At 31.2% G+C, this 121,896-nt stretch overlaps 5 protein-coding genes and 2 long non-coding RNA genes across 13 annotated transcripts in view; 6 read left to right on the forward strand and 1 right to left on the reverse strand.

Annotated features, from left to right (window-relative positions):
* The window catches only part of LOC111699344 (dual oxidase), a 32,170-nt gene extending 8,863 nt beyond the window's left edge, over positions 1-23,307 (forward strand). The window contains exons 13-46 of the mRNA XM_023469996.1: positions 876-942; positions 1,379-1,480; positions 2,689-2,825; positions 3,097-3,210; positions 3,632-3,689; positions 4,445-4,508; positions 4,854-4,900; positions 5,164-5,230; positions 5,752-5,855; positions 6,721-6,812; positions 8,000-8,085; positions 8,856-8,938; positions 9,990-10,124; positions 10,663-10,716; positions 11,245-11,329; positions 11,887-12,018; positions 12,909-12,959; positions 13,391-13,530; positions 14,119-14,237; positions 14,377-14,450; positions 14,902-15,007; positions 16,218-16,315; positions 16,497-16,577; positions 16,970-17,021; positions 17,924-18,108; positions 18,418-18,459; positions 18,715-18,761; positions 19,396-19,485; positions 19,858-19,910; positions 20,265-20,277; positions 21,211-21,276; positions 22,112-22,174; positions 22,420-22,454; positions 23,126-23,307. Coding sequence (XP_023325764.1) covers positions 876-942; positions 1,379-1,480; positions 2,689-2,825; positions 3,097-3,210; positions 3,632-3,689; positions 4,445-4,508; positions 4,854-4,900; positions 5,164-5,230; positions 5,752-5,855; positions 6,721-6,812; positions 8,000-8,085; positions 8,856-8,938; positions 9,990-10,124; positions 10,663-10,716; positions 11,245-11,329; positions 11,887-12,018; positions 12,909-12,959; positions 13,391-13,530; positions 14,119-14,237; positions 14,377-14,450; positions 14,902-15,007; positions 16,218-16,315; positions 16,497-16,577; positions 16,970-17,021; positions 17,924-18,108; positions 18,418-18,459; positions 18,715-18,761; positions 19,396-19,485; positions 19,858-19,910; positions 20,265-20,277; positions 21,211-21,276; positions 22,112-22,174; positions 22,420-22,454; positions 23,126-23,219 — 2,836 coding nt within the window. The 3' untranslated portion in view covers positions 23,220-23,307. The remainder of the gene's footprint in view (positions 1-875; positions 943-1,378; positions 1,481-2,688; positions 2,826-3,096; positions 3,211-3,631; positions 3,690-4,444; positions 4,509-4,853; positions 4,901-5,163; positions 5,231-5,751; positions 5,856-6,720; positions 6,813-7,999; positions 8,086-8,855; positions 8,939-9,989; positions 10,125-10,662; positions 10,717-11,244; positions 11,330-11,886; positions 12,019-12,908; positions 12,960-13,390; positions 13,531-14,118; positions 14,238-14,376; positions 14,451-14,901; positions 15,008-16,217; positions 16,316-16,496; positions 16,578-16,969; positions 17,022-17,923; positions 18,109-18,417; positions 18,460-18,714; positions 18,762-19,395; positions 19,486-19,857; positions 19,911-20,264; positions 20,278-21,210; positions 21,277-22,111; positions 22,175-22,419; positions 22,455-23,125) is intronic.
* Positions 23,308-27,076: 3,769 nt separating this feature from the next.
* LOC111699340 (uncharacterized) lies at positions 27,077-30,829 on the forward strand. Its single transcript, XR_002764727.1, has 2 exons — positions 27,077-27,144; positions 30,649-30,829. It is a non-coding gene; the product is annotated as an uncharacterized LOC111699340 (long non-coding RNA).
* Positions 30,830-32,911: 2,082 nt separating this feature from the next.
* Positions 32,912-39,237, forward strand: LOC111699346 (neurofilament light polypeptide-like). The gene is made up of 4 exons (XM_023469997.1): positions 32,912-33,005; positions 33,230-33,308; positions 37,563-37,618; positions 39,042-39,237. The coding sequence occupies exons 1-4, from the start codon at positions 32,998-33,000 to the stop codon at positions 39,235-39,237; spliced, it is 339 nt and encodes a 112-aa protein (XP_023325765.1). The 5' UTR covers positions 32,912-32,997.
* Positions 39,238-39,304: 67 nt separating this feature from the next.
* LOC111699341 (alpha-1,6-mannosyl-glycoprotein 2-beta-N-acetylglucosaminyltransferase) lies at positions 39,305-54,775 on the forward strand. Of its 2 annotated transcripts, XM_023469992.1 has the most exons (16): positions 39,305-39,407; positions 41,024-41,112; positions 41,426-41,485; positions 42,652-42,690; positions 44,062-44,135; positions 45,925-45,967; positions 46,504-46,579; positions 46,930-46,999; positions 47,733-47,830; positions 48,470-48,532; positions 49,096-49,152; positions 53,284-53,385; positions 53,633-53,745; positions 54,118-54,169; positions 54,312-54,358; positions 54,593-54,775. In XM_023469992.1, exons 2-16 carry the CDS (start codon positions 41,042-41,044, stop codon positions 54,714-54,716), a joined length of 1,089 nt encoding a protein of 362 aa, XP_023325760.1. In that variant the 5' UTR covers positions 39,305-39,407; positions 41,024-41,041; the 3' UTR covers positions 54,717-54,775. The 2 variants fall into 2 exon arrangements, with proteins under 2 accessions (XP_023325760.1, XP_023325761.1); XM_023469993.1 differs by lacking the exon at positions 49,096-49,152.
* Positions 54,776-66,026: 11,251 nt separating this feature from the next.
* Positions 66,027-69,516, forward strand: LOC111699339 (uncharacterized). The gene is made up of 4 exons (XR_002764726.1): positions 66,027-66,049; positions 68,182-68,245; positions 68,942-68,988; positions 69,448-69,516. It is a non-coding gene; the product is annotated as an uncharacterized LOC111699339 (long non-coding RNA).
* Positions 69,517-69,797: 281 nt separating this feature from the next.
* LOC111699338 (arylsulfatase I) lies at positions 69,798-80,434 on the forward strand. Its single transcript, XM_023469991.1, has 11 exons — positions 69,798-69,840; positions 71,483-71,552; positions 72,290-72,356; positions 74,277-74,339; positions 74,525-74,615; positions 75,773-75,833; positions 76,432-76,527; positions 76,916-77,002; positions 77,433-77,549; positions 78,549-78,641; positions 79,045-80,434. The coding sequence occupies exons 2-11, from the start codon at positions 71,535-71,537 to the stop codon at positions 79,108-79,110; spliced, it is 759 nt and encodes a 252-aa protein (XP_023325759.1). The 5' UTR covers positions 69,798-69,840; positions 71,483-71,534; the 3' UTR covers positions 79,111-80,434.
* A 9,124-nt stretch (positions 80,435-89,558) lies between these two features.
* Positions 89,559-121,144, reverse strand: LOC111699353 (beta-1,4-glucuronyltransferase 1). 6 transcript variants are annotated; one of them, XM_023470007.1, is made up of 13 exons: positions 103,358-103,405; positions 98,609-98,651; positions 97,621-97,714; positions 97,101-97,364; positions 96,786-96,843; positions 96,334-96,385; positions 95,538-95,662; positions 94,786-94,866; positions 94,381-94,437; positions 94,094-94,143; positions 93,914-93,966; positions 90,779-90,834; positions 89,559-89,676 (listed from the first exon to the last, which is right to left on the reverse strand). In XM_023470007.1, exons 1-13 carry the CDS (start codon positions 103,388-103,390, stop codon positions 89,584-89,586), a joined length of 1,059 nt encoding a protein of 352 aa, XP_023325775.1. In that variant the 5' UTR covers positions 103,391-103,405; the 3' UTR covers positions 89,559-89,583. The 6 variants fall into 6 exon arrangements, with proteins under 6 accessions (XP_023325775.1, XP_023325774.1, XP_023325776.1 ...); XM_023470006.1 differs by lacking the exon at positions 103,358-103,405 and adding an exon at positions 101,238-101,398; XM_023470008.1 differs by lacking the exon at positions 103,358-103,405 and adding an exon at positions 121,060-121,144 and having other exon boundaries at positions 89,560-89,676.
* Positions 121,145-121,896: the final 752 nt, after the last annotated feature.

A 121,896-nucleotide genomic window follows, 5' to 3' on the forward strand; every position in this document is an offset into this window, starting at 1 on the left:
AATCTTTTTTTTATTTGGAGAAATATGATATTAGTAATCAATCCCTTTAAGCTGAACAATTCCTTTAATTGTAAAACCATTTGTTTTAAATCAACCTAAAATTAACATGAAATTGATGAAATGTTTTTTTTCCTGTTCCACTGTTTTATTCCTCACACTTTGAAATGTAAAACTATATGCCTCTATGGAAGACCAAATGGGCGATTTCCCGAGGGGTCCAAATTTGAACCGCGTCTTAAATCCGTCAAAAGCTGGTTTCAATTGAGCGCCGGCTTAAATCTTGAAACATTAAATGCAATTTGAAGTGAAACCAACCATAATTGAACCGCGGCTCAAATTCTTTAAATTCGGCCTCTGAGCAATCTAAGAATATCAAGAGGATTTCCTGGGGGAGGTCGGAGCCTAGGTTATCGTCCAGGAGCGCCTATAAGTTCATCAAATTCGATTTCCCCACTCTCTCTACTGACGTAGTCGACAATAATCCAGTAGGCATAACGCACTGACGGCCTTAATAGAGAAATAATTCAGCTTTCTTGACATTATAATTTATCTAATTCAATAAATCCGTTCCATGTTCCTTTGAAAACTTAATCAAAAGTGTGAAGATACGATCGTTTTTTTTACTTTAAAAAAAGTTTATTTATGTCAGCTTCTCCAATACTTCTTCTAGACAAAGAAATGCGCAAGGTACTTTTGCAGAGAAACCGCTAATGAAAATAAACAGTTAAAAAAAAATTATTGATATCTAATTCATACAAGACCGGACAAAGCTTTTAACCGTACCGTTGAAAATAGGACGTAGGCAACTTTGCTTGGAGGGTCACTTGAAATGACGCTAGCATTCCCTTTCATATTATTTATTGTTTTGAGTTTAGAAGTATAACGCTCTGGGATATTATTGTAAATGCTACAGATGTTCAACCAGAGGAAATTCAGCGGGAGGTAAAACAATAATGGGGAAAAATATGAAAATACTGGCTCGAGAACCAAGCGTTGCCCTGGGATTAAAATAGTTACTTCCGCCGTTTACCCGCGCTTGGTCGTAAATTACTAATTTAGATATGTTTCTCTATAAAAACGGACCCACCATAGACTTATAATCTCAAAACCAAGCTAAGAACATTCCCGTGAAGTTATTTGAGGCAAATCGGTAAAGCGGTTCTCGAGTTATGATCGGACATCTTAACAAACAAACAGACATTACAACTTTATGTACATATAAATGCATATTGTGATAGACTCCGAAAAAGTGTTCAAGTAAGCAATGAAATGATACCGTGTAGAAATCTGACGACCTAAATATAATAATCTGAACTTTAAATTTCAATATTCGTTAAAGTTAAATACTTGGTTCGCTATGACACTAAAATTATTTCAGGTATTTTACTGGCGTGATAATGATCCTTGCGGTCAGCCTCGACAATTGTCTCATGTTGACATGAAACCATGTTTACATCATCAAAAATTCGATTATTTTCAGGTTAGTTTAAGGAACTGTTCCTTGTATTTTCTAGTAATCCTCCATTTTAAAAAGGGGCCTCTTTGATTCAAAATGTTATTTTTTTAACTTTCAGATGTTCAATAATAAGAAAGAGATCGTGGTGTTTGAAGATTGAAAAGTGTTAAATTCTGACAATTGCCTCCAGCAGAAATCTGCAAATTGATTTAATCAATTGGCAATTCAAATTACACAGATGTCTCATTTATTTAGGATCATACGAAAAGTACCGAATTGTGTATCGGATATTCCACTCTTTTAAATGGAGGTTTACTTGAAATTATCTATACTACTATATATATTGATCCTATTCCTGCCACGCCTCCTGGTAGTATCTCTCCATTATGTGTTTTGGAGGCCAGGGGGGGGGGAGGGCTTAAGTTCCTTAACCCCTTGGGCGGTCTGGGTCTCCCATATTAGGGGGGGGGGCTTTCAGATTTAACTCTTTATCTTTTTATCTTCATTGAAATATGTATAGAGTAGTTAGATGGCCTATATCTATGGTATACTATATATTGAACTATGTATAGGGTACATTGCCTATATCTATGGTATACTATTATATATATTGAACTATGTAGGGTAGTGAAATGGCATACATCTATTGTATACTATTATATATATTGAACTATGTATAGGGTAGTGAAATGGCATATATCTATGGTATACTACTATTCATTGAAATGTGTAAAGTGTATGACGGCCATATCTATGGTATACTTCTATATATATATATTAAACTATGTATAGCGTAGTGAGATGGCCTATATCTATGGTTTCTATACTATATATTGAACTATGTATAGGGTAGTGAGATGGCATATATCTAAGGTATATATACTACTATATATATTGAACTATGTATAGGGTATCATGGCCTATATCTATGGTATACTACTATATATATTGAACTATGTATAGGGTAGTGAGATTGCCTATATCTATGGTATACTACTATATATATTTAACTATGTATAGGGAAGAGAGATGGCATATATCCATGGTATACTATGTATATATTGAACTATGTATAAGGTAGTGAGATGGCATATATCTATGGTAAACTATATATTGAACTATGTATAGGTTAGTGAGATGGTCTATATCTATGGTAAACTTTAAATTGAACTATGTATAGGGTAGTGAGATGGCAAATATCTATGGTATACTATATATTGAACTATGTATAGGGTAGTGAGATGGCATATATCTATGGTATAATGCTAGTGGTTGGGTTCCCCCTCCTGGCCGGGTTCCTGGCCTACCTGGCCATCAAGTACACCAACTCTTCCAGGAGGAAGATAAAAGCTGCAAAGTTTACTCGAAAGTAAGTTTTAATTTGTTTTATCTTCTAAAGAATTGATTTTTTGCCACTAACTCAACCGTTGGAACCTGGCTGTTTAAACCTTTAATATTTCAAACAGAATTCATAGTTTGAAATATCTAAGCTCTACGACATTGGGTTTCAAAGATATATGAAATAGAAAAACACAGTTTAACTAAATTTAAGAAATTTTGAGATATGTTCAGATTCAAAATTAATATTCCATCAAAAAAAGTAAATAAAAAAATAAAGAAATAATTTAAAGAACTTTTAGTGAGAGTAAACTTAGCTTGGATAAGATTACTGTTCGTGAAATGATTGAAGAAGACTCGTACAGATTCGTCAAAGCTAAATTTGGTCCAAACTCAACTCTACAAACTATTGATAGGTGAGTTTAATATATGTTTGGTTCAAACTCAACTCTACAAACTATTGATAGGTAAATTAGTTTAATATATGTTTGGTTCAAACTCAACTCTACAAACTATAATAGGTGAGTTAGTTTAATATATGTTTGGTTCAAACTCAACTCTACAAACTATTGATAGGTAAATTAGTTTAAAATATCTTTGGTTCCAACTCAACGCTACAAACTATGATAGGTGAGTTAGTTTAATATATGTTTGGTTCAAACTCAACTCTACAAACTATAGATAAGTGAGTTAGTTTAAGATATGTTTGGTTCAAACTCAACTCAACAAACCATAGATAGGTGAGTTAGTTTAATATATATATGTTTGGTTTAAACTCAACTCTTCAAAGTGAGTTAGTTTAAAATATGTTTGGTTTAAACATTTAAATGTTTTTAGGAAAGGAAATATTCTTACTAAAATTGACTTCAGCTCAAAACAAACTGTCACGGTCAAGGTAAATAAAAATAAAAAATAAAAAATAAAAAATAAGAATAAAAATAAATTTTTTGCAATCTGAAAATGGCTTTCAACTTTCAACTCTCAAGTGACCCTCAGACAAGTTTTTTTTTACTAAGGTTGCACTCTCGATGCGCTCCAATGTACGGAAAATGTCGTCTCCTTAGCAAAAACTTTTGGATAAAATCCGCATATGACGTCACTGATTCTAGGAGCATGACGTCATATGCGGATTCTATCTATCTATGAAAAGTACACGACATTTTCCGTGCATTGGAGCCCATCGAGAGTAAGCAACCTTTTTATACAACCTTGCCCTCTACTATTAGGGGGGTATATACAACCTTGCCCTCTACTATTAGGGGGGTATATACAACCTTGCCCTCTACTATTAGGGGGGTATATACAACCTTGCCCTCTACTATTAGGGGGGTATATACAACCTTGCCCTCTACTATTAGGGGGGTATATACAACCTTGCCCTCTACTATTAGGGGGGTATATACAACGGTATTCTCGAAACTACTTTCTGATCAGTTATATGGTAAAATAGTAGAGTTTTTAAATGTTTTGAATTCTGTTACTTTTCCATTTCTGAAAATAATCAGTGTTCTCAAAGAAAAAAAAACATGGATATCTAATTCATACTTGATCAGACAAAGTCTATGATACCAAATTGTGAATAAATGGAGGGTCACCTTGAAGTAACATCTACAACCTATATATTTTCCCTGTAAAATTTAAAATGTTAAGGTGAATGTAGAGAATGAAGGAGAATATTTAGCCCTGATTAAAGCAAAGGATTATCATGATATAGGAAAACCAGATTAATCAAGTAAAAAAAACGAAGATTTTAAAAAAGGTTTGATTTTTTAAATCTGAACCTTGTCACATTTGAATAGCAAAGGAATTGTCACAAACTAAATTTTCTAATCCCTATATCTTAGCAACTTGATGGTGCAAACCTTTGACATCTACCAGAATTCATAGTTTGAAATATTTAAGGTCTACGGCAATGGGTTGCAAAGATATAGGGATTAGAAAATCAGAGTTTGTAGCAAAGACTCAAATCCTTTAGTCTCAATAACGTCCCTGAAAATGAGTATTTATATAAGCATTAAGAAAAAGTGTTAAATTTAGCAGAAAATTTGGTATTTTTTAGTGTTTTCATTTGATAAGGAAGCTGAAAGAAAACGATTTCTATTGAAGGTTAGTTGAGAAAAAAAATTAGTTTATTTTCAACTTTAAAATTGAGAAGGTTCTCATGGACAATTTTCTTTTTGTAATCAACATAAAAAATAATCTTTTAAGATTCTTTTGTAAGTTTTCAAGTCCTTCAGACACGTTGAGGCTTTGTCAAGGGGAAGTGTGGATGGGAATAGGGGAGGGAGGGGCGATGGAAGGAAATAGGAGAGGAGGGATGGAGGGGAAATAATAAAATGAAATGATATAATTTATCTTTATATATGTAGGTTGAAGGATTACTGGCCAGTACTCAGTGTATAATGGAAACTGTAATTACCAATGGTAAAACTATAGGTAAACATTTTCATATTTTAGATGGGGCATGAGGCACCCTCAATTATTGCATTTCCATGAGCAGTTTCAATCTTTAGTTAAAGAAAAGAAAACTATAAAACAGTGGAATAGGAAGACGACTGCAGTAAGCAATCTTTTGTGTGTATTTGATGCTGGTGCTGGTCTAAAGTTTTGCCAGTCGCTTGAAATGTCATCTGTGTATACTGCACAATTAGTGTGTTTCATATTCATTGGACAACCTCAATCATGACTTGTTTCTCTTTGAGAATACATTTTAAAAAAACTAGAAAAAAATCGCGGATTTTATAAAAAGATTTCCTGGATTTTTAAAATTTGATATAATTCCAATTTTGTTGGAGGGCAATTTTTGAACTTTTGATCATCCATAAACCTCAAGTGAGGTCCCACATAAAATGTTGTCCCGATCGGTTCAGCCATTTTGTCGTTTATTAGACACAATCAAACAGACAGACAAGCAAAGTATATATAGATTGAAGATGTAAAAATCTAAATTTTTTCAGTAAGTACTGCTGAGACTAAAGCAAAGCGGGAGAAGAAACTAGAACATTTCTTCCGGGAGGCGTATTCCGTTACATTTGGACTAAACCAACATAAACAAACGAAGGTAGGAAATATCATTAGTGTAAATACAAGAAAAACGTGATTGCAGAAGAGATCTGAATTCGCACCGTTCGTCAAATATATCTATATCTATATATATAAAGTAGCAATCTCTGTTTGGATGTCCGATCATGATTTATAAACCACTTAACAGATATGCCTTGATTTTTCATTGGGGAACACGGGAGAACAACAGGAATGTTCTTAGCTTGGTTAAAACATTCTTTGTTCAGTGGGTGGACTTTTAAAGGGAAAACTTAGCTAAATTTAGGATCTCACGCTAATACATCATCTTAGGAACCCAAAAAAATCAACCCACTCAACTTAGAATGTTTAAGAGAGTTTTGATCGTACATCCATGCAAACAGACAGACAAACAGTGCTTTTAAAAACAATTATGAGGGTTTTGAACTTTCAGAGGTTCTTCACAAATCTGAGAGATCTTGCAAATTTTCAAAGATGATCATTTATAAGCATTTGATTTCTTACACCATGAAAAATTTTGCCCCTCAAAGCAAATATATGAAAAAGAACGTTTTTGGTTCGTTTCTCGCTATATTTACTCTTAGGATAAAAGTATTGCAAAGTTTGATGAAAGAAAACTTTTACAGAATACAGTTTTGAAATCATGTAAGTTGACAGTATTTTTGTGGTGGCATTAATCGTCCAAACCCATCGAACAAAGGTTTAAAGGGTACCGTTGTAAATCTAACATGCATATTATAAAATTGACAGTCAATGAAATGCCCCTGAAAAGGATAAATACTTACTAGAGAAACTAAATGTGTTTCTCACTATTATTTACCTGGTCTGATGCTCATGATAAAATTGTCCAACATCCCTGTCAAATTCTACTATGAGATGTTTAGAGTTTTGGTTCTTCTGATGTAATGTCAATATGTCTAAGTAGAGAGGAATTTGCCAGTGCTCTAGGCATGAAACCTAATGATATGTTTGTCAGGTATATAATACATATATTTTTTAAATTGTATTTTAAAAACATTATATACTTCAGAAGAACATTAATAATTTTCTAATTTTCTATACACTTTTTCTTTCTATCCTTATGTGTAAACTTTTAATTTTTCCAGCTTTGATCATTACATAGCAGAATTCATAGTTTGAAATATCAAAAGTCTACAATATCATGGATTGCAAATATATATAAAGAAAGGAAAATTATGAGTTTCTTTAGGCATTTTTCATAATTTCTTGATATAAAAGTTGTCTCTGATTTGATATCTGTCATTTTGTTAATTCATATCTAGACTCTTTTAGTTTGAAGAGATTGAAAACATTGTTCATTTTGTGTTTTAACAAATTTTCAGAAAACAGAAGTTTACCACAAAGGATGAGACTTCATAAACGATCTTACGCGCTGAATATCTAATCATGTTTTCTTACATTTATGGTTCTCGACCCCTTTTTTTCTTTCGTTGTAGAATCTTCTTTCATACCATTATAAGACTCTATTTAAGGCTTAATGCTTAAATTTGTATCATTGAAGTCTTATTCTTTGTGGGTAACCCTGTACGGTTACCACAATATAGCTTACGTCTAACTTTCAAAATTTCAAGTACTATTTCTTGTATTATTCAAAGACGTTTATTTAACTAATCACTTTTTAACTGAGGAAATGAGTTTTCCCACAAACTCTAAAATTTCATTTTCCTATATTTTTGTAACCCATTGTTGTACACATTAAGCCTTATAAATATATCAAACTATGGATTATGTTCGATCAAGTTTAAAATACAAAAGGTTTACGCCATCAGGTTTTGTAAATTTGAGTTTGTTGCAAAGACTCAATTTCTTAATTTTATAATGTGAAGTTATAAAAACTTTATACTTTGTTGACGTGTACATTTGACATTGAAACAAGGAAACTAGCAAATTTTTACCTCAAACTTTTATTTTCTAAAGCAAGCTTCACGACGGTTTAAAACTTTTATATTTCTAACTTTGACTAGTTTGAAATATATAAATAAAATATTAAAAAATCATTAGGTTGAATAGATATAAGGATTAGAAAATAGTTTCCTTGTGTCCAATATTATTTACAATTTTGACTGAAGAATAGTTTACAAATACAATTTGATTTTTTATGACATTGTAATTTTTAATTATATTTAATAAAAAATATTTTAGGAAAATGTTCCGAATTGTTGACAAGGAAAACAATGGAAGAATTTCATTTAAAAATTTTCTGGATACCGTCATACTTTTCACTAAAGGAATACTTCAAACCCTACTAAAAATTATATATCTTAACGTTTTTTGACGTTTTCATACATCTCCACACACTATAGATTCATCCTGCTATTACATGTTCCATCAATTTACAAGACAGAATCCACTTTAAAGTGTCGCAAAGCCTTGGGCTTTGATTGTACAGCTTTATATTTCACTTATTCTTTTTCTAGTCCAAGACATGTACATATTTGAACTATAAAGCACTTGTTATTGGGTATAGTCATTAAAAACAATTTACATTATTCTCATCGATTTTAGCATGAGCGCTTCCAACACTTTAAATTGCAGTTCACGTTATTCTAATGCTTGACGTGTGAAGCGAATCTAAGACTTTTAATTTTTGTCTTTACTTCCTTAATTAAAATCATCTAATTTTACATTTTAACCTGAGCCTGATATTTAACCCTTTACTATAAGAATGGTCGAGTACTCGTCCCTCGCAAACCCTACAGCTCAATATCAATTAGATAGTTTTTCATGGTTACCCTCTAACTAAATTTTCCTTAAATACAGAAATAAAAATTTCTTAAAAATAGCTCTAACTTTCCACGACATTTTAGGCTAAAAACGTAAAAAGAATTGTGATGATTTCAATTGTACTTTTTTAACATTAATTGAAGAATTTAGCTGGGGTTTAACAACACATGCTATCTTCAAAATTTAAAGAAAAGATTAACCCCCCCCCCCTTCTCCTCTCTCGGCCTCTTAGGGTTAAAATATTCTCCTGGTTTGATGGTTGATGGTTGGTCAGGGCGTGTGGATGATAAATTACGAATAATCTATGATATGTGCGAAGAGGATTCTAATGGTCTAGTGGATAAAAACGATTTTAAGGTTAGCTGAGCTGGGAACTTTTGAATGGTGGATATCGGGATTAATGCTTGATCTCCTCTTTTTCTTAATCTCCAGCTTAAATAATGCTTGTTCTGCTCTTGTTATTAATCTCCAGATTAATCAACCAATCAAGATAAAGGATATCCCATTCTAAAATTCCCAGCTCTGGACTTTTTTCTCCAAAGAAAATCATTAAATTATTTTATATTATAAAACATAATTTTAACAAATTATCCATTAAATGACGTTATTTGACAAAGGGTAGATAAAAAACAATTGCATCTAGACCTACTTAAAATAATATTTCTGGGGAAAGTTTAATTTAGTTTAAATTTGTAAACAGGAGGTGAAAAGCATGTTAAGTCAAAATTTATTAAGGCCAACTTATTAAATAGAAACCTCAAGTTTTCATGACTAGTGTGCTAGGGAGGGTAACAAAATTGAAGTAAGTATGTAAAAAACAATTTTGGTTTTCGACAAAAATTAATATGCACACATGTTTTTATATTTATTTTTCAATAGATTTTCAAAAAATAAGTAGCTCTGTAGCTTAAAAAATATTGTACAAAGGCCAAGTATAAAGAAGTTGAGCAGCGCCTTAAATTTGAGACGCCACCTCCAACATGGTTGGTAAAACTTAAAATTGTATTCATGCTGCGAGATTTGAGCCGGCGCTTAATTGGAACCGGTTTTTGGCGGTTCGACAACGCGGTTTCAATTCTTTAAATCGGCCTTTGGACTATTCTTGATTTGTTTGAATCACAGACCTGCCTTTCTTCCATCTTGCACTCAACCATATACATTTCTTTCTTCCATCCTTACTAGCCAAAGAACAAAGCTGTGCCGTAGAATTAAAAAAAAATTTGAAGAAAAAATTTGATTAAATAAAATTTGATTTTTTAAAGCCCATTTTACCCCACGCGGGTACCAATGCGTCTTCAAAGAATTTCGGTCCATTTTGTTCAGCCTTTTTGCCAGCTGTAGCTAACATATACAAATATATATATATATGAGCGAAGAGCTTTAATATATAGATTTTATTTATATTAAGGATATGTTGGCCAGTCTGATAGCTCTGGCTAAAACTGATAAAATCCCGAGTTCTGACGTATCTGATCTTATCAGCTCAATGTTCCAGACAGCGGGGATAGAGAATACTTCTAGTATTTCTTATGCTGATTTCCAGGTAGCATTGCTGATTTTCAGGTATTTTTGCTGATTTACAGGTAGCATTGCTGATTTTCAGGTATTTTTGCTGATTTCCAGGTAGTATTGCTGATATTCAGATAGCATTGCTAATTATTAGGTATTATTGCTAATTTCCAGGTATTATTGGTGATTTCAAGGTATTACTGATTTCAAGGCAGCATTGCTGCTTTCCAGGCTGCATAGCTGATTTCCATGTAGTAATGCTCATTTTTTTGCAACATAATATGATTCGAATAAAATTTACTCAACTCAATCGTCTTAATGTCATCTGCTAAATTAAAGGAATTAAGTCAATCCAACGTTTTAAAATTTTATAATCAGTATATCTTTGTAATCTGAGGGCGTAAACCTTTGATATTTCAAACTTCGATAATTTGATCTCACATAATTCAAAGTTTGAAATATCTAAGGTTGACGACATTGTGTGGCAAGATAAAGGGATTATAAAATCAGAGTTTGTACCTTGTGGCAAAGACTCAATAAGTTTGTGAAATAAGCTTTTATTTGTCTTTTAGAAGTTGATGGGTCAGTTTAAGGGAGATTTACTTACTGTTGGCTTGGATTGCAAGGCAAGTAATTCTTTTAAATTGTTAACCATCTAACGGTTTTGAAAAGCAATGGATAAAAAAACATGCAAAACATAATTTAAGAACATGGATATTGAATACAACAACTAATTTTTCAATTTTTTAGTGTCACATCTTTGTTTTTATCTATTTTTGATTAATGATACAAAGTCGGCATTGTCAAACATCTGAATAGTTATTATCTAAATAACATTAACGTTGAGCTGAAAGGAATTGTTCACGTAATTTCAAGGAGTTCTCGAAAGTAGAGTGATATGTATGATTCACACCGCTACCCTTTTAATCCTTGTCTAATAAAGAATCCATCATCTTCTCTTTATAATTCACGTGTGATTTCTAAGTAATATGTAAGAAACAATATATGAACTTTGCAAGCTATAAAAACAACGACATTTTTATCAGAAAAATGTTTATATTGGATCCGTTGTGAATCAGGCAAGTCCTCGTTTAAATAAAAGATCACTTGAAATTACAAAGACAGTCCCTTTAAAGCTGTAAAATATGTTCCAGGGAGCACATCATAATTTCCTTGACACAACATCAAATGTTGCACGAATGACAAATTTTAAGCTAGAAGATGAAACTGAAACACAAGGTAAAATAGTTTTTATATTCGTCATACTTTAAATGTCTATTTGTTATTATAAATTTTTAAATGTCTATTGTTAGTATCAATATTTTAAATGTCTAATTGTTAGTATCAAGTTTTTAAATGTCTAATTGTTAGTATCAAGTTTTTAAATGTCTAATTGTTAGTGTCAATATTTTAAATGACTAATTGTTAGTATCAAGTTTTTAAATGTCTAATTGTTAGTGTCAATATTTTAAATGTCTAATTTTTAGTAACAAGTTTTTAAATGTCTAGTTGTTAGTATCAAGTTTTTAAATGTCTAATTGTTAGTGTCAATATTTTAAATGTCTAATTGTTAGTGTCAATATTTTAAATGTCTAATTGTTAGTGTCAATATTTTAAATGTCTAATTGTTAGTATCAAGTTTTTAAATGTCTATTGTTAGTGTCAATATTTTAAATGTCTAATTGTTAGTATTAAGTTTTTAAATGTCTAATTGTTAGTGTGAACTTATTAAATGTCTATTTGTTAAAGTCAATTCAACGATAACCCGGTCTCAAAAATACATCACAATTTTACAGGTGTCTGCAAATCCTCCCTGAGTTCTAGATGGGAGAGCCTGGTGGTTTATTTAGAGGAGAATAGGCAGGCTTTGTTCTATATTATTCTCTTCTATGCAGCTACATTCGGACTTTTCATAGAGAGGTTTATGCGTAAGTAATCTATTCATAGAGAGATTCATGCGTAAGTGGGGAGGGGGCAACCTGGTAAATAAAGTATAAAATTTCAATAGATCAGAAAATGTAGTATTTCTTTGGTATCTGCAAATTTCCAATAAAAAGTCAGTTGTTTGCCTATTATTTATTCAATTTCTGATTTGAAAAAAAAAAATATATATTTTCGCTTGCACTAGAAGGGAGGGGATGCAGAGCAGCCGCCTGAGCCCTGCGAAATGACCTCCAGTGCCTCCTGATTCGCAGAATAACCACCTAGCCAATCAAAATCATCTCCATGTCTCAAGCTACGTCTCCAAGCCGCTGCAAGGTTTACTCCTCGTCCAGCTTTATTTTCTTCAATAACAAACATTTGGCTTTAACATCCACCAAAAGGCTTATTTTTTAAAAATCTCAACATGCTCCAAAAAATTTCAATAATACATGAACAATTTGTCTTAAAAAAATTAAGACTTCTATTTTTTGCTTTTCCTTTATTTTATAAATTCCGAAACTTGGGCATAACTTTTACAGCTTTATATAAAGATAGACAAATTCAACATTTTGCAAACAATTTAGTTTTTGTGAAATACTTAATTTTGTGCTTTTATTGTATATCATTGTTCAAGATTTTGTTTGGCTAGGAGGTCATTCTGAGAATCCGGAGGCTCCTGAGGTCAGTTCGCGGGGCTCATGGTTGCTCTGCATCCCCCCCTAGCACTACAGGGAACTTTTATTTACAAAAAAAGTGACGCACTGAGTGAATTTGAAATTTGATTTCTATCTTTTTGTTACAAAATTCTTTAAAACACGGGCTGAAAGAATCTGGCTATTTGTATGAAAAAAGTGCCAAATGATATATATAATTTTGTTATAATTCTTATTTTTAGATTATTCCTTTATGGCGGAGCATACAGATCTCAGACAAGTGATGGGAGTAGGTAAAACAAAAAAATTTTGTTTGCAAAAAAAAACATTTTGCTCGGAAAAAAATAATTTGATTGCAAAAATAATTAGTTTGATCGAAAAATTAAATAGTTTGTTCCAAAATAAAATAGTTTGATTGCAAATTAAATAGTTTGATTGCAAAATTGAATAGATTGATCGCAAAAATGAATAGTTTTTTAAAAAATAGATTGATTGCAAATAAAATAGATAGAGTACATGGTTAATTAGCTTGTTTTCAAAAAGAAAATAGTTTTAATGAAAAATAATAGTTTTATAGCAAAAAAATAGTTTGATTGCAAAAAGATATGGTTTTATTGCAACAAAAAAATAGTTTTATTGAAAAAAAAGTTTGATTGCAAAAAAGTCTTTGATTGCAAAAATAAATAGTTTGATTGATAAAAAAATCAAAAATACTTATTTGAAGGTATTGCAATAACGCGTGGGTCTGCTAGTGCTTTAACCTTTAGCTACTCTGTTCTTTTGCTCAGTGTTTGCAGAAATCTTATCACAAAACTCAAGGAACTTTCTCTACATCAATATATACCTTTAGATCTACATATACAGGTGTAAACAGGGAGCTTTCCCTTTATTAATATATACCTTTAGATTTACATATACAGGTGTAAACAGGGAGCTTTCTCTTTATCAATATATACCTTTAGATCTACATATACAGGTGTAAACAGGGAGCTTTCCCTTTATCAATATTTATGCTTAGATCGGGTTATTCATGTATAAAAAAACCTGTCCTTTTTTCCTGTTATTTTTAAATCGTCTATGGGTGGAAAGAAAGAGTTGTCCTTTTATTGCTATTTATTTTTAGATCTTCATAAAGGGGAGGAAAAAATAGCTATGTTTTTATCATCAAATATTTTTAGATTTTTTTTAGATTTTAGATCTTCATATTCAATTAGAATACAAGGAGCTTTCCCTTTATTAATATTTACTTTCATATCTTCATATGTAGCTAGAATACAGGGTGCTTTCCCTTTATTAATATCTATTTTTAGATCGTCATTTAGAGGTGGAAATAAAGAAGTCCTTTTATAACCTTTTTTATTAGATCTTCATGTACATGTAGAAAAAAAGGAGCTTCCCCTTTATTTACTTTTGGATATTCTTAAAATTTATATTTATTTTTAATCTTTTTAGTTTCACAAGATCTGTTCCTGTACTGCCCTGTTCTTCTCCCTTGTACACACGGCCGGCCATCTTGTAAACTTCTACCACGTGTCTACCCAGCCTGTACATCATCTACAGTGCATGTCAAGGTACACAAAATGGTGGATTTTTATTAGATTTGCCTAAATTTCGCGCCATTCTGCCCGGAGTCAGCTGATTCACATTGCCATTAATTGCCGAGGTATTTCAAAATAAATGTTTCTGAAAAAATTAGAAAATATTTTTTAGAGAAATAAATATTCCTGCAGGGGTCAACCCTAATATTACATACTGGCTCTTTAATACACTTACAGGGATAACAGGTGAACTAGTATTATTACTATTATTATTATCATTATTAATATTATTATTATTATTATTATTATTATCATCATCATTATTATTATTATTATTATTATTATGATTATCAATTATAATAAAATAATACATAATTTTTTTTGGGAAAATGAAGTTTAGGAAAATATAAAAGAAAGTAAAAAAAAATTGTGCTTTGGGTTCCCTTTGTAATCTATCTGCCAAAAACTTCGGAAATTATTGTAATTTCTTGGAATTTTCCTGGAAGGGGGACACCCCCCTCCCCCGTGATATGCTGTTCTGTCAAAACTAGAAAAGGCAGTCACATGACTCATGTGACTACTTTCTCTTTCTCTCTCTAAATCAAAAATCAGATCTGTGTGGGCAAATAATAAAATTAAAGATACAGAGAAGAGTCCTTATATTTAATTATTGTGTAATAAAAATTTTAAAATAAAATAAACCTTTTTAACATATTTAGGATAACTCAAGCACCTAAATTCTGGTTGTTTGTAATGGGCCCTGGAATTATTTATATTCTGGACAAAATTGTTAGCCTTAGAAGGTAAACTCATCTGAGATAACAGAACTGGATTGCTATCCTAGTTTAAGACTAGTTTTGAACTAACAACTTTAAAATCTGATCTATATCGACTAATTTTAAAAATTGGTAAAAATGTTGAAATTTGCGACTAGAAAAAGTCGACATGAAGCTCGACAAATAGTCGACTTCTGGGGGGAAAAGGAGAATTTTTGTAAAGAAAAAAGTTGACTTTTGTTTGTTGGGAAGGAAATAGATCCATACGCAAAGGGAACACAAGCTACAAGTTATAAATCAACCATCCTACAACAATACACACTCAAAAGATTCCAATATCATTGCAACAAGCAGAGTTTGTATTTATTAGACAGGATGGTCATGTTCTCCCTCTATCTCCGCTCTACAGAGGACCTTTTAAAGTATCAGAAAAGAAATCTAAATATTTTAAAATTAAAATTGGTAATCGTGAAGATAATGTCTCAATAGACAGGCTGAAAGCAGTGATCTCAATTGATGCACCTACTCTAGAAGAACCTCCAAATAAGGGACGTCCCAAGAAAGTAGCAGCTTCTAATGGATTATTTTCAGTCACAGTCCTGCTGCACCATGCCTGAAACTTGGGAGGGAGAACTGTAGAAGCCTGACTTTTAGTTATAAGAAAATATGATTTTGTCCTAAATGTTAAAATTAGAATTGAGTTTGCATAAATGCGCAAACAGTTTCACTGATATTTCGCAAACTTGTTCAATCTCGGATTTTACACTAGTCATTCTTAGTATGTTAAACGAGTAACATATGAATAAATAAACTTGTGAAAATATGTTATCATTCTGAGTTATTGAGACTTCTATAATGTAAACATTTTCTGACCACGGCCAGGAACCATACCAGGGGTACTAATTGAACACAGGCAGATACACAAGCCAAATATACAACTAAAAATGTATAAATATGATCTAATCTATATAAAGTATTAATCTCTGTTTGGTTGTTTGTATATCCGACTATAACTCGTGAACACCATTTGACTCAATATTTGATTTGGGAACTCGACAGAACCACGGGAATGTTTTTAGCTCGCTTTAATAACTTCATGTTGAGCTGGTAGATTTATAAAGGAAAACTTTAGATTTTCTAGCAAAGCTGGGTTCCCAAGCTAATATATTATATATTATATTATTTTATATTATAGTATAGCTATACTTTGGCTCATTATAATGAAACTTTACTCTAGAAGCTACCTAGAGTTAGATATTCTTGAGACGACCCTGCTACCCTCTGATGTTATAAGAATCAAGTTCTATCGACCTCCTAACTACAAGTTTCTTTCAGGTTCAAATTTTTTCATTTTTCTTGAAGAAAAGTTCTTTAAAGTTTTACAACTTTTACGTTCTCTGTGAGTTTTCTGATTTTAAAAACATTCTTCTTATTTATGAAAGTCATGGAACTTGAATCAAAACCATTTAACTGATCTATATGTACGTTTGTTATACGTACGTGTGTTCCGTTTCAGGGCAGTACATAAAAGTTTCCTGTACTGCAATTCAACCTGAGGAGTTTCATAGTCTTACCATCACATCAGCTCCACACGAAGGAAGCATTTTTAAATTTATTTATTTTTTTGATAATTCATTTATTTATTCATTTTTGTGGAAGTTCATTTATTTATTTGTTGGCGTTATTCATTATTAAAGGGACTATTTGCGCAATTTCCAGTGAACCTATATGGAAAGAGGGCACTGCCTGATTTACAACGGTAGCCTTTAAACATGTGTACAGTACAGCTGAACACAAGCGAGTTTTGATAAGTTTAAACACACATATCTCTGTACTCAATGAACACACAACGGATTTGAGGGAACCGATGTAAATCGGGCATTGTTCAATTGAAAAAGCCCAGTTCCTTCAATGCAACGTTAATTATACAATTTATTTGAAATCTTGAGTTTTTGGTATTATGGTCAATTGTTAAATGCTTTTTCTTAGATTTTCTTTCAGTGCACATCAAGGCAATAGGACCATGGACTTGGAAACTGAGGTAGAACTATAGCATAGAACTGATTTCATGCTAATAATTAAATTCATGTATTATCATATCTATGTGATGTTTTTGGAAGAGAATTTGAAATAAACCCTTCTCCTAAATAACACAGTTTGCGCAAAGGTTGTATAATAATCAAAGTTACTCTCGGTGCACTGCAATGTATGAAAAATGTCGTCTCCTAAGATAGATAGATATAAACCTAATATAACGTCACTCTCGCATCTATAATAAGTGACGTCATATGAGGTTTTTCTATCTATCTTAGGAGACGACATTGGAGCGCATCTAGAGTAAATGCAACCTTATTTTACAACCTTGGTTTGCACCGTGATTTCTCGCTCATTACACCTCTCTTAACCTTTATTAAGTAGAGACAGTACGGCAGATCTTTCATGTTTAATTTTCTTAAATCTTTAAAATGCTTGTGGTTTTGGCGGCTGTAAGTTAAATAGATAAAAAAGTACGGCACGGTAAACTGGGGGTCCTGTTTAATAAGTCTGTGAGCCTTAACGTTAACCCATTTTTGACCGTTAAAATAAGATTCTTTGATTTTCTTTAGCTTAAAAAGGTTTAAAAAGTTTGAAAAGGCGATTCATGTGGCATATTTATAGACTTATTTTCGAAACTGAGGAGCAATAAAGAAAGCTTTAACAATATTGTACACCATAGGGCCATTAACAGATGTCAATATGGTCTTATTACTAAGAAATAAAACGGTTTAATGTTAACTTTTTCATTTCTGATTACAAAACACGTTTGGGTGGCGTTTTTTTACTTCTGCACTCCCCCCCTCGTCGCACTGACAAAATATACTTCGTTCTAGATAACTTTACGTCATAGACACAATCACATTCACACACAATTTCAACACTCTGATTTATCATTAATTATTTTAGAAACTATTTTGATCCATCTCTAAATCCAGAGACAGATACAGAAGAGGTTGAGGCGGAGAGTGGGCTACGACGGCGGAGATCTCTCTCCGCCGCTCCTCTAGTGGCAAAGATCCGCCTCCAAGGACCGTTTGGCGGAGGAAACCAAGACTGGTATAAGTTTGAAGTGGCAGTTATGATTGGAGCAGGTGAGGGGAAAATCTAAAATAATTTAAAAATTCTAAAAACTATGAAATTGACTGCTTCACTTTATAATCTTTGCAACCTGATGATGTTTAATCTTTGATAATTCAAACTCAAATCAAATATTCAAAGCTTGAAATACCAAAAGTTTAGGTTTAAGTTATTTTATTTCAAAAAAATTTTTATATTTAAAAGTTTTTGTAATTGAGCTTAGTCTTATAATTTCTACGATCCGCTGTTAATATTTACCGACTATTAACTAAGAGACAGGTTTCTAAAGCTGTTCATGTTTTATTTATATTTATTTTATTTAGGAATTGGCGTCACTCCGTATGCTTCTATTCTAAATGATCTGGGTAATCGTATTGTTAACAGATCGGGAACCAGTGTACACAAATTAATTAGCGAGGGGGGGGGGGGGTTTGCAAATAGTATTCTTGACTTAAGTTCTGCAGTAAAGAAACATCATTTAGTTAAAACCTGAATTTGTCGTAAGCATCAATTTTTTTGTTTTTTTATCCTCAGATTGAATATATTAGGAAATGTTTTTTTAAATACGTTTAATGCACTTTGATAAAAGAAATGAACCGAATTAAAAATATATATTTTAGTGTTTGGAACTTCAACTAATCGGTACTCAGGAGTAGCATGTAAAAAGGTAATCTAGAAAATGTAAAAAGGTAATCTAGAAAATGTAAAAAGGTATCCTAGAAAATGTAAAAAGGTAATCTAGAAAATGTAAAAAGGTATTCTAGAAAATGTAAAAAGGTAATCTAGAAAATGAAAATGATAAGAAGTACTGTTATTACTTTGTTATCAAAAAAAAAGATTTATTTTCTAACATTTATTTTCAACTGGCTAAAATAATGATAGCATAACACATTGTAGTATTTTATTATAAAAACTATTTTATTTTTTTTCTGTATGAAAGAAAATGTCTTTTGGCACTGATAGAACGTAGAAACCACACAGTAGTTTGTTCATACAAATGAAGACTAAAAGCATTTTAGAATTACAAACATTTTTTTCGAAATTATGAAAAGAATGTCGTGGAAAGCTAATTAATTTATCATAAAATTCTTTTCGTAATTTCGAAAACAGTATTCGTAATTTATTTCAACCTCGATCCCATTTGGGATCAGAATTGGTATTATATGGAATCCTGTTCTCTTGAAGAGTTTACTAAACGCTTTTATCTATTTATTAATATTTTCCAGAAATTTATTCAATTAAAAATAAAATGTTAAAAAATAAAAAATGTTTAAAAGAATGATAAAAATGTTGTAATTAAGGTTTATTTTCTGTGGATTTGTCCATCACATCGATATTTTGAATGGTTTATCGATGTACTGAGAAGCGTTGAGAGGAAGGATGTCACAAAGGTTGGATCTTTTTTACGTACACTTGGGATACAGTGATAACCAGAAACATTGGAATAGGATGACGACATTATATCAATATTGAAGTGTATTTTATGCTGTTACAAAGCAAATTGTTTTGCTCGACATTTAACAAATCACTGACTAAGTGAAATGGGTCTGTTTCCGATGCACATTAGACTCTTAAAAGTCATAGATTGATTCTAAAAGTCGTCTTCTTATTTTAGAGTTTTCTTGTTATTACCGTAGAACAATATTTAAAGCTTTAATGTAAGGAAAAAAATATCCTTGTAAAAAGTTTATCAAATACATCATTTTATCCGATTAAAGCTATTCATCTTTATTGTGAATAATTATTAATTGGACTATTTATAGGTTCTAGAAATGCACATCTTCATAACACAGTTCTTTCATAAGTTCGATTTAAGGAAAAATTACATTTTATTTTGAAAAAAAACATTTATTAAACTAAAGAATTGATTCTTTTCCACACGCTCAAAGTTTATAGTTTGCAATCTGATGGTGTAAACCTTTGATATTTCAAACTTAGATTAAGTGATCTAACAGAACTCATAGTTTGAAATATTTCAGGTCTACGACATTGGGTTGCAAATTTATAGGGATAAGAAAATCTGAGTTTGAGACAAAGACTCAACTCTTTTCTAATAATTTAAATATCAAAATAACATGTAATGAAATATTTCGAAAACTATCTTCTTTTCAAAAATCAGTCTTGGAAATTTTTTTTTAATATTAAATTTAATTTTTGCTCGGGACTCCAGAACAACAATGTTGGTAAGCAATTTTTTTTGAAAGGGACTGAATGCGTAATTTCAAGTTAAAGGGACTGTAGGCGTAATTTCAAGTTAAAGAGACTGTAGGCGTAATTTCAAGTTAATGGGACTGTAGGCATAATTTCAAGTTAAAGGGGCTAAAGGCGTAATTTCAAGCTAAAGGGACTGCAGGCGTAATTTCAAGTTAAAGGGACTGTAGGCGTAATTTCAAGTTAAAGGGACTAAAGGCGTAATTTCAAGTTAAAGGGACTCTAGGCGTAATTTCAAGTTAAAGGAACTGTAGGCATAATTTCAAGTTAAAGGGACAGAAGGCGTAATTTCAAGTTAAAGGGACTCTAGGCGTAATTTCAAGTGACCCTCTATTCCTATTGGCATGCTTGATTCCCAATGGTTCCCTTTAATACTTTGTCTGATGATTAATGACGGTTTAAACATAGGATACTGTTGTGAATCAGACATTACCCTCTATAGAATGCGGGGTCAATCAAAGCTATGTCTACATTTATTTACATTAAAAAAGGATCACTCTTTACTTCAATTTTTGTTGTTAAAAAAAAAATAGGAAAAAATTATTGCCCTGACCCGGCTCTACTACCATACAACCATGATTAGTCCAAGCCTTGGTTTCAATCTTTCTTTGTTTGCCAAAAAATAAAAAATATGAGGCCCTCTTTCTCTTTCTTGTTACCATTCTAAAACAAAAATAAGCTAACCTTTATTTCTTGCATTTGGTCTGAATCAAATTAACGTTACTCTAAATTAAAAAAGATTCTTCTTAAATAAAACTGTTAAGAAAAATTGAAAACCAATTTCAATCATATGACTCCTTAATTTGAAATTTGTTAAAATTGGAAAATTGTTTTAATTGTTTTAAATGTTTAAATTGTTTAAATTGTTACAATTTTGGAAGTTTTACTAATTGTTGATTGTTCAGTACATTTGTGAAAATCATTTCCAACAGCTTTCAAGGCGAAGTCTTTTTACCGGACTTAGAGCACAGGTGCAGTCCACACTTTTTTTAATTTATTTATTTTAGTTGTCTTTTAGTTTGTTCGTCACATTTTTCCTAGTCACATAATGCCTGTCTAGTAATATTTAGCCTTGGTAACATTTTGCCTGAATAACGGCTTGCCTAGGTAACATATATTGCCTAGAGTAACATAAGAGTGCATTTTTTTCGTAGTAATTTATTTTACAAAATAAAAAAATTCAAAAATCCGCGAATTTGTCATAAAAACTTTTTAAAAATCATTCAGTTTCCTACCATACCATGTCGAAAGATGATTATATTCAAACCCTTACTCCATGACGTAAACTTTATTTTTAAAATATATATATAGCTGATACATTTAACAATGTTTCATCTTCTGTGGAGTATGATACACGCTAATTTTGCCGTAGAGGAGAATCAAAACTCTTTATTATCACTTTATCATTTTATAGGTTTTGAGTCATGGTATTTGGAATATTGAAAGTGCTAGTGCGAGACACAATTTAATTGTCCTATAAGATTTTTCATTCAATTAATTTTTGACAAAATTGGTTTGAAAAAAGTAATAGACAAAAAACATGCTCTTGTGTTACCTAGGCAAATGTTACCCCAGGGAAAATGTTACTATAGACAAATTTGAATTAGGCAAAGAGTTACCCAGGCAAAATGTTACCTAGGCAAAATGTTACCTAGAGGCAAAACTGAACTGGGCAAAACTGAACTAGGCAAAATGTGACTAAGCAAAATGTAGCTCAACCGTTTTGACGTTTATTGGAAACAAACGGAGAACAAAGAGACAGACAGACAAGCAAAGTATTTATAAAGATTGACAATATTTTTTCAGAACCATTTTGGTAGGCCTGATATGGAGGCATTTTTCAAATTTGTTCAGAAGAAGCACAGCTATGTGAGTATAGGGCAAAAAAACTGAGAATTTTAACAAAAAGTCAAATTTTCTAATCCCTGCAAACAACAGTCGCGGACCTTTTATATTTCAAGCTATATAAGATCAAGTTTGACATATATAAGGTGCATACCATCAGTTTGCAAAGATATTGGGATTCAAAAATTTGAGTTGTGGCAACATCTTTATAGTTCCTTAAAAAAGTATTTTGAATCTCATTTGAAATTTTCAAATTGTTATTTTTATAGGTGAGTTCTGTTGGAGTGTTTAGTTGTGGCCCAAGGTAAAATCAAAATATGAAAATTTAAAGATTTTTTTGTTTTGACATGTAGGACATTAACGGTTGAAAACAACAAACTAAACGGAGGGGTTTTTAAAAAAGGCAACTTTCGATCTTTTTTTTCTGCTAAAATTGCATAAAGCTTGCAAAAAAGAATTTTTTATGTATTTTGATGTTTAAAAATGGCATTATCAGTTCCACCTCTCCACCCTTACTTATATGATGTAACTTTGTAAAATATGTTTTGCAATTCATAGTGATCCTGCTTGTGCCGTAAATCCAATTTAATAAACCTTTCGATTTTTATGGACATTTGTAAGGTTTGGAAAACCGTTAATGCCGTCAATACTACAAACAACCGTTAACGGCGGAATATCTTTCGTTAACGCCGATAATAAAATTAAGATCGTTAACTAACGGTAACTTTTGGAAAACCGTTAATGCCGTCAATACTACAAACAACCGTTAACGGCGGAATATCTTTCGTTAACGCCGATAATAAAATTAAGATCGTTAACTAAAGGTAACTTTTAAAAAACGGTCAATAACGTTTAAAACAAACGGCTACCTGAGTTTTTAACGGTTGGAACTAACCGTTAACGAAACGGCTGGAAAAAGTTTGCACGAACCCATCCCTAAACAATCTATAATAATTAATCTTATTTCTAATCTAGGGCTGTTACCCGAGCTAACAATACAGCATGTGAACTTGTAAATAGGAATAAAAAACTTCCATATTTCAAACATCACTACGAGGGGTTCGGTTAGAAGATGCAGCTGTTGTTATTGTTATATATTTAGACTAATTAGTCATTGTATATTTATTACAACTCAAATATATATTTAAACATATTAATTATCTTACGAAGTTTAGTAACTGAGCCTGGTTCCATTGCTGTAAATTTAGTTTAAAACAGAAGAAATATCTGTAGTTTTTTCACCCTGACAATCATAGATTAATTAATTAGATATAAAACTAGATGTCGTCTTTTCAAGATTTAGGAGGTTTTCATTCAGAAGTCCAAAGATTTAGGAGGTTTTCGTACAGAAGCCCAAAGGAGTTACGCGCATGCTGCGTTGAAGAGAGAGAGAATGCGCATATCTACTTTAGGCTTTTGCATCACCGGGTTATGGCGAACGAAAAACACCTTAATCTTGAAAAGACGACATGCAGTGTTTTATCTATATTGTTATTAATCTATGCTGGCAATATTAGAGCTATTTTCTTTTTATAAACCTTCCTAAATGAGAACTCAATTATTATATCAAATTTCGACCAATATTTTCTCTAATAATGATATTTTTATATTTATATTTATATTTAGGGGTCAGAAAAAACTTTGTATTTTTCAGAAAGGAGGAAAAAAGTCAGAATATGCAGTCAATATTAAAACTGACGCACAGCAAATTGACATTACAGATAAACAAACACTTGTGAAATGGTAAACTATTTTGAAAAACATTTGTTTAGATGTACAAGTAAAATGACCAGAGCTGGGAACTTTAGAATGGTGGATATCGGGATTAATGCTTGATCGACTCTTTTTCTTAATCTCCAGATTAAATATTGCTTGTTGTCCTCATGAATTTAATCTCCAGATTAATTAACATATCGGGATTAAGGATATCACATTCTGAAGTTTTCAGCTCAGCATGACATTACTTGGCGCATTTTCTGTACTGCTAGTTTGTCGTCCAATATGACAAAACTTTTACAAAGAATCGAAATATGATCAAAGAAAAATAGGGTAAAGTAACGATTTTTTATAATTCTTAAGCATATAGATGATTTGCAATAAATGAAGCCCTTTTCAATGTTTATCCACCTCAGGTTTGGAGACGTAGGTATGTAAGACCCATAAATCAGATTTTTTGTTTAACTAACTAACTAATTGGAGTAGATATTGAATATGTATACTTGTATGCCTTGAGAGAAGGATGAATATATTTATTTATAAAAATATGTTATTTCATGATCAAAAATTTTTTTTTCAAATATATCTGAATCCTCCCAGTGGAAATATAAACCCCTTTGAAAGATTTCTGAATCCCTCAAGTGGAATTATAAACCCACTGGAAAGATATCTGAATCCCTCCAGTGGAATTATAAACCCACTGGATAGATATCTAAATCCCTCCAGTGGAAATATAAAGTAATTCCTTACATGACCCCAATAAAAGTTTAATGTCACTCTGTAGATTTGTTACGTGGAATTTTGTAGGAATTTATGATGGATAGCATTAAATCAATGTATTGTAAGCTGTGTTAAAATATACCGGTTTTTGTTAACCACGGCCAGCCGTGGTACATTTGAATTTCCGAGCCGGGTCAACCTTTCCGGTCCCAGTTTGTACTGTACCGCACGGACATTGGCTTAATTAAGCAGGCACTCAACAGGACTAGCCGGTGCAACAAGGTTGACGCAGTCAGACTTTATGCTTCATATATGTTGAATTTACTTTTACTAAAGAGGCAGAGCTAGATGCGTGTAACAAACAAGGAGCTTAGTCTTACTTCCAGGTTGCCATGTATACATCTGATCATACAGTGAATCCCAGATACATGAATACAAAGCAAGAGTTTTGTATAATGTATAATTTTAAAGAAGCTTCTTTTTTAATTCACGGTAAATTAATAGTCCTGAAATATGAATGCAATTGATATATTAATATTAAACTCATATTTCCGCGGCATTTGATCTTAAATATGTAATACGACATTTTAAAAAAACTCTTGCTATGTATTCATATATCTGGGATTCACTGTAGTAAATTCAGTAAAGCTGAGCTTATGGCTTACCTAAGCGTTTATGGTATGTAGATTTATAAAATTTATATTAAATATATGTTTGCTCTTCAAATTATTTTATATTTTTAGTTCTAAAATATTGTGTATGTTTTCTTTCAATGTACAAATAACCGAAAAATATAAATTAGTTACTCTTGAACTCTTCAACCATTGGTTTGGGCGTATTTCCAGTGTACCGGATCAGAGTGAGATAATACTATGATTCCTACACTTGTTTTTTGGATTAACCAATATACGCTCAACAAGAATCGAATTGCTAATTTATTGAATAAGCTTAAATTTTTCCAATTAAAAAAGTACCAGTAATTACTAATATCAGTGAAATTTGCGAAATGTTGTGCCGTTTTTACTGTTTGTTCACATTGCAAAAAGTACAAAGATTTTAGCAAGAAAGTGGGGCACGAAGCGCCACATAAGCCTAATTTTATTAAGATTGATGCATATAAAACAATATTAAAGATAAGTATGTTTACTGTTTACAAATAGATAACAGCAATATACTCTGTAATTTTATTTATCTAAACTGTCCTTGTAATTTCAAGTACCAGAGGTGTATGTCCGAATCACAACTCTAAAAATCTGTCTACTCAATAATGGTGGAAGATAATGTCGTCTTTTATCTAGAAAATGCTGAATTCTAACCTTTTCTTCTATTGTTTAAGTAGCAAAAATCTGCAAGCCAAATCTATAGTTGTAATTCAATTTTCAAGGTTAAAACATAGATATTCATCCCTGCAATTAATGATTTAGTGATGATCTCGCAAAGCCTTGCAGGGTACTGCGTTATGAATCGGAAATGCCACTCTAGAAGTAGGATGAAGTTCCGTGTATAGTCCCTTTAAAAACAAAATCAAGTGGAATTATGATTGTATTCTAAAATTGCAAAATTAACTTTAGGAAAAAACTAATTTCAACTTGCAAGTAAGTATAAAAGTTAAATTTTAGCACTAAAACATGGTGGTAAAAATAGTTTATCTAAGATATTGTAAAACACAAAAAATTCTCCAAATTTAGAATTTATCTTGACAATACATTTTATTCGAATTTTTCAAATTGCTACTCTAAGATTCAATCTAGAAACAAGTATATGAAGCCATTAAAAAATCGTCGACATCTCCAGGGCTACAGAAGTATGTTTGCTGGGAAAGTATTGGTGTGAATTAGTTACACAACTAACTTAATCTTTTCGTTTAAGATATGTCCCTGACATCTTAATTTGTTGCATAAAACGCGCTGGGTCCATCGCAAATTGGGTACACTGGACGGGCAATGCCCCGGGAAGTCACACGTATGGTGGTGAACATGCACTCGGTGCCCCCCAGTCGCTCCTGGTTGTCATTTGTGTAAAATTGTTTTGTTTTTTTGGTGTCTGCCTGAATTATAAATGAAATATTTGGGCTAAAATGAATTTTCATTGTTGTTAAAATAATGTTAATAAGTTAATTTTATTTATTGTATGGCTTCAGTATTCATTAGTATAATATATTGGCGTAACAAGGATGTTTGAGAAAAGGGGGGTCAAGATTCACTCCCTTTTCCTTATTTGTGCGAATGCCTTCTATTGTTATAGTAATAGCTATTGTAGATTGTATAGAAGGATAATAACCCGCATAAACTGATCTATAGTATACAAAAATATCATATTTAACAAAATCCACCAAACTTATTTTCATAATTCCTTAAGACTTTCTTATCACAAATGTACTCTATACCCGGCCACTTTCTACGCAATGTTTTCTGCGTATAACGATGTTTACTCAAAATTATAATATCCCTGGAACCCCAGGATGTTTATTGAGGGAAGAACTANGACCCACTCACCGCCATGCCATCATTCAGTCAGCTGAGAGGGTTGGAGCGGGTAGGAGTGCCTGAGTGATGGAGGTGAGTTGGGAGGAGAGGGTAGGGAGTGAGGGAATATTCTAAACTTTATAAATAATTGTTAACATGTCTATGTACAGGCCATACATAGTGTAGAATGTAGAAACATAGATTTTGTTAAAACTGAAATTATTGTAAGAATATAGATTAGAGTGTTATAAAAACAATGGAACAATATCTATTAATACACATTTTGCCACTTATAATTTGTTAGTTGTATCAATATATAGATAAATTACTGTGTAGTATACACTAAATATATCGTATTTAATACTTAAAAATAACAAAAAGATTCAACTTTTACCTTTAACATTTTTATTCAAAACAAATCTGAAAATTCAGTTTTGATTAATTTGCATAATTAACATTTCTTTAAAAAATATAGACAAGGAAATGAACCCCCCCCCCCCATCCTCCAAACAAAGTGTTTCATGTTTCATTGAGATAAAGTTAGTTGACGTTATAGCCTAGTTTTTACTACAACAAATAGAAATAAATAAAAGATAATAAATTATTGAATTTAAAAATGTAAATTATTTATTCGTAATGATTTCGAAATCAAATCTTAATTTTTCGCACATCAAGATCGCTATAAAAATCAAAAAAATCCTCAAAATTTTAAGAACATATTAAAAGGGTGAATTTCGGAGCAAAAGCTAAAAACTAAGATTGTGAGTCTAATATAAATAAATTTTATCTAACTGTAATCTTTAATTTTTGAGGAATGCACTTTTGCTGTAGTTAATATATATTTTTTAATTTTTATTCCTACTCTTTTATATGGTTCTAGATTTTAAATAAGATGATAAAGAAGAAAAAAAATATATTTCTAAGGAATTTGGAATATTACGACTAAAAAATACACATTATGATTTTAAGAGACATAGTTTTAAAGCCCATTTAAAATATTAAACTTTTGAACTGGGTAAAAAGGCACGTTATATAGATAGGTACATAGATAGATATATTATATAGATAGATAGATAAAGATAAAACCCCTAAAACTAATTTTTTTAAATAAACCCAAGTATTTTTAACATTTGCTACACTTTTAAATATAGAAGCAAAATATTTGAGCTACAAAACCACAATTCAAAAGAATAAGAATATGCGAACAGAAAAAGTAGTTTTACTCTGATCTAAAAACATGAAAACTCAACCATACATCCGCTTTCAGGATAAATTTCATTCATTGCTTTATTTAGGATGTCGGCTCAATGTAACCCATCATTCATAATTTTAAAAAGTGTATTGTGCAATAAATTAAATCAAAATTGCCACGAACTCTGATTTTCTAATCCACATATCTTTGCAACCAAATATCTATATAGACCATAAATATTTCAAACTATGAATTAAAATTTATCAACTAGTCTAGGTTTGAAATATCACACCATCAGATGGGAAAAATATAGGGATTAGAAAAATGTCTTTAGTGTAAAATAATTATATTATATTTAAAGGGAATAACAAGTGACAGACTATCTTTAGAAGGGACTTAACGGATATATATGCAGCAGAGGCAACGTAGACAATTGAAAGATTTTTTTTTAGCAAAGAACGACGAAACCTTCCAATGTTAAAGAGTAAGATTAAGAGTGCAAATGTTTGTTTATAGTAAAATAATTCTGTAAATGGGGTCAATTAAATTACCCCCCTCTACTAAACACTACTGAATGTTCTGTCAAAGCGTTGCATAATGCATATCACTGTAGAACGCACCAAAAGCTCAGATGGGGGTGTTCCGTCGAAAATCTGTTTAATAATTAATTTTCGTCGTTTTTGACAAAAATTGGATTCACACTTTCTTATGTCTTACCTCACGACTTAAAAGTAAGGTTAAGGAAAGTCATGAGTAACAGCCAAAGAGAATTAATAAGTAAAGACTGCTGCACACATTTGTGCTATTAAAACCTGTTAGGCCCTGGAACATCTTTTTACAGATTTTTGTTCCCGAAAATTATTTCATTTTCTCCAAATCAATTCTTTGACAACCTGCCGTGCATTCCCGAGTTCATTTCAGCATAAACTTTATAAAAAGAAGAAATATGTAATGAATATGTTCAGGGATCATACTGTATTATTGTGATGTACTGCGTTTGTTAACTTTACATGAATTGTATACACTTAGAACACCTGTTTCAGGCTCAAATGGACTGAATTAATTAATACCGAGGGAGAGTTTTATTTCTCTTCTATTCAGTTGAGAGCGCAAAGATACAAAAACATATCTTTGACATATTTTCTGAGCTTCAGTTCAGTAAGTTAGACAATTAACATTGTATTATTTCATACCTTGATGATCACATATTTATAAAATATCTTTAAATTCCCTGTCTCGATGCAGTATATGTCAGTACTCCTAGGAAGGAGAAGGAAACTTTTTTATTTTCTGAGCACACAACCTTTCTTTTCTGAGCACACAATCTTTCTTTTCTGAGCACACAATCTTTTTATTTTCTGAGCACACAATCTTTTATATCACGAAAAATCTTTGATTAAATCGACTAAGATTGTGTAAATTCAATGTTTTTGCAACCCAGACCTTGGATAACTATGATTTAAAATTATTAATATTAAAAAGTATGAATTATGATTTATGAATAACAAGTTGCCCGTGAAAAAAAATAGAATTGTGAAATAAATATTATTAAAAAAATAATACTTTTTAGCCCATGTTACCCACAGGGTTCCCTATAAAAAATTTAGCTCATTTTGTCCAGCAGTTTACTATAAATTATAATCAAGTTTGATTTATCAATGATTTACACCATTTAGCTGTAAAGATAAGGGATTAGAAACTTTGGTGTGAGAAAGAATAAATTCCTTTGAGATCATAATCAACAATAGAAGTAGTACTCATTATTAACAATTATTAATCTTGAAAATTGGTTAAAAATGTAAAATTGAAAACATTCCTCAAAAAAATTGTAAAAATTATGGCTATTTTCTTGCTTCTCTTTGCTTTCAAAGATTATATGGCACTGTATGGGCACTATTAAGAATGAGAAAAGCTCAAAAAAAATGATTACTTGGTTAAATTACAAAGACATTAGAGAGATATAGTTGGAAATTAATTAAGTTTATAATCATGAATCTTTCTAATTAACTGTTTAATTAAGCTTACTTCACCAGTAAAAAAAAACATATCAAATGCATTTTCTGTCTTAAAAAGGGGGAAATATATTTTTATTTATTACATGGTTGTGTTTATATATAAACCAAAAAATAATCCTCAAAAAATCAACATTTTATATGATCCTAAAGAATCATGTAATACGGGTTTGAATTTCCGTTCAGAATTAATTCCGGGGCATGAAAAGTATTGTTTTTCAACAGAGTTTATGAAACCAGGTTTTTAATTGAGTGAAGAAAAAAAATCCTTTTCAGATTCAAATTTTGACCATAAAAAAACAGGTTGCATTTAGTGGTTTTCTCATAAGTTTCCAGCTCAGCGCTTGAAAGTGCTTCATGGAACAAGTTTCTAGTTTTGTTTTGAATATTTAGACAGCTCCTGGCTCAGCGCTCAGTTGGAGGAAGACACTCGAGTAGTTAACATCTCTTTTTCTGTTTGCTCAGTCGAATCAAGAAATTCCTATAGTTAACATCTCAGTCGCATTAAGGCACTCCAATATTAAACATCATATGATAGTACTATTCACAGAAAGCAACAAAAAAGTGAACTGTAGATTCGTTTGTTACATTCTTCCAGTTGAAAATATTCATCAAATATACATTTTTAGAGTTTTTGTCGAAAAAATATGGAAAAATTACAAACTTTTTTCTCATAGAAGTAGTTTATTTAAAGTACCATAATTTAAATCTCTAAAGATTTTAAAAATATGGAAAAATTATAAACTTTTTTCTCTTAGAAGTAGTTTATTTAAAGTACCATGATTTATAACTCTTCTAATATTTTAAGAGGTTTTTGTTAAATTACTATTCGAAGATGAAAACTATTAAAAAGTTTTAACGACAAAGTTTAAGCTTCATGGCTTAGAGAAGGACAGAAAATGAGTGGTTGTACGTTTATATAAATGTTTTTGATATGGAGAATAAAAAAGATAGATAGATATGGATATTGCGTAAGGCATGGGAACCCTAATGCCTGGTACAGTAGACCTAAAGCTGTAAGTAACCAGTTACTGTTGCAGTATTCCAGGACCAGAAGGGGGGGGGGAGAAATAAATAAATTAATCTTCAAAGTTAACCGACATTTTTAATCATTGAAAATATAAATCGTGGCACAAGAACTTATATATATAACTGGTATTTTGGTTTGCAGTGCTATACAGATTTTGTACATAAAAGTTCTTTTTATCCAGAATATTCCAGCATTTTAATAGTTTATTCTCATTAGGCAAGAACTTTTGAGATACAGAAAAATTTTAAGAACAAAACTTTATAATACTTTGTGCCAAAATAATAGCGTTAAAGGTTATTTTATGAAATGTGTGTCTTGATATAAAGTTATTTATAGTTTTGAAAAGCTTTTTGGGAAAGTAGAGTAAAAAAAATATTATCTTATTTTTATTTCAAGTAAAACTTTATACCATGTAATTACTGAATAGTATTGCTGTAATGAAATTCACCATAAAGTGAGCATGAATGATAAAACTTTGTATAAAATATTTAAAGTTGGAATACCTTTCCATCTGTTTTCTTTAGAATATAATTTATGTTATCTATCTATATATTTATTGTTTATTTACAAATAGTATTGACAATAATATAGTGTAAACAGAAACCCTTTCAAGCATTAGACAGAACATGGCCGTTTATTATTAGCATTATTTTTATTACGCCACTGTTATTGTTTCGTGTAATCTGAGATGGGAAATTATAAATGGAAATAGTTAAACTCTGAAATCTCTTATTTATTAAAATTGACTAAAATTGATTAGTTTTACCAGTGAAATATCAGTANTATAAGAAGATCGTTGCGTTTCAACTGATATTTATATATTTACATATAAATAAAATATTTATTCAAGTTCAACCAGAATCAAAACAGCTTTCGAATAAAGTTTCAAATTCAATCCGTAACCCCCCTCCGTCAACCCCCGCTTCAATTATCATAAAGGAATTGAGTTTTTGCCACAAACTCTGATGTTATAATCCTAATATCTTTGCCATCCAATGTCGTAGATCTTATATATTTCAAACTATAAATTCTGTTAGTTCAAATAATCTAAGATTGACATGTCTAAGGTTTTGTCATCAGGTTGGACAGATATAGTGATTAGAAAATCAGAGTGTATGGCAAAGATTCAACTCCTTTAAGATTTGATCTAAGCTTTCCCTCGATAAATGATATTTGAATGGATTTGAATTTGTTGTATTTATATTCAAAAAGTTGACACGAACGTACACGTTCAAAGAAGTGTAGTTCATGAATAATTCATTCTCCCAAACCTATTTATTATTAACTGAGAGATTCATTTTTAACAATAAATCAATACAAATACAATACTTTAATCATTGAAAAAGTCAAGAAAAAAAGAACAATGAAAAATATGAAAAGGATTAAAAAAGTGGTGGTATGAAGTTTTTCAACTGACATATATAGTTTTGTTTTGTTTACAAAAAAATGTCAATTTTCAATATTTTCAGTATCTGACCGTTATCTATATATATCCAAAAGTAATCTCAGTTTGTCTCTTTGGGACTTGGGTGTTTGTTTTTATGAATGCACGATCAAAATACAGGAATCCTCGTGACCGATTTGCCGCAAATATTGATTTGGAACCATGTCAATTTAAAAATAGATTTAATGATTTTAATATTTCAGAATGAAATGTTTGTGAAAGCCTAAACAATGAATGAATCCGTGTATAGGGTCTGGAAACCGATGATATGATCAGGAATCAGAAAAAAACATCAAATTTTAACTTATTTTTATACAATGGAGGACACAACAAATGTTTTGAAGGAACTTTATATTGGCTAATATAGGGCCTCACTCATTTGGTGTACAGAAAGCGTTAAACAATACAAACTTTGATCTATTTTCCTGTTTTAGAAATTCTTATTTCTAATTTTTTATAATTTGCATTTTTGTTAATATTGAGATATAATTTTTCTGCAGAAGAAAGTTTTCATGCGTAAAATACAGTTTAGTAATATTTCTGGTCTTCTTCCTATATTTGCAAACACATGTTTCAAAGGTTAGTATTTTGTTTTGTTTTGGTGAGAAGCGTCGCGAATTCTTATTGGCGATGTAAGACACACACACTTTGATGTAGATTTTTTTTTACATTAGCTCTTGCAAATTGTTTTCTTTAAAGGATATAGTCATTTTCAAGTTAGTTGCGTATTTGTTGAATATGATTTGTTTAATACTAAGAATCCTATACAAAATCTTATATATATACGTTTTGGTATAGTTTTTACACAGTTTTATCTCAATTTCTCGAGACAGGAACATCAGATAGATGTCTTATATGTATCGTTTAACGCCTGAGATTCTCAGGTTCAGCCTATACCCCATTTCAGTTTTCCGTTACAGTCCATTTTAAACAAAAGGATCTAATATTTATTAATTTCATTTAGTTTATTTTTATAATAATGATTTATTTATATGGAAAAAAAAAATTTTTAAATTTGAATTCTGCTAGTTAAAGCTTGAAATATCAAGGTTTATATTCAATATACAGCCCCAGGGACAACTTTAATTGAGGAATTCTTAAATTTAAAAGTGCCTGGATTGGATTTCTATATCAAGCGTTAACGATTTACAATATCCAAACAAAAGTTCCGGTCTTACTTCTTTTATCATGCTTTAGTTAGGACGCACAGGGAGTTGTTAGGACGCACAGGGAGTAGTTAGGACGCACAGGGAGTAGTTAGGGCGCACAAGGAGTAGTTAGGACGCACAGGGAGTAGTTAGGACGCACAGGGAGTAGTTAGGACGCACAGGGAGTAGTTAGGACGCACAGGGAGTAGTTAGGACGCACTGGGTGTAGTTAGGACGCACTGGGAGTAGTTAGGAAGCACAGGGAGTAGTTAAGAAGCACATGGAGTAGTTAGGAAGCACAGGGAGTAGTTAGGAAGCACATGGAGTAGTTAGGAAGCACAGGGAGTAGTTAGGACACACAGGGAGTAGTTAGGACGCACAGGGAGTAGTTAGGACGCACAGGGAGGACGCACAGGGAGTAGTTAGGAAGCACAGGGAGTAGTTTGGAAGCACAGGGAGTAGGGACTGTAAACAGTATCGTGTATTATTAGTGTACGCATTAAAGGTTGACATTACTAACTAGTAATTACATGGTTTATTTAGTGAAGAAATAGACCTTCTCATTTAACAACAAATATTTATTATAAAAAAAACGTAGAAAATGTGTAATACAAGTTTACCTGAAAGGGACTATACGCGTTATTTAAAGTGATCCTCTGTTAAAAAAGGGACGTGTCAGATTGACAACGGTACCCTTAAAAGCTTTATCTGATCTAAAATGTGGAAAATAACATCGTTTTTACCTGAAAACTGTTTGATTATCCATAATGTTCCTGCAGTAGAAATAAGCTAGTTACTACTGTGGAGAAACCACAATTGATTAGTTGCCTAAGTTTTAAACATGGATATCAGTGCTTAGGATCCGGATCCGGATCCGCTGGATCCGCATTATTTTGGCTCTCTGGATCCGGATCCGGATCCGCAAAAAAATGCGGATCCACGGATCCGGATCCANAAAATATAAAATTGAAATCTTTACATGAAGGGTCCCTCATGAAACTACCCTTGCTGTCTCTTTAAAATATAAAATTGAAATCTTTACATGAAGGGTCCCTCATGAAACTACCCTTGCTGTCTCTTTAAAATATAAAATTGACATCTTTATATGAAGGGTCCCTCATGAAACTACCCTTGCTGTCTCTTTAAAATATAAAATTGACATCTTTACATGAAGGGTCCCTCATGAAACTACACTTGCTGTCCCTTTAAAATGGTCAAATCAAAAAATAAGAATTTAAAAATGTGCGTTTTTTTATTCATGTCTTGCATAATATCTCGCTTAGATATTTCTATTTATTTCTGGAAAACGCAAAATTCTTAAAATAAAACAATTTGCTGCTCCAAAAAACCTTAATTTTATCGTTCAAAAATCAAGTCTAAGCTGTTTATTGTTTATTATCTATGTAAATGACTTCTTCCAATCTAACAAACTTTTCAGTGTAGCCTTTGCCGAATACACAAATGTGGCATCAAAATGTAAAAACTTGAATACTCTTGCAGACACAATATGTTGGTACATGTCTAATAAACTTACTATTAACTTTGAGAAAACTAATGCAATTTTATTTTCAAATTCTCTAAATGCACAAAACGACTTCTTTAAACTAGGAGAAAATACACGAAAAATTGAACGCATAAAAGAAACAGATTCAGTGAGATTCTTGGGAATATGGCCGGATACTAAATTGAACTTTATAAGTTAATTTTATATACACGCAATTAACTTTTTCACTTTATGCTATGAAAAAAATAAAAACTTCTTAAGCTTTGACACCATGAAAAAGCTTTTTTTCACTCTCATTTAGAATTTAGTTCAACATTTCAAATGCTAAATTCAAACAAAAATATTGATAAGATAGAATAAATGTGAAGAAAGCTATTCGTCTATTGATGGGGTTACCTAGAATAAGTCACACAGCGGAAGCTTTTGAGCTTCAAACATACAAAGGGGGACTTCAGAAAATTAGGAATTTTAATGTTATAAAATTTTTATTTTCAATTTAAAGGAGACTCATTACCCCCAACATTTAAAAAAGATTTCATTTTATCAAACAATATCAAAAACGCAAATTTTAGAAACAGAAACGATTCTAACACATGTTGCAAAAGAATCGAAGAAAGTAAAGTCGATTTTACAAAGAAAAGAGTAAAAGATATAATTAAACATAAAGGATGTCAAAAATCGACGCGAATGAAAAAGATGCTTAAAATGCCCGTTTTTCGAAAAACCTATATTTTTTCACAACCCAGAAAGCTTTTTTATTTATTTTTAACATCACAGATAAATCTATCATTTTTATTTATCGTCAAAAAATACTAAGAATCCAGCACCATCTTATATTAAATATAATGTAAACAATTAATATGTAACTTTACTTTTCCTTTCCTTTTCTTTACTTTAAATTTATTTTTTATTTGTTTTTAGAATTGGGGGAAATATTCCCAAAACCTCTATTTTTGGAGGTTTTAAAATAATTTCCCCTGAAACACATAATTTTGTATGTTTTTGTTATTTTTCATAAATAAATAATTACTTACTACTTACTTGAATGACAAATGTGCTATTTGTTATTTGGAAAGTATCCAAACAAAATATACAGCTTGGTACCCATTAAAGATGTGTTTCTATTGCAGACTTAAACATTCAAAATAAAAAAATTTGAATATTGATTAAAATCCATTAATGGTCTGATTTTAAAGCTTTAGGGAACTATATTCAATTTACATAGATTCAGACTGCTTAGAAAAGTTGCAACAATTTTGAAGACTGGGTCAACTTAAAAGTATCGTTGTGCCTTGGATAGAGGTCACAAAGTCGTACAAGTAATTTCGCATAAAGTTTACCTTTTACACAACGTAGTGTTTAGAGTTGATAGAAAGATTATGTTTGATCTTTGAAAGCTGGTTAAATAAAAAAGGAGTAAAAACAGGTTCCATGGTTTACAACAGTTCCAAGTAAATCTTCAAACCTTCTTGGTATTTAAAAATAATACATATATTTAATTTCTGAATTAACATTTTAACGGTAATTAGGAACTCACAAATTTTGCATTAGTTGCTTTTGTTGTAAAATTGATCTTTTTTCTCTTTCTTTTCCGAATTATCTTAGAGCTGTATGGTAATAGAACACGCTGCTTAAATGTGCAAATAAATTTTACAAAAGAAAAAAAAGAGGAATAACTCATCATTTATACTTGTATTTATGGTATATATATATTTGTATATATACATTTATACTTGCATATATTGTATGTATATATTATACTAGATGTCCCACAAATATATATACTTGTATATATACACCTTCACTTGTATATATTGTATGTATATATACTTGTATATCACCCTCGACTAACCAGAGATCGGTTTCTTCTATTTGAAATCTTACGCGCTTTGGTCTAAAATCAAACAATCTTTAAACTTACGGTTTTGTTTGTTTTAGACTTTTCATTCAAAATGCATTTGCCAGCAAAAAATTATTTAATGAAAAAGGCTAAAAAATTATTTTTATTAGCAAAATTGTGATCAAAAGTCACAGCTTTCTGGAATATTGACAGAACTGTTAAATCCACTTGATAAATACAAAGGTTTATCAGATATCGTTGTAAATCGAATGTGCGACTTAATAACTGGAGGGTTCCTTGAAATAACGGTCTATACAATACCTTTAATATTATTCTTATAGGATGTTGTTAGAGAAGGGAAGGGGGAGGGAGGAAGCAAATATCTGGATGATCTCAGGTTAAATATATTACTAGCTGAACTGCAATTGGCGTTGCCCGTGGAATTTTTAAGAAATCAAATTTTTGATAAAAAAATTTTGAATTATGAAAAAAAATTAGATTAGATCCATATAATTTTTTTCAATTTTAAGCATCCAAAACGGTTTAGATTTTTTTACTTTTTTGATGCATATGGATAAGCCTTAAATTTTTATATGGATAGGAGGAGGGCTTCGCGCCATTTATTCTAGTCCAGTAGAACCCAGTATTAATAGGGGATAAGTGTTCCTGTTGTAACTGTTACTGATATATGTCTTAAAATATAATATTTTTGCCAACGTTTTGTAATAATAAGAAAAAATGGCAGTGTCAGCAAATCCATAGATTCTCGTAGATTTTCCTGTAAATATAATAAAACAATTCAGTTCAATTTTGATAATTTTAAAAGTTTTGACAGACACTTTCAAGCCCAAATGTGTGTTATGTGAGGTCCCACGAAACCTATTCAGTTCATCCGGCGTCAAGTTGTAATCATTCAAACAAAATATCCGGCGTCAAGTTGTAATCATTCAAACAAAATATCCGGCGTCAAGTTGTAATCATTCAAACAAAATATCCGGCGTCAAGTTGTAATCATTCAAACAAAATATCCGGCGTCAAGTTGTAATCATTCAAACAAAATATCCGGCGTCAAGTTTAAATGACTCAAACAAAATATCCGGCGTCAAGTTTAAATGACTCAAACAAAAAATCCGGCGTCAAGTTTAAATGACTCAAACAAAATATCAAAACAGAAAAGCAAAAAACTGCGCAATTGTTGTAAATTTCAAAAAAAAAATATGAAGTTCTTTTTTAAGATAGAAGTAAGTTTAACAAGGAAACGATTATCAAGAAGTTATATAAGAATTCTTTTTCTGTAATATTTACTGCAATTCTCCGTGTTCAATTCTGACAATTTCTCTACTGAAAAAAAGAAATGCGCAAGTGACTTCTGCATAAAAAAAAATCAAATCAAAATCAACCGTTTTCAAATAAGCATGGATTTTTAATTCATTCTTGGGTACCGCTGTAAATCAAACATGCCACTCTGCCGATGGAGGGTTACTTGAAGAAAATATCTGCAAAAAGATTTGCATACAGTGGTAGGCGATTATAACAATACAACGAAGACGACTGTTTTATTAAAGTTTTGATTGTTAACAAGCATTTTTGAATTACAATTTTACAAATTATCAAAGAGAAGCTTTTTAAATTGGCAGCTTCTCTTTTTCTCTAGGTTTGATACGGCTTGAATAAATAGAAACTGAAATCGAAATCCGTCTTTTCACTGTATTGATACAATCGCCTACCATCGTATGTTTCACATTGTACATTGTACAAAGTGTAAAGGTTGAAATATATATTTTAGAAACCAAGACGACAATATAAGTTGATTTTTTTAGGTTGGGGCGGGTACCCCAGGAGGAGGTGTACGGCCAGGACGCCGAGGACAAGAAGGTAAACGAGGAGGAGGAGGCGGAGGAGAGAAGGAGGGGGAAGAATGGAGGTAAAGGGGAGGAGGAAGGGGGAGAAGAAGAGGAACAAACTGGAGAAAGAAAACCTTTAGAAAGTTTGTCGGGAGAGAGAGTTCATGGATAATAATAATAATAATAATAATAATAATAATAATAATAATAATAATAATAATAATAATAATAATAATAATAATAATAATAATAATAAGGGAGAGTATTACTGCTGGATCAGAGGTTGAATCAGAGCAGATAAACAATATTCTTCTACAAATTGAAAAAGCAAATAAACAACAGGTTAGTGAAATAAAAAATGAATAAATAATTAAATCTTGCGTAGTTTTAAACAAATCTTTTCTCGAGGTATTCATTAAATAATTTTTTTAATCGGTCTTTGCAAATGTGTTAGTTTGCTTTATCTTGAACTAAAATGAAAACTTGAGGAGTTAAAATGTTTAAAGTTGTACGAGTAACTTCGCATAAAGGTCACTTTGATCTATATTCTATACGTATAAATTCAAAAAATTTATTTTACATTTCAACATCTATGTAAGGTTTGTTTGCTTTCCAACCCCAAATAAATATTCTTATTTTAAACATTTAATTTTTAAATCTTTCACATATATATATTTTTTCTGTTTACAACATCGATATGTATATTATAGACTGTTAACAACGTCGATATGTTTACTCTGGACTGTTAACAACGTCAATATGTTCATTCTAGACTGTTTACAACATTAAAATGTTTATTCTAGACTGTTAACTTCATCGATATGTTTATTCTAGATTGTTAACAACATCAATATGTTTATTCTAGACTGTTAACTTCATCGATATGTTTATTCTAGATTGTTAACAACATCAATATGTTTTGTTATTCTAGATTGTTAACAACATCAATATGTTTATTCTAGACTGTTAACTTCATCGATATGTTTATTCTAGATTGTTAACAACATCAATATGTTTTGTTCTAGACTGTTAACAACATCAATATGTTTATTCTAGGCTGTTAATTTCATCGATATGTTTATTCTAGATTGTTAACAACATCTATATGTTTATTCTAGACTGTTAACAACATCGACAAATGTATTCTAGACTTTTTACAACATCGATATGTTTATTCGAGATTGTGTAAAATCTTAATATGTATATTCTAGACGGTTTACAACATCTATATGTTTATTCTAGACTGTTTACAATCTTAATTTGTATATTCTAGACGGTTAACAACATTGACATGTATATTCTAGACTGTTTATAACATTAATATGTATATTATAAACGGTTTACAACATCAATATGTATATTCTAGACGGTTTACAATCTTAATTTGTATATTCTAGACGGTTAACAACATCTATATGTATATTCTAGATGATTTACAACGTCAATATGTATATTCTAGACTGTTTATAACATCAATATGTATATTATAAACGGTTTACAACATCTATATGTATATTCTAGACGGTTAACAACATCTATATGTATATTCTAGACGGTTAACAACATCTATATGTATATTCTAGACGGTTAACAACATCTATATGTATATTCTAGACGGTTTACAACATCTATATGTATATTCTAGACGATTTACAACATCGACATGTATATTCTAGACTGTTTATAAAATCAATATGTATATTATAAACGGTTTACAACATCTATATGTATATTCTAGACGGTTTTCAACATCTATATGTATATTCTAGATGTTTTACAACGTCAATATGTATATTCTGGACTGTTTATACCATCAATATGTATATCATAAACTGTTTACAACATATATATGTGTATTCTATACGGTTTACAGCATCATTATTGTCTAGAATATAATAACATAATAACATCGATATGTATATTCTAGACGGTTTACAACATCGATGTGTTTATTCTAGACTGTTTACAATCTTGATATGTTCGGACCTGTTACTAACTCTACTTTAGTCATCGCAATTCAAGTTCATCACAGACTTAATTATCTCAGGTAAGTTTTTTGTTCAACTTTTTATTCTGAAGTTTTTTATTCATTCGATATGAAAATTGAAAACTAATTGATATAAACTGTTAGATCTTTACAACCTTTTTCCGTAAAACTTTAATATTTCAAACTTTTATTCAATTTGAATTCTTAGTTTTAAAAAATCTGCAATATCAGGATGCAAACTTATAAGGATTAGAAAATAAAATTTGTGGTAAGCAATTTTTACTTTTCCTGCAAACTTCTGTATTTCAGTTCAATTGGCGCTTTTCAATTATTTGTCTTTTTTTGAAATATGATTAATAAATAAATTTTGCAGACACCTGATCATTTCTCTGTCCGAGGCGAGATCTATTGACAGAACTTTATTAATATTCAGGCATTTTTTCAATATTTTCTCTAAACGTGAAAAAAATTAAAGAAAAGATTTCCATAAACTAGCACGAGGTAATAGATAATATAAAAGTTATTTCCGAGAATTCTTTTCTTTGTATATGTATGTTCATAGTTCATACAAATTACGACAAAAAAAACAGATTTTTCCACATTTCCCTGCTTTCTGTGTTTAATTCTTGATTTATGACAGTTTAAAAGTAGGGGCTCCATGCGATAAATTGGACCAAATTTTAAACATTGCCTTTAATAACATTAAAAAATATGCTTAATTGTTAACTATCAAAAACAGGCTTTGAGAGAATGCACAACTATTGTTGTACAATAGAATGCACAACTATTGTTGTACAGTATACATGCAGTAAATTTCAGGGCAAATGATGCGGAAAATTTGTTTTATTCTTCTAATATCCTTAACAACAGAGAAACTAGAAAATAATTTGTTGTCCATACAATACGATTAGTTGTTGTGGCATGCTAGGAGATAAAGTTCTGCCCTATTTTTGCGTATATTGCGTATATTGTGTACAAAGTTACATTATAGGAGAATTTAGAGAATCCTTCGGTATGATTTTTTTCAGTCCCTTTCAGCCTGAAAGGGAGTTCAAAGTGTACAAATCATGTAAATGTTGTACATTAATACAGTATGTTCCCTAGAATATCCTTTTCAATTTCAAATTTTTAAAAGCTGTTAAATAAACTTTAAAAAATGAATTAGGTGAATAAAAAACATCATTTGATTTATAGTTATAACGGAAAAACATCGTTTGTACAGTGAAAGGTATAGAGTCTATGTAAAATGATCATTGCATCAATTATGAAGCCAGCCTATTTCATAATTTGGTTTTCTTTTAATATTAATTTTAGATTTTCTATAAAATTATGTTCCAGGGCCCAACAGGTTAAAATAGCGCAGTATGGAAACAGTACAACAAAATGGCCGTTTTACACTTTTTTCTAATAAATTCCTCTCCAATATATATTCTATTCTCTTTGATTGCGTATATTGCGAATGAATAAAAACCCTATTTCAAAAGCCACAACAGGATTTTTGGGACTGAGCTATATGTCCTGCAAAATGTTAGAACCGAAAGGTTCAGCTGTTTTTTAAAACTGACTTTTTACCTTTTTCACAATATTGAAATTTGTCAGTCATGATGTTTGGAACGAAGACATAAATAAGTTAATCAGGTAAGATTTAGGAAGAAATTTTTTTTATTTGTGTAATTAAAATAAACTAAGTTTTTGAAGTGCTTCGCGCCCATCTTCTACTTCAACTTTTAATTATGGTCTATCTGGGAGCATCTTCTCTTTGTACAATATAAAAAAAAATTAGCGGATTTAGTAATATTTTATCGCGCATTTTCAAAATTTTACAAAAATCAAAAACTTTTGTACACATATTTTTGTAACTTTAAGCATCCATAAATCTTTCCCTGGGTTCATGTGAGGTCCCACAAAAAATGTGGGCCCGTTCGGTTCAGCCGTTTTGACGTTTATTGGATACAGACCAACAAACAGACAGACAGACAAGCAGACTATATATATAGATGTCAGATTGACCATTCATTATGGCAACACTAAATTATTGAGATAAGACATTGTGCACATTATCAAAACTTTTATATAAGGGCATGTTCTGGTTAACCCGGTAGTGAGTCATATTTTCAAATTTGAAATACTAAATATATTTTCATGTTAAAAATAGATAGTCAAGACATATATTTTGGGAAAATTTAGAAATATTAAAATTCTTGAAATAGCTAAATTAATATCAAAATTTATCATTGTTTAATAAATATCACGGGATTTGCTCCGATGATTCATTTGATGAAACCTAATAGATTAAAGTGAGTGTTTGCGATAAATGAACGTAAGAATTCGATTTAAAAGCAATTATCCATTGATGTCATATTATAAGTTTTGAATTGGATTTTGATGCGGATCCGTAATATGTTAATGAAAGTTTAAATGTGATTACAATCAAATTTAATAAAAGTTTTGATTGAAACTGAAGTCTTATCAATTATTAAACAGTGTAATGGTTTGAAAACATATTTTTCGTACCTTACTATTTTTATTGAATTACATCAGGCGATTTAAAAACAATTGTAATTTTGGTTTTAATCTATTGGAAAATTAAGATTTAATATTTTATAAATTGAACTGACAAACACAGTTAACTTTATGCAATAAGTCTCACTTAAAGACATGTGGGTCAAACAGGGATTTTTTTTTTTGGGGGGGGGGTTGGCTTTATTGACCTAACTTTAACCTCTGAAACCCACCAAAGTCACCTTAACCCAATCCCCTATTAACACGGAAAAAAAAATTCTTAAACTAAAATCTGATTAAAACTATATTTTAGCAAGCTGTTCAAGTAATGTCGCATAAATTTTACATTCTCTTTTTGTCTCATTCTACCAATTGTAAATTGTGATGATTATTGGGACACCCTGCATAATAAAAAAAACTGATATGTCTGCCTGTAAATATTATCTAGATATTTTTCTACCTTTTTCCTGTTTTTGTTTTTGAATTGACAGAATACATTTTCTTTAGATCAATTGATTTTGCCATGGTGTTACAGATTCATTATCCATACTCACTTCAAACACATCCATATACATTTCCAGGTAAACACATTCATATACATTTCCAGGTAAACACATCCATATACATTTCCAGGTAAACACATCCATATACATTTCCAGGTAAACACATTCATATACATCTCCAGGTAAACACATGCATATATATTTCCAGGTAAACACATCCATATACATTTCCCGGTAGGAACACTAATATTCCAATTTCTATATCTTTGCAATCTGATGATGTAAACCTTTGATATATCAAAGTTAGACTATTAAATTTAGCAGCTGTTTACAAAATCAGGATAAAAAGTATTGATTAGAAAACTAGAGTTTTTGGCGAATGGTTAGAGTCAGTTGTAAGTCTTCATGGTTTCCTAATTTCTTTATGCAAAATAAAATATCCATTAAAACTTAAAATGATGTCATTACAATTTTAAAAGAACTCTTTTATATTAGATTCAAAATAACCATTCAAAGCTGTAATGAAATCATTAAACTATTTTAGAAAATGTATATCAAATTTTTTTATTTATAAGATTTTTAACATTTAATTAATGAATACTATGTAGAGCGTTCTGTGTATAGTATATTGTGTACAATGTACAATGTCAGGTGATCAGAGGCCGTTCCTTCTATAGATAGTGGACGTGTAGTTCACGTCTCCTGTGAGTTATTCATGGACGGACAGAGTTTCTCACGCCATACAGTATATGGATCATTAGCCGTGCATTAGCCGTACTGTGGCCATGATTTATTTGAGAAAAGGTGGCAGCACTAATCATACTTTCTGATTTCATTTCATAAATTGATTGCAGTGTCTTGTTTTTAAGATTCATTATGAATTTGAGATTAATTCAAAGTACAATTTCCTATGTTTAAGATAGTTTGCCGCGTTCAAATCAAATTCGTAATAAGCTTTCCCTTTTCCTCCGTCAATAGAGGTCGCATATGTATGTGTTTGTGGTCGGATAATACTCGGACATAGGGCTGTGCACGTTCCAACTTTTTTGAAATCGTTCCGTTCCGTTCTAGAACGAGGGCCTTCAGCTAAATCGTTCCGTTCTCGTTCCTTTTTTTAATCGTTCCGTTCTCGTTCCGTTCCGTCCCGTTCCGTTCCGTTCTGAGTAGAAGAACGGTCTTCCCGTTCCGTTGCGTTCTTGGCGTTCTTATTTAAAGAACGGTTCCATCCCTCTCTTTCCCTTCTTAGTCAAAGAACGTTTCCATCTCTCGTTCTGTTCTTAGTAAAGAACAATTCCATCCACGACATAAGTTTTATAGAAAAGAGTTGGTTAAAAAGTAAAAAAAAAATACGATTTTAAAATAAAAAGTTCCTCGCCGTAAATATACTTTAAATTATATATTTTAAATTTAGGGTAAAAGAATAAGATTAGATAATATATAATTTTGTGAGAGCGGGGGGAGGGGAAAATGCGTTCCCAACTTAGAATGCGTTCTTGATAATAAGAACGTGTTAACGATTTTAACCGTTCTTTTTAAGCAATTCCCGTTCCGTTCTTTTACTAATCGTTCCAATATTTTTAAGAACGAGTTCTAAGCGTTCGTTTTTTTTCGGAACAATGGGATCGTTCTTGATCGTTCCGTTCGTTCTCAGGAAAGAACGATCGTTCCACCAGGAACGCGCCCAGCCTTACTCGGACACTGATAACTCATGGAAGAACGCGTTTGAACAAAACACTATTTCTCCGTACATTTCACGACCAATATAGGAGACGTCAAGTTGTCTACCAATGTAGTTTATGGAAGGAACGGCCTCAGTGTACAATGTACATGAACAGTAATGTACAGTGTAAAATGTAATATTTTTTAGGAGAATCGAGTCGAGATTGCCCTAGAAACATCAAACCCGACGAGTACGTCTTTTTTATCATAATTCGTAATGTTTAATTGAAACCAGCTTGGAAACCCAGCTTTTCCGGGAAAACTTACTTTCGCTTTAAACGTCAACCCTGAAGTGTTTAACCAAGCTAAGACTGCTTCCATGGTTCTACTGAGTTTCCAAATAAAAATGTTATGAAATTCAGTCAATGGGATTCATGAGTTATGATCGGATATACAGAATTGGATTTTTTTAATTGGGCCTTATCAGTTTAGCGGTTTTATGGGATTTAAACAATCCAACAAAAATGTGATATTATTTTCATCATAATTATGATTATTATTTTCATCATAATTATAATTATTATTTTTATCATAATTGTAATTATTATTTTCATCATAATTATGATTATTATTTTTATCATAATTATGATTATGATTTTCATCATAATTATGATTATTATTTTTATCATAATTATGATTATTAATTTCATCATAATTATGATTATTGTTTTTATCATAATTATGATTATTATTTTTATCATAATCATGATTATTATTTTTGTTCTAGTGCCGCTAAGCTAAATTGTATAAACAAAGATTGGCCTGATCTGTATGGACATTATAGGGAGGCAAAATTCACACAGGTCAGAAGATTAAATCCTTTTTTAGTTTAAGAACGATGTTCTGAAACTAAAGTAGATCTCGCGGTAGAATAAAATCACACTCTAGAGCAAAATAAAACATAAAGAACTTCGAGATCACTTAGACATGAAAGTAATGTTGCATCCTTGGGGCAAATTTTCACATCTTTCATTTCCTTGACTAGTTAATTCTCTTTTTAAATAAAATTATCAGAGTTTGAAACAAGAAATAAAATCCTTAAATACATGATTTTACATATTATGTACAATTTTCAAATCATTTTGATGATGTTTTATTATTTGCCCATGTATAACCTTTAAACATGAGTAAATATTCTAATCGTAATATTCAGACAAAGCATCATTGGTGGTGGAAATCTAATCAGATATTCGGCAACTTAAAGATTACAGCAGATTTCACAGGTTGGATACATTTAAAGAGAAAGCCTGCAATTTTTTTTGAATATATATATATACAGTGAAAACCAGAAACTACATTTTTATGTTTATTTGATGTTGTTACTAAGCAAATAGTTTCATTAGCAACTTAATTAATGAAATGGTTCTGGTAAACTGTTTACACTGCAAAATTGCTGTGTCACGTGTTCATTGCACTAAACTTGAGTAAAAAAATTCTATTCTAGAGTTTTCTGGTTCTCACTGTATAATCTATATAATAAAGCTAATATAAATATATATTAAGAAGATATAAAAATTTATATATATGTTTGCTATAGCTGGTCAAACGGTTGAACTAAAACTAAAACCCCGGGGGTTACATAGGCTAAAAAAATTCGAAATTTCGAATATTTTAATTCCACGGGAAACGCCGGCAGTTCAACTTTTCCGTTAAAAAAATTTCTGTGTTTTGTTTTAAAACTTACTTCAATGTGAAATTCAAGCAAATGATTGAATACGACTATCATATTTACAATAGTGCGCAGAAAACATCTGAGAAAAGTGATGGAGATATCCTTGTTGATATGTGTCTATTTGATGGAGATATCCTTGTTGATATGTGTCTATTTGTAGTTTCTGGATTAAAGCGACTCATGGCTTTACGCAGCAACATTCAATAGAATTTATCTTTTTCAAAATACAAAGAACGATTACTTTCCAAAAAATAAAAATTATTTATTATATTATTATTATTTAGGAACAGTTTTGTTTCTAGAAGAAGATCATTTTGTAACAGAAGACTTTATTCATGTTTTAAAACTGATGGAGAAGGAGCAGGAAGGAGTAGCTAAAGAGGTGAAGAATTCAAATCTAGAAATATGAAAATTACTGTGATGTCTTTGTGACCTTATAACTCCTCTATAAGTTTAATTTTTGTTTTATAAGTATAAGAAACGCGAACTCTTTTCGTTGCATATAATTCAAATACTTTTTTGTAAGATTTCAATATTTTTGCTATTTGACGCTAAATAATAGAAACTTTTAAAATCTCTGATTTTATTTATAATAATTATTTACAGCGTTTGTATTCGCGGAAATTACGAATCTAGTTTGTTAAAAATATTAAAATATTGAAAATATTAAAAATATAAAAATATTAAAAATATTGACCCGAATCTTAGAAAAATTTCTTCATTCAAAAATGCCTTCATGAAGGTTTGTCATTGCTAAACAAAGTTGCATATTTATTTTATTATCTATTTCAACTATTTTTTTGATTTATTTCCTCCGCAAATTAATTTAGATCTAATTTCCATACTTGTTCAAAGGATTTCTTAGAAGTAAAGAAGTTAAAGTAGATTTTAAATATCTTATAATTGCAGCCTTTTGAATTTTATATGATTCGATCGAAATTTTACCAAAATTCAGATAATAAACGGCAAATTATATCCATTTCGTAAAACCTTTTTTTTGTGTAAGATAATAATATTTTAGGCCAACATACTATGCTTGGGAACCTATTTGAAGAAATTTAATTATAAAATTAATAGTAAACAGGTAAGACATTATTAGTATACATGGAATCCATCTTTATTTATAAGAGCCATCGTAAATTTCAAAGTACCTTTTTTATTATAAAAAAGATAATCATCATTTTTCATAAATAATAATTCCAGAAACCAAATTTAATCAAATTTTTAATAAGAGTACTTTCTTTTTCGAAATTAGAGGGTTTAGAAGGAGTTTCAACGTAATGAAGTCCTAGTTTAATATTAACTTTTAAGAGAAAAAGGAATTGAGTTTTTACCATGGTCTACAATGAATTTTGTTTAATATAATAATCTAATTATTAGATATCAAAGGTTTTCGCCTTTAGGTTGCAAATATATAGGGATTAGAAAATCTAAATTGGAACAAAGACTCAATTCCTCAATTTCATTTCATGAGTTTTCTTTTCTGACTTTTTTTCTAAAATAATTCAGTTTCAGATATTGACTCAAATACTTAATATATAATATTAAAAAAATATTTGAAATGTCGATTTTTTGTCTCAAACTTTTTTATCCCAATTTGATCGATAATCGCCCTTTTTCTAGAATAAAATCCCAGGATTACTTTAGATGGAGTATTACACAAAGTATGTGTTGAAAGACTTTAATAAGCAGGGTTCAGTAATGGTAAACTTTGTCAATTTAACTCAGGAAACCCAGGAAACTTTTAATTCAACTTTAACCTCAGTTTATTGAGTACCAACCAGTTAGCTTTTTCTTTTGCAAATCTTAAAGGGACTGTACAGTGAAATATGGGATTTAAACTCACTCCTTATTTAAAGAGTGTCAGTGGGGAAGATATTGTCGTTTTTTCAAATCTGCAAGTCATAAAATTTTAAATTTTCCCATTTTTGAGGATATTTTAAAGGATACCGTTGGAATATGGCAAGCGTTTTTTTAATAAGATGTCACTTGTAATTACGTCTACAGTCCCTTTGGACAAAAAGTTGAATTAAATATTTTCGTTGGATTTCCAATGTATTGTGTTCACTTACTATTTTATGTTTGTTCTGTTTTACACCTGTCTGTGACAAAGACCTTTTTTATGCCATCCTCTAACATGATTTACACTTTTCAATGTTTTCTATAGCAGATATCATTTATAATTCTTGAATCAAGTTTTAATACCATGGTCCCGTTTCCACAGTTTGGTATTTATAAAGTACAAGGCGAAAAGTCCAAAAATATCAGCTGTTCCGGCCAAAAGACAATTTAAGACCATAAGTGCCGGGGTTATTTGACACGATTTTATCTTTTCAGTAAAGGAAAAATGAAAGGGGGTATAGGTTAAAGCTAATCACTTTAGCTCTTGATCGCGACCCATGAAAGTTTTATCTGATGTTCCTGTCTCGAGAAACTGATATAAAACTGTGTTAAAATTATACGAAAATTCATATATGTAAAATTTTGAAAATCTGAAACTTAAATCACGTGACCAGAACTATCACCAATGGCAGAGCAGTATACTGGTCACGTGTCTCCGCCTGTATCACGTGACCACTTTACTGCACTGCCATTGGTGGAATTTCTGGTCAAGCAATACGGATGTATAAATAATATTATGAATGAAATCTATTGAAAATAGAAACAACAAATATAAAAGTAAACCTAAATTACAATTAGCTTTCTCTGGGATATCATCGTTTTCAGATTGGTTGCTTATTGGCTGAATATGATCTGTTTAAACCTACTACTTTTATACAAAATTGTATATATATTAATTTTCGTATAGATTTGACACAGTTTTATATCAATTTCTCGAGACTAGAACATCAGATATGACTTTCATGGGTCGAGATCAAGAGCTAAAGTGATTAGCTTTCAGCCTATACCCCCTTTCATTTTTCCTTTACTGTCCCTTTAAGTGACCTTCCGGTCAAAGATTTACAACGATATCCTTAAAGTCTTTAGTTGATCAGGAACTAGAAATGATGAATTTTAAAAAGTTAAACATGGAAATTTCATTCATTTTTGATCAGACAAAGCTTTTAAAAGTACTGTTGTGAATTTAACATGACCCTTAAAAAAATTCAGAGTCACTTGAAATTACGCGTACAGTCCCTTTAAGCATAACATGTTTTGCTTGTTGATTTTAAGCTCAGTAAATTTGTTCCTGTTTGTTATTAATTTCTATAATTTCTTGCTGTAATGTTGTTTGCATTGTGTTTATTTAAGGCACTTAAATTGCTTTAAACCCTTTAAAAATGCTTAATTTCGCCAAAAAATGACGGTAATAATACATCGTCTATACGCAACATCCCCCTACTGAACTTATGACCTACTAACTTTCCGACCTACGGCAATTTCGAACCTACGCCAGATGTTTATTTTTGCTTCAGCTCAGTTCATATTTAAAACGTTAAAAAAACGGTTCGAAAAGTAATAGCCAACCCTGCTGCGTACTTTGTACGTACTTTAAAAGTTGAATGATCTGAATCTGTACAACATATACTGTATATGCATTAACTCGCACCGTCCAGTCTGGACTACCAAGTGTAGAGTTGATCCGTTACGTTTTCTTCAACAAATGTAGTGAGAGCTGGGAACTTTAGAATGGATAACCTTTAATCCCGACTGCTTAATCCGAATATCCACTGTAGAAACTTTTAATTTTAGTCCTTAATTCACTCTTTTTCTCTCTTTGGATATCTGTACATTGTTTTCTCCACTGAGTGCAGGATTATAGTTCGTAAATTGTATTGACCAATGACAGCCTTGAAAATAAATTCTATTCCATGAGAGAAATCCGCAATTGCTAACAAATTAAGAATTTGTTGTCGGCCATTTTGTAAATTAATCGGTGAAGAAAATTATTTAATAATACGTTTCAGATTCTTTTTTAACCAATTTAACTAATGTATTAATAAAGCAAAGTGAGAAATTTAGTGAATGCCCTTCCAGAAAACGAACAAATCTGGCGTTCCTAGAATTAAACTTATTGATCTAAATATTTAATCTCGAGACAAACATAATCTCGAGATTATGTTAGCCTCGAGATTAGCAAGAAGAGAGGATTATGCATTAATCCTAATATCCACCATTCTAAAGTTCCCAGCTCTGGCAAGTTCCCAATGTACTGCGCTGTACTATGTACTTTGTCTGTGTGTGTTCTATGCACTATAATAAGAGAAGAGAGGGGGATACAATTGTTAGAATTTCTGTGTTTTTTTTCATAAAACTAGTTTCATAATTTCTAGCAATCTTAATATAATACGTCATAGTAAATATGTACATAAAAACTATCACCCTCTTCTTAACTCTACATATCTATGTCTTTCCACGTACGCAAAACCACGAGATTATTTATACATTTGCATGCAAATTCACATTTTATTCTTAAATTCAATTCAGCCACAAAACTTCACTTTTTAATTTAGAAAAGTTTTAAATGAAGTTCTTAATGGAAAAACTGTTTTCAATTAAAAACAATTAATTACATTTAACTCGTATATAATTTATTTAAACTAATTGAGTATAGATTGATAACAATACAGATAGAACACTAGCTGTCGTCTTTAATAAGATAGAAGGGATTTTCGTTTACAATAACTCTGAGGCAGATTCAACGAGGCATACGCGTAACTCCTTTGGGCTTCTGCCTCTGGATTATTGTGAACGAAAAACCCTTAAATCTTGAAAAGACGACATTTAGTGTTCTATCTGTATTGTTATAAATCTATGTAATTGAACCATTTTTTTCGCTCTTTTTAATTGAACTCCAGATTTTAATTATACAAAGTGTTCAATTAAACAATTTATATAAAGTAAAAATCTTCTATAAAAAACTTCTATAATTAGGAGTACTTCCCCTTAAAGTTTACAGGTCGTACAATATCATTTTCGATACTTTAAAGGTGGCAGTTTTAAATACACCTTTATTTTCCCGGAACGTTTATAGTCCCACTGCAGTACTCAGAGGAATCAAAGATCAACATTATAATGTCTTTGTTTTTGTTTAAAAAAAAGTTTCTCCAACATTTTTTCGTTATCGTGTCTGATTTTTTTATTTTGACGATTATTAAATATCAAAAAATGAGTTCCTCGAAACTAATATCCAGTGCATGAAAGGGCTTATAAATTTTATCTTTATATTTATAACGAAGCTTGGCCAACTTTCGCGAAAAATGAAAGGGGTATAGACTTACGGCGAAAAATGAGCGCTTTTGATCGCTACTAATCTTACCTTATCTTGTTGAAAACGACTCATACCGAAGAACGTAAAGTCTATAGAAATTAAGAGAACATTTCACTCGGATCGTAAAATAATCATTCAGATATTAAAACCAATAGTCATCGATTATTTTTCGACGCATTCGTATATAGTTAATATTTCATAATATTTTTGATTTTGTTTTTTAAAATAATATTTCGCTGGCGCTGAATTTTCGAACATATTTCTGGAAAATATGAAAATGTCGTCATCATTATCAAAAATCCTCGAAACAGGAATAAATGTTTTCAAAAGTAACTATCAGATCATAAAAAATACAAAATATTATGAAATATCATTAATGTACGAATGCGTCGAAAAAATAATCGATGGCCTATACCCCTTTCATTTTTAGCGAACACTACCTTTAATATGGTCTTTGCCTTTGATTTAACCTGACGAGAACACTTTTTGGAAGTTTTTTTTAACTTCTCGTCATTTAGATGTGATCATCACAGACTAGCATGAATAATGAAGATGGTCGAAAATGACGATTCGAAATATGTTTGATTGTTTTACTAAAGTTTAGTTAACAATCTCATTTTTAGGCTGAACTGACGCAATGGATGTCTTCTAAACATAATATGGGGATGGCGCTGACCAGAAAAACCTGGAATAAAATTTTACAGTGTACAAATCATTTTTGTCGGGTAGGTTAACATTTTACAGTGTACAAATTATCTTTGTCGGGTAGGTCAAAATCATAAAGTTTACAAATTAGTTTTGTCGGGTAGGTCAAAATGTTATAAAGTACAAATTATTTTGGTCTGGTAGATCAAAACTGTACAGTTTGCAAATCATTTTTGTCGGGTTCGACAGAGAGCTTGGCGCTCCGACCAAACTTTAAGAATTGGACCTTAAATGTTGTTTATTATATAAACATTTTGTTTGTATTAGTATGACGACTATAATTGGGATTGGTCTCTGCTCCACGTATCCTTGAACTGTTTGAGGGATAAGCTTCAAACCTTGATGGTGAGAGGACCAAGAGTTTTCCATATAGGAGAATGGTAAGATTTCACCAAAACTTTTATTTCACTAATTTTATGGCTATTAAAAAATACGGAATCCAATAAAAATCAAAAAAGCTCAAATTTACCCTGTAATTTGCGCCTCATTTGCTATTTTGAGACAAAAATTGACGTATTAAACATTTCACGGTTTCCAGAAAACTTAAGAAATTTAAGATCTAGATCCTCCTTGTCAAATAAAAAACAAACAAAAAGAAAAGCGTTTAATTCTTAAACTTGGATTGACCCANGCTCTAACCTTGAGACGTTTCAGAAAACAAAGTTTATCATCTAGAGTTGAATCTAAATCTTGTTTTTGTCTTTTAGTTCTATTAATTTCCATCTTTATGACTTAAATAAAATATATTTTAGTGGAGTTCATCATAAGAAGAAGGATTGTGCTACCAGCCTAGTCATGAACAAGGAACAAAATGAAAATAAAAAAATCTGAAAATAAAAGATGGAAAATTGAAAAAAGTTGAAAATAGATTTCAGGCTGCAGTTACATTTGCTAGAAACATGGTTAATAAAAACAATTTAGTGATTTTTATTTTTTTTGGTTTTAGGTGAAATACATCATTGATTCTGCCAAGCAGTATCTATTCCCCGACAGGAAAAAAAACATCACAATAAAATAAAAAATAAAGTATATTTCAAAATAAAGTATTGACAAAAAAACTGGCAACACTATTTCAAATTTAAAAAGTGTACAGGTTGAGGTTAAATTTTTTTATCTTAAGTTTTTCTCAAAAAATCATGCGTTAAAAATCATTTCTGAAAAAAATTAGAAAAAAAACTTAAATATTTTGAAACATTGATAAAATTTCACGATGATGATTTTTTCTAGATTAACAATAGTAGAGAGTGCTGTCAAAAAGAAAGTTAAATTAAAGAAGGGTAACGGAGGGTGGGGGGATAAAAGGGATCATTCACTCTGTCTCAACATGACTCTAGGGTACCAGGATCTCTAGCCATACTTCCATACTTCTCCTTGATACGGAGTCACGTGATATGTTTTGTAAAAGAAAAATGTCAGAAATCGATATCTTTTCACAATTCACAGTCCAGAAAATATTACAAAAATTGAGCATTTTCTACCGATCAAACACACAGGCAAACTTTTTAGAATATATATAATAGCTTTTTTAAATTAAAATTATGTTAAAAGAATTGAGTATATGCCACAAACTCTAATTTTCGATTCCTTACTTCTTTGCAACCCAGTGTCATAGACCTTAGATATTTCAAACTATGAATTCAGTTAGACTAAGTGATCTAAGTTTCAAATATCAATGATTTACACTATTCGGTTGAAAAAATATAGAGAATAGAAAATTTTAGTTTGTGGCAAAGACCCAATTTATTCACCACCAATCTATTACATACAGTTTGTTTAGTTTGTTAAAAATACTATTATGTGCTAAATATCCAATACGATATTTTGTAGATTGTTGTAAGATTTTCAAGCTTTTTCAAATTTGAAATGTTTGAATGATGTTTCTTTATCAAAATGCATTTGTATCTAAAACTTTGAAAATTTTAAAGTAAAAGATAAAGAAGAACTGTTAAAACAAAAGTTAAAATAAAATTCAATATTATAAGCAATGCTTAATTTATGTGTTTAAAATGTGAAAAATTTATTTCAATTTTTGAATTAAAAATGTTTCATTCTTGTATAAAAGATATTTAGGGGCTGAATTCTGATTATCTTTGACAAATACGTTTTCGCAATTTCATATATTTCATTTACTTAAGCATTTTATCCCATTTTTTTTCGGTAACAAATTCAAAGAAATGTTTACAGGATTACCATGAATGTACTAAATATTTTTTTTCTTCACACATATACAGTTTAACATTACGCAACAATTATGCATTTCTTTATAAAATGTTTCTAAATCAATCAATTCATTATTGTGTATTATAGTGATCCAATTCAAAATCAAGCATTTTTACAGATAATAACAGATACGTTTCTTTTTTTAATCTACTCAGTATTTTTTATATTTATAGAGGAATTTTTCAAGATAAACTCCCCCCTCCTCCCCCTCACCCCCCTCCCCATCAAACTTTGCTGTTTTTTTCTACAAAACTTTCACGCTTGAGGACTTTAAGTTTTACTTCCCACCTCTTTCATTCTATAGCATCATATTAAAGTCTAAGGACAAAAAACTATTTATTTTTAAGAAAGGAGGGAAGGTTAGAATCAAAAATATATGTTCCTGGATTCATTTTTGGTTGATCCAAACCCGTATTCAAGTTAAAGTATTTTAACCTAGTATTTAACTAAATTATTGTTTATTTTCACAAAATCGAGCTTATACTGTTTATTACTTATTACTTCAGAAAACTTGGCAACAAATATTTTAGTTGTAAATTGTTTTTTGGATTGCTTATGTAGTGATTGAATTTGTAAGAATATATTCTTGGTCTTTTTTACCTAATTTGGCCTTAATCAATAATTAATAACTTAATATTGTATCTAAATCGAAACAAAAAAATGAAATGTTCTTAACTGTTCGGGTTTAAAACATGAATTGGACTTTAAATGATTCAATTACAAAAATTACTCCTTGCTACACAGTCAAATATGTATTTATATATATATATATATATATAACGCACTACAATTTAGTTTGAAAGTACCAAAGAGAATCAACATTCACAGATTTGGCAGTATTGGATGTTATCTCTGTAACTTTTCATGCTCTTAACAACATTACAATTTTTCCCCAGTCAGAACAGGAATAGTTTCTTTTAATTAATTACATAAAATTTTTAAAAAATTAATCTATGTCAAATAAATAAATAAATATACTGGTCCATTTCACAAGTTTTTTTAGCGTTTTTTTGTTTTGTTAATAAAATATTGTGATTAAGTAAAACGCAAATATCATAATCTGAAAAAATCACATTAAAAATCTTTTACTCCATCAATCAAACATCACTTCTAAGGTTGTTCATATTCGACATTGAATTGTACAATTATATTTTTTACAAATTCGTAACTTTGATCAAATTTATATAGTCATGGAACACTAAAACCGTGTTCTTAGATCTAGTTGATATTTATAATTTTGTCCTAAAGTATGTTGTGCCTTCATTTTGGTGATGTACATATGTTGTAAACTTGCTTAATATATTAGATTGTTTGCATGTTATTTTTCCTACACATAAATATGATAACATTGTCATTTATATAAATTAGTTTTTCAAATATAATCACGATTGAATTTTTATTTTTTACAGAGGAGACGGAGAGAATGTTTTTTGTTCTAAAAATTGTTAATTTTAAAATTTTGTTTCTCTGCTTTTGCGATAAAGAAGAAAAAAAAAAGAATTGAACTGCTCCAGATATAGAGATAGATTGGTTGGTGGGACGGGTTTAGGGTTTGCAGCGAAAAGGAAAAGTCGTTTTGCATTTTTTGCGAAAAATATTTTCGCTTTTTTCGCGAAATTTCGGTTCAATCTGTTTCGCAAATAAATGCAGTGTCCAATTTGTATCCAATTTGTGTCCAATTTATGTCCAAATTTTGACCAATTTGTGATCATATAGTGATCAATTTGTGACCAATTTGTGATCATATTGTGTCCAATTTGTTAACAATTTGTGTCCACAATGTGACCAATAAGTGATCATATTGTGTTAAATTAGTTAACAATTTGTAACCAATTTGTGATCAATTTGTGAACAATTTGTGATCAATTTGTGAACAATTTTTGAACAATTTGTGATCAATTTGTTAACAATTTAATCGATTGCCCAATCAACCAAAGAATGAATCCATATGATCTATTGATCTGAAGAATGAATCCATACGATCTATTGATCTGAAGAATGAATCCATAAGATCTATTAATCTGAAGAGTGAATCCATACGATCTATTGATCTGAAGAATGAATCCATACGATCTATTGATCCGAGGAATGAATCCATTTGATCTATTGATCTGAAGAATGAATCCGTATAATCTACTGATCTGAAGAATGAATCCGTATAATCTACTGATCTGAAGAATGAATCCGTATAATCTACTGATCTGAAGAATGAATTCATATGATCTATTAATCTGAAGAATGAATCCATACGATCTATTGATCTGATGAATGAATCCATACGATCTATTGATCTGAAGAATGAATCCATATGATCTCTTAATCTGAAGAATGAATCCATATGATCTACTGATCTGAAGAATGAATCCATATAATCTATTGATCTAAAGAATGAGTTTCATATGATCTTTTGATCTGAAGTATGAATCCATATAATCTATTGATCTGAAGAATGAGTTTGATATGATAGATTTAAAACTGCTGATGTTGCACTATCTATCTATCTGGAGAAAAGATGAATGGAAATCTTTTTATCTTCTATAAAATAAAACAAGACATTCGTATATATGTCCCCTATAGCCGGCCAAACGGCTGGACCGAATGGGCTGAAATTTTTGAGGAAACCCAGGGGTGTCCCGCGCGGGGGTAATATAAAAAAGTTTTAAAAAATTTTCTGTCAAATTTTTTTTTTTACGGACAATATTTTGTTATTAGACATTATGTAGTTCGACGTTTGTTTTTTGATGTTTTGAAACCCAATCCGCTTTTTAAGACTTAAAGGTCCATTTTAAACCTGCTTTCATAATAAAAAAATTTCAACACGGATAAGACAGTCCAATTTTTGACCCTCTTATCAGAAAAGAGCTTGTTGCGCCATTTGAAAACAGAAACTTAAAATTTTGTTAAGAACTAGATGTAAACCCTGGTTCTTCAATTCCGGTTTAAGCACTCTCAGGCCTTGACCTTCATTTTTAGGGAGTATATATATAAATAAACATATTTTGGAAAATATGAAACAAATTTCACCCCCCCCCCCCCTCCTGCAAAAATGTGTTAACAATAAAATAGTAAAATTGACAACTTGTTTGGCATTATTCACCCCTTTGTTTAGGGGGAAACCATTTTATTCTTTAAATTCTTCAGTTTCGTTCTGTATTTTCTCCAGGTGTCCCAATGTTCTATATATACAGTGCTACGTTTAGTGATCAATTAATCAATCAATCAATCAATTATCGGAAAATAGTAAATGTTTATATACAGGGTTACCCGGACAGCATGATACTGTGTTGATAACCTGAAGCTTTGTAAATATATAAAGTTAATATTAATTTTTGGAATAATACTTTATCACATATTAAAACCATTAATGTAAGGGAAAAGACGAAATAAAAATCAATGTCGTCTTTGAAGTTTCATTATTTGAGAGTAATCCTGTATATTACCTATGCAGGGTTACCCACAAAGAATAAGAGGCCAGAGATGACTCTAAGGAATTTATTAAGCGTTTTACCCATAGAGAATAGAATATAAATTGTATTCTCTATGGTTTTACCTCTTGTTTATTTCTCAGTTACAGAGCTACGTTCCATGGTCATGTTAGATTATCTCGAGGCTTATAACACTGGTTTACGCAATAATATTCGGAAAATCTAGTATTTTCTGATGCCAAGACTTTTATTAGCAATATAAAATTTTCATTAATAGTTCGTTCTTTAGATTTTCTGATAAGTCACGGATTCGCAATTTAAATCTGTAACACGCTCCAATATAAACGCTTGATATCGAAGAGGACTTAAGTTAATCTGTAAATCTGAATAATATCAATTCTTGATCCAGAGATTCCAACAAAAATGTTATGACTCCTCTTTCTACTACTTATGTATTTGTTTCATTTTATCTTTTACCTTCATCTATATATATATACGTTGCTTGTGTGTTTGTTTGTTTGTTTGTTTATTTGTACCCAATAAACGTCAAAACGGTTGAACAAATCGGGCCTAAATTTTGTGTGGGACATCACAAGACCCCAGGAAAGGTTTAAGATCAATCAAAATTTCAAAAATTAGCCTCCAACAAAATTCTATTGTCCTTAAAATTTGAAAATCCACGAAATTTTTTTATAGAATCCGCTATTCTTTATTTGTTCACAATTGAAATAAAAGATTGGCGCGAACCACCATGAAAGCCTAGTCAGTTTGTTTTTAATTTTTGTGAAGAAACCATCTCAAGAACTGACGAGGGTCAACCCAGACCGAAATATATTTTCAATAAATGTGGAACTAACATCTACTTTTTTACTCTACAGAGGTTTGGTCCATCACCATCACCGAATTTTAAGCCTAGTCTATATTTACACTTTGCTGGGTGTTTGTTTTTTTGTCTGTTTGTTTCCAAAAAACATCAAAACGGCTAAACCTTTTGGGCCAATATTTAGTGTGGGACTTGTCATAACTCCAGGGAAGGTTTATTAATGCTCAGACATTTAAAATAGTTGTCTCCAAAAATTTTAGATTTTTGTAAAAAATTTTAATCCACGAAAAAATATCATTAAAACTGCAAACTTTTGTTTGTTTTTGTTTTGTATTGTACGAAGAGAAGATGCTCACAGATGAGCCACAATTAAAAATTTAAATGGAAGATGCCTTGTAATAGCAAGGTTAAAATGCAAGGAAAGTTAATTGCAGTTGCGTATACTCTGCGTACATATTGAAACCAGTTCTCTCTGGCCGAATTTGTAAACAAGAAGAGACGCATCAGTGTTCGTTTAGTATCCGAGGAGGTTAAAAGCATTAAATTTTGATAATTCACATAATTCACATAATAGTTTCCTATGACCAGAATATTTCATTGGTTTTTTATGTGAAAGATGGATCCCATGTCAGGTTTCGACATCCGTATTCTGTTTACATTACAGCCCAGAGACAGTACACTGCAGTACAAAAGATGCGTACACCTCTAAAAAACTTTCCTTGCATTATAACCTTGAATAATATTATGTCTATAAACAATATCAAACTAAATTTAATAGTAAGTAACTTGCCTCAAACCTTAATTTTCTCATCCTGTATCTTTTCAACCTAGTGATGTACTTCATGAATTATATCTTTGATATTTCGAACTCCAATTGTTAAATATAGTTGATTTTACAATTTGAAATATCAAAGGTATACGACATAAGCTTGCAAAGGATTATGAAAATATGGAAAGTGTTAATTGTTCAATGCCTTTTTTAAAATATCATTGAAAAAAATTGATTAGAAAAAATGAAGATGGGATATGCGATTATTGCTAGCTGGTGTTTAATGACTATTATCTGCTCAACGTATGCAAGGTAGGAAGGCCATACCAAACTCCGGAAATAAAAAACACCAAAAATAGAAATTTCGGAAATACAAACTCCAAAATACAAACTCTGGAAGTACAAACTGCGGAAATACAAAGTCAGGAAATACAAACTCGGGAAATACAAAGTTAGGAAATGCAAACTCAAGAAATTTAAACTCCGGAAATACAGGATTCTAAAATACAAACTCCGGAAATACAAACTGTGGAAAGAGAAACTCCGGAAATACAAACTCCGGAAATATAAACTCCGGAAGTACAACCCTCCGGAACTATCTATCTATCTATTGATTCTGAAGAATGCCTAGCATGAAACATAATGTCGATACAATAAAACTTCAAATCATGTTCTGAATACTTATTTTCTTATCTATTCTATCTATCTATCTATCTATCTATCTATCTATCTATATATATATATATATCTAGGAAGAGCTCTGAAAGACTGCATATAGTTGTGCTGCTAGCTGATGATCTAGACTGGACTGATCTATCTATCTATCTATATATCTAGGAAGAGCTCTGAAAGACAGCATATGATTGTGCTGGTAGCTGATGATCTATCTATCTATCTATCTATCTATCTATATATCTAGGAAGAGCTCTGAAAGACCGCATATAATTGTGCTACTAGCTGATGATCTAGGCTGGAATGATATATCTATCTATCTATATATATATATCTAGGAAGAGCTCTGAAAGACCGCATATAGTTGTGCTGCTAGCTGATGATCTAGACTGGACTGATCTATCTATCTATATATCTAGGAAGAGCTCTGAAAGACCGCATATAGTTGTGCTGCTAGCTGATGATCTAGACTGGACTGATCTATCTATCTATATATCTAGGAAGAGCTCTGAAAGACAGCATATGATTGTGCTGCTAGCTGATGATCTATCTATCTATCTATCTATCTATCTATATTTCTAGGAAGAGCTCTGAAAGACTGCATATAATTGTGCTGCTAGCTGATGAACTAGACTGGAATGATCTATCTATCTATCTATATATCTAGGAAGAGCTCTGAAAGACCGCATATAATTGTGCTGCTAGCTGATGATCTAGGCTGGAATGATGTTTCCTGGCATAATTCTAATATAAAGACACCAAGGATGGAGGTATAGCTTGAAACTACATCAACTGAATTATAACACGTCTTCAGAGGCCGAGTTTAAAGAATTTGAGACGCGGCTCAAACATGATTGGTTCCATTTGAAATTGTATTCAGTGTTTCGAGATTTGAGCCGGCGCTCAATTGGAACCAGTTTTTGGTGGTTCAGCAAATCGGTTCAAATTCTTTAAATTCGGCCTCAGAATCGATATATATATATTACTTTGATTTAAAGTACGGGGCTGGTTTTTGACTAGAAGTTTGCTCAGAATGTTGTACGACTTAAGAAGTCCTACGAGCATGCTAAATGTACTATCTATGTACTAGGAGTTAGCTAGGTAGGACTAAGATATATTACAAGAGAAGTCCTATGTGCATGCTAATTTACTATCTATCTACTAGGAGTTAGCTAGGTAGGACTAGGATATAAGAGAAGTCCTATGTGCATGCTAATTTACTATCTATGTACTAGGAGTTAGCTATGTAGTATGTAGGACTAGGATATAAGAGAAGTCCTATGTGCATGCTAATTTACTACCTATGTACTAGGAGTTAGCTATGTAGGATGTAGGACTTCAGAGTTTCTATGTACATGCCAATTTACTGTGTTTGTACTAGGAGTTAGCTAGGTACGGTGTACGACTACAGAAGTCCTATGCACATGCTAAATGTGCTGTTTATGTACTATAAACTAGCTAAAAACGGTGTACGACTAGAGAAGTCCTATGTACATATTAAATGTACTGTTTGTGTACTATGAACTAGCTAGGGACGGTGTACTACTACAGAAGTCTTATGTACACGCTAAATGTACTGTGTATGTACTAGGAGTTAGCTAGGGACTATGTACAACTTGAGAAGTCCTTTGTACATGCTAAATGTACTGTTTATGTACTATAGAATTAGCTAGGGATGGTGTACGACTAGAAAAGTCCTATGTACATGCTAAATGTACTGTTTATGAACTAGGAGTTAGCTAGGGACGGTGTACGACTAGAGAAGTCCTATGTACACGCTAAATGTTCACCATCTAGAGCTGCATTGATGACAGGTCGTTATGCTTGGAGGTAATTCAAACTTTTATTCAAACCAATTTTTTTATTCGAAAATGTTGAAATTGTGACTTATCATACCCCTATAACAATCTACAATTATTAGTAATTATAATTTAGTCTAAAAATGTTTTGAATCATTTAATTTTCTGGAGGGCTACTTTTTTTTTAGAAAATATGTATAGTCTATAATAGGGATAATTGAAAATAACTAGTGCATTTATATATGTTCTTTTTTTTGCTTTTTGTATACCGTTGTTTTATTGTATAACGAGATGGAACCAATTACACCAATTATGTTTTATGCATAACTTCCTTAAAATCTCATTGCAATGCCTGCCTACTGTACTGTTAATATATTTAATTAAAATTAATTATTTTCTTGTGATTTTTAACAAAAAATTTTTTTTTTTTTTTTACTGATTTTGATGGTTATTTTATCGTTAGAACTGACAAGGGTCAACCCAGACCGAAATATATTTTCAAAAAAATGTGGAACTAGCATCTACTTTTTACTCTACAGAGATTTGGTATACCACCATCACCGAATTTTAAATTAAAAGATGTTTTGTAGATTGGGAAGGCAGCGTAGTGGTCTTGGAAAATAGCAACCAACTGGTCTAAATACCAACATCAAGGAATCAAATAAAAATAAAAGATGACTAGTCTTAAACTCTATTTTTTCTAATTTATATATCTTTACAACCTGATGGTGTTACCTTTGATATATCGAACTGGGGTATTAGATTGCATATAAGGACTAGGCTTTTCGATTTTAATTTAATTGTTGCTCTATTTGCGGCATGTTCTCTTCTTAGAATATGAAATAATCAAAAAATGTAATCGCGGATTTATCAATTTTTTGTGGATTTAAAAAAATCGAAATTTGTTAAGGCAGTTTTTTTAATTCTGACCATCTATTATCTTCCCATGGTCATGTATGGTCCCCCAAAAATTTGGGAAGAATTGGTTTGCGATTTTGATGTTTCTTAGATACAAAACAACGCAAAGTATATATTTAGTTTAGAAAGTTTGAGTTTGAAGCGAGTTTCTAATGGCGGTCCTCTCATGATAGCACAAACAAATATTATTTTATGTATACTGTAATATTTGCACATATTTTTTTGATCTCTTATCAGATTTTACCTGAATATTTACAAGATGGAGGTTATTCAACACATATGGTAAAATTTTAATTTTATACTAAATTTTATGTAGTCTGACAATATATGTGTTGATATAGGGTTACCCACAAAGCATGAGGCTTTAGAGACGACTGTACGGAATTTAATGAGAACTTTACTCAAATTCCTGATGTCTTCCAGCTGCAAGTTTGTTTATAAATTTGCCGGATTCAGAGTCACCCAAAAAGTTGAGACTGTAAACATGAAAACCCCAAGGTTTATCTAAGTCTTCTGTCTTGATTCTAATTTTTTAATGGCTTCATAAATGAATTGAGAAATTACAAGAAACAAGTTTACAGTTAGGAATCATGAATATAAGAAAATAGACAGTATTGATTCCGTACAGTCGTCTCTGAACTATCATCCTGTGTAGGTAACCCAGTAACTATTAAAAACTTATTTAAAAAAATAAAAGTCCTAATTCAACCTTCAAATCTCCACTTAGGTCTCAGACTTTAAAAGTGAATTTCATTTATTCTAAATTAAATATTTATTCAAGTTTTGTACATTTCGTGAATACAGTTGTGTTTATTAATTTTTAAATTAGATGTATTCTTAAATAATCATTTTTAAGAGCATTCAATAATCGTATGAATCGGTGTCATTTTATTCCTTTATATATATTAGTACCGATTTGTATTTTGTATGCCATCAATGACTGCAACTAAAAAGATGTCTTTTGAAGAAAAAATCTATGAATTTCCTTTGTTAACCCAATATGGTTTTTTGCGATAACTCAAAAAGTATCTTAGCTAGGAAGCTCTAATTTTCTGCCTTTTATGATTAACCCAGGCCCCTCACTTGAGGCTAAAATCTGGGATTGCTCACTGCCTATTCTATCTGCCTTATTTTACCTATAACAGAATAAATCTATATTTAGACCTACTTCTAGTCATTGGATTTCAACATTTTATAGCTCTTTGGAAAGCCTATAACAAAAGCAAGCAGATTGCACAATTTTTGCAGAGAAATTTTGCACAGATATTTGCACAGACGCCTTAAAAGGGAATTTGCACATTTTCAGATTTTCTTGAATACACATTTAGGTTTTAAAAATTTTGCAAATGTGTTACCTATTTGAATTCGCTGGGTCAAGGGCTTTTTAGAAATTTATAATTTGTTGCAATTTTTTGTACATTATTTGCTCAATAACTAGATTTCGCAATAAATATTTGGATTTTGGAAATTTGCCATTTTTTGCATATTATTGAAGTAAAGCCTAAGGGCTTTCCGCAAACGTATAATAATAATAATTTGAAATTAGTTTGTCATAAAATATTTGAATTTACCGATTTTAAAACCTTATTTTCTTAAAGTTTGCTTTTATCAAACTTTTCAATATCTTTATTCTAAAAGATTTTGCATCGTTTTTGGATCGTTTTGCATAGTTTTTTGATCATTTTGCATCGTTTTTGCATCGCTTTTGGGTCGTTTTTTTTGCATATATCTTCTACCAGGGTCAAAATTTGACATAGTTTCAGGAAAGCAAAAGTTCAGAATAAAAATTTACTAACATTTTGCCAAGTTTTGACCCTGAGAGAAAATAAAGGCAAAACCCGGTCCAAACACTAAGCACATGACTACGTACTACAGGTTGGTAAATGGCACCTTGGATACTGTAACAGTTCGTTTCTACCAACTAGTAGAGGATTCAACACTTTCTTCGGACAGTATACTCATATTACAGATTATTATACAAGGTATCAATTTATAATCTTTATACTCAACATTTTTCCATTAAAGGGACTGTAAGCATATTACAGATTATTATACAAGGTATCAATTTATAATCTTTATACTCAACATTTTTCCATTATAGGGACTGTAAGCGTAATTTCAAGATACAAAGATATTAAAGGGACTGTAGGCGTAATTTCAAGATACAAAGATATTAAAGGGACTGTACGCATAATTTCAAGATTCAAAGATTTACAATAGTACCCTTAAAACCTATATCTAATTAATTGCTATGCTTTGAAGTGTTTAATTCTGAGCAATTCTTATATATTAGTAAATAATAAGTAAGTGACCTTCCATGCAAAGATTTACAATGATACACTAACAACTTTTGTTATGATCAATTTCTATGTTAAAGGGAGTGTTCGCGAAAAATTAAAGGGGGTATATAGGCGTAATGTTTTTTTTTAAATAATTTTCGCTGGGGCTGGATTTTCGAACATTCCTGGAAAATATGAAACTGTCGTCTTCATTATCAAAAATCCTCGTAACAGGAATAAATGTTTTCAAATTTTCAGATCATGAAAATTACAAAATATTATGAAATATCAACTATTTACGAATGCATCGAAAAATAATCGATGACTATTGTTTGAAATACCTGAATGATTTGTTTGGAATTAAATTGATTTGTTTACGATCCGAGTTGAATGTTGCATCTTTCTGACTTTGTATGAACGCTGCGTTCTTCGGTATACGTCGTTTTTAAAAATTTTCTCTTATAGACGAAACAAATAGCAGTAAGATTAGTAGCGATCAAAAGCGCTTTTTTATCGCATTGAGCCTATACCCCCTTTCATTTTTCGCGAACACTCCCTTTAAAAAGTGATTATTTATGATAAATCTTTTATGTTTTCGTCCAGTAGAAATGCACACATGTTGCTTTCGTAGAGAATCTACAATTTAAATAAATTAGTTTTCAAAATTATGAAAATATCTAATTCATACTTAATCAGACAAAACTTTTAAGAGTATCTCTGTAAATCAGACAATACCATCTTTGCATAAAGTGTCAATTGAAATTACACTTTCATCATTTTAAGGTGTAAAAGGAGGAAAATATTGGCAAATGGAAATTTAAGATTCATGAAATGAATTAAGACCACCAAAGTATTTCTAAGAAAAAAAATCCAGAATAAGAAAAAAAAACTATTTCCCGGTAAAGTGTCTTATCTTTATGACACACTTCATGAATGATCACTTTCATTAAAAATAAAAGAAAAAGAACTTTAAATACTCTTTTAAGTAGGTTTACATTTATCAATCAGTAGATAAAAATTAAGTCATTTTTTATTAAGTCATAAAGATCGTTTCTTACCTTTCATAAGATTTCTTATATTGTCTTAGTATAGCAAATTTACGTCCCACGATAAACAATAAAAAGGCAATATTGGGAAAAACAGAATTTGGACAAAATTGGAAAGAGTATCTAATTCACACAAGTTAACTAGTTTCTGATAAGTTACACGTTTCTAAGCAAAATCTATTTAAAAGAAAATTTTCAATTGTTTCTCTTTTCATTGAATGAATCGAAATGTGTGTAAGTTTACCATAACCTGTTAATTGTATTATAAATAATTAATTCTTTCACAACTTTATAAATTAAATGTTTTTAATGGTTTAATGAATATTTTATTATTTTCTAATTTGACCCTGAACATTTAATCCATATATTCTAATTCAATTCATAAATACTTAATCAAGTGTAATAAGATAATCAAGGTTTGATCACGCAATCTTGTTACTTGAATTTTTTTTCGAGAATATCAACATGAGAGGGTTATTCAGAAAAAAATATAGATTTTTTGTATTCCATCAGAAATTGTATGCATTACTCTTGAGAAAATTAAGACGATGTTTGAACATTAATTTTTTTGCATTGTTTCATAAAAATTTTAATTTGTATATTTAAAAAACTGAAAAAGCAACACTTTATTTTTACTCATCCTGTATATCTTTGCAACCTGATGGTTTAAACCTTTCTATTCAAATCAGATTATTTAATATGAAGTAGAAAGGTTCATGAAATTAGGTTGCATATTTTAATGTAAGAGTTTGAAGTGAGTAATCAGTTTATCGGTGAATAAAAAACTAAATACAAAATCTGTTTCATGGCTAAACCAGAATTGGATCTGAAGAATTGCAAAAAAATCGTCTATTTTTAAATTTAGGAAAGTTCCCAACAAGGACAATGATGAAGACAAGATTGGATTTGATCTCCGAGACAATGAAAAGGTTTTTACATTTTTTATCAACATTTTTTATTAACTCAAGTCCTAGATTAAGTTTTTATCGTTTGTCGTCCAAGGGATTAAATTAATTCCTCTCGTCCAAACCACGTCATCCAGACTTAACAAACACGTCCACGAGTATTATTTAGAAGACGATATTTCTCTTTATGAAAGGCATGTGTTATGACAAATAAACCACTGTGAGTTGAACTACCGATTTTATGAACAATTAATTATTTAAACATTTCTGGTTTAGCTTTTTAACTAAACATTGGTAAAAGAGAAGATTTGCAGTAAACACATGGTGCTCATTTGAATTAAATACATAAAAAGAAAAAAAATACATCAGAAAAAAAAGTAACGAACTTCGAAACTAAAACGATGGATGTTTAAAATAAACAATTTGTTTAAATATTCGATATTTCATTGGATCATCAGTAGTTCAAGTGACAGTTATCCAAATTTACATCTCAAATGTTTCAAATGTCGTCTTATTTCCGTCATTCGCTTAGCCTGGTGTGTGTAGAGTAGGTGGGCTACTTGATGGATTTCTAAAATTAAAGTTGCAACATCGGATACCGAGATCAAGTGTCGTGGATTAGCACTATTTAATGCAAAAGTATTGACCCTGGAACATATTTACCGAAAATGTCTAATTTGTTAAATGATAAATATTATATATGGGAATTTATACTTGCAGGCGACTATGGAAGGAAATGGAGAATTCACAGACGAATTGTACACAAGGTTAAGTGACGACATTTTATTTGTTTTTAATCTGATTGATACAGGGGAAGAAAGTTGTCCCAGATCTGATATACAGGGGAAGAAAGTTGTCCCAGATCTGATATACAGGGGAAGAAAGTTGTCCCAGATCTGATATACAGGGGAAGAAAGTTTGCCCAGATCTGACACTGAGTGTCTGATTTGGAACATAAGCAAGGCTTGGAACTTGTGTCCCTTGCAAAAGAACACCATTGCTTCTCTCATACTGGTATTTCAATAATGTGGTCTGTTCCTCCGAAATTGACTGAGATAATTTTTAATTAATTTTTTTGTCAAATGCAAGTTACAACAACCGTTAGGCCTTAAAAAAATTTCAAAGCAGTATTTATAGTTTCAGTTGGAAATTCATAATCAAAGAAAAAAAGTTCTTTAGTTTTCTAGCTGGTTCTCACTGTAAAATACAACAAATTATTTATTTAGGAAAGCTGTTGAAATAATTGAAGCTCATGATGATTCAACTCCTTTGTTCCTTTATGTGGCTTTCCAGGCATAATATCTTCTTTTAAACCTTTTGATTAATCTAAGCTCATTAAACGAACTCACGTAATTTTTAATTTTAAAAAGGGGCAAGCCCAATTCACAACGGTACCCGGAAAGCCTTAACTTAGAGACTATCGTAACAGATATCTGCAAGTCATTTTCCACGAGAAACCACTTGAAAATAATCAAATTTTAAATTGTATTCACGTGAATCGGACATGCCGTTCAATATATCTCTGGAATTTACGTTCACAGTCCCTTTATGTTTAAAAGTGAATTTCTATACTCCTAGGCTCCACACGGTCCTATTCCAACTCCTCCCAAAAAATACAGGTATTTATTTATAAGTTATAGAACTAGAAGCTTTTGTGTACAAAGGAATTAAGTTTTTGTCACAAACTCTGATTTTCTTATCCCTATATCTTTGCATTTCAATTTCAGAGACCTTAGATATTTCAAACTATGAATTAGTTTAGATCAAATAATAATAGTATGCTATATCAAAGGTTAACACCATCAGGTTACAAAGATATAGCGATTTTAAAATCAGAATTTGGGGCTAAAACTCAATTCCTTTATCTTTGACGGATTGTTATTTATGATTGCTAAAAAATTTTCAGAAAAAAAACCTGGAAATAAAAACTGGGACAAAATGTTAATGGACATGAAGTTTTCAAGTTTTAGATTCCAGGGATTTTTTTCCAAAGATACTGGAACCAGAAAAAAAGTCCTAAAGAAGTCTCAAATGGTAGGACTTTTTTCCAGAGACTTTTTATTACAAGGACTTTTATCCAAAAAAAACTTTTTAGCGCCAAAATTTAGGACTTTATTGCCGAAAACTTTTGTTCAGGGAACTTTTTTGGCGGTTACCGCTAAGAACTGGTTTAATAAAAACAATAACAAACATTTTTAACAGAGACATGACAGAAAAGCCTAATCGGGGAACCCTAAACTAAGCTTTCAGCGCGTACTGCAGTAATCTGGTAATCTGCAGCACACTGACCAAAAAAATTGCGGGTTTTAGTGAAGAGTGGGGGGTCCCGGCTAAAAACCAGTGAGCCTCAACTTTGGATTCCATTTTAATCCTTGAAATGAAAATTTTATCTACTCGCTATTTTATACTATTTGTTAGACTATGTGTTTTTAAGGTTTTAGTAAAAAAGGTCGTTTGCGCTACTTTTAGTGGTGTTAAAACAAACATTGAAATATTGCTGAAAATATGTGGAAACAGACAGGCATGTCGTTTGTTGTAGTTAGTTTAAAGTTCCTCAGTGTTTTATATTCATTGGAGTATTTTAATTCTCAAATTTAGTCTAACAGACGTCTCAGCTTTCTAGTTCATGCAGTTAATTATGGTAGGGATTCCAACGCAAAGTAGGTTTTACTTGCGCGTAACTACTAGCCCTGTAATTCTGCACAATTCCGGGTAATTCGAGAACAATTCCTCGCAAAGCCCTAATTTTGGGTCAACTTTTAATTTTAAAATTCGGTGATGAACCAATACCAAACCTCTGTAGAGTAAAAAAGTAGATGGTAGTTCCACATATATTGAAAATATATTTCAGTCTGGGCTGACCCTCGTACATGTCTGACAATAAAATAACCATCAAAATGGTTAAAAAATTGTTTACCACCACAAGAAAATAAACAAACAAAAAAGATTGTTTAAAAAAAATTGGGCTGTCAAATGGACACAAGGGGAAAGAACTCAGATCATGAGATGAAAAAAAGATAATTTGCAAATAATCAGTTTTTAAAAAATGTTTTAAGACAATTATTATTCCTTGAGATTGTTTCTGTCACAAAGATTAAAAACAAGTTGTTTAGATGTATGTGTATAAAGTGGCGGTAGGGTCGATCAAATTAACGAAATTTTACTTAAATCGGGGGGAGGGCTTGTTTAAAGAGGGGTATTTAAACCTTTTAAAGAATTGGACATAAATAATACTCTTTTTTTAAATAATTTTGTTTTTAGAAATGTGTATAAGAACAAGTACAATTAGCTTGGAGCTAGACTATCTCAAAACATGGCCTCTACAATAACAGTAGGCTTTAGTTAGATTCAGTTAAATTCATCCAGTAGTTTAACTACAGTCATCGTCGTTAATATCAATACAATAAAGACGACTTTCGATTTTGATTTTGATTTTATTCAAGCACCATGGGTTCACATAAACATGGAAATATACAAAAAACGGTCAATTATCATTATCTCTTTGTTTACTTGTAAACATGTTATTTGTAAAAGCTTGCTATAAATCCAAAATTTAAGAGAAAAGACGTCCTTATTGTATTGATAAAAATGTCGACCACTTAACGTCATTTATTTATTCGATAACCTCTGAGTTCTGAACTTTTATATAAGAAAGTGATTAATTCCTTAACAATTAAATACAACTGAAAGTTTGTTGGACAAGACTTAGTAAAATCCTAGAACTTTTGTTTTCAAATCTTTAACGATTTTATCTGGCTTAGAATGAATTTACAAAGTTACAGTTGAGACAAAACTGAGATGTCGTCTTCGATCTTTGAAGTTATTTGTGGCATTTAACTGTCTGCCTATTTCTAAAAAAGTTTCGAATTCGTGAAACTAAAATAAATATTTTAATAGTCCAACGAACTCGAGTTAAAGCATTTCATCAAGCAAGTTCATTTTTAAGATGCTTGTAAAACTTTTTGATTTATAACAATTGCAATATCAAATACACTTAAGGATTTCTTTGGTGATGTTTTTCAATTCCACATTTTTATGAGGATTACTTATTCCAACTTATTTGTTCAGGCACTGGATTATGCAGTTGGGGATATTTATGATGCATTGAAGAAATCAGGTTTATACCAAAATTCAGGGAAATATTTTCATACAAAATATTAATATTATTTTTCAAGAAATATTTTCATAGAAATTATTAATATTATTTTCAAGACAATTGAAAAAGAACACAGACACAACAATCTTTATTTTAAACTTTGAATTAAATTTAGATACATAACGATAATGATTTAGATGATGAAAAAAATCTAAATATTCTTTACTTTTTGGCATTTAACTTTTAATGTAAAATTAATAAGAAACCTGTAAACTCTTTGATAAAAAGAAAATTGTATCATATTTTCTATTCATGAAAAGAAAATTGTATCATATTTTCTATTCATGAAAAGAAAATTGTATCATATTATCTATTCATGAAAAGAAAATTGTATCATATTATCTATTCATGAAAAGAAAATTGTATCGTATTATCTATTCATGAAATGAAAATTGTATCATATTATCTATTTATGAAATGAAAAACTCTTGTTTATTTCATTTTGTGTTTTTCAATTCAGAACTTTTTAATTAAAATATTTTCATCTGAAATTCAACAATGAAAATTTTCATAAAATTCTAAATATCAATAATTTTCAATGAAACAGTATTTGTTAAAAATTATTAAATCATTAAACGTTAATCATATAAAAATTAGCTTGGGAACCCAGTATTGCCTGACAATCAAAACTTTCCTTACTCGACTTCGAATTTTTAAACCAAGCTAAAAACATTCCCGTGGTTTTACCAAGTTTCCCAATCTAATTTTAAGATATATCGGGGTTTTAAAGTTATTAATAAGACAAACAAACAAAAAGCAGAAAAACAGATATATTTTATATATTTATATATAAAACCAAGCTTTGCTTAGAAACAAAGTTTTTTAGTAAGAGTCAAACTATTAAACTAAGAACTTTTAAACCAAGCTAAAAACATTCCAGTGGTAAGTTCTCCCCAATCAAAGTTTTAGGTAAATCGGTCATGGTTTGGACATACAAAAACCCACAGATACAGAGATTACTATTTCAGATATATGTAGTATCAGATACAGAGATTACTATACTTTAGATCTAAGTAGGATCAGATACAGATATTACTATACTTTAGACATATGAAGGATCAGATACAGAGATTACTATACTTTAGATCTAAGTAGTATCAGATACAGAGATTACTACTTCAGATATATGTTGGATCAGATACAGAGATTACTATACTTCAGATATATGTAGGTACAGAGATTACTATACTTCATATATATGAAGGATCAGATACAGAGATTACTATACTTCAGATATATGTTGGATCAGATACAGGGATTACTTTACTTCAGATATATGTAGGATCAGATACAGAGATTACTACTTCAGATATATGTAGGATCAGATACAGAGATTACTATTTCAGATATATGTAGGATCAGATACAAAGATTACTACTTCAGATATATGTATAGGATCAGATACAGAGATTACTACTTCAGATATATGTTGGATCAGATACAGAGATTACTATACTTCATATATATGAAGGATCAGATACAGAGATTACTACTTCAGATATATGTAGGATCAGATACAGAGATTACTATTTCAGATATATGTTGGATCAGATACAGAGATTACTATACTTCATATATATGTAGGATCAGATACAGAGATTACTACTTCAGATATATGTAGGATCAGATACAGAGATTACTACTTCAGAAATATGTAGGATCTTAAATACACTGAATCGTTACAAAAATGAAAACAAAGGGACTGAGTCTTTGCCACAAACTCAAATACTTTAATCCCTCAACCTGATGGTTTAAACCTTTGATATTGCAAACTTAGATTATTTGCTCGACAGAATTCAGAAGGTCCACGACATTGGGTTGCAAAAATATAGGGATTAGAAAATAAGAGTGTGTGGCAGAGACTAAATTAAGCTGAAACTTACTGAAAATATTGCGCAGTGATAATTTTTAGCACCGATAACGGAGGTGCAGTTCAAGCAAGCTCAAATCTTCCACTCAAAGGTTAAAAACTAATTCAATAAATAAAAAGTAAATAAAATAAAAAATAAAACGTTATTTTTAATGTAGTCAACACTTTTTAGAGTTATTCCAATTATCTTGCAATAAATATAGCTCTTCCTCATTATGAAATCAAAAGCAAATTGAACAGCGGAACGACGACGGCAGCCATTTTTTATATATTTTAGGAAACAAGGAGGAGTTGTATGAGGGAGGGGTGAGAGGTGTTGGATTTGTTAACAGTCCCTTACTAGACAACAACCACGGCAAACATGACAAGTAACAGTCCCTTACTAGACAACAACCACGGCAAACATGACAAGTAACAGTCCCTTACGAGACAACAACCACGGCAAACATGACAAGTAACAATGCCTTACTAGGTAACAACCAAGGCAAACATGACAAGTAACAGTCCCTTACAGAAACAGTACAACAAAATGGCCGTTTTACACTTTTTTCTAGTAAATTCCCCTATAATATATATTCTATTCTCTATGCCCTTACTAGACAACAGCCACGGAAAACATGACAAGCAACAGAGTACCTTACTAGGTAACAGCCACGGCAAACATAACAAGTAACAGTCCCATAGAAAAATTGTTAATCGTTTTTTGTTTCGTTTTTCAATCGTTTTCAAAAAAGATCGTTTCGTTTTCGGAAAAAAACGATTAAAAAAAAAAAATAAAGTTTCTGACAAATTTATTTTTTTGACAACTATGTTAATGATGGTTAACGAAAGGTTGTTGTTAACGATCGTTAACGAAACGACTTTCAGAAAACAATTTGCAACAAATTTTTATATGATTGTTTTTTAAAAAACGATCGCTTTTAAAAAAAGAAAGTTTCTGACAAAACTTTTTTTTGACAATAATGTTAATGATCGTTAGCGAAAGGTTGTCGTTAACGATCGTTATCGACTTTATAAAAAACTTTATAAACTTTTTAAAAAACGACCGTTTTCGGAAGAACGGTCGTTTTCTAAAGAAAAAAATACATGCAACTTTGTTGAATGTTGTCTTTCATGAAGTTAAAAATTGAAGTTTTCCTCTCTTAAATAACGATCGTTAACGAAGGGTCTTCGTTAACTATTGTTAAAGAAGGGTCGTCGTTAACGATCGTTAACGAAGGTTCGTCGTTAACAATCGTTAACGAAGGGTCGACGATACGATCGTTAATGAAACGACGAGTTTTATAAAAACGATCGTTTTGAAAAACGAACGTTTTAAAAAGACCATTTTTAAAAAACTATCGTTTTCATAAACGATCGTTTCGTTTTCGATTTTTCGTAGTCGTTTTCATAACGAAACGATAGTTTTTCAAAAAAAATGAAAACGTTAACATCCCTAGTTCTAATCCCTTTATCTTTGCAACGCAATCTCGTAGCCTTAGATATTCAAACTCTGAAATTTGACGTTTGACTATTTGTGTTTCAGGTTGATGTTTATCACAGATTGGTTTGCAACTATTCTTAGCCTAGCCGGTCAATCTCATCTGGTAGGAATCTAAAATGAATATATAATTATGAATATAAGATATATATATGATAAATATACAATGATGAATGTAAAATGAATATATAATTATGAATATAAAATGAATATATAATTATGAATATAAGATAAAGATATGATGAATATATAATGATGAACATAAGATGAATGTAAGATAAATATGATATGAATGTAGCATGAATATATCATGAATATAACATGAACATAACATGAATATAGCATTAATATAACATGAAAATAACATCTTATATCCAAATAACTAGATAAATAGAACTTTTGTCCTTCGATAATCAGGACTAAATCAATTCGAATATTATAAACAGGAATTTTTTAGGAAGTGATTAAGCAGTCAATAAGCAGAAAGCACAAAAGGCTTAAATTCATCTTATATTAAGCCTATATTCATCTTAAATTCATCTTGTATTCATCTTATATTCATCTTATATTCATCTTGTATTCATCTTGTATTCATCTTATATTCATCTTATATTCATTTTATATTCATCTTATATTCATCTTATATTCAGCTTATAATCATCGTATATTCGGCTTATACTCATTATATATCTATTTTTTTAAAGATTCCTGAAGATACAGATTCCTACAACATGTGGCCATCTTTAGTCACAGGGCAAGTAGAGTCACCCAGGACACAGATCATTCTCAACATTGATCAGGTGCGGGTATTGTAGGCATGAAAAAACTCATTTTTTACAGAAAAAAAACTTTATAATTTGGTTTTATTTTATTCAAAAAACAATAATTGCTTTAAAGAATGGTATGCAGCTGTATTAGATGATGATTGTTTAGAATAACAGCTTGTAACAGTGGTCTGCAGCTGTAATAGATGATAATGTTTAGAATACCAGCTTGGAACAGTGTTCTGCAGTTGTTGTATATGATAATGTTTAGAATAACAGCTTGTAACAGTGGTCTGCAGCTGTAATAGATGATAATGTTTAGAATAACAGCTTGGAACAGTGGTCTGCAGCTGTAATAGATGAAAATGGTTAGAATAACAGCTTGGAACAGTGGTCTGCAGCTGTAATAGATGATAATGTTTAGAATAACAGCTTGGAACAGTGGTCTGCAGCTGTAATAGATGACAGCTGGAAATTTATCTGGGGACAGTCCTATCTCCTTCGGCAACAGGTGGATAAAAAATATAATTGAAAAAAGAATAGTTGTTTTGTTACAGTAAATCATGAGTGCATAAAACCTAATTGATGCTAAACAAATGTTAGCTAATTTATTTCATTACGTTTTCTTCAATTAAAGAGACTGATGTAGACCAAATTTTCTTTTTGAAAAGAGTGGCATATTCGATTCACAAAAGAACTTCTTTTTCTGATCAGGAATGGATTTGATAGTCAATTTTTTCTCAATGCATGAATTTATCATTTTTAATTGTGGTATTCTGCTTTAAAGCACTGGAAGAAATTTTCAGAATTAATCATGTTTTAAGCTAAAAAAATATGATATCTTTTCCATTATTGATCAGATAAAGGTTTAAAGGTTGTTAATTGTGAATTGAAATTACAAAACAATCCTGCTAGTTGATTTAATGAATATAATTACGCAGCTGTTTCCACGCTACTGCAGAAGTTGGAACACGAGCGCGGCAATTCTTGAGAATATTAACGATTGCAACGTGGAGCTCTACAATCTACAGGAGGATCCAGAGGAGCAAAATAATTTGGTAGATTTATATCTCACTTATAACTTTATAACTAGGATCTTCAACACAAGTAATTCCGGCCATTAATTCCGCGCAATGCGAGTTTTAGTTTTTATATCTTTGTTAAGAATTGTTTTGCTTAAGTTGATAAAGAAAATTCACCACGAACACAATTTTGCTAAGATAAATTCTTTGAAAAGTAATATAAAAGGCCTAAAATATCTAAACAGAATTAAAGCCAAATAGATTACCAAGTAGTACAATAGGTGGCAACAGAAAAATGGACCAATTATACACGCCGTCACAAGTGTCAAATATAACAAGGAAAACAAAATTTTCTTACATTAGTTGACATGCTTTCCAAGATTAAATAATAAAAATGTAAAAACTGGAAATAAAGAACTTATAAAATTTATTTTACTGTAAGATAAGCACTTTATTCTAAAACTATCACTATTTTAATAATTTTGTCGGACACAAAAACTAAGTTGACACTTGTGACGTAAGAATACAGTTGTACTGAGAGTGTGAGAGTGCACAAATGCTACGATGACTAGAATCTATTTGATGTAAGCATAATTTCAAGTATCGTTTATCTAGAGATGTACAATTTACAACTGTACGCTCAAAACCTTTATCTGATCAATAATTTGGAAGATATTGCCATTTTCCTAGCTTATTGTTTAGTTCTTATAATTCCTACATCTTTTCAGCAGTGGAAATGTGCAAGTCACTTTTATTGTAGCTAAACCAAGATCAAAAATAATCAGTTTTATCAATTCTGAACCTTGATGTATTATTCATGCTTTATCAGACAAAGCTTAAAGGGTCTGCGTTCACTTTGATCTTGCCCTTGTTGCATAAACTGGGTCTACTTTACACTGGGTAAACCAGACCGGAAAGTACTAGTGAAAGCAATGCTGTGTATTGAGAATCAGACATTGCCATCTTGCATTGAGGGACACTTCAAATTATGCTTACAGTCCCTTTGAATAAAAATAAATATCTATATTTATTAAGGCTGCTGGAGGGCGGCGGAAAGAAAGGGTCAACTCTATGAAAGAAATTATTATAAAACAATTGGATAGATTTGTAGCTGCCGACGAACCCGAGGAAACCCAAAACATTTCAAGATAAAAATTATAAAAATTTACCTAAAATGGTGGTTACATGTTTATACAGTGGGATACATAAAACTGCGAAATGGTAAAATTAGTGTTAGACCAAAATTAAGAAATTAGATAATCCAATTTTCATAAAACTCATAAATTGTGCAGTGTACACAGAGCCAGTTTACTTAATAAGTTGATCAAGCAACATCAAATGCGCATAAGATTGATTAATTAAATGTCGTCTTCCTATTCCACACTTTTTTAGTCTCACTTAGAGGATGTATTTGTTCTTTCAATTAATTGATGTTGCAGAATCTTTGATGCTTTTTTGTTGGGCAACAATTTTTCTTATATTTTCAATACAAAGTCATTAAAATTAACTTATAGTTTTGGTTTTAATTTAGGATAATCCAGCTGGTTTTCCGGTCAACTTTGGTGGATTTATATCAACGGGATGGTGCAACATTTAGTAATGTTTCACAAGAGAAGGCATAGTGCAATATAATTGACAAATTTATAAGAATCTACTTACCATTTTTGAATACTGTAATTATTATTTTTTATAAAATCTTGATGCTTTCAAATTATCTATATATAAAAGCTCTTCGAATTTTTTCTTTCAAAATTCCCAAAAAAATATCACGAGCAACGCCGGGAACTTCAGCTAGTAATAAATAATCTTAGATATTTCAAATGTTTCTTGTTGCTTGATTCTTGTCGTTGCAGGATATTTGATGGCGGATTATACTAGACATTTTAGGGTTGAAAATATTAGATATTTGAGGGTTGATAATATCAGATATTTGAGGGTGGATAATAATAGATATTTGAGGGTGGATAACACTAAATATTTGAGGGTGGATAATATTAGATATTTGAGGGTGGATTATAATAGATATTTGAGGGTGGATAACACTAGATATTTGAGGGTGGATAATATTAGATATTTGAGGGTGGATAATAATAGATATTTGAGGGTGGATAATACTAGATATTTGAGGGTGGATAATATTAGATATTTGAGGGTGGATAACACTAGACATTTGAGTGTGGATAATATTAGATATTTGAGGGTGGATAACACTAGATATTTGAGGGTGGATAATATTAGATATTTGAGGGTGGATAACACTAGATATTTGAGGGTGGATAATATTACATATTTGAGGGTGGATAATAATAGATATTTGAGGGTGGATAATATTAGATATTTGAGGGTGGATAATATTAGATATTTGAGTGTGGATAACACTAGATATTTGAGTGTGGATAACACTAGATACAGGGTGTCCCACGAAACATGAAAGTTGGTGAATAGTTTAAAATGTTTTCTTCCATAATTAGTTTAGTTGTTTGATTCTGAAGAGAATGATATCGCAATCATATTGTAGTAAATTGTAAAATTGATTTAAAACTAAAATAACTTTGAGGAAAAGATGTTTTTCAACGCAATAAACTGCAAAAAGTCTTTAATATCCATTACGACATATGGAAGAATACTATTCACCAACTGTCATGTTTCGTGGGACACCCTGTATTTAAGGGTGGATAATACTAGATATTTGGGGGTGGATAGTTCTAGATATTTAAGGGTGGATAATACTAGATATTTAAGGGTGGATAATACTAGTTATTTAAGGGTGGATAATACTAGACATTTAAGGGTGGATAATAATAGATATTTGAGGTTGGATAATACTAGACATTTGAGGGTGGATAATACTAAATATTTAAGGGTGGATGATAATAATCATCTAGGGGGGGAATATAATAAAAAAGCTGACATTGTATTTTGTGGGTTTAAATATAGTTTTAATCTCCTGTTCAACGAAATAACCAACCTTAAATTCCCTCTTTTTTTATTTCCAGGGAGGATAATTACTTATCCTCCCTATTTACAGGGAGGATAATTACTTATCCTCCCTCTTTACAGGGAGGATAATTACTTATCCTCCCTATTTACAGGGAGGATAATTACTTATCCTCCCTCTTTACAGGGAGGATAAGTAATTATCCTCCCTGTGATCCATACAGATTTACTTGGAGGCCCTCGGCTAAGTGGTTTTCCCCTCAATTTAATTATCCTCCCTTAATCTCCCGGTTAAGTAGTAATTAATAGTTATAACATTAATGAAATTAAAGTTTTCATGTTTAGAAAAATAACAAGTGTTACTCCGAAAATGAATTAGATAAGAACCGAAGAGTGATTACAGACTTACAGCCAGACAAAATATATTTACTTCATTTATCTAACCCAGAACTTCGAAGACCTGACAAGAATTTAAAAAATGTCGTAATCTAAACCTATTGATAATGGAATGCCGTAGATATTTAGTTTTTAATTGATTACCCAGGTAACAGAAATGAGATGAAATACCCGTTAAAAACTAGTTTAGGAATAGTCCACTTTAAGGAAGAATTAAAGTCGGATAAAAGTCGACTTTTGATAAGAAGTCCACAAACTTGGAATAAAAAAGTCGTGAAAAGTCGATCTGTTCATCCAAGTTTTGAACTAGTCAAAAACTTGGAACAAAAAGTCGTAAAAAAGGCGACTTGTTCATTCCAGTTTTGATCACTAGTCAAAAACTTGGAACAAAATGTTGTAAAAACTTTGAATAAAAATCGTCGACTTTTCCATCCCAGTTTTGAACTAGTAAAAAACTTGTAAAACTTTTTAAAAATCGTAAAAAAGTGTTATGAAATCTCAGATTAAAGTATAATTCTGGAACGACTATTTACGACATAGACTCGACTTAAAAAGTTGAGCTTTTGCCGAGTTAAAAAATCTTGTCCATGAGTAGTATAAAACTCGTCCAAAAGTAGAATAAAAAACCGAGTTTTGGTACGACTATTTACGAGTTAAAGTGGACTTTAAAAGTCGTTGGGTAATTATATTGAGCTCTTATAAACTGCTCCTGCATATTTCATCGTTCTCTATTTTTTGTTTTTATACCCATTGAAATATTGTTAAGACGACATTTTATAAATTCTTTCAATATGTCTGAAATTCTGGGTTAACTGTAAGTAATGTTGTTGTTCAATAACATTATTTTAAAGGGCGGAACTTTCAATTTTAATGTTTATCGTATCGTCTTGAAGTATTAATCCGCATAGAGGTCCAACGGATTAATTCCTAGATACAGTTAAACCTTTAATAACGAATACATCGAAAAAAATCATCAAATGTCGTATTCTTCACTTTCTGATAACGGAATGTTGCAGATATTTATTTTTTTAATTAAATAATTATATGGAACTATTTAAAGCTGTTCCCGCATATTCATGGGCTATTTATTTATTTTCGCAAATACTGAAATTTACGTAATATAGTATAGAACTCGTTGAAAAATTGTCAACGACGACATTTGATAAATTCTTCCGATGTATTCGTTATTAAGGGTTTCACTTTAAGTGGATGTCTCTGCAGATACGGTTGAAAAAAAGAGTTAAATTTTTGATTTAGAGATTTAAGAATTAAGTGTTCATTTGCTTCAAATTATATATCTAATTAAGGCGTTGTAGATTAGTTCATGTCATAAACAAAATTTACGGTCCCTTAGCATTTTGAATAAGGGGATTGGGGATAAGGGGAAGTTTTTTTAATTCTTCGTTTTTCAAACATTTCTGCAAATTGACAGAGGGAGGCGGTAAGTTGTATGGGATATTAATGGTACGACTTAGTAACCTTAGCTCGATTGGTTTTCATTTTACACACTCTGAGGAAGGAAAATATATTCGATTCATACATTTAAGAAATTCAAAACATTTATGTTCTTAGCTCTTCAATAAGAGGAGTTACGATTGAAATATTTCTGATTAAAATTTTACGTGTAATGTACTCTAGTTTGACGGATTTGACGTGATGTTTCATTTTTTTAAAAGATGGTTGATTTTTTAAACTTTATTCAATCTAAGAAAATCCACAATAAAATTAAAAAATACATGAAAAATCTATGGTTGTCTACATAATTGATTGAAACTGTATGTATTACTATTTTAGTTATATTTACAGGAATCCAAGGTTAAGATATTGCAATTTTTCTCAAATCCTACATTTTTATCAAAAGATTGCTATAGGATAAGAAAAGGTGAGCTTATCTACGTAAATTCTACTAAATTTTATATTTAAATCTTTCTGCAAAATCTTATGTGTTTACTATTTACAAGAATGTTATTCTAAACATTACAAAACCCATGTTTATTTACATTTAAAAATACCACTAACCAGTCACCAAAATATATTTTTAAGATAAATACATAGTATTTATTACATGTAAACATTTGTACATATTAGAGAAGAAAAATAAATAAAATTAAACTGACTGCAGTGGTCCCCAAAATAAATTGTCTACAAATGTTTGATAACCATGTATGGCAACTGTATATATAACCAGACTATATGTATATATATACATATAAAATATATATATACAGCACAGCTTTGAGAAATTTCCTTTTTCCTAAGGACCACTGACTGAACATCAATACTGCATTATGTCGATAACAACCACAACCACCGAATATTTTCTTTAAAATGTCACTTACATAATTTTTTTATTAACTATGGGGCCAGCTTAGTCCAGTTATGAACGGCGCGGTGTGCAAATAGATTTGAAGATGTAGATTGGAAGAGAGGGGGGTGTTGGGCCCCAATGAGCCCCGCAAAATAATCTCCAAGCCTCTGTATTCGCAGATGACCTGGCGCTACCCCTGAGCGCTGGAAGTAAAAAATACATCACTTCTATAATATATATACTAAAAGAAAGGGGTAGCGCCACGTCATTTTAAAGACTCATTTTGCGAATCAAGAGACTTGGAGATCATTTCGCGGGGCTCATGGCGTCCCTGCACCTCCTCCCTCATTAGAAGTGATTTTTGTAATAAGTAAACACTTTCTTTCATATTTCATTTGTCACAGACGTAATTTCAATTGATTCTCCAGTTGATGAATAGCGTGTTCGAGTCACAACGGTACCGTTCTAAAACTTTTACTGACCAAGGCACGTGGATTTAACGGTTCTGTCAATATATCAAAAAGCTTTGGCTTTCGATCACAATTTGAACCATTATACTTAATATTTTAGCCTTTTTTCTTAAATACTTTTTTGTCGGCATATACATTTTGAAAAAGTATAGAATAAACAAATCCGTAAGTTTAAAGATTGTTGAATTATAGACTAAAAGACGTTTGATTTCAAATAAATGAAACTGAATGCTTCTCACTCTGGTTAGTCCGGGGTGAAGGATAAGGGACTCTAAAAAAACTATTGTACTTGTTTTACATGTAAACAATGTGTCCCTGATAAAGTCTGATCAAGCTTTTCAGTCCACTAAACATTGAGTAAAAAGTGTTTCATAGAGGTACAATACTCACAAATGCGAGGGTCGTAAATGAAACATTTTACTCTAAAATGCCGTTCTTTCCATCAAATTGTACTCGAAATGTGGGATCGATCCCTATTTCAAAGATTTTTTTATAATTTGAAATCTTTTTTCGTCTTTTAGTTTTTTCTAGAATTTAAAATGGGCAATTTATTCTATTCTGTCGTTTAAAAAATTAAATTGTAATTTGAATTCTTTTTAATCTTTAAAAAGAAGACCAAGCACATTTCTGAATATCAGGTCCGCTATTGAGGGTTTAAACGGCATTTAGAGAAAAATATTTCCCCGGCGCCCCCCCCCCCCCTCCACTTTTTAGTCATTTGAACTTTTTTCAGAGATACCCTGTATATATTTAAAATTCATAAATATTGTTGTAAAATATCAGATAAACCATGTTTGTTGAGTTTAGAGGAGCAATCCGAAACAATTTGTATTAATATGAAAACTGAGAAGCTGCTAGGATTATTGCTTTCTAGTTGAATAGATATACATGAAGTCACAATGTAAATCACAATGTACGCTAGCGAACACTGCGGTAATTTAAATGAAATTATAGAGATAAACGGATTGATCAGATTCAGTCATAGGGTAAATAGGACATTCTCCTCTTTACATAGAGAGTTACTTAAAAGTACGCTGACAGTCCCTTTAAAGAGAGTAGCGAGTTGTAAAAATGCCCTCAACAATTAAAGAGAGAAAAAGTGACCTGGGGTTTTTTCGTAGAAAATAAAAAGAGAGGCATATGCTTGAAAACAAAAGTCAATAATTTTATACATTGTTTTGAAAATAGATGTGTTATACTTTTTTTTAAAGAGGAACTAAGTTTTAAAAATGCCAACAAAATACAAACTTGTCAACTAATCGAAAATCCCTTTGAAGGGTCTGTAAACGTCATTTCAAGTGACCCTCCATACTAAGATGGCAATAGCTGTACCCTTGGAACCGGTTTCTGATAAAAATGTCGTTTTTCTAGGTTTAAAATTGTTTAATTCTGACATTTTTCTCCAAAGTAGTCAGTTTTGTAGAAAATTCGCAATTGATAATAATTAGTTCTTTTAAGTAATAAACATTAAAATCTTATTTACACTTTATCAGACAAACTTTTAAGGGTTTCGTTGTGAATCGGGCATTACCATTTTTTCATAGAGGGTCGCTTGAAATTACGCTTATAATCCCTTTAACTATAAAAATCTATAAAAACTTTGGATATGACACTCAATTACAATATTCACCAGAATTTGAAGAAAAAAATACAAATTGATGCCTATAGGTTATAAGTTACAAAGTTTGATTACGAGGAAGGTTTTTCTTTATATCCATATCCAATCTGGATGTTTCCTAGATTCAGTTTAGGCAACTTGTCTTTCATGTTGTATGGGTCTTTCCCGTACCGGGCAATTATCTAAAAAAATATTTTTTAATTGATTGGGAATTGCAGTTTATTTGGGGAGTTCAGCTTTTTTTAAAAACACAAGTTTTTTGTATTTTTGATTTTAGGTATCGTTTATTTTAAAAGAAGCAAATAATATTATAGAACTTTTTGAAAAAAATTATGATTAATAAAATCCAAATTTTACGCCTCGTCATGTACGCGGGGGAAGGCAGGCAGGCCATAAGCCACTACATTTTTCCCTTCCATGCCACTTATTAGCTTTTTTGTCTTCCGGCAGCCATAAGCCACAACTGTTCGGTCTTCCATGCAACAACATTTGAGTCNTTTAAAGGTTAAAAGGTTTAAAGGTTTAAAGGTTAAAAGGTTTAAAGGTTTAAAGGTTAAATTTTAACGAGCCAATTTTATTTTCGATTTTTGAAGATCAAAAATACATTTATAAGTGTCACTTAGTTGTCATTACCTCCAGCGCAAAGTTGTCAAATTTCTTGTTATTTTTCGTCTGCTGTTGAGATCTCCAATAAGGACGACTCTTCAACGACTTAAAAATAAACAAAATTAAACAAAAAATTGTAAATTAAAATAATAAAAAAATATTTCGATTTGTTCAATTTACACCAGTACCCTTTAAACCTTTGCTGACCAAGGATTACGGACTTTTCCTTATTTACCGACAGAAACACTTGTAATTATTGAACGCTTTGTTTTCAAGTTGTTTTACATTAAAAAAAATAAGTCTCCATTTTCTAGAAGTCGAATAAAACATATTTAATTTTAATTTTTGAAATACGGTTTTCACTAAGATTTAAACAACTCTAAACTTTTGTCATCAAAGTTTTAGACAATCAACTTTAAAGTTTCGCAACGCCTTGGTTTAACTTCATTAACTTAATTATACTTTTTTGTAGCCATAGGCATATACATTTTAAAATTACATTTACGTTTTAACTTAAGAGATAATTTAGATTAAGAAAAGAACATTAACTATATATCTAACAGTGGACCAGAAAACCGTGAATTATAAAAGTGCCTTTCCGACTCAAATCCAAGAATTGAATTATTTACAAAATGATTAAACATGGTAGTTATACAGTGTACACTTATACACTTAGTAATTAGATTAAACATGGTAGTTATACAGTGTACACTTATACACTTAATAATTAGATTAAACATGGTAGTTATACAGTGTACACTTAAACACTTAATAATTAGATTAGTGAACCACTGGTAAAACAACATCTAATACAGGGAATATTGCTAAAATGTCGATGAGCTGTCCTATTCTACAATTGTATGTGTTTCTCTGTGCATACTAAAAGTGCTGAAATTAATTACCCATAACAGAAAAAATACAAATAAGGTGAATCCAAACTCCGGTTCATTTATAGTACCAGGCCGACATTAATCCAGCTAGAGTAAGTACACAAGACAGACTTCAGGTAAAATATTCTCGAAAATTTAGAAAGGTTGGTCGGACGTCGCAAGCACCGAATATATTAGCTATATGCCCACGTGGGTCAACTACATGCTGGGTACTCTAGACGGGTTTGTACGAGTTAGCACTAGACCGGTATCCTAGTCCTGGTTCATGAAACGTTTTGCCTCATGTGTACCTGGAACCCCCAATGGTAGGTGAAAGCATTGTTTAACACGTAAAATTCATATCCGGCCACAAACATCTCATAAACCTAGAAAAAAGCTTTAATTTTTATTTTTTAATAATTCTGTTGGTTTAAGAATCAAAAATCCATCAAAAACGTCAAACAATTGAAGTTGTAGCCACAAAAAAACTTTTTTTTAGAGTTTTATTTTGTGCCAATTGATTTAAAACGCTGCCCAATTTGTAACGGTGCCCTTAATAACCTTTATCTGAGTAGCAATTCTGTCAATTTACATCCTTTTTTCTGCTACAAAACCCAAGTGTCAATTTTTAATGAAACCGCAATTGAAAAACCAACATTTTTTATGGAAAAGCAAAAATATCTCACTTATTTTGCAAAAACAAGGTTTAAAGGTTAAAAGGTTTAAAGGTTAAAAGATTTAAAGGTTAAAAGGTTTAAAGGTTTAAAGGTTAAAAGGTTTAAAGGTTTAAAGGTTAAAAGGTTTAAAGGTTAAAAGGTTTAAAGGTTTAAAGGTTAAAAGGTTTAAAGGTTAAAAGGTTTAAAGGTTAAAAGGTTAAAAGGTTTAAAGGTTAAAAGGTTTAAAGGTTAAAAGGTTTAAAGGTTTAAAGGTTAAAAGGTTTAAAGGTTAAAAGATTTAAAGGTTAAAAGGTTTAAAGGTTTAAAGGTTAAAAGGTTTAAAGGTTTAAAGGTTTAAAGGTTAAAAGGTTTAAAGGTTAAAAGGTTTAAAGGTTTAAAGGTTAAAAGGTTTAAAGGTTTAAAGGTTAAAAGGTTTAAAGGTTAAAAGGTTAAAAGGTTAAAAGGTTTAAATGTTTACTGGGTATCTATGTAAACCAGGCATGTAACTTAAATTCAAATAAAGAATCCCTTTAATTTATCTGACCAGTCCCTTTTAGGAATTTACATTTTTTTAAATATAAACAAGATTTAAATTAGATTAAGTTTTTAATAGTTGCACATATTCATTAGATAAAAGTTTCAAGCATACCAATGTGAATCTTGCCTGTCACTCTGTAATCTAAGGGTTATATGAAATATCGTAATCAATCCCTTTGAAGTATATACCTGCGTATTCCTGGTCATACCGAACCCAATAAACCTCTCGTCAAAAAGCGGGGTATCTCCCTTAGAGATATACAAGGGTTCATACTTGAATATATACTTCTCAACCTTCCAACAATCGATAAATCAATTTAACAAACAAAAGCTGTTCGAAAATACGTTTCCAGTACATTAACATTATGTTCAAAATAAGAACATTTAATCCGAAAATACCAATATTATACTCAAAATACGATCATTGTATTCAAAAATACGAACATTAGATTCGAAAATATGAACATCATAGTCGAAAATATGAACATTATATTCGAAAATATGAACATTATATTCGAAAATACGAACATTATTTTCAAAAATGCGGACAGTATTTATAATGTTCTAAAATACAAACATTTCATTCGAAAAAAACCCGAATATTATATTCTTAAATACGACTATTATATACGAAAGTATGGTCTTATATTAAAAAATTCTAACATTATATTAGAAAATATGAAGATCATTTTAAAAAATACGGACAATATCAGTAAAAAGATAAAATTTCGACGATTGTATTCGAAAATAAGGTCATTATATTAGTAAATACAAAAATTATATTCGAAAATTCGAACATAATGTTCGTAAATACAAAAATTATATTCGAAAATACGATCGAACATTATATTTGAATATTATTTTCGAAAATACGAAAATTGTATTAAAAAATACGAACACAACGGAATACAATGAAAAGACAGAATACATTCTGTTCAATCGTCTCTACACTGCGAACTATACAAAAGGTTCGATTAAAAATTGTAAAACATAATCGGCACAACTTTGTGACCTGGTAGCTCCTCTAGTTTTCCTTTTATACACAAATATGAGAGAAGCAAATTTTATCCGGTTGCATATATATAAATATATATATATCATTACTTTTTTTTTGAATAGCTATTGAAAAGAACAAAAATGTTTTGTATAGATATATATATACTGGCTGAAGGGCCCGGCGTTGCCCCGTGAAAAAAATATCGTTAAAAATATATTTTAAGTAAAAGGTTTCGATTTTTTTAGCCTATAACACCCCCCGGCCACCCATAAGNGTCCCAGTTTTTACTGTATCGCCCGGACATTGGGTAAATAAAGCAAACACTCAATAGGACTAGCCGGTGCAACAAGGTTGACGCGGTCAGACTTTAGGTTTAATTTACTTTTACTAAAAGGTGCGAGGTGCGTGTTGGTGTATAAGTAATTTTATATAATAGTTGTGCACTTGCTTACTTGCTTATTTTGAAAACTGAAAATAGTATATTTTTATTTTATATTTTTATTTAAGTCGAAATGAAAAACGTTAGAAATTTTGGTACCAATGATAATTTAGCTAACAAACTGCTTTATTTAAATTAAGTTTCTTAACATATTATTAATCAGTCACTGCAATCAGTTGTGAACATTTTTTGACATATTTGTTGTTAGCTATCTTTTCTTAATTTCTTGATGAATGCTTACCTCAACTCATTTTTGTTCTTTGGTGTTGATGTTAAATCACTTTTAATTTCATAGGTTGGCACTACGTAGGCACATTTATTACAGTTTTCCTACACATTTTACACCATAGTTATTAGAAAAAAAAACACCAAAAATTCACTAAGGAATTGAGTCAAAAAACTCAACTTTTCTAATCTTATATCTTTACATCCTTTTTTTGAATTAATTAATTGTGAAGATAATTTATCAATGAAATTCCAAAATATCTTTGAAATCTAATTTTAGATGAAATAAGAATTTGTAAGTTTTTTTTGTAAGATTTGGTAAGATTTGATAAGATTTGATAAGATTTGGTAAGATTTTGTAAGATTTGATAAGATTTGATAAGATTTGATAAGATTTGATAAGATTTGGTAAGATTTGGTAAGATTTGGTAAGATTTTAGATTTTATGAGAGTTGACAGGATTTGGTAAGATTTGATAAGGTTTGATAAGATTTGATAAGATTTGACAAGATTTGATAATAATTTGGTATAAGATTTGGTAAGATTTTGTAAGATTTTGTAAGATTTGATAAGATTTGATAAGATTTGGAAAGATTTGGAAAGATTTGGAAAGATTTGGTAAGATTTGGTAAGATTTCGTAAGATTTTGTGAGAGTTGACAGGATTTGGAAAGATTTGTCAAGATTTGGTAAGATTTAATAAAATTTGAGAAGATTTGATAAGATTTGATAAGATTTGATAATATTTGGTATAAGATTTGGTAAGATTTGATAAGATTTAATAAGATTTAATAAGATTTGGTAAGATTTGGTAAGATTTGGTAAGATTTGGAAAGATTTAGTAAGATTTGCTAAGATTTGATAATATTTAGTAAGATTTGGTAAGATTTGGTAAAGATTATTCGGAATAAAAAAAAGAAACATTTTCAATTGATTTCTAAAAAAATCATTTTTTACTTTTGACACACAAAAAAGGTTTCAATGTTTTTTTTATGTTCCAATAAATATGTTTTCATTAAATTCCCTACATTTTGATATTTTTAATCTTAAACAGAAATTTTGCAAAAAAAACTGGTCTGAAAGCACCAGTTTAACCCTCTTTTTTAATAGAAACATTGGCTTCGCATCAAAGTGTTAAAAAGTCCCTACTGTTAAGACTTTTATCTGCATGAAAGCCTCCCAAAAAAACTTATCACCCTTCTTTTTACCTGGCTCTCAATAAATTTCTCTAATTGCATATCTATACCAGCAGGAAGTACCATGTCTAAACAAATATAAAACTGTAGTATAGGTTGTCATAAACACATTTGTAGTTTGAAAATCAACTTTTCAAGAAGAACGAACTTGTGGACAGTGGTAAACTGCACCATTGCTAAAATTTATGTTCATTAGACTCTTCCTATTCCACAGTTTTACAGGTCTCCCTTTAGTTGTCTATCTCAATCTAAATGTAAATGCTAGCCGTTTGGTCGGCTATAGACAACATATACACATTACTTAGTTTAACGTGTCTGAAGTCTCATCCTTTTAGGGTTACACTGTCCCTTTAGCAGTTTAACATTAAATAGATTTAATTGTTCCTTGTATGCAATCTTCATTTCTTCTTCATCCTCTAGTTTCTCCCATTGTTGGAGGTTACTGGCCTTCTGATTTATCGAGTACAGCTAAACAAATATTATGTTTTATAAAGGGAAAGATGTCGTGTTTAAAAAGTATTCTTCTTTTATTATTTTATTCTGAAACATCTTTTCTTTAGAATTTGTTTTAAAATTCATCTTGAATAATTTTAAAATCACTGCATCGGTTCAACAAAATTTTATTTAAATATTTTCCTGGAAAGGAATTGAGTTCTGGTCACAAACTCTAATAATCTAAGCCCTATATCTTTGAAACCCAATATTGTGGATCTTAGATATTTCAAACTTTGAATTCCGTTAGATTAAATATTCTCAGTTTAAAATATCAAAGTTTACACCATCAGGCTGCAAAGATATAGAGATTAGAAAATTAGAGTTTGTGGTACAGACTCAATTCCTTTTCAGACTGAATTCGAATTCTAAAAAACGTTAAAAATTAACGAGTTAAAGGAGAAAAATTCAAATTTTTTTGTGATAAAAAATTTCTTTGTTGAAGTTTTAAAACAAATTTCAAATTCCAAAGTAATCATTTTACACGAAATTTTTTAAAGTAATTGAGTTTTGCCACAAACTAAAATCTTCTGATTCCTTATCTTTGCAATCTTTTGATGCAAACCTTTGATATTTCAAACTTAGATTATTTTATTATTAATAGTTTGAAATATCTAAGGTCTACGACATTGGGTTACAAAGATATAGAGATTAGAAAATCAGACTTTGTGGCAAAAACTCAACTCCTTTCAAGAAATTATGCTGATTCAATTATGATGTAAGAAATCTTTAATCTTCATATATATGTCCACAATTTTTTTGGCTATGCGAATTTATCTAAAACGATTTTTTGCATGCGTATTTATTACGATGTAAAAGTACAGTTTAATGGTTTTTAGAATGTTGAAGAAAAACTAGAGCTTATAGTAATACCTTTAAATGAAACTGCTGTGCTTTTCCTGTTTTAACCAATTCTCTAAAATAACAAAAATAAGTAGTTTTTGTAACCTCGCCCTGTACAGGAAATAAAAATATACATAACATAACTATTGATAAAACCAATAATTCGGTTTTCTGCGAGTTTTATCTCAAAATCCTTCTTATTTTTCACCTAGCTTTAGCGATAAAGAGGAAATTTCCATCCAAAAACTTTGTAGCAAGTCATGTTAAAATATTAGTGGTCACGGGCAGCCGTGGTACATTTGAATTTCCGAGCCGGGTCAACCTTTCCGGTCCCAGTTTTTACTGTATCGCCCGGACATTGGGTAAATAAAGCAAACACTCAATAGGACTAGCCGGTGCAACAAGGTTGACGCGGTCAGACTTTAGGTTTAATTTACTTTTACTAAAAGGTGCGAGGTGCGTGTTGGTGTATAAGTAATTTTATATAATAGTTGTGCACTTGCTTACTTGCTTATTTTGAAAACTGAAAATAGTATATTTTTATTTTATATTTTTATTTAAGTCGAAATGAAAAACGTTAGAAATTTTGGTACCAATGATAATTTAGCTAACAAACTGCTTTATTTAAATTAAGTTTCTTAACATATTATTAATCAGTCACTGCAATCAGTTGTGAACATTTTTTGACATATTTGTTGTTAGCTATCTTTTCTTAATTTCTTGATGAATGCTTACCTCAACTCATTTTTGTTCTTTGGTGTTGATGTTAAATCACTTTTAATTTCATAGGTTGGCACTACGTAGGCACATTTATTACAGTTTTCCTACACATTTTACACCATAGTTATTAGAAAAAAAAACACCAAAAATTCACTAAGGAATTGAGTCAAAAAACTCAACTTTTCTAATCTTATATCTTTACATCCTTTTTTTGAATTAATTAATTGTGAAGATAATTTATCAATGAAATTCCAAAATATCTTTGAAATCTAATTTTAGATGAAATAAGAATTTGTAAGTTTTTTTTGTAAGATTTGGTAAGATTTGATAAGATTTGATAAGATTTGGTAAGATTTTGTAAGATTTGATAAGATTTGATAAGATTTGATAAGATTTGATAAGATTTGAATAAGATAAGATAAGATAAGATAAAGTTTATTGCTAAAATAAATGTATCTGTATACAGATAGAGTTTACAATCACAAAATTGATGATTATCTTAACAGTACAAGTATAAAGCAATTATATATATATAAAATACTATGCTTGTCTGTTTGTCTGTCCGTTTGTATCCAATAAACGTCAAAACAGCTAAACTGATCGGGCCCAAATTTGTGTGCGGGACATCACGTGACCCTACCCCAGGGAAGGTTTATAGATGATCCAAATTTCAAAAAATTGCCTCCAACAAAATTCGATTTACTTAAATTTTTGAAATCCCTGATTTTTTGTTTTTGTTCTACAATGTATACAAAGAGAAAATGTTCACAATTGAAATAGAAGAAGCGCCCTAAAATCCCATATCTTAAAAAATAAAGAAAAAAAGAAATATTTTAGGACAGTTATCTTTAAATCTAAACACCTGTTTTCAGTAATAAACATGCCGTGAAATATTGTTTACTTAAGTTCAATTTTTCACAATTTTACTAAAATTCATTAAGAATACGTTTACACTGATTCTAGGTTATTAGTACATCTGTTTCAAATCTATGTCTATTTCTCTGTTTCTTTGCTGTTAATATTAATGTTAACATTGAAGTGTAAGAAAATGTCAGTGAAAAGGGGAGCAAAGTGTCCTGTAAACCTAGTTACCTATATCTGGTATGTATGTGTATTCAGTCTGACACGTTCTCTTTGCAGTATTTCTGCAGAATACATTCAATTATTAATTTTATTTCAATCAGGAATAAAGTATTACACGCCTTCTGGATAGATATAAAATGTCCCGCGGCATTTGTCATGCGCGCAGCTGATATGTTCTGAATGGATTTCCTGAGTAAGTTCTGCGGATAAGGATAGCTGACTCTCCATGTAGACATATTCTGAAACAATAAGATGAATAAGATTAAGTCTTATCTCTCCAGAAAAATATTCAGTATAAGGAATTTGTTTAAAAGGTTTTAAATGAAAAAAATTAAAACTTTTTGATTTAAATCAAAATTCAGTTATTCTTATTATTTATTAAATATAAACATTGCTGAAACTTTATACAATTTCTTCATTAGCTTTAGACGGAACATCCATAGAAAATGTTACACACTATTGTTAAATATTTTTACTTTAGGTAGATAGCTCATCAACTGCTCAAGATATATCTTATGGTCCTCACATTTAACCTAAATTAAAAAATATAGTTTTTTATTGAACCTTTATGATGCGAAAAACATAAAAACAAATTATTCAAACAATAAATAGTTTTAATAAAAAAATGTTAATTTTGCATAAATTTTTCCATAAGTGCAAGAACAGTGAATGTTTCAGACAAACAATTTTAAAAACAGTTATTTTTCTAATACTTTCTAAAATTTTGACCCTGAAAGAAATTATAGGCAAAACGTACAAAAAATGAACAAAAAACGAACCAAAAACGTACCAAAAACGTACCAAAAACGAACCAAAAACGAACCAAAAAAGAACCAAAAACAAGCCAAATGAATGACTAGGGTGTCGAGTGCACGGTATACCTGGTTTTCGTGTATTTCATTAAATATGTCCATATTCATAACTCCTGGGTGTTCTACAGGTTCAACAAGGTGGAAAGAAACCTAGATATAAATATTTTCAATTTGAAAACATCTTTTTTATATGGGATTACTGGGAAAAAAACCATTGAAAAATGGCAGATCTTTTCTTAATCCGATTTTATCAAAATCTAAGCACAATTTTTTTTTTAAATTTATCATTTTAAAAATCTTTACAAATATAATTTCAAATTTAAATTCATTCAAAAGATTTCCAAGATTAAGGCATGACATGAAATGTTTTGATTTAGTTGTTTTGCATTTTAGAAGGTGTATAAAGCTTAATAAATTAACTTTGAAATATAGCACTCATTCAATATGTTTACTATTGAGCCTCTAATAGGTAGTTTTCAAAAGGCATTTTCCTAAGTGACATTTTTCCAAGTGACATTTTTCCAAGTGGCAACTTCCAAATGTGCAATATCCCAAGCGGGAAATTCCGTAAGGTTAGGTTAGTGCTATGGGGCCAAGCGCTGCGGTTAGAATTGGCTGAGGGGACGAACGCTGCGGCTAAAACAAACTTTGGAAATTGCACATTTGGAAAGTTGCCTCTTGGGAAAATGCCTTTGGTTTGGCTGATTTCGAAAAAATATCAGTGTAAAGTGTACACGTTATAGAGCAACAGTACAGTTTATACTTTATAGTGTACAGTGTACGGTGTACGGTGTAAAGTGCACAGTGTACAATGTACATACCTGTTGATGTAGATTAGGATAGCAGTGGGATAAGAACTGGATATATTTATGTGCTACTGATAACTCAAGATCAGGAGTAAATATAGCTAAAGATAACTGTCCTGTCCATCCTCCAAGCAGCTCAACTAACATACAATTCTATTATTAATGGGTTAATTTAAAGGGACATGTCCCGGTTTTTAAAGTGGAAAATGACAATCATATCTTAACTACAATTAGTATTTTTCAATTGAATTAAAACCGTGTTAAAATCTTCAAATGTGTCAAATAATGCCAATCCAACTAATCTCCTGTTGGCCAAGTCTCAAACTCTCTGAGCCTATGAGAAATTGGTCAATCCTTGATACAAAAAAATACATATTAATATAAGTATAATACTAAAAACTAAATTTAGGCGATAATAAGAAAAAAATTTGAAGAATGAAATACTTTTAAAATATAGGCTGATTAATACTTTTAAAATATGGGCTGATTAATACTTTTAAAATATGGGCTGATTAATACTTTTAAAATATGGGCTGATTAATACTTTTAACAAAGCGTCCAACCCAATTTTACAAAAAAAAACTTAAAATCTTTTTTATTTTTAATCATTTTTGAAAAAAAAACAGTTAAAGTTTGGCAAAGAAATCAACACTTTTTTATTCTACATTCAATTTTATATATGACAGAAAACTATGTACATTGTTCACACTTCTTTATGATTTCTACATTAAAGAAATGGCTTGGCAATAAAGAACAGCAAACTACAAAATAATTTAAAATAAAGAATGATGAAATTAAAATGATTGAATTCCTAGATGATAAATCCTGTCCACACTAGTCTGGGCTCCCAGGCAAATATGTCTCTGAAAAATGTAAAAATAAAACATTTTTAAATCAATGCACTGTATATATTTTTACAGTTTAAATGTAAACCCCAGGGATAGTTATCATTTATTTAAAAAGTTGTAAATCCAATTCACAATTCTTTGAGACTCATCAAAACATGAGGAAATATCGTCGTTTTCCTCAATGTTTTCAAAAATTTACTTTAAAAGTGACTTGAGGATTTAAGCAGATATTACAAAGACGGAAATTTAGAGAGACGTGATCCCAGATAAAATAATTAGAGTTCCGTTGTGAATAGTTCATGAAACTCTGTAAAAAGGTTCATTTAAAAATTTCGTATACAGTACCTTTAAATTCAGATTCCACTTAAAATTCCGTCTACAATCCCTTTAAACTAATTTTGAATTAAAGTATCACCTTGCCAAGGTGCAACCAGTTTTGTCCAGTTTTGCTGAAGTCGAAAACTTTAAACATTCTAAAATAAGGAATCTGTCAAGAAGGTCCCAGGTGTACAGTGTACAATGTACAGTGTACAATGTACAGTGTACAGTGTACAGTGTACAGTGTGCAGTATACAGTTACAGTATATAGTGTACTGTGTACAGTATACAGTGTGCAGTGTGCAATGTACAGAGTACAATGTACAGTGTATATGTGTACAATGTGCACTGCATGCTGTACAGTGTACAGTGGAGATATGTATAAATGAGAACTACATGATGTACTACATACCTGAATTGATCAAATACCCCTTCTCCAGGTTTATACTGAATCGTAAACTCTTCCTGAGTCTCAGAGTGTTGGTTCAAGGGAGCATATTCTTTATTCAAATTCTCTGGATTCAAATTCTCTGGATTACAATTCTCCGGATTTAAGTTCTCCGGAGTCAAGTTCTCCGGTTTAGCCGGAGCATTTTGAAGCCCAGCGGCTAGAGCTTGCTGAGAAGGTTTAGTCTCTACTTCTGTTTGTACACCCTCCTCACCCGTGTACTCTAAACTGTACATAAAGGATCGATAAAATGGCGTCCAGGAAAACTTTTAAATCAAATCTCTTTCTACTACAATGTAAAATAATAAAGTATGAGTAATGGTTAAAGCTTTAATTACAGGGTTACCAACTAATAAATAGAAATACCCTGAATTTCGGAAAATCAAAAAAATCAATTAATTAAAAAAAACTTATCGTGTAAAAAAACACATTTTTAAAATTTTGGTATTGAAGACGATATAAATTTGAAATGCGCGATGTTTACCTGAGAAGTGCTCTTGGATCCCCAGGCGGGGAGTGTACGCCCGTATGGGAGAAGGAATACATAACTAGTGTAAACGACAGGAACAGGTTTACTCCTTAAATAAAAACGCAATTATGTATTACAGTGGTAACCAGAAAACTGACATATTTCTGAAAATGTTGAATTTAAAGACGGTTCAACCACGTTTATTGATTTCTTGATTTGTCCATGTCATACAGATGATAAACTACATTCATTTTCTATTCATCTATCCTTTATCTATTCAGTTTCTATTCATCTACCCTTTATCTATTCATTTTCTATTCATCTATCCTTTATCTATTCAGTTTCTATTCATCTATCCTTTATCTTTTCATTTTCTATTCATCTATCCTTTATGTATTCATTTTCTAATCATCTATTCTCAATCTATCCATTTTCTATTTATATATTCATCATCTATTAATTTTCTAATCATCTATTCTTAATCTATAGTTTTCTATTAATCTATTCTTAATCTATGGTTTTCTAATCATCTATTCTCAATCTATCCATTTTCTATTTATATATTCATCATCTATTAATTTTCTAATCATCTATTCTTAATCTATAGTTTTCTATTAATCTATTCTTAATCTATAGTTTTCTATTAATCTATTCTTAATCTATGGTTTTCTATTTCTCTCCATAAATTAGCGGTGTATATTATTAAGCATTTTCTAAAGATCTGGGGGGTGAATTTAAAATTAAACCTCAAAAGGCAAGTTTTTTCGTCTATTTCATACTTTTTACCCGAAAATTAATTTTATTTTTCCCTAAAAATCATTTATTTTCCCAATTCAGCAAATAAAACCCTAAAAAATAAATACTTAATTTTCGGGGGGAGAGAAGGAGGGTTTTCCAAAGGGAGGGGGTAATCTAAAGACTATATACATCCCTACCATAAATATAAGGTAATATTGGCCAAGGTCCAGAGTTTGATGTTTTGATGTTTTAATTAAAAACTGACCTGTGGTTAGCACAGCAAGCTGCCAGCATCGAGTACCCCTCATCTGCAAATATATTAATTAAGTTTATTAAAAAAATTTTTAATCGTTATTTTTAGGGTTAACAATCCTTATTTATAGCTCAGAGTCAGAAAACATAAATCTTAACTTATTTAACATTAGTTTGAAGATGTTAAGACTAAAGTGATATTCAGTAAACGGTCGAATAGAAAGACGACATGATAGCAATACTCAGCGTTATTAATTTTTTTAAAAAGCAAATAGTAAAACTTCTTTATTAACTTAAATGGGTAAATTTTATTTCATGGGTAAATTTTTGTGTCTCGTGTTCAATTTTAAAGTCATAACTTTAGACTTATCAGATTAAATATCTAATACCATATATCGGAGGAATCGGAGCAAGCTAGTTTTAACTTCTTGGGGGTATTTTCTCCGTGGGGGAGGAGGGGGGGGGGGTGCTCTTATTGGTTTAAATGCAGTTGTCCTATGGTTACGATGTATGAAAAAAAAATTTTAGATTTAAAATTTTTTTTTCAGTTTTGCTGATGGTTTCCTCTACAAAGGGAAAATAATCTAACACGATTTTTGAAACTGTTAGTATAAATTCCATAAATGAAAGTGCACTTTTACAGCCCAGATCCAAAATTTACGATAAATATCAATGACATATACATTTTGCATCAAGAAAAAAAAACTTTAAAAACTTTCAGTTTCATGTCTGAACCTTTCGTGAATTGTAAAAATCATTTCCCCCGACTTGTCATGCAGGATTCCCCCTGTTTACTGACAACTGTCCCCATCCCCGGGAATATAAGATGTGTGCTCGATAAAACATAAGAAAACAATTTTCTTGGAGTATATAAAAATGAACAGAGAAGTTGTTCTTGGAGTATAAAATGTACAAAGCTCCCAGGGCGCTTTGCGCGTCGATTTCTTGTTATAATTTAATTTCTGACGTGATACTTTACCAGGGACCATTTTTTTCGTACAGGGTGTCCCACGAAACATGACAGTAGCAAGACGATAAGTCGTCTTTAATCTTTAGATTCATTAATGACATTTTTAATTCAAAAAAAGAAAAAACACTGTTAAAATCTTATCGGGACAATTTTTTCGTACATGGTGTCCCACGAAACATGACAGTAGCAAGACGATAAGTCTTAATCTTTAGATTTATTAATGACATTTTTAATTCAAAAAAAGAAAAAAATATTGTTAAAATCTGAACAAAATTAATCATAATTCCGGTAATATTTAGAGCACAAAAAAGACAAAATTTTGGAAATATGCCAAGATTAGGGTTATTTTGTGTTTATTAACTCTAAAATTTTACTTCTAAAATTTGCTTTACGATTAAATTATTTCAAAGATCAAAGACGACATTCAAGCTGTCTTGCCACTGTCATGTTTCGTGAGAGACCCTGTACATTAAACATTTAATCTTACAATTTGGCAGATTTATTTTTTTTCTTGGTTGATTTCCAAAAAAAAATTAACAACATATTTCTAAGGAATACGTATTTTTCGACTGGACTCGATATGCGAAATCTGTTTAGTTCTTTAAACGGCAGAATTGATTTGCATTGAATGCATTTATTAAATGATCTTCATATGAACAATCTACAAATATGATATAATAAATGGTGCTAGCCAGTTTGTCCAAAATAAGTTTAAGGATTATATAAATTTCACGGCGTTATAAGAAAGATTACGAAAATATTTTTCATACGATTAAGCCATGGAAAGTTAATGTCTTCACTAGAAAATTTAATACTTGCTCCTCCACAGACAGAATATTGATATAGAATATTATTGAAAAAAGAAAAGTAATAAAAAACAAAGTTGTAAGAACTAAACAATAAAAATAGTTTTAATTTATGATTTTCATTAAAGGGACTGGTATCGTAGTTCTACACGATCCTCAACTTAAGGAGCATACCCAAATCACAGTGGTACCCTCGAAACCTTAATCAGATTAGAAATTTCGAAGATAACTAAAAAGCCAAAAAACCGAGGTTTTAGTTTTTAATAATTTTTCAAACCAGTTTTCAGAAATAAAAACCTAAATATCATTTTCTTACTTGATTCAAAAAAGCTTTTAAGTGCATCTACAATTAGAGTGTCAATTGAAAATACGTTTTAAGTCGCTTAAACTTTTTCTTTAAATAGATTTCTATCTTTTAATATTTCTCCTTATTTATTCTAATAAATAACACTCTTAATTGTTGTAAAAATCAGTCAGGGTAGGCTAAAAGTCACACCCCGCCGGGTTAGATAATTTTTTTAGATTTGCATTTTAAAGTAAAATTTTTAAAAAGCTTCTTTAGTTTATTTTTATAATTGCCTATTTCCAAATGTTGATTATATTGTTATAGTATTTATTGCAACTATACTGAACTGTACTTTACTTGAATACACTGTACAGTACTTTGCTGTACTGTATTGCGACGTCCTGTACTGAGCCCGAATCTTTCCATCTGTACTTTTTGCAAACATATGACGTCTTTCCTTACTAACTTCCCAATTTAGGAGAAAGTGTGTACTGTCTAAATGCGATCTTCCAGGATATTAAGTGTCCGACCATAAACTGCTACATGGCGCGACCCCCTATAGACGAAAATAAATAAAAACCTGTTCAAAATTGAGATTTAACCAAACTATAACGATGTTCTGTAATGTCGAAAGCAGGTGCTGACACCTATAATAAGGATAAAACACGGTGAAGTTATGTGAGTTAACCATTAACTAACAGGAGACATCTAGCGGACAAACACTATAGAGTAAGGAGACATACAAAGTACGTCTTAAACACGCCCGTTAAGTTGGGAAGATTCGGGCTCTGTAAAGTTACTATACTATATACTGTATTGTACTATACTGCTCTGTCCTGAATTATAGCAAAAGAGTTTTAAAACAAAATGTTATAAAATATTCTTGTAAGACACAACCAAAAAGCCTCCATTGTCATTTTTCAATGTTCATGTCATATTAATTTCCGAAAATAGAATTTAGTTATGGCCGAATTTTTTTCTTTTTTTGAGATTTGATGTTTTAACAAATTAATAATCTTGCAAAACAAATTATAATATTCTAGTAACTGTCTTTGTATTTCTATAGTTCTAATGTAAACTAAGGTCCAGGAAGGATGATAAGAAATATTGTAATATTTAAAGTATAGGTGACTCATGCTAAAAACCTCCCCCAGCCTCACACCTTTATCTCTTTGTTCTTTTAATGAATGCGGAGTAGTTAACCTGAACTGATTCATTAAGATTCAACAGTGCACCCCAGATCCTTGAATAGAACAGACGTATGAGCCAAGCTCCGTTTGTTCAACCAAGGCTGGGGGACGGGCACTTCATGGACAGCTCTCAGAAGGCTTACAGCATGTGGACTTACATGATTATATCTTACATGATCATATCTTCAGGAATACAATAAACCATTGATGAGACAGATATCTCAGGTTACAGCAGATCAGAGGAATAAACCATTGATGAGACAGATATCTCAGGTTACAACAGATCAGAGGAATAAACCATTGATGAGACAGATATCTCAGGTTACAACAGATCAGAGGAATAAACCATTGATGAGATAGATATCTCAGGTTTACAGTAGAATCAGAGATATGTGGTTCCACCTCAGTACAGCTGGTTCAACTACCCACACACTCTAATACTCCAGATGTTCTATGGTTAGAAACACTGGAGCTGTAGAACAGACGAGAGAATCAGAGAGATGTAGTTCCACCTCTATACAGCTGGTTCAACTACCTACACAATCTAATATTCNCTTAACGGCTGAGGGACTCTTCATATACACGAGTTAGGGGAGACTTGCTTCACTGCTGAGGGACTCTTCCTCATATAAGAGTTAGTGGAGGCTTGCTTTACCGCTGAGGGACTCCACAAATATATGGAATATGATTTAATATAAATAGATATTAACAGATATATTTGTACCAATAAAATGTGTCATGTTAAACCACCCACTTATTCAAGACCTTGAGAGATAGATATTATACATAAGAAGAGAGGTTTGGGTGAATTATGAACTGGTACTGGGAATGAAAGTGAAGTCTTGCATTAACCCTCAAAGATGGGGGGGGCAACGATTGATCTTGATTTCCCTAGGATTTATGTCTGGGATTGTAACGATATCAAGGGATTAAATGCTACAATATTGCTCCCTAATTGTATAACACAGCGTTTACAGAACAGACAGGGCAAGTATAGAATCTTTTTATCCAAATTATAAATGTCATGATAATGTTTAAATATTTAACAAACCGCACCCTTGTTATTCAATACATAAACACAAATATTTATTTACAAGGAGCAGGAATCTAGTAGAGAGGAAAAGGGAAGCTTATAGGAGAGGACATGAAACTAGTGGGAAAGACAAGAAAGGGCAAAAATTTAGTTGATGAGGTGGGAGTAAAGGACCGGAAACTAATAGTCTGAAGTGAGAAGTTATTAGTCTGCAGTCTGCAGTCTGCAGTCTGCAGTCTGAAGTCTGCAGTCTGCAGTCTGCAGTCTGTAGTAGTCTGTAGTCTGTAGTCTGTAGTCTGTAGTCTGTAGTCTGTAGTCTGTAGTCTGTAGTCTGTAGTCTGTAGTCTGTAGTAGTATGTAGTATGTAGTCTGTAGTCTGTAGTCTGTAGTCTGTAGTCTGTAGTCTGTAGTAGTATGTAGTCTGTAGTCTGTAGTAGTATGTAGTATGTAGTCTGTAGTAGCATGTACTAAATGTACCTTGCAAATTAGATGTTTAAAACCTTTCAGCATAATTTCTGAAGATAAACTACAAGTTCAAAAATTATAGATAAACAGCTGGGTTAACTGTTAAGTGCTTTTAGTGTTTTTTAAATGCTTACTTTTTACATGCTGGAACTGATTTATTGTTGCTATTGCCTAATGAATGCTACATTTTTAATTTGTAAAATTAGTGTTTAATCCTTTTTAAAGGTATTTTTGTCGTAAACTATACAAAATACTAAACAAAAATCAATTCTTGAAAATCTAAAGTCTCTTTTTTTCGAACATGCAAAATGACAAAAATTAATTCCTGAACGATTTTTTCAATGCGTTTGATACGAAAGATAAGCGTTTTTGTGTCACTGATTTAGGCTTATATTTGGAAGATGTGCCTTCGCTGAAAATTATGATATTAACTTTAAAAATTTTAAAAAGGAGAGTACACTACAGAGTACATTGCAAACATTGATATTCCGAGGGACTGTATCTAAATGTACAGGGTGTCCCACATCATATTAGATCTAAATGTACAGGGTGTCCCACATCATATTAGATCGTTTATAGCTTTAAATTGCAATTTTAGGGATTAATCAGAACGTTTTAAAAAAATTAAAACTTTTGACAAATTGTTAACGGCTAATATAAAAATCTGAATGCAGAAAATACTAGCTTTTCCTTGTAAGACATGCGTATTTTGGTGTTAAAGCTTGGAGATAATCTAATATATAGAACGCTCTGTGTAGTGTGTATCTTAATTATTAATAGAACTTATTTATAGAAAAGTTAAAGGGAAAAACAAAGTAAGAACAACGGGAAAAAAGTTTAAGGAGCGATTGGAAAGGGGGAAATGCATTGAGGGGGAAGGAGGAAAGGGTAATGAAGATAAGGGGAAAAGAAGAGAGGGAAAAAAGGAGATAGGAGGAAGTAGAGAAGGGGGGTTAGGAAAATTGCGCAGATAAGATGGAAAAGGAAATGGGAAAATGATAATGAAAGTGGAAAAAGGAAAGAGGGAAGAAGAGAAGGAAAAGGGGGGATGATCACAAAGAGTCCAGTTCCTGCCATTTCCAAAATGTGGTCTGCTTTCAAAAAAACAGGAGACATGAGTTTATTCAAATTCGAAAATGTTCGTTTTATTAAAAAATAAAATCTAACCAATTTCTGTATAACTCGTGTAATGTGGAAAGCACAAAAAAAAGACTAGGGCTATTTTGTGATTATCGTTTCATCAATCATATTTATAAAATTATAAAAATTATATAAATTATAAATGATAAATGATAGATTGTAGAGGATAAATTATAAATTATAAATTATAATTATTATCGCCTTATTTTGACCAAAATTACCGACCTATGATTCCCCCAACAGAGGGAGGTTAAGTTTCTTAAAAACCCTTGGGAAAAAATTCGCACATTTTCATCTAAAAAGACGATAAAATTGTGTACAACTACTTTGTCGGGAAATTAAACCATGGGTTTCCTCGACAAATTTTGTCTACAAAACATCCCTCGCTGCGGTCTGGACGTTTTTTAGGCAAAATTGGTCTTGGGAATCCTTGATATAGTAAAATTCCCTCAACTTCCTTGTAAAGTAGCTGTAAAAAATTTATCAAAGATGGTCAATAAATTTACTTGATATTTTCAGGGTTACCCACAGATAATGAATAAATGTTTTAGTTAAATACAAAAAGGTCTTTTGAACAGCTGTTAACAATTACAGACATACACTAATCAATTCCGAAGGTTCATTCAAGTTAAAGGGACTGTACAAGTAATTACAAAAGACTTTCTAATGTCAGTGCAAACTATACAGACGGAGAGGGTCAATTTAAGAGACTAATATTAAGTCGTGCAATATGGTACGAATTTATGAAATAATTTTGATTTTGATTTTCCACATAAGTATGATAAAAACCAATTTATCAAAATTCAAAACAGTTTTTTTTTATCTCTTAATATCTCTTCCATGCGGAGAGCTATAATCGAAAACAAACGATTTCAATTTTACATATGATTTACATGTTTAACGTGATAATAGAATAGCATACCTGATTCTGTGGTTTCTTTTAAAGCTTTTTCTGATTAACATTTCATTATTTTCCTTTCTGTTTTCTTCTTTAAAGTGACTTGTCTATACCGGTTGCTAATAAGCATGAATAAGTAAGAATAAGTCGTCTTAAGCCACAGACTACACAGACGTTGCTCATACACTCTACCTGGATAGGCTGAGCAGGCCTATAGTGTCCCGGCACGCCATGCTACGGTTCCATGTAATGTTTTTTGACCGACATCTGACGGCCACTTGTTGCATTCAGGGGTTAAGTTTTACAACTTTTAAAGAAATACTCCAATTTTAATCATAAAACAAAACGTTTATAAATATATTGTAGATTTTTAAAGATTTTGCATTTCCTATTCAAAGGATCCTTAAATATTCCTGAATACATTGGTCGTGTACAGTACTTGTGCACAATAGAACATGCGCTGCGCTGTGGAATTGGAAAATATAGCATATATATTATAGGTGTTAATCGATCTCTGTAACTCTCTTATCTATGTCTTAAGCTAACTGAATAAATATATATCTAACCTAGTATTTATACAAGATGCAGTAAACAATAATCAAAACAACAACATATGGAGTATGCTGTGTACAGCATTCCAGGAATCCAACAGGGGCGCGTATTTCTCCTGCAGAAAAAATGGGCGGAAATTATCAGAATTCAACGCTTTAAGTGGAGAGTCACTTGAAATTACAAGTACAGTCCCTTCAAGTGCGGGGTTACCCTCAAAGAATGAGACTTTTTTCATTTATTATTTTGTCTATGATTTATGATTTGCTGGAGCTGCAAACTTTTCGTTACATAATTTACTATTGTTACGATTACTTTTTTATAGAGAAAGATCATCTAGTCTGAGATTAGACAGTTTTAGAGCTCCTAAAGCTAGATTCACCGACAAAGGGTCAAACGACCCAGGGTCAAACGACACAGGGTCAAACGACAAAGAGTCAAAAAATGCGACAAAAGGGCAATTTTTTTTAATTTTGACGGTTAGTATTTTTTCATTATTATTTAGGGTTAGGTTAGGTACATAATGGGCCGAGCGCTGTGCCTAGAACAGGCTGGGGAGCCGAGCGCTGCAGCCACGGGTTAGGTTAGTTAAGACACTTTCTGGCTCGAGCGCAGCGGCTAGGACAGGCTAGGGGGCCGAGCGCTATGGCCACATGGTCAATTATATCCATTTATTTATCATTATTTAGGGTTAGGTTAGGTTAAGACACTTTCTGGGCCGAGCGCTGCGGCTAGGACAGGCTAGGGGGCCGAGCGCTATGGCCACATGGTCAATTATATCCATTTGTTTATTATTATTTATGGTTAGGTTAGGTTAAGACACTTTCTGGGCCGAGCGCTGCGGCTAGGACAGGCTAGGGGGCCGAGCGCTGCGGCAACATGGTCAATTATATTGCCAACCCGACCATTATGAAAGCCAGAATCAGACTAAAGTTTTAAATCTTCATAAAAGTTTAGCGGATTTTTGTGATTAAAATTGCGAGTTTCCTATGATTCAAATCAAAAAATATTTTTATCAGTTGACCTTTTGTCGTTTGACCCTTTGTCGCACTTTTGACCCTTTGTCGTTTGACCCAGTGTCGTTTGACCCTGTGTCGTTTGACCCTGTGTCGTTTGACCCTTTGTCGTTTGACCCTGGGTCGTTTGACCCTGGGTCGTTTGACCCTGGGTCGTTTGACCCTTTGTCGGTGAATCTAAAGCTACAATCAGGGTTTCCACTGAAACGGGAAAATCATTTCGCGAAAAAAAAGAAATTTCGCGAAAAATTTGCGAATAACGATAGAAAAATTTTGCCAAAAGTTTTTGTTCGCTGGAAAATAGCTACGATACCCAGCTATCTAGACCTGTCCGATTCACAACGGTGCCCTTGAAACCGTTATCGGAAAAATTATGTGGAAGATAACATCGTTTTTTTCTAGCTTGAGCATTTGATGGATATATTATTCATACTTGATCCGACGAACCTTTTGAGGGTACCGTTACGAATCGGACATACCACTCTTACTTAATTAAAGAACCTTTACATGCATGTTTGCGGAATATGCTTTCAAGTTGTTAGATAAAAAAGTACTGTATATAATAGAGGCGTTAACATACGTGAATTAAAAAATTTTAATGTGTGGGGGTATGTATTAACCCCCCGCAACCCCCCAACCCCCACAGTTTAGCATAAACCTCTTATTTATGTCAAATAAGGATTAGCCAGTTAAGAATTTTTTTGAGAGAAGTCTCTTAGTTGTTTAAATATTAGTTAAGAATTTCGACCGAGAACCCGCTATTTCATTGAAAACTCTTAAATAGTAGTTTTTAACACTCTGCTCTGACTAAATCAAGGTTTTGGCGTGCTATCTGAAGCCCGTAAATCTTTTCTATATGGCTGTTAGAAACTATTTATATATATTTAGATTATCCCGAAACAGCGGTGCTTTCTTGTGAAAATATATGTGTTTTTTTTCGTGATAAATCGATGTAACAAAGACGACATCTAAATATATTGCAGCATTACTACAGGATCCATTCAAGGATAAATATATGAACGGGAAAAGTAATTATAAATTGAAATCACAATAAATCAATGCAAGCTACATTTGATACAATGTTTATAAATGAATAGATTATCAGAATATATTTATTTTGTCCATTCTCACCATAAAACACAAGACAAATGCATTTTAAGAGAAGTATTTTGACAAAAACCACTCCCCCCCCTTCTCCCCCCTACCCCTAAAATACCCCACTGTGCTCCGCCCGGTTGTCGTTATAGAACAATTGTGAGAGAAAGAACCATTCATTCATGAAATTAAAACAAAAGATTATTTTCAATATTTAGAATGAAGGACAATATGGTTTATACAGGTATCCCAATAAACATAGGAATTAAATGACGACTTCTTTGTCCCGCGTGGCATTACTACGTAAATACACTTTTAGTAGCATTCCACTTTAAACAATAAACATCTAAATCTACTCTGTTCGGGAATTCAAATATGTAGTCTACCATGTTTGCACTTTTTAAATTGATAACTACCCCTGGACAGGTACTGGGTGTCCCATGGTAACTACCCCTGGACAGGTACTGGGTGTCCCAGTAACTACCCCTGAACTGGTACTAGTGTCCCAGTAACTACCCCTGAACTGGCACTAGTGTCCCAGTAACTACCCCTGGACAGGTATTGGGTGTCCCATGGTAACTACCCCTGAACTGGTACTGGATTTCCCAGTAACTACCCCTGAACTGGTACTGGGTGTCCCATGGTAACTACCCCTGGACTGGTACTAGTGTCCCAGTAACTACCCCTGGACTGGTACTGGGTGTCCCAGTATCTACCCCTGGACTGGTACTGGGTGTCCCAGTATCTACCCCTGGACTGGTACTGGGTGTCCCAGTACACATGGAAATTAAGAGACAAGTTGAAAATCGTCTTTGATAGTTTTTAAATGAACGTTTCAAACAAAAACTGTGATTAGCTTTTCAAAATGTGATCAGCCTTCTTAATCTTTGTATCTTCAACATTGAAGGTTATACCTTGACGGTTATACCAAACGTTTGAACAATTTTGTTGCTATTTTATAAATTAAAAAAATTTGAACAGATTTCTTAATACCATGGGACACCCAGTACCAGTCCAGGGGTAGTAACCATGGGACACCAAGTACCAGTCCAGGGGTAGTTACCATGGGACACCAAGTACAAGTCCAGGAGTAGTTGCTGGGACACCCAGTACCAGTCCAGGGGTAGTTACCATGGGACACCAAGTACTAGTCCAGGGGTAGTTACCATGGGACACCAAGTACCAGTCCAGGAGTAGTTACCATGGGACACCCAGTACCAGTCCAGGGGTAGTTACTGGGACACCCAGTACTAAATCCAGGGGTAGTTACTTGGACACCCAGTACCAGTCCAGGGGTAGTTACTTGGACACCCAGTACCAGTCCAGGGGGTAGTTGCTGGACAAAAAAATTTCGCGAAATTTTTTTCGCGAAATACGAACGAAAATTTTCGCATTCTGTTTCATTTTTTCGCAAAACGTTTCGTTCGCTGCAAACCCAAGTTTAGATTTAGAAGCAGCTGAAATATTCATCCAATATAAACACTTCTGGAATATGTACAGTGGCAAGCGATCATATCAATACAAGAAAGAGACAACTTTCATATCATTTGATCGTTCACATATGTTCACATGGCTTTTTTAGAATTTCAAGTTGGCAAGTAATCAAAGAGAAGCTTTTTATTTTTAAACAGGCAGCCTCTCTTGTCGACTTATATATTCATTCATGTTTAACAGCTATAATATAGATCAAAATTGAAATCGAAAGTCGTCTTCATTGTATTAATATTTGCGACGACGACTGTATGAAATTGGATTATGCTAGAAAGTAAAAATAATTTCATGTTTGTGAACCTAATTCTGAGGTTTGATCTATCACCTATAGTTCCCTTGAACCTGTATTTTATACCTGTCACACTAGGGGGTTAGAGGGGTTTTAAGGGGGGATTTAATTCGATAAAAGGGGGAAAATTGATAAAATGCGAGGGAAAAAATGTGAAGGAAAAAGGCAGAAACCAAAATATTTTGAACAGTATGAAGTAGTTCAGAGTTTTTTTTCGCTTTTCTCTGAATCAGAAAATTTTTATTCAAATTCAAATTTTTGAATGTGAAAGGAGAGATTTATATACACAGCTCTTGACAAAACTGATTCTTTGGAAACTTTAAATTTTTTTTAAATCGGGGTAATTTAACTACTCATTCCATACCTCACTACCAAATATGTCTATATGAAAAGCTACAAAATGTTAAACCGAAATGAGATGTAATTTTTTAGTTTAACAGTGACCATGAAATAACTGTCGTCTTAGTTTTTTCTCTTTATTAAGAATAAACAGTGGACCCTTAAATTTGTGGATGGAAAAGAAAGATCAAATTTACGCATTTTTGTGGCGTATTTGTTGTTGTTCTGAAGCAAACAATTTTACCGATCGCATGCAAATTAACAACAACAAAAAACGGTCCGTCTACGCTTCACAATTGCTGAGTTTCATGTTCTTAGACTATTTAAAATTTGAGCTTGAGTCTATAAAACAGTTGTATTCTTCTTCCAAAATTGTACAAGTCGCTCTAATTGTAAAATTAAGAATTTTGTAAATTGCAATATAGGTATAACTAAAATATGTCTAAATGCCGTACATATCTATTTCAGAAGAATGTCATTGTAAATAACAAAATTCTTATGCGACATTTTGTAGTGAAAAAATAGACGACAGTTCATTAAAATTATTATCAGGTTACAAAGCTAAAAGGATAAAAATTAGAGTTTGTGACGAGTATTCAATTTCTTTGTCACTACGTCTTACAAGTTTTATCTTCAGAAGTGTGTATCCCCCCCCCCCCCTAGTTAAGAAATATGTATTCGAGTAGCAAAGTGATTCAAAAGTTGCAAGCTCTCACTGCATCTTTACAGCTAAAGCTAAAAAGAAGTGCTTAATAGTTCTAAAAAGTACATGTCTAGGGTTACAAAAGCATAAATGAATATAAAAATCAAAGGCCAATTTAAAGTATGGCCAGCATTGAAAATGTATGCAACTTTTTATAGCAGCCTGGATCTATGTGGGCCTACAAATCTTATTTTTACAACTTTTCTTAGCAGCCTGGATCTATATGGGCTTGCGATTAAAAATATATAATTCTAAATATTATATGATTATAATTATAAAAACTTTTTTGCAGGGTTTTTATCATTTCCTATATTTGGCTAAATGTTTAAAATTAAATCAATATCCATGTCAAAATGAATCAAAAGCTGAAAAAAAATTTTATTGAGAAAAATACGTTTATAGATTTAATGGATTTAAATAATCATCTGCACCCTGGTTCCAAGAAAACTAATTGTCGGGAACTAGTATTTTAACAAAGAATTCAAGCGAACCTGCAACCATCGAAAGATAGGTAGATAGATAGATAGCTTGATGGTTGGTTAGTTTTATAGTTGGATTGTGGGATTGTTGAATAGTTGATTAGTTGAATAGTTGGATAGTTGGATAGTTGGTTAGTTGGATAGTTGGATAGTTGGATAGTTGGGATAGATGGATAGTTGAATAGTTGGTTAGTTGGATAGTTGGATAGTTGGTTAGTTGGATAGTTGGTTAGTTGGATAGTTGGGATAGATGGATAGTTGGGATAGATGGATAGTTGAATAGTTGGTTAGTTGGATAGTTGGGATAGATGGATAGTTGAATAGTTGGTTAGTTGGATAGTTGGGATAGATGAATAATTGAATAGTTGGTTAGTTGGATAGTTGGTTATTTGAATAGTTGGGATAGATGGATAGTTGAATAGTTGGTTAGTTGGATAGTTGGGATAGATGGATAGTTGAATAGTTGGTTAGTTGGATAGTTGGGATAGATGGATAGTTGAATAGTTGGATAGTTGGATAGTTGAATAGTTGAAAAGTTGATTAGTTGGATAGTTGGTTAGTTGGATAGTTGGAAAGTTGGTTAGTTGGATAGTTGGATAGTTGGATAGTTGAATAGTTGGTTAGTTGGATAGTTGAATAGTTGGATAGTTGGGATAGATGGATAGATAGATAGTTTGACAAATGGACAATATTGAGTACATTGCAATTTAAAGACTTCTGAAAATTGGAATGTTGGGTGGTACACAGTACACACTGTATTAGGATATATCTAGGCTAGTAATACCTACACACTGTATTAGGATATATCTAGGCTAGTAATACCTACACACTGTGTTAGTGTATATCTAGGCGTGTAATACCTACACACCGAATTAGTGTATATCTAGGCTAGTAGTACTTACACACTGTATTAGAATATATCTATGCTAGTAATACCTACACACTGCATATTAGTGTATATCTAGGCTTGTAATACCCACACACTTTATTAATGTATATCTAGGCTAGTAATATCTACACACTATATTAGGATATATCTAGGCTAGTAATACCTACACACTGTATTAGGATATATCTAGGCTAGTAATACCTACACACTGTATTAGTGTATATCTAGGTTAGTAATACCTACACACTGTATTAGTGTATATCTAGGCTTGTAATAACTACACACTGTATTAATGTATATCTAGGCTAGTAATATCTACACGCTGTATTAGGATATATCTAGGCTTGTAATACCTACACACTGTATTAATGTATATCTAGGCTAGTAGTACCTACACACTTTATTAGGATATATCTAGGCTAGTAGTACATACACACTGTATTAGGATGTATCTAGGCTTGTAATACCTACAAACTGTTTTTTTAAAAACAATGAATTAACTCAGTGAGGTCANATACCTACACACTGTATTAGTGTATATCTAGGCTAGTAATACCTACACACTGTATTAATGTATATCTAGGCTAGTAATACCTACACACTGTATTAATGTATAGCTAGGCTAGTAATATCTACACACGTTATTAATGTATATCTAGGGTAGTAATATATATACACACTGTATTAATGTATATCTAGGCTAGTAATATCTACACACTGTATCTAGGCTAGTAATATCCAAGAAATATTTAGTTCCTTGGTAATACCTTGGTACGCAAACTCAGTATTTGGTAAATTTACACAAAGCTCCTACGCATATTTAGTTCTATCTATCTATCTATCTATCTATCTATCTATTTATTTATCCTTCTATCTATCTATATATTTATCTATCTATCTATTTATCTATTTATCTATTTATCTATTTATCTATTTATCTATCAATCTATCTATCTATCTATCTATCTATCTATCTATCTATCTATCTATCTATCTATCTATCTATCTATCTATCTATCTATTTATCTATTTATCTATTTATCTATTTATCTATTTATCTATCAATCTATCTATCTATCTATCTATTTATCTATCTATCTATTTATCTATCTATCCATCTATCTATCTATCTATCTATGTTGACTAAGGTTGAATGACCGACCTTGCTTGGAATTTAAGCAGTGAGTGCATTGGTCTTCTTTCATGCTTCTCTATAAATAGATAAATAGATAGGTAGACATATAGATAGATAGATAATTTACAAGGCTTCCAGCGCGCTTTGCACCCCTCTTTCCACAAGTAATTTTAACAATTTTTTTATTGTTTCCTTTGGCGGCAATTTTGAACAGAAATTTTGCGATTTTTTCCTAAATGTTTTAAAAAACGGATAAAATTACCTCTTCTACAATTTACATATTTATACAAACACATTTTTCCAGAATAATGTTTTTAATTTATTGTCTTAATCTGTCACTTTTCCTGTCTGTTTAGGAAACCATTAAATGCGCATTTACGTCATGCCTTAGCTTGTCAGCTTGTAGAGCGTGCAATCTGCATTCTTTCCATACCGAGATAATGATTAGCAATCACGTGATGAAATAAAAGAGGGGGGAGGGGAATTAAAAGGATGTGAAGAGGAAAAATCACAATTTACTATGTAGTTTGGACCCGCCTAACCAGAGTTGGTTGTTTTGATTGGTTGGCCCATTATAAGCGAATAAGAATTGTAAATAAATAGATGGCTGTACACTGTACGGTGTACATTTTAAACAAAACAATGATGATAAATCACGAATAAGGTAAGGAGAGGGGGTGAAAAGTATAAAGGAAAAGGTGGGTACTCAGCGGAAGGGTTGTAACAGAGGGTAACATATATTATTAAAATCATGTTTATGAATTACAGTGTGAATAAGATAGCAAAGACTAACTTTATCCACATGAAAAACAGATATTTTTTTTTTAACAGATATAACTTGCATAACTATCTAAATAGTTTTTGAAGATTTTTTTTAAACAGTTTTGCAGATTTAGTTTCTTTAAGCTTTAATTCAATCGAATTCCATAATTTTTGAATTTACAAAGAAAAAAGTTGTAAAGTAACCTTTTAAATCGTTTATTAAGTGAAATAAGTCTATTTTTACTGGATAATTGCTGTGTCTTATGTTCAATAAACTATTTAAAGTCAAAACTTGAGTTTTCTGGTTCTCTCATTATGTACATTAATTGCATATTTAATAATCAATAGCAATTGCATGGCACAAGACAAAATGGCTGTAAAATATAAACTCTGAATTAAAAACTTTACTTTCTGTTTACGGGAAAAAAAACAATGCCATATAAACTTTAAAAAGGGGAAATGAAGATGCATCCTTATCCATAACTTTTCTATGTAAATATATATATATATATGGCTTGTTTGTGTGTATCCAAAACATTAAAAAAGCCAGAAAATTAAGGTAAAATGGTGGCATGAAAACAATATTTAAATCAAAAACTGTTTCTAGAAGTAGGGTGAGAGAAGTAAACTGAAAGTCTAGTTATTCTTTATTTTATATTTATACTTTTTACTCTTCTAAATTCTTAAACTCTAAAATTGAATTTCTATTTATGGATCAAATATGAAAGTGGTTAATAGCAATAACCAGTCTTATACATTAAAATTGTGTGGGGGGGTCCCCACTACAGGGTAATGTTATGTTCCCCACTACAGGGTAATGTTATGTTCCCCACTACAGGGTAATGTTATGTTCCCCACTAGGGGGGAGGGGGGGGAGAAGAAGGATCTAAGATGCATGGGGCTAAGCCAATCTTATGTGTCCAAGATAACTAGGTTTTCAGGGTGTCAAGCATAAAATATATTTACAAGGTTCATTAAACACATTCTTACAGGTTGATGTGAATTCATTTCAAGGGTATTAATGTTTATATATGTATTTACGATGTAATTTACAGGGTGTGCAACCAATTTACCAACCAGCAAATTCAGAAAACCAAAAAAATTTTATTGCTCACCCTGTAGAATCTAGAATTGCAGAGATTGATATATTAGCAGCATTGCAGGCTATGCGGAGGCTAGAAGACGACCTTGATTCCTTTAGATTTCTCTTCATTTTTTACAGAATGCTATCTGCACAAAACAAGACTTATCAAATTACAAGTGAACCTCGATGTAATGATAGCGATTCCCGATATTGAACGGAACCCTTAAAACCGTTATCTGATCAATAATGTGGGAGATATTGTCAGTTTTTAGGTGATCATTTTAAGATTTTAAATAAAATATTGGTATTTAGAATAAACGTCTTCTTAGAATAAAACTGATCAACTTAAAACTGACAAATTTTTCCGCATTTGTTTTCTTCATAATTATGACTTTCTTGTCTTTAAATTAGTAGAAAATCAAATGTTGATATAGTGTTTATATCTGATCAATTCAAAATTACAAACAATGATATCAAATTCACACTTTATCAGACATATCTTTTAAAGGTGCCGTTGGACAACGGGCATTGTCAATTTTGTGTATTTAAGTGGATATTTTTAAATCCGTGGATATTTTGGATATTTTGGATCGTACAAACGAATAAACAGAATGAAATATCTATTTAAAAAGTGTTGGGTCAAGTATAGAGGTTTGAATCAGAAATAAATCTAAAGTTAAGAATCTCTATCCATGGTCCAACTATATCTAAAAACACATAAAATAAATCAAGCTCAGGCTCAATCTGAGCTTAGTCAGCTCAAATTCGGAGGTATACGTAACCTTGATTGTATCAAGGATTACGGATTTACATCAAGAGGATTTCAAGGTGAAAAGCTGAATTTTAAGAACACTTTTATCCCTGGCTTTCTTGAAACATAAAAATAGAATATAGTCATTTTTGAACTGGTAAGCATATTTTTGAACTGGTAAGCATATTTTTATTTATAAACCTTTTTTTCTTCATACAATTAGACCCATAAAACTATAGAATAGGAAGACGACATTTAGAAAATTTTGTATTTGGCGTTGTTTTGTTATAGAACAAGTTTTAGATTCGATTGAAAATTAATTTAATTGTGAAATGGGTCTGTGTACACTGCACAATTTTTTGTGTTTCATGTTTATAGGACTATTTGAGATCGTATTTAAAGTCTAATAGTCGTCTTGACTATAACTATACAATTTAATTTTTTAATTTTTTTCTCAGGTATGCATATTTAAGAACGTCAACCCTCGGGATATTGATCTTCAGCGCTTGGGGCTTTAAAATTGGAATAAGTTTTTCTTTATTTAGACACCTTATGTTAAAAAAATTGATATTTTCACATTCCATTTCCCTTAAACCAAAGGAGGAAAGGGGGTAACATTTGAAAAATATTTTTGTAAATTAATATTTTTTATATATGTGACTGCTTGTAGTTGTAACCTTCTGCAAGTATACTTTTCATTGAGAATTAAGAGTAAGACCCGAGGATTTTATTGTTACAAATATGAAATAGGATTGACTCAAGGTTGGGGAAGCCAATAGGAAGAAGGAAGGGGTAAGAGGTTAAAGAAAGAAGTTAGAACAGGAAATAAGTAGGAAGGAGAAGGGGCTAGGGATAGAGGTTGTAAGGTGGACTGAAGTAGGAAGTAGGAGGGGTAAATAAAATGTTAGAGAAGGGAAACAATAAGGAAGTGGAAAGGGGTAAGTAAAAAGGTTGGAAGGTAGAGGAAATCTGATAGTAGGCAGGAGAAGGAGGTAAGTAAAAAGATTGGAAGGTAGAAGTAAGCTGATAGTAGGCAGGGGAAGGAGGTAAGTAAAAAGGTTGGAAGGTAGAGGAAAGCTGATAGTAGGCAGGGGAAAGATGTAAGTAAAAAGGTTGGAAGGTAGAAAAAGCTGATAGTAGGCAGGGGAAAAAGGTTGGAAGGTAAAAGTAAGTTGAAAGTAGGCAGGAGAAGGAGGTAAAGAAAAAAGTTGTAGAGGAGAAAGAACTAGGAAGTGGAAAAGAATAGGGAAAGAAGTTAGCAGAGGAAAACAAGGTAAAAGGGCGTAATGAAAAAGGGGAAAGAGGTGGACTGGGAGGTTGAAGGGTTATGGAAAGGGAAAGGGAAAGTAGAAAGTGAAAGGAAAGAGAAAAGGTTGGAAGGGGAAGGTAAAACGAAGGATAGACGATGTTGGAAAGAGGGGGAAAGTAAAGTAGAGGATTAAAATGGATTTAAAAACATGTGGGGGACTTAGGTAAATAATTTTTTGAATTAAAGAAAACACCCCCTTTTTGAGTTTATACAAATATTTAAAATTGAATTTTTTTGTGACACTCTCGCTTAAGTAAGAATAAGGTCACAGTGTTCGAAAACTAGTTTAAACACTTAAAATATGTAGGAAGGGTGATGACGTGGTATTGGACTTGTATTTTGTATGAGAGGATGATGTCTTTAAATGGGGGGGGGGAGGGGGGTTAGGAGGTGTAAAATTTCATGGCATGTTAGAAATACAAGAATCAGTATTCAGTTTTCAGTTTACAACTCAAAATGTCCACGAGTTCAGTTTTTCCACTGCCCCAAGCTATTCCTAGGAGATTTAGACGCCAAATTAATAACTAGCTTGGGAATCCAGCTTTGCCTGCATTTATCACTATAAAATCCTAGGAGCTTTAGAAGCCTAATTAATAACTAGCTTGGGAACCCAGCTTTGCCGGGATTTATCACTTTAAAGTTCAACCCCCTCAACTTGGAACTTTTAAACTAAACATTCCAGCCGGTTCGACGTCTACAGAGTTCATTCATAAACATTTGAGGCAAATCGGTCCATACGGTTTTGATTGGACATCCAAACAAACAGACAAACTGAGATTACTACTTAATATACATACAAGGCTTTAAGGACGCTTTGGGCCCACTTTCCTTTAAATAATTTTAGCTTTTAACTGTTGCTCTGAAAGTTGGCCATTTTAAATCATTTTCAAATTTTCTTTTCAAATTGGCGCATTTTCAAAATAAAAATTCAGCTATTTTCCAGGAATTTTTTCTCCAATTTTCATGTTCTGTAAACCTTCCCAGGGCCAGGGGTTAAGTGACTGTGAGGTCCCACACACAAAGTGTTGGCCCGATCGGTTCAGACGTTTTGGCGTAGATTTGGAAGCAAACGCACAGACAAACAAACAAACAAACACCCACCCAGATAAGCAAAGTATATATTATGGATATAAATGAAGAGAAATCAAATCTCTAAAATATTATCTTTGGAGTTTAGAGACTAATTTTATTTCTCAAAGTTGTGCCTTGCTTCCATAAATCAGGTGGAGAAGTGAATAACTGCAAGTTCAGAAAATGTAAGAGCCAAATTCCGTGTAAGAATCATTCATCCGTGTATAACTATATGTGTAAAAATGTTTACAATCAATGATTTTAGAGAGGAATTTAGTTTTGTCACAATATAACAATGGGAACTTCAAAATAACCCATTGAAATATGGTTAAAACAAAATTTTTATGAATATCAAACTTTTAAATTTTGAAATAAAAATATTAAAAGAGGGTCCAGTTATTCAGCTGAGAGCCTTAACAATTGTAATTTTTTAAACATCTTTGCAAACGGGGAAATTTTTAATTAAAACATTATCTCTTTCACCTGCAAACTTTTCTTTAGTGTTCATGTTTTCAACTTTATAAAAAAAGTGCACTGATGAAGAAAATATTGAAACGCTAATATTATATTTACTGAAAAGGAGCAGCACTTTGTAAATCTGTCATGTTATTTTTGAAATTTTTCTTTAACTATGTAATTTTAATATTTTTTGAGAAAAAATACTAAATTTATTAAAATAAAAAGTAGAAAAATTAACGTTGAATAAATTTCAGAAATTGAAGTTATGTATAATTATTCGTGCCCACAATTTTTAACATTATTACTTTTTAAGTTTAGATATGATTGTTGTACGTTTTTGGTGTATGATTATAGATTTAGTGAATATTTCTCTCTTAGTTTTGAGATACTACTATAGTTTTGGTGTATGATTATAGATTTAGTGAATATTTCTCTCTTAGTTTTGAGATACTACTATAGTTTTGGTGTATGATTATAGATTTAGTGAATATTTCTCTCTTAGTTTTGAGATACTACTATAGTTTCTGTAGAAGTAAATATTTCCATTTACTGATAGCGCCGATTGAAGGATTCATAACTCTAATTGGATAATGAAATAGATGAAATATAGATGTTACTGCCATACTATTTTTATTAGTTCAGAATAGACTGCAAACACTTGACTGAACCCTGATTGGAGCAGGCCCGGCACTAATGGACTCTGCATACAGACAGTGATACCTCGAGAGAAAAAATAATTATTTGCTTCACATTCCTTCTTCAGCAAATCAGGGACAAAATAAACATAAGAACTCAATGAGTTATTAATTTTTAACTTTAAAATTCCGTCCCCTTCCTCTTCCAAACGCTTTTTAGACACTCAAAAATCCAAACGCTTTTTTTAGACACTCACAAAAATGCAGTTTGCTTCTTTTTTCCCACAGAATTGATTGCGAAGTCAAGTTTAGCTAAAGAATTAATATATATATATCTTTAATAATCAAATTTGAACAAATATAAACTGGATTTTAAAACTTGTAATCACAAGAAACAAACCGAAATATTAGCGTTATATCTGGACTTAATTGAACTTAATCTGATAATTCTTAATTTATATTTAAATTGTATTCTTTAAAATAATTTAGATTAATGTACGAATTTTCAGTTTTCACATATTTCTTAATTAAAACGTTTAAGAAATATCAACACAAATTCTGAAAATGAAAATTTTCAAGTGATCCTCCATGCACGGCAATGTCAGATTCACAACGGTACCCTTGCAAACTTTGTCCTGTATGTATAAAATGCCTTTTTTTGACGACGAAATGTGCACCCTTCACAAGGTGGGTGGTGAGGATAGTAAAGGTCGGAGAGTGTTATGAATGCCAGAAACAAGCTTAAAACATGTGATTTAATGGAAATCGATACCCATATTGTATACCATGCGCATAGAATTAACACAGAGTGGGGATGGGGTCTCTTTAAAAAACAGATGGTAGTTGGGGTAGTAAGGGTAGTTGCCATCAGATTCAACTCCAAGGGATATGTCCGTAGATAAAGAAGCTGGTTTTTTTTTTGTGCGCCAGCAACTTACTTAAATTATTTAGTTCGGAAAGCGAAACCAAAACACTGCATTAAGCTCTAATTTTCCAATCCTTATGTTTTTGCAACCTGATGTCGTTGAACTTTATCAGACTATGAATTCCGCTAGATCAATTATTCAAAGTTTGTAATATCAAAGGTTTCCAAAATCAGGTTGCGAAGAAATATGACAATAAGAGTTTGGGTAATTCTTTTATTTGCTTAATTTCTATAAAAATCCTTTATAAACTTTGTTTGTGCATCTCAATTTTTTTATCATCGTATGAGAGACAATACAAGATATTGTGAACTTTTGGGGTGCCAGAGGTTTAACATTATAGCTTTTCATTAAAGTTAAATTGGTGTGATATTATATTCTTAATCATTTAGATATAACATTTTTATCGGACTTTGATCAGACTTAGAATTTAACTTTTTCATTGTTATAATTAAAGTTAAATTGGTGTGATATTATATTTTTAATCATTTAGATATAACATTTTTATCAGACTTTGATCAGACTTTGAATTTAACTTTAAATCTTTTCATCGTTATAATAAAAGTTAAATTGGTGTGATATCATATTTTTAATCGTTTAAATTTAACATTTTTACCCCCCCCCCCCCGGCTTGACATATCTACATTACATATTGACATCTATTGTGAACCGATTTCTAATAAATAATTCAACTTACCACTAGGCGCGGAAAAAACCTCTGCGCACCCTAATCACTATTTGCACGCTACTGCGCACTAGGCCAGGGTGTGAACTGGTCGAGCGGTTTTCACAAACTGATCAGTTTTAATAAAGAAGAAACCCAACTCTCGGGATGGTAGGCGGGAAGTTACGGAGTAGGCTTTTATATATACCTTTGCCTTCAGGCCACTGAGGGCCACAGTTCAGCCTAAATTTGGTTTGAACGTCTCAAAAGTAAGAAATGTGTCGCCTGTTTCTTTCTACAGACATAATACTACGTAGAATTGCAAATTTATATATATGGTACTATCCATTAAGGGCGCTGTGAACCCCCTTTTCTTAATTATTAATTTAATCTTTTATCTGTTACTCTGTTCCCATTTTTTCTCCGATCTCAAAAAAAACTAATGTTCGCAAATTTTCTTTTAGATTTCATACATTTTCAAAAATAATAGTTGTAAACATTTTTTCCAGACTTTGAGATATTTATTGTATACAAACAGGCAGGCAAGCAAAGAATTTTAGAGCGCTTCGCACCCATCTTCTATTTCAACTTTTAAATGTGGCTTTATCTGTGAGCAACAGCTCTCTCTTTTTACGATATAAAACAATAACAAAAAATTCGGGGATTTAATTATATATTTTTGTGATAATCAAAATTTTACAGATATAAAATTTTTTTGAGACAAATTTTTGTAATTTTGAGCATCCCGTCAGTTACCTCAAAAATGTTGAACTTGATCGGTCAGCCGTTTTTACGTTTATTGAACACAAACAGACATAGACAAGCAAAGCAAAACTCTGCAAGCATGCTAATTGTTCATGTTCGTGAAAA

The sequence above is a fragment of the Eurytemora carolleeae genome, unplaced genomic scaffold (assembly GCF_000591075.1).
Source record: "Eurytemora carolleeae unplaced genomic scaffold, Eaff_2.0 scaffold214, whole genome shotgun sequence".
Classification (NCBI taxonomy): Eukaryota; Metazoa; Arthropoda; class Copepoda; order Calanoida; family Temoridae; genus Eurytemora; species Eurytemora carolleeae.

Excerpts from the sequence above, each read along its gene's own strand:
- LOC111699341 (XM_023469992.1), top strand. The coding sequence starts at position 41,042 with ATGTTCGGACCTGTTACTAACTCTACTTTAGTCATCGCAATTCAAGTT. Across the intron at positions 44,136-45,924 it reads ACATCCATATACATTTCCAG|GAGAATCGAGTCGAGATTGC; the intron begins GTAAACACATTC and ends AATATTTTTTAG. Across the intron at positions 49,153-53,283 it reads ATAAGCAGGGTTCAGTAATG|GCTGAACTGACGCAATGGAT; the intron begins GTAAACTTTGTC and ends TCTCATTTTTAG.
- LOC111699346 (XM_023469997.1), top strand. Across the intron at positions 33,309-37,562 it reads TGCAAACACATGTTTCAAAG|GATGTTGTTAGAGAAGGGAA; the intron begins GTTAGTATTTTG and ends TTATTCTTATAG. Across the intron at positions 37,619-39,041 it reads AAATATCTGGATGATCTCAG|GTTGGGGCGGGTACCCCAGG; the intron begins GTTAAATATATT and ends TGATTTTTTTAG.
- LOC111699353 (XM_023470006.1), bottom strand. The coding sequence starts at position 101,348 with ATGGTTAACTCACATAACTTCACCGTGTTTTATCCTTATTATAGGTGT. Across the intron at positions 98,652-101,237 it reads TAAATCTCAATTTTGAACAG|ATGAGGGGTACTCGATGCTG; the intron begins GTTTTTATTTAT and ends ATATATTTGCAG. Across the intron at positions 93,967-94,093 it reads TATCCGCAGAACTTACTCAG|AAATACTGCAAAGAGAACGT; the intron begins GAAATCCATTCA and ends TGTATTCTGCAG.
- LOC111699338 (XM_023469991.1), top strand. Across the intron at positions 74,616-75,772 it reads AACCACGGCAAACATGACAA|GTTGATGTTTATCACAGATT; the intron begins GTAACAGTCCCT and ends TTTGTGTTTCAG. Across the intron at positions 75,834-76,431 it reads TAGCCGGTCAATCTCATCTG|ATTCCTGAAGATACAGATTC; the intron begins GTAGGAATCTAA and ends ATTTTTTTAAAG.